We start from the raw sequence: 144,179 nt of genomic DNA, 5'->3' as shown, positions 1-144,179 counted from the left end.
ATCTTTATTTATTTAATTAATTCATTAGCCTTTTCCACCTATGACACATGTCATTCATCTCTTAATTCATACACTACCTACCCTTTCATTATTTTATCATTTCCTCTACCTACCCTCTAATCATAGCCGACCTCTTTTACACCTCTCAATCTTATCCCTCCATTTCATATAGTGTCTTCTATATAAGGAGATGCTTCCTTCTTTATCAAACCCGAACGGGCTAACTCAATTACGCACTCGACTACACTACGCTTTGCACTTCCATATGTGATCCTACTTGCAACCACATTTCTGTTCTTTGTTGAGCTCTTGTGCACATATAAAATCTGAGAGCAAATATATCAAGCAAGATCAATGGAGATCCAAACCCTATTGGACATGTGATGGTATAATCTTTGTGCTTTCATTTGATTTGCATTGTCTTAGGTAATCTTCATATGTTATGGTGGATCTTTGTTGTTGTTAGGCTAGGGTTTTGTGGTTGAATTCATTTAGTCTTTCAACATTGTTGTTATCCATTTTCACCATATACAGTACCTTCTCTCAAATATAGGAATTCATCTTCTCACTATTGTTGTAGATCTAACAGTTGTTGGAATTCCCATTCTACTTGTAGATGATTATCTCATTTCCTCTTTTCTTGCTACAAAATAAGTTAGGCTTTCTTAAAAATAACCTATTCATTAAGGTTAATTAGACTATCCCATCACTTCTTAATCAATAACCATAAAAACATGCAAATATTTCATCAATCATGTTTGGTGCATCATATTAACATGAACTTGGGAAAGTACATCATGGAAATGTATGAAAAGTTTAGTGATTGGAAAATAATGAGACAAAAAGTAGCAATTAAAAGATAATTCTAAAACCCACCATTTTGACCACCCTAATTTTTTGCTTGCCCTCAAGCAGGAGGTGGCATCTAATTCTACATCAAATCAAGCTCTTTGAAGTCCCCTGAGGATGTGATGGGAGTATGCTAATTGTGTGGATTCCACTTAAATCCCTTCATCTTCTCTAATCTGCTCCATTTGGTTTCCTCTACTTTATCATTATAATGCACTCTTCCCTACCAATGTAGAATGGGCCATCATAGCAATGGTGGCTGAAACAATAGAGGTACTCAAGGTATTTTATAGTCTCCTAATATCCTTATTCGCTCTTTGAGTTGTCACACGATAACTATACAAGGAATATTGTTCTTTCATTTTCAAATAGTCTATTATCTCACGTCAACTCCATGTAATGATTCCCAATGGCTCTTGTCCTATGGTTCTAGCCATCTATGCAAATATTATGCAATTTGAATTCCTTTGTGCTAAAATTTGATATTGAATGTGTGGTTTGTTAGCAAAGATAAACCAAATATCTAAAATCTTAAATGGTTTTTTCGACTTTGCTTTGAGGCTTGAAATGAAGTTGTTTTTTCACTTCCCTATACTACCACATGTGATATCTTTTATTATTTTCATTTTAAATGAATGAGGCTAATGCTTGCAATGGGAAGTCTCCCACATAAAAGAAATGGATTCCAATCTCTATTATAAGATAAAACATAATTATGTAGGTAAAAATCACACAAGTGGTTCTATAATTCAACAGTAGAATTTTGGAAAATATCAAAGCACTGCCCAAGAGTAGTCGACAAAATGGTAAATCACAATATGAACATGAAACTTAGAAATTTCTCTTTAATAAATAAAGCATAAATGAGTGTGTAGGATCATGGGGTCCAAATTAGGTCCTTAAGTGGTATGATAATTAATAAAATCAAAGTTAGGCAATTTGACATAAAAATTTGAACAAGTTATTAACATAACATAAAAATATGAAGAGGTTATTAACATGGGAGTCCAATTTCTTAGCTACTAGTTGTTTTTTGGAAAAGGGTAAATCTATTAGGTGAAAATTTGAAATATCAATTCAGTAGTACTAAAATTTTAGGAAAAAATTAAAAAACAGGTGTATGTCTACGGAACGTAAGTACATGAAAAAAAAATTATTTTTTTGAAACTTTCAATATATGTAGAGGACACATGCCTAGATGTGCTAAATTTTTTTGTAATTTTTTGGCAAGTAAATAATTAATTATAATTTTTTTATTAGAACGTTAAAAATATAAAAAGTCGTGTATCTGCGCACCATAACTTGGTCAAAACTTCATAAAATTTGGTTTGTTTTATCCTATAATATGGGAAGCATAGAATGTGCAACATCTTTCAAATTCAAAAAATGTGTAATTGTTTGAATGTTATAGATGTTTTTCAATCAACCTATCAATTAAGACTTTAGTCGTAATCCATGTAGAAAAATAATAATGATTTGTTAAATTCAAAATAGGGCATAGTTTATATTGGTGGAAAGATGACAATTTTCCTAATAAACCCCTTTTGTTTCATCAAATTCGAATTAAAAAAGTTAGCCACATTGGTAAAGTCTGGAAAACCAAGAAAAACTATTAAACATGTTTTGTGTTGACTTTCAAAGTTTGACACCCCCTTGAACCAAATGCAAAAGCAATCTCGAGGGAAATCCCAAGGTTGTAGATTTTGTCAAAAAAAAAAAAGATATCCGTTGTGAATGGATATCCATTTTGTTCTGCATGTTTTTCAATGTATTGTAAGTTTCTTTGTTATAATTAATTTGTTATGTCAACTATACATTTTTGATAATTAATTTGTTAATCTACAATGTTTAATATAGTATAATATAAATATATAATAGTTAATATTAATAAACATACATATTTATTTAATATATATCAATATTTATATATATTACTAATATATAATATTATATAATTATGATATTAATATATAATATATACTAAATATTATATGTCATTGATATAACATTCAAAATTATAAATATCTCCCTCTTTCTCTCATACTCTCCCTCTTAGACACCGTCTTTAGGAGCTCCCTCTAGAAGGGTACCTCTCCTTCTATCCCACACCTTACACCTATCTCTACCCACCTCTCCTCATTCCTCTATCTCTAAAACTCTCTCCCCCCTCTCTATGTACATAGAACCTCTATCTCGAACCCCATCCCTAAGAACATCCCTCCTCTCCTACTCTCCCTCTCTCTTTCTCTTTACCTCTCTCAGCTTCCCTCTCTACTTAGATCTGTATGTCCCCTTATCTCCTCTCTCTACCTATATCTCACTTTATCCCTCCCACCTTACCTATATCTCTATCTCCTCTTCCCTCAATACTAAACTCTCTTAGGTATTAGTCACTTGCCTTGATTCTTATTTCTTTCTCACCTTCTTTCAGTCTCCACATAATACAAACAATAAAGTGATTTTTTTTGTAGTCAATCCATTCAAGAACCATACACATTATAAATCTCCTCTCAAAAGCATATGACAATAGATTCTACTACTCTCTCTTTCTCTCTCTATCTCTCCTGCCCTACATGGCTATAACTCTCACCCCCTCCCTCTAGCCCTCTATGCCTCCCACCTTCTCTCTCTCTGGCCTTCCCCTCACATCCTCTCTCCACCTATATCTCACTTTATCCATCCCACCTTACTTATGTGTCTCTCTCTCCCCCACAGGGGCTTCACTAAATAGGCAATATCATATCACATGCATTCATATTGGGGGGTTTAATATCCCAAAAATGAGGGTGCAATATATTACACATCAGTGAAAATAGGGGGTTTTAAATTCGGGCTATGAAAAAATGCAATATTTTGTGCAAATAGGGGGGATTTTAATTCAGGTTGTGTATTGGGAGGGGGTGGGAAAAAAGGTGTTTAGGGCAATAATTTTTGAAAATAGGGGGGTTCTTTAGTATGCCATGAACGCAGGTGATATAGCCCAGGTTCACTAAGTGAAGCCCACGTGTTGTCCCCTACCCTCTATACTTCTATCTCTAAGGTCTTAGTCACCCTTTCTAGTTTGCCCAAGACCAATTCTTATTTCTTTCTAAGGTCTTCTTCTACTCTCTCTCTATCCCTCCCACCCTACTTAGATAACTCTCTCTATGCACATATAGAAATATTCCTAGTTTAAATCAACCAGTGGAAAATAAATTATTGATTAATTTGGTTTCTAACGAGGAAAATACCCTTGAGTCTTATTTCTTTGTCACCTTCTCCTATTATCAACATCCAACATTTATTTCATGGTTTGTAAATGAGGAAAATGATCACATGGTCCTCTCTCTCTCTCTCTCTCTCTCTCTCTCTCTCTCTCTCTCTCTCTCCTTTGTTCTTCTTCTTTTCTCAAGTTTTCTTCTACTCTCTCTTTCTCTCTCTTAGGTCTCTCCCTCTCTTTATCCCTCCTACCCTCCCTCCCCCTCTCTCTCACTCTATATATTATGTATATATAAATTTTATATATGTATATTATGTATATGTATATGTATGTGTGTGTATTAATATACAACAATTTATTATATATTAATAATAAAACTTTCTATATGATAACTTTAATGTATTGTTTGTTTTCTAAAACGTGCTAACATATATTTATTATAAACGAATATCCATTCATAATGGATATCCATTTTATTTTGTTGCACACAAACCAAAAGAGGCCAAGGTGAATCCCTAGCCATTGTCACCCTTTTTCTTATGAAAATAATAGAAATCTATTTGGAATGTATATTTATTCTAAATTGATACCATTTTTGTAGATCATACAAAAAGGAACAATGGGCCATTTTGAGCATTCCAACGATCCCTGCATTCTTTTCGCTATCGTGAATCTCGTGATCTCTGTCTGATACAGACAAAAAATTAGCTTTTGTTGCACTTTTTTATACAAACCTCAAGCTATCAATCATTTGTGTGCATATTTTTGCAAGTATAATGGGGTGCGACAGTCATCGTAAATGAAACGACGAGTAAAAACCTACAATGGAAGAAATTGAATCTTTTACAGAAAAAGATAGAGAAAGACATATGAAGAAAAGACAAGTATATCAAATATTTATCAAGGTGCTCAAGCTTATTCTCTACCTGAAAATATTATTTCAAGTGAAGATGAAATTGAATTTAAAAATGTGGAGCATGATATTGAAATCGAAAATGAAAATGTTGAAATTGATATATTGAAAATGAAAATGTTGATAACATTGAGAATTCTGAAACAATTGAACATTATGTATTGCCAAATTACATGATAAATGAAGAAATTTATGAGGAAGAGAGTAATTCTAAATCCAAGACCTTCAAGAACTCTAAAATGGTTACTTTAAATTAATGAGAACTTTATTGAAAATTTTGAAGGAAAGGGGTCAACACTAACCATTCAATTGTCGACTACACAATTTTTTAGTGAATACTTTAGCAATAAGACATTGAGAAAACAATGTCATATTTTCCTACAATTGTTAAAGATACACAAAATGAGACCTTTGTTAGCCAAATTGAAGATTAATGTGAATAGAAAGTCAGAGAAAAATTCTATTATTGTTAAAAAAAATTAATGCTCTTAATTATATTGGAAAGACTAGCAAGGAAAGAGATAAGAAAACTTTTTGTAGAGTGATCACAACCTCATTAGTAAGCCATCATTTGATAAATGATCATTTTTTCGAGACAAACTTGTGTTGATTTGAACCTAAATCGTAAAAAATTGTCTAGAGAACTTGCAAGAAGAGCTACTACCATAGCTATAACAAGTTAAAATATAGTCCTTACAAAAACAATAACTCATGACTACACATTTGAACATCATTCTTAAGGGTACAATTCTTAAATGAAATCCACACTTCTTTCCTTAGATTTCATTGATTCTTTATCTAATTTTGCCTCTCATATGCTCCAATATTTGTGGCTTAGTTCCCAAGACTCCTTGCATAAGAAGAAATTTTTATCTTCTAGAATGTAAAAATAATTATTATCTTCTTTTTTTGCAACATGAGATCACTCATTTTTCCAGAGCTAGAAGGAGGTGCCTTATAATGATTTTTTTTTAACTCACTGAATAATGTAGTGTTGTAGTGCATTTGATGGATTTTTTAGGTCTTGGTTTCAATTATTCTTCTTTCCATGATAAAGCTTTCTCTTTCACATGCCTAATAATTTCCTCCTTAACAACCTCTTTTAGTTTTGATCTTTATTATTCCTTTCTTGAACTCCTTATGTAATTATAGAGGTATCTTTCAAATGCTAGGTACCATTCAAAAGGTATCGCAAATTTCAAATCTTTTGACTTACCTTGGTACTCTTCAAATATTTTGATAACTGTTAGATTCTACGAGAACCGAGAACCGAGCTAGGATCTAACGTCGGTCATAGATCACATGCAACTCCAAACAATAGATGATTGAAGATCAAAATAGATGAACGAATATAAATCTGATATGAGAGAAAGAATAGAGACAAATGAAAATTTGGAGAAGACTCTCACCGAGCTATCATTGAACCAATGAAGGTGAGAGTATAGTGCTTATTATATAGAAAAATAATAGCATATACATCCAAGGGGTGCATTAACTCCTATTCCCCATAAAAGGTGGGAGGTTTTACCTTCTTGGTAAATGCCAAAACATGTAGCATAACTTCCTTACATGAAGACAAGAAAGAAGTTGAGAAAGTTGGCACATAAGGCCAAAAGAGGGTGAGAAACCCAACTACCCCATAACCCACTTAGGAAATGACAAAATAGTGGTTATGAGAGGTGGCACAACAAGCCAAAAGAGGGTGTATAACTCAACTAGCCATGTGAGGTGGAGAGTTACACATGTAGCTGGATTATTTCACCACGTGTCCTCATATTAACCACTCCTAATAACCTAAGAAAGCTTAAATAACATGTGTAGGAAAAATAATGTCCCCTAACATAAGGAAAATAAAAAACCTACACTAACACCCCCCCTTAAGCGTAGCTTAGGTGGGTGAAAAGATGGGTCCTGACAAATGAGGCCATGTTAGGTACCCATGTACATAGATATCCCCCCCCCCCAAAAGAAGAAGCCCCCCATAAGAGGAATAGCCCCCCCTAAATAGAGAGAGAAACACGAAAGGACTAAGAAGCCCCTCCTAAAGTAGACACCTTTCGCATCCCAAGCAAAGCTCGCAAATGAAGGAACTTACTTTCGATGAAGGGTTTGGTGAAGATATTTGCATTCTACTCCAATGTAGAACAATACTTAAGATCAATGATGCCTTCCTGAATCAACTCCCGAATGTAGTGCATATGTATCTTAATGTGTTTTGTCCTTTGGTGATGAACTAGATTTCTTGAGATTTGTATAGCACTATGATTATCACAAAAGATGATGCTAGGATTTCAGATTGGAATACCAAACTCAATGAGAATATTTTGAAGCCAAATAGCCTCAGTGGTGGCATTAACTACCCCTCGATAATCGGCCTTTGTTGATGAAAGAGCAATTGCAGACTGCTTCTTGCTCAACCAACAAATTGGACCAGAACCAAGTGAGAAGCAATACCTTGAAGTAGACTTGCGATATTGAGAATCACTTGTGTTTCAAGGTTCAAAATTCCTATAAAAAATATTCAACTTGAATTTTGGACCTTTTAATGATCAAATGTGACCTCTATGAATGTTTGATTAATTAATGATCTTGGGAAAGCAAGGTGTAGATCACTTTAAGATTTTTAGTTAAAAAAATGGCTCAATCAAGTTCCTACTTTCGTGGGTACCAAAACCTATTTTAGACATATTCTCAGCATATTCCAATAAAGTGAAAATGGAGAGAAAAGATGTTGACATAAAAAGGGGGAGTTCCACTTTCTATAACAATCCAATGTGGTTAACTTTCCCAAGATAAAGAAGGCAAATGATGGTTACAAAGGCCAATTCTAATAGTTGTAGGTTGTGGCTCTAGCTTGCATATTATTGTAATGAGAAAGTTCATGACATAGCTCATGTTTTTTTTTAATGTTTTAGTTTCATTTCATTGGAATAATAAAATTAAAGTTTTTCTTTCTTGCAGTTCTATTTATTTCTTTGTTGTTGTGTGTTTGGGTTTGTAAGGGGAGTACCCCTTCATCACATTTCCAACTCAAAAGTTGTTTTTCAATGAAGTTGACACAATTAGGATAATTGGTTTGTCAATGTCATTTGGTATTGAACTTGGATGAGTAAGCATGCAATTATACATCAAAAGTTGTTCTTTGGTTATGTTATGAGTAGGAGAATTAATATATAAAAGTCATACAAGTTTAAACTTGGCCGAGCCATACATTTATTAATCAAAAGTCATTCTTCACTTTACTTGGTATGAGTAGGTGAATAGGTTAGTCAAATCCACATGAAATCAAACCTAGATGAATAAACACACATGTAAATTACAAGAGGCCAAATTTGGTCCAATCACACCTTCAATATCTTTTAATATTACATAGCTCAATTTTCCCATCTTCAATATTCTTTAGTAGTGTTATTTCCTTGTTAGTTTCAATTTGTTTTAAATAAATTAAATGAGATTGTTCTAATTTTTATTTATGAGCTTAGGCTCAATTAAAATACTATTTTTTATTTTCTAAGATATTTATTTTATTTGATTATTTTACATTTATTGATTATATCAAGCACAATCCAACATAATAAGACTGACTATAGATATTTTGTACAAGTAGTTCCATCTCTTTATTGTATGGTATAATAATTAATGAAGTCTATTTCTTTCCTAACTATTGAATGAACTAGCTTTCATTAATGAACTAAAAAAAATGATCAATTTAAGATGTAGAATCATTCTCAAGAACTTAGAGCACATGTACATCATCATATGTAAGAAAACTATTTGAAACACTTTAACTATTTTTACATGGAATTTAATTCCAACAAATCCAAAGATTACCATGTTATTTTGTGTGCTCCATAATTTACAATCAACTGTAAAGTACATCCTTTCAAATATAATAAAAGCTTAAAACATGTTCATTAATATTTGTCATCTAATATAAAAAATATCAACATACATATAATTATGTTGAAAGCATGTACAAGTCACATTTAGGAGGTCATGCATCCGTATTCACAAAATCAATAGAAGCTTAAAACATGCTCATTAATATTCATCACCTAATATCGAAAAATTATTAACACACATATAATTATGTTGGTGGTGTGTACCACTCACATATAGGAGGTCATAGGAGGTCATGCATTTGCGTTCACAAAATAAAAAATCAACATATGCATAATTTGCAATGATGGATGATACATGAAAAATGAAAAAACAAATAAATGTAGTAATTTTATAATTTCAAATAAAATAATAAAGAAAAATTTATTTTATTTTTAAAATTTTAAATATTATTTAAGATTTTAAAAGCAAGATGAAATTTAGATAATAGGATAATAAAATATTAAAATAAGATTTTATTTAGGATAAAAATATTGAATATTTTAATAGAGAATATGATAAAAAAAATTTGAATATTTTATATTTTACAAGCAAGATAGAATTTAGATAATAAGATAATAAAATATTAAAACAAGTTTTTATTTAAAATAAAGATTGATATAGACACCTAAATTTGATCATTACCACTTGATCAAATTTATCCCTTTATTCTTCTATCCTTTTAGGTAAACTAATTTATGTAATTTACCTATTTCATCTATATCTTTACTCATTCATTTATTTGATTAAATAAAACTCTATGCTTATTTAGTTGAATCCCTGTATCCCCTTTCCTCCAATTTTGAATTAAAAATATTTCAAAAATCCTATTTTCTCATCCACTTGCATCCTAATCCCAATTCTAATATTCTTCTAAGCCCCTCCACTAAGCATGTGCACACAATCTTTGATTAAGTGAGTTCAACTCCTCCCATCACATCAAGCACATGGGTTTGTTTCTTCAAGTACTCGAATGGAATTTTTTATTCCTCTATTCCTCTCTATCATCCTCCACCCTTGATCTTCATTAATCAATCTTGACCATTCATCTAATGTCATCCAAAATCCTATATATCAAACCCTTATCCATTTTTATGTCTCTCATCCATTTTCTATTTGAGCATCATTACATTGCTGAAATATTGAGTAAGCATGCATCCAACCAAACATCTTGGGAAAATCTACATAATAGAAGGTTTGATATACTTTGTTTTCATGGTATTTTGGGTTTATTTGACCTCTTTTTAGCCTAATCTTGATTGTTGCTTTGATTTGTGATTTTGAGTGTTTTTCTTGTTATTTGTTTTCCTTTGAAGTCACATTTCACTGCACACAATTGAATGTTTTTTATTAATTGAAATATTTCAGAGAATAAAATAAGATTTTCAAGATTTTATTTAGGTTACTATTAGAATTACAAAATAAGATAATATTTTAATTACATTTAAGGTTTACTTGGGGTTAGGATTATAGTAGAATCAGGATTATGATTAAGTTCAATAAATGTTAAGGTGTTAAAAAGAGTGGCCATATTAGAGCATAGTACAAGTAAATTAGGTCATGAAGTACATAGAGTAAAATTAATGATTGTTACTCCATAGTGATATTCTTCGCGTGAATATAAATATGCTAATAAATAAAAATAATTATATTTTATTTTATATATATTAAAAATATATGTACGCCTTTAAATAATATTAAATAATAAGAAGAAATTAATGACGTCTAATTAATATTAAATATATTTGAAAATATATCTACGAACCATTTTATAATGCCATTAGATACTTTTATTAGTATTACCACCAACCAATCCCCTCTGGCTTTACTGACCACGACAAACAAAATGGGGAAGGAAAAGATTTCGCAAATTAGTCATGACAATAACTACTTCATAGCATTCACACAAGACGACAAATTTAGTGGGCCATACAACAAAAGTTGTCAAAACTTCACATTAGGAAACATTGTCAAGTGGTCAAAATATAGTTGAAAATTTGAAGTGATTGTTCTGACCACCTAATATGAGGTTGTCCACTACTAAACTAAGCAATTCCTTGATCCTTATTCTACACATTGTAGCCACCAATTTGGCTAAGTACAACTCCTCTAAGCCTACAATTGCATAATATCATAATTGTGTTTTAGAGGGCATCAATCCTGTCTACTACACTCTCCAACCCTGCACCCCCCAATCATTGGGTCAAATGCTTAAATCCCCTAGGGTTAACATGTCGTTATCATTGAAATTTTTTGGCATCTAATTCATTTGTTGTGAAGCTTGTCATTGATTAATAAAGACAAAATCTAAAACTACTAACACATCTTTTATAGAACGTAGTCAAAGAATATCATTTTATCACTAATGTAGGAACACTTCAATTTTATAAAGTTTCAATTAATTTGTTTTTCATGTTTGGGGTGTGTTGAAATATACTCTCCTCTTCCATTGAAAGGTGAGCTTGGGGATCATAAATCACACACATACCTAACTCTTGTTGTGTTTATCCTAGGGGTGCTAGCTCGCCTAACATTTTCTTCCTTTTAGAGGCTTGTTTTGGGATTTGATCATCCCAATGGATGAACTCAACCACATGAATCGACAAGGCATATAAAGGGGTGAGACTGAAAGTTGTAGCCCAATCCAATCACGTCATGTCTTTAGCAAAATCTCAAGGCTTGGGTAATACCAAGATAGGGGTGCAAGGTTGATTCGAGTAACTTAACTAATGTTCTCAACCCATGCTTATGAAGGGTTGGTTGTAATGTCCCTTATCAAACCAATTTAAGTTTGCCTTACTTTTTAATGAGTGTCTAGAATTACAAATGAATCAATGATCTCTAAAGAATTGTAATAGTGATTGGATTCACCACCTTACTTGTCTTCCTCCGCAATCCGCTATTTCAAATAGGGAATTATAATCTTGCAGCAATCTGATGTTGTTTTGATGTTTGAAATTTTTTGTATTTCTATTTGTGGTTGCACTTACTCAATGTCTCTACTAACACAAGTATAAACTTTTGTATTTCTATTTGTGGTTGCACTTACTCAATGTCTATACTGACACAAGTATAAACTTTTGTAATTCTATTTGTGGTTGCACTTACTCAGTTGTTTTGGAAACAACTGTCCATCTTTCTCCATCTTCTACATATATTTTGGGTCGGACCTATATCCCAAAATCGACCATCACATATCCCTCACATGCTAAAACCAATTTGGGACCTTATATCCCAAAATCTCATCCTCCATCTTGACGTACTAATCTCCTCATACACCAATCCTATATCCCTATCACCCATCATAAACACCTTGCTCCTTTAATTCCCAATTAGGATCAACAAAGGCACATGCCCATACATCTTATCCAACATCCTACCTCTATCACTAAATTCATATTCCTTCCACATCATATATCTTCTCACAATCCTTCTAATGCTACTAAAAGTAATTTGGATATCAAATAAAAAATGCATAAAACTAAAAATCCACAAAAATCTAAAGATCATCATGTCCCCTCAAACATACATGCTCCCACAATGCAAAATATAATAAAAAATGCACTACATCCCAAAGGACACAAAGGCCCACCAAAACAAAAACTATGTGGATCCCAAAGCAAAAAGTAGTAATGCATTTAAAAGAAAAATACCAATGGCGTCCAAAGTTGCTAATCAACAAGATAAGAATTCCTCCCCTCCATCTCCTAAATCTATTTTGGGTCCCTATGTCCCCGAATTCCCTATCCATCCCCACATCTAACATTTCCCTTCCATCATTCCATCTAAATACTTTCCATTACCGTATCCCTTACACCACATATAACCCTAATCAAAACCATATAATACATGCCTTTGCATAATTCACTCATCATAATAAGGTTGTACAAACATCCAATGATCACTCCAAAGGGGCTCTTATTACCTTGATTGATTTTGATGCTTGAGTCCTCCATCCATCTCCTTATCTTCCCATATTCCAAATCCATGCATCCTCATCCATATCCATCCACAAACTTCCTCACAAAAAATAGAAATCTCCAAAATAAAAAGTAAAAAAAAGTAAAGAAAAACACCCATACAATGGTAAAAACTTGACAAACATATGCCTTAGACAATTACCGTGATGAAAACTTGACAAATAGGCGTCATGTGTAATCCCTCCATCAATTTTCTCTCTACACTTGGACGAAAGTTCTTCTATCCATCCATCTATCATGTTTCCTCCATCCATCCTACCTATTATACTCAATATATCCTATCCATTCCAATTCTTCCATCCTCCTTTGGATCTTGATAAAACTAAAGACCACCATGTATACATGTTTTGGAAACCTCTTTTCATACAATTCCCAATCAACCTTTTCATCTATCTAATCTCTCGTCCACCAAGATAGGGGTGCAAGGTTGATTTAAGCAACTTAACTAATGTTCTCAACCCATGCTTGTGAAGGGTTGGTTGTAATGTCCCTTATTGAACCAATTTAAGTTTGCCTTACTTTTTAATGATTAAGTGTCTAGAATTGCAAATGAATCAATGATCTCTAAAGAATTGTATTGCTCGGTACAAATGGATCTATGAATATCTATATTTTTTTCACCAATGACTTAGTAAAGGAATGAGGAATTCAATCAATATTATTGCCAAATGATCTTATGATGACAAGATCCGAGTTTATTATAGATTCTGCAATTCCGCTCCAAGCAAGAATTCTAATATGTACATCGATCTGATAAAGGAAGGATGTATGATATAACTACAAATCAATCCTTTATGTCTGATTATAATCCTTTATTCCTGCGAGAATGGTGGATGTTGTCTCTTCTTAATAGAACTTCCTTAATTTCATGCATCTTATGGTCTGCAAGGGTGGATTCACCACCTTACTTGTCTTCCTCCGCAATCTACTATTTCAAATACAGCAATCTGATGTTGTTTTGATGTTTGAAAACTTTTGTATTTCTATTTGTGGTTGCACTTACTCAAGGTCTATACTGACACATGTATAAACAATATTCGTGATATATCAGATTGATGGATTCATGACTTATTTGGTATTTTAGTTGATTGATTGGTTCACTCCTTCACAAATTGATCGTCTTGTGATTTGGTGATCGAAGGTTATGGAATGTTTTACTAGTTTGATATACTGATTGGAATACCATTGTCATTATTGGTCAGAGTCTCACTTTACTGGTTCTCGTGATTGTTATCAGCGATGCTCCATATTAATATCGTAACAATTGATTGATTGTATTAATGACGTAATTGATAGAGGTAGCCTTCATGAATGAAATATGGATTGAATGGGAACATCACATTGGTTTCACAAATGTGTCGCACTTAATCTTGTGGTATTCAGAGGACTCACCTAGTTGCTTGTATAGCCTAGTTAGAAGACTTCACCTATTGCTTCTTATGGTGCAAGGGATGCGTATCGTACCCCAAAGTTTCTTATGGTGTAATTATTTGGGTTGAGATATGAATCTATTTGGTTGTGCTTATCTAGGCTCCTCAAGAGATAGCAAAGCGAAATATTTTGTAGGCCCGTAGCTCTAGCTATCTACCTTTGTGGTATTAGTCCTTGTGTTGTTAGCCCACATGAGTAGGCATTCCTACTTGACTAGATTAGGCATGTGAGTGTTTTTGGCATGTCTTTTTGTTTTAATTTGATATTTATCTCTAGTTGGTCCAATCCTAGACATATAATGTCTTTTAGTTTTCTATCTTTGGTCCTTTTACCATCTTAGTCAGTTCATTCAATTAGTCAGTTCATTCAATCATTCCTTGGTTAGGTGGAATTGCCCTATGTTTCAATAAGTCTACTATTATTTTGATGCATTTGTTACTCATTTGGCACGGTCGCCTTGCCTTATTACTTTCATCCTTTGACAAGTTTTCTCTGTCTTTCAGCGGATTTGCCTAATCCTATTCAATCATTCCTTAAATAGGTTTGTCTTGTCTTTCAACAGAATTTCCTAATCCTATTCAATCCGTCTTTTAGCAAGTTTTCCTTGTCTTTCAGTAGATTCACCTAATCCTATTTAGTTTTTCCTTTGGTGGGTTTTCCATATCTTTTAGTGAATTTGTTTATCTTTTAGCAAACTTGTTTCAGCAAGATTGCCATGTCTTTTAGCTAGATCACTCTATCTTTTAGCGGATCCACCCCCATCCAAAATCCAAAGTGAAAGCACTTTGTCCCCTAGCTATTCCTCATTCTTCCTAATCTAAAATTCCCATCAGATTTTTTTTCTCCATATACTAGGCTAAACAAGTCATTTTTGTTATCCCCATTCTCTTTCCATCTTCCTCGGACTCAATTCCCTTCCTAATTTGAGCTTATTATTCATCCTAATCTAAGCTTAATTCACATCCTAGTTTGTGCTTATCGTTCATCCTAATTTTATCTTTAGTTCATCATCCTTTTTCATCCTTTATTCCTTACCAAACTAATCAGCTTATCACCATGTTGCAATCTTATTGTGATGAGTTTTTCCATCCTTAATGTTCTTCCACTCCACCCCATTCTGATGATGATGAAATTTTTGTTGATCAAGATGAGTATGAAATTGATAACTTTGATGCCATCATAGCTAGCAAGCTTGCTCCAAGTGTCTTCCAAAATCCAATCATCCATCCTAGCGACCACATCATTCCTCCATGCATATCCACTAATAATCCAAATCATACCTTTGATAAGGGAAATCCATTATGTCATCCATCTACATGTCCTTGTTATATCACACCCACATACCCCTCTCATGCAACACCCATACCTCCATATTCTCCCATGGTCATATCCCAACCTCCGTCTTATTACAACAACCCTATCACCTTCATCCCTAGCTCAAATCCACCATCTTATCACCCTCCAATCCATTTTGCAATACACTATCTAAGTCATCCAGTTACTCTGAATCCTCCAACCCATCACCATAATCCCCCCACTATTCCTAATCCACCATCCACTCTCTCCTACAATAATCTACCATCATCCAATCAATCTTACCTTAGTCATTCACCCACGTTCTCCTACCTCAATCCAGCATCCACTCCATACTTTCACTCCACCATCTATTCCCTCTTATCTCAATTCACTACATTCCATTCCATCATACCTTAATCCTCCATTAAATCCCACTTTCTCCTACCTCAATTCACCATCCACCCTCTCATACATTAATCCTCCACCATCCACTCCCTCCTATCTCAATCCATCGCCTTCCATGCCATCATACCTCAATCCACCATCCAATCCTAATCCTCCATCAAGTTCCACTTTGTCCTTCCTCAATCTATCATCCATTTCATTGTACCTCAATCCTCCATCCAATTCTAATCCTCCATCTAATCCTAATCCTCCACTCCATACTTCTATTAAGTAAGTATCTTATTTTGGATGTCCTCTAAGGACTAATAACAAAGAAGCCATCACAAAACCTAGTGCCTAAAGTGGATGAGTCATGTCATCCTATTCCATCATGTGAGGCCACTAGTGATGAGGCCCTTCCACCTCCTATACCTATCATTCCTTTTCCCCCTCCTAAAATTGTTGAAACCATCTCATCCACTTACACCATCCAACCAAAGTCCCCATCATCCCCTCCTATAATTATTCATGAATCTATCCTCCTTCCATCCACCCTAATTGAAGAACCTTCCATCCATTCCATTTGAAAATCCTACCCACTCATCCCCTATCACACCATCGATACCAATCCCATCATGCCAAGATCTTATTCCAAAGTATGTTGAAATATCTACCAAACTAAATCAATATCCTACCATCCCACCTACTCCATCTCAAGATCTATTATCCTCCCCTCATCCACATCATGATCATACCATCCCACCTACTCCATCTCATGATACCTTATCATACCCTCATCCAAATCAAGATCACCTTGTCTCGTCCAATCCATTGCATGATCCTTCATTAACTCTCATCCAAACCATCCCACCACCATCACTTTATTCTCATGGTTCACTTACAGTTATCCATGGTGGTTCTCTTGTAGTAGAAAAACACCTCATATATGTCACCCATCCTCCTTCATCAAATAATGGACTTGCATCTTGTTCCCCTAATAACAAGTATTATATTTTAAATCAAATGCCGAATAATGAACTATCAAGGTAAAGGCTTAGGCCTACATGAGAAAGGTACCCTAGAACCCATCCATGTCAAAGAAAGCCCAAAACCTCATGATCTTGGTTACATTTCGCATAGCACTTCATCCAAACATGTTGGTATAACTATTGCAAAACCTAAGCATACTTTCAAACCTATCTTAACATCTGCCCATTGCTCCTCCTAACCATTTACCGCCATTCCACCTCCTCCATAATATCAAGCCAAAACAACTGTCCATCTTCTACATCTATTTTGGGTCCCTATATCCCAAAATCGACCATCACATATCCCTCACATGCTAAAACCAATTTGGGACCTTATATCCCAAAATCCCATCCTCCATCTTGACATACAAATCTCCTCATACACCAAACCCATATCCCTATCACCCATCATAAACACCCTGCTCCTTTAATTTTCAATTAGGATCAACAAAGGCACATACCCATACATCTTATCCAACATCCTACCTCTATCACTAAATTCATATTCCTTCCACATCCTATATCTTCCCACAATCCTTCTTGCTACTAAAAGTAATTTGGATACCAAATAAAAAATGCATAAATCTAAAAATCCACAAAAATCTAAAGATCATCATCTCCCCTCAAAGATACATGCTCCCAAAATGCAAAATATAATAAAAAATGCACTACATCCCAAAGGACACGAAGGCCCACCAAAACAAAAGCAAAAACTATGTGGATCCCAAAGCAAAAAGTAGTAACGCATTTAAAAGAAAAATACAAATGGCATCCAAAGTTGCTAATCAACAAGATAAGAATTCCTCCTCTCCATCTCCTAAATCTATTTTGGGTCCCTATGTCCCCGAATTCCCTATCCATCCCCACATCTTCCATCCATTTCTCCTCCACACAGCCAACACCCCTTGAAACATGTGCCAATGTTGGTCTTAACAACATCACACCATAACATTTCCCTTCCATCATTCCATCTAAATACTTTCCATTACCATATCCCTTACACCACATATAACCCCAATCAAAACCATCTAATCCATGCCTTTGCATAATTCATTCATCATAATAAGGTTGTACAAACATCCAATGATCACTCTAAAGGGGCTCTTATTACCTTGATTGATTTTGATGCTTGAGTCCTCCATCCATCTCCTTATCTTCCCATATTCCAAATCCACGTATCCTCATCCATATCCATCCACAAACTTCCTCACAAAAAATTAGAAATCTCCAAAATAAAAAGTGAAAAAAAAAGTAAAGAAAAACACCCATACAATGGTAAAAACTTGACAAACATATGCCTTAGACAATTACCATGATGAAAACTTGGCAAATAGGCGTCATGTGTAATCCCTCCATCAATTTTCTCTCTACACTTGGAGGAAAGTTCTTCTATCCATCCATCTATCATGTTTCCTCTATCCATCCTACCTATCATACTCAATATATCCTATCCATTCCAATTCTTCCATCCTCCTTTGGATCTTGATAAAACTAAAGACCACCATGTATACATGTTTTGGAAACCTCTTTTCATACAATTCACAATCAACCTTTTCATCTATCTAATCTCTCATCCACCCAACCTTCCTCCCATCCATCTAATCCTACCTGTAGTCACATAAATCTGTCCATTTTAATTAAATGAATATTTCGTATTTATTTGATTAAAAATCCACTAGCCATCAATTAATTAAATAAATATTTAATTAATTCATCCCCAAACATTCTTCTATTAATTAAATAAATTACTCGATTTATTTTAATTAATTCATTAAATCAAATTTCAATCAATTAAATAAATAAAATCAATTTATTTAATTAAAATCCCCCTTTTCCTCTTTTAAATAAATTAACATTTATTTAAATCATTTAAAAACCCCCCCCCCACTTGCATTTTCCTACAAATGCAACTTGCACACATTTATTGAAATAAATGAATTTTTATTTTAATAAAATCCTATTTTCCCTCACCCACCAAATCCACTTGCAAACCTAATCCCCTTCTAGATTCTTCTAACCCCTTCCTAATTAGTCTAATCCATCCCCTAATTATTGTCACATTCCTAAGCAAAATGGAGTCACTTCTCAAAGACTCCAAAGTCTTTGAAAAGCATTTAATGCTTTGTGTGTTCAACAAATTAACCCCCAAAGTCTTCCAAGACCACTAATGGCTCTTACATGACCATTTATGGCTCTTACATAACAATTTATGGTTATTTCAATCTTGTCTCCCCAAACATTTATTGTTTGACCATATTCATCCATTTCACATTTGCACAAGAATTTATCCATTGGATAAAAGCTTTATTCTTTGAATAAAGAGTTTTATTCATTCAACCAACCTTGACTCAAAATCCCAAGGTCATATCAGGCATTTAATGCTTATTCCCTCTCCTCTCAACCTATCTCACATTGACACTTGTCATCCTGGGATTGGGTTGAAAGCCCTCACATGGATTTGGAATCATTCAATCCTGACCCTTGTTGAGATTGCTCAATCTCAACCATCCATTGCTCCATTTTTCCTATAAATAGAGCCCATTCCTTCATAATCCAGATCCTGAAAACTTGTATGCATCTAAGCTATAGACATTTTAGAGAGCATTTTAGCATAAACAATCTAATCTTTTGTCTTTTGGTTAAAATATATCATTTTAGCATTAGCATTAGCTTTTTTATTTCACATTTAGAGCTATATTACAATCTCAATCCTCCATAAGCATCCATAGTGCAAAAAGCTGCTGAGAGCTACACTATTTTGGAACTTGGAGAGGAGAGGAACAAGGGAGAAGGAGCTAATCTCATGCTAAGAGATAGTTGGAGATGTCTCATTGTCTTTACTTCTTTAGTTAGATTCATTAGCATGTTTTTTTAGTGTCTCTCTTGGAATGCCTTCATATGCTTTAGTTTTTGATTGACTAACGCTAATGCTTTGTGTGTTTTGTGTTGTTTGATCTTAAACTAACTATTTGTGCCATTTAGGAGGGCATCACTACCCACATACCTTTATATTCCTTATCCACCTATCATCTTATCTTCCATCTACCTCCCTCATCCTCTTGTCATCGTCTAATATTCTTCCTAATGCCTCATCATGCATGATATATCCTGAGTGGGGAAACTTATTTCTTTTGTAACATAGTCCCATTAAACCCTATCACATGCACCATCCATAATCCTTTCATCTCCCATTCCTTGTTTATCTCCATCCCTTCATATATAATCCTCCATCAAATCCCAATCCTTGCCTCATGACCCTTCCATCTTTCACATCCTTATCATCATATCCTTTATCTTTCAATCTCTCCTACCATATCATTCCATCACCTCATAATCCCTTGTTATTGGTATCTATCTCTAGGCTACCCCATGCAATCCAATTCCATACCCCATCAATCCCAATGCCCCTCACAAATCCACCATTGCATGTGAATCCTATCAATACCCTTCAACTATCCAACATCAAACACCAAGCAATTCATCCAATCACATTTGATCTTGTTCATTTTCTTGTTGCAATCCTTGATCACAATCCCATCAACATCATCAGGATGCATCCTTTGTTAGAAAAGTATAGGTGCACAACAATATATGTAGCTTCAAATTAATTGTTGTTGTCCTTGTTTTCATTTTTGGTGAAAACAGGATAACCCTATGAATTTTTTCTCAAATTCATCCTCTTTTCTCTTAATTCTAATAATGAGGCATTTTTGTCGTCTCATTTGTATTCAAATACTTGGTATTCAAAGTTAGTTTTCCCTTCGTTTTTGTTAAAATTTCAAAATTTTAACTTTAAAGTTAAGTCCCCTATCTTGGTGTCAAGTAGGGTTTTAAACCTGATCTTGCACCATTTTTTTATTACTTAGGTGTCAAGTTGGGTTTTAAACCCTACACCATGTTGATCAACTTTGGTGTTAATCGAACCTATAGGTTCAATTTACACCATTTTAGTCATTATAGTGCAAATCGAACCTTAGGTCCAATTTACACCATTATGAGGCACAATTTTGCATTTATTGATTTTTAAAGTTCAATTTTCATCATGCTTCTTTTACTCATGTATTTATCAATTTGTGCCCTATTTTTCCTCATTATTTTCACGGAGATTCTTGGTGAACCTGTTTATTTTTCAATCGGATTCAGCTGAACTCGTGGTATGCATTATTTTTGCCCTTAACTCTTATTTTGTTTTGAGCTTTATCTTTGTTATCTTAACATCGACCATATACATTGAAGTTTTACTTCAATGAATATGGTTAATGTTAAATCTTGCATTTCATTTTTTTATATCACTTTTTTTTTTCCAAACCCTAGTTTCAGGTGTGAGTCGGGATGAGAACTCGACGCACATCATAGATTCATTTAGGGTGGGAGTTGGGTTACTTCCCGACTCACACCTCCCGACTCACACCTTTATTTTCTTTGTTTTATGCTCTGTGGTGTGTAACATGGTTGTGTCCCTGTCATACACCAAAGCCTAGCTCTACAGTGTGTGGAAGGGACGTAGTCCCACCACCCATTTGTTTGCATTGCCTCTTTGAAACATATGGTGGTTATCAGGTTTGTAAGCCCGATCTCTACCACCTTCTTTGAAGTGATGGTGGTGGTCGGGATTACAATCCCAACCCCCACCATCTTTTGTTACCATTTTTATTGAAGATTTTTCAAAGTGTAGGTCGGGGGAATATGTTAGCATGATTGGCATAACTGATGGAGATGAAGAATGAAGACTGAACTGGTAAAGAACTATTTGTGACGACATTGTGATGAAGAGATTGAGATTGCATGATCGGATGACTTTGATTAGTTATTTGTGTTGTCATCGATGGCAACTGATGTTTACTATGTTTTATTTTGTCATCTAAGTCTTTTTGGTCTACCAGAAATGCCTTACTGGTATTATAGACAGTGAATTAGGAATTAGGACCTTAATCGGTAAACGAGGAATGTTTTGATTTGATCCGGCGATTGGTGATGATTGAAGTGTTGTTGTTTGGAATGTGAGCTTGTATCATTGTAATATGTATCTGACTGGAACCGCATCATGTTTTGGTTATCGGAAATTATGTTTATGATTTATGTTGTATTTTTGCTAGGGTTTAAGGATCGGTAAAGAATTGTCTTAACTAGTAATGAATTTTGGTTTAACGGTGATCTACATCAAGTTCAAATGTTGACAATGACATGGCACAAACCGCGTGAAGTGTTTGAAAGATGTTTTGGCATGTTTGGAGAGCAAATTTCTTGGGAATATGCAAAGCATTTAGCAGAGTGTTCTAAGGGTTTGACTTTGTATCAGACCGAGATGTGATGATCATTCAATGGTTGTAATTGATTTATAATTGATTGTAATGATCCATATGATGATAAATGATGATCTGTAATGAGTTGTAAAAGATCTATGATGATTTATGTTGTAAGTCTTAGGGTTTTGTAACCGACTAAGTTGAAAAGGTTATTTATGTCGGTACAGTTGATGTTTGTTGTGTCAATAGTTTTGAGAAAAGTGTGAAGTCGAACTAGAGTATGAGATCTGCCAGAGAGTAGCAGATTTGGAGCTTAATTGGATCTGATCAAGCAAGCAGTTAAGTGTTGTACCCAGATCATTCACTGTTGTTCTCTAACAATTGCAGCAGTCAAAATCCCTTAACCGAGTAGGTCCTAACACGCCTTACATTGTAAATTCCTTAACCGAGTAGCTCAACATCTGAGTGTTAAAATCCTCTTGCGAGGTTGATCCTAATAGGTCAAAGCTCCTAACAGGGCTCATCATCTAAATCCCTTAAACGGGTGACTCTTAACAGGGTCTACTCCTAACAGGGCATCATTGTAAGCTTCTAACTAGGCTAGGCTCCTAACAGGGCGCATTCCGAAAGAGTGCACAATTTTTGTGGGTACCAATTCCCGCCGTGGTTTTTCCCTATTTGGGTTTCCACGTGAAAAACATAGTTTTCATATGATGAATGTTTTTATGTACTGTTATGTTTTACTTTCAGTTTATGCATATTGATGAACACTTAATGAGATGTTCTGATAAACCGGTTTAAAATAGTTGGTTATCAGTGATTACCAATAATGGTAAAGAGTTTATTACTGGTTTATGTTTGAATACAAGAAGTTTTATAAGTTCAAGTTTTAAGTTTGAAATTATTGTTAATACTGATTCACCCCCCTGTCTTAGTATTTACCGGATCCTCTAAGAATAACAATTGGTATCAGAGCATTGGTCCTTTGTGTGCATAAAGCTTAACAACTTGAGGGAAAGATCCTGAAGAAAGATGATGAAGAAGGAGGGTCCCAAGTTTACCAAGGACAACTACCGGATATGGAAAGACCAGATGAAGATATACATTAAAGGATTAGGTGCTCAGTATTGGAATCATGTGTTAACCAAGTATGTTGCTCCTACTACCAGCCCCTTGACACCGGATGAGCTTAAAGAACAACAAGAAAACATTCAAGCCTTGGAAGCAATTGCAAGTACTTTATCTGATTATGAGTATATAGATGATCATAGATTAGAAACTGCATTTGAGGTATGGGAGAAATTAGAATTGATTTATGGAGGAGATGAACATGTTCAAAGAGCAAAAGAAGAAGTTTAAGAGACAAATTTGATGACATGAAAATGGTTGATGGTGAGAACATTGCACAATATGGTCAAAGGATTAAAGAAGTTGTAGGTGGTATTAAGAGTGCTGGAGGTAAGATTGATGATGATATTGTTGTTAGTAAAATGCTTAGAACTCTCCTACCACAATATGCTATTAGAGTTTCTGCAATTCAAGAACTAAGTTCTATCTCTAAAGATAAGGTCACTATTGATTCTCTTAGTAGAAAGTTTACTGTGTTTGAGTTAAACAACTTTGATAATAGTGTTTCAAAACCATCTTAATCTTCTTTTAAAGTTTCTATAACCAGTACATCTATTAGGAAAGGAAAGGATATTTGTCATAATCATGAATACAGGTCTAGTCATGGCGGTAGCAGAGGTGAGGATGATAATGAAGATCATCTAATAGAACTTGAGGAACTATTGGCTAAAAGATTCCCTAGAGGCACTAGTAAGTATAAAGGTAAATTACCCTTGAAGTGTTTTTCCTGCAATAAGATTGGACATATTGTTGCAAATTGTCCTAACAATGATAGAAAAGAAAAGTTCAAGAAATTCAAAGAAAAAGGACAGAAACATTGCTATGTTGTAGTTGACGAAGGAGTAACTCGATGAAGAATCAGAAGATGATGGCAATGAGGAGATAGTGTTTGTTGTTGTGAAGGATCAAGTAATTGATTAAAAGATCCTCCCCCCCTTAAACACGAGCTTCCTAGCCATGACTCTAGTCATAAATAATTTTTAGACAATGCACGCACTAGAAAGGGAAAAGCTTGTGAAGATCCTCATGATGTTTGAGGCCATATACATGATCAAAGGAGAGTAAGAGCATAAGGATATCAAGTACCAAGGAAGGATCAAGTAATTGATGATGGTCAGTCGAGGAAGATCCAAGAAAGAGGCTTGCTTCATGGTGATCTTTTTGATATACCCAAAATATTAGATGAAGATTCTTATTACTCTAATAACCTTGTTTAGGGAAAAAATTGGCAAACCAAAAGTATTAAGATTTTTTGAAAAAATTGGCAAAAAATCGGGAAAAAAATCAGATTTAACTAAAAAACATAAAAAATTGTAGAAAAAGAGACAAAAACTATCTTTTTTAAATAACTTCAGGGCATTTCCATAGCATTGATGTTTCACGTGGATAGCAATGATGAATGGATAATAGATAGTGGTTGCTCACACCGCACGACCGGTGATAGAAACAAGTTCTTATCCCTTGAAGAATTTGATGGCGGTGTGGTAAGATTTGGTAACAACACACCCTGCATGGTTAAAGGTAAAGGAACTATTTCATTAAATGTAGAAAGCAATGCAGATGATGCCTTTTGGGTTGATGGATTAAAACATAACCTTTTGAGTGTTGGTCAATTAAATGATAAGGGATATCTTCTAGAATTTAAAAGTGGAGTGTGCAGGATTCTTGGAAGCAATGGAGAATTGATTGGTACTGGAAAGTAGACAAGAGGTAATCTGTTTCATCTAAATACTAATGTGAATAGTTGTTTGGTGGCAAAGATTGAAGACAGTTGGTTATGACACAAGAGGTTTTGTCATGTTAATTTTGACAATTTGATAAAGGTTCGTAAATGAAGCATTGTGAGAGGTTTTCCCCAGCTTGTATAACCAGATAATATGTTATGTAAGGATTGTTAGATGGATAAGATGACTTTTGTATCTTTCAAGAGTAAGTCTTTCTCTTCAAAAAATATTCTAGATTTGGTTCATACTGATCTTTGTGGTCCTATGAGGACTAAGAGCTATTTTGGTGATAGACATTTCATGTTTTTCACTGATGATTTTTCCAAGATGATGTGGGTAACTTTTCTAAAAGAAAAGTCTGAGGCATTCAATAAATTCAAAGAATTCAAAGCTTTAGTTGAGAAAGAAACTGGGAAGAATTTAAAATGCTTGAGATCCGACCAAGGAGGAGAATTTACTTCTGATGAGTTTGTGAAGTTTTGTGATGAATAGGGAATCAAGAGGCAGATGTCAGCTCCGAGAACTCCATAATATAATGGGATACCAGAGAGAATGAATAGAAAAATTGTTGAAGCCGCTAGAACCATATTGTTGATTCAAGGTGAAGTACCGAAAATGTTTTGGAGAGAATCAGTTAGCATTGTTGTCTACACTTTGAACCGGGTACTTGTCAAGAGAGGTAACAACAAAACACCTTATGAATTATGGCATGGCAAGACTCCTAATGTAAGTTACTTTAAAAAATTTGGGAGTAGTTGTTTCATTAAATGTGATGATTACACTAGAATGTTTGATGCAGTGTGATGAAGGTATTTTTCTTGGTTACTCTACAAAGAGTAAGGCTTTCAAATGTTATAACAAGAGAACAAAAAGGATAATTGAGAGTGCAAATGTGAAGGTAGATGAACTCTCTAAGAAATCTGATAAGACTACCAGATATGAACCTGAGAAAGATGAGGAGAAACTTGCGTTCATTGAACCGGAAGTACAAAAGAATGATGAGCAGGAAAATGCAGAAATAGGTGCTCAATGGGTAAATGAAGAGAGCGATGAAGAAGATGAAGAACATGAAGCAGAAGGCACAACACCGGAACCGGTAATATCAAGATATGTCAAATTAAATCATTCATAAGAGTAAATTATAGGAGATAAAAATGTTGGTGTATAAACAAGAAGGAAAATCAAAGAAAACTCCTATTTGATTTCAACTATAGAGCCTAAAACGGTAAGAGAGGCATTGAAGGATGATGATTGGATTAATGTCATGAATGAGGAATTGGATCAGATAGAGAAGAACAAGACATGGACACTTGTTCCCAGACCTGAAGACAAGAATGTGATCGGCACTAAATGGGTCTTTAGAAACAAGTTGAATGAAGAAGGCAAGGTTGTGAGGAATAAAGCAAGGTTGGTATGCAAAGGCTATGCACAAGAAGAAGGAGAAGACTGTGGAGAAACCTTTGCACTAGTGGCGAGATTGTAAGGAGTAAGAATGTTACTTGCTTACACTGCATTTAAAGGATTTAAGATCTTCCAGATGGATGTTAAATCTACTTTTCTTAATGGCATCCTTGAGGAAGAAGTGTACATAGAACAACTAGATGGATTTTCTTTAACTGAAGATAAAGATATGTTTTGCAAGTTACACAAGGCACTGTATGGATTGAAGCAGGCACCGAGGGCATGGTTTGAAAGATTGCATGCACACCTGATCAAGATAGGATTCCAATGTACTAATGAAGACAGTAACATATATCTTAAGATTGATGGAGATAGAGTGTTGATAGCTGAAGTATTTGTAGATGATATAATTTTTGGAGGTGATGATGATTTATGTATGGCATTTGCTGAGGAGATGAAGAAAGAATTTAAGATGTCTCTTATTGGTGAGATTAAGTTTTTCATTGGGTTGCAGGTCCAACAATTGGATGGTGGAATATTTATCTGTTAGAGTAAGTATGTAAAGGAAGTGTTGAAAACATTTGGCATGGAGGATTGTAAATTGGTTGGTACTCCGATGGTGACACGTTGTAAACTGTCTAAACAAGATTATTCACCCTCTTTTGATGAAAAATAATACATGTCCATGATTGGTAAGTTGCATTATGTTGTTCACAGTAGGCCTAATATTGCACATGTTGCTGGTTTGGTTGCTAGATTTCAAAAGGATTCCAAGGAGACTCACTTGGTAGTGGTGAAAAGGATATTTCGGTACTTGAAAGGCACAATAGATTATTGTTTATGGTATCCTTATAAAAATGATTTTTCTTTGGAAGTGTTTACTGATGTAGCTTGGGCAGGCAATGTTGATGACCGAAAAAACACTACCAGTGGAGCTTTTCTTCTTGGAGGTAAATTGGTTGCTTGGACAAGTAAGAAGCAAACATGCGTATTAGAGTCAACAACAGAGGCAGAGTATGTTGCAACATCAATTAATTGTACGCAGGCAATCTAGATGAGACATGTATTAGAAGGTTTTAAACTTGATATGTTTGAACTGGTAACTATTTATTGTGACAATACAAGTGCTATTAATATTTCAAAAAATCATGTGTTACATCAAAGAACAAAGCACATAGAATTGAAATATCACTTTCTAGGGGAGAGAGTACATGAAAAACAAATCAGAATGGAGCATGTGACAAGCGAAGAGCAGCTTGCAAACATTTTCACAAAACCATTGCGGAAGACTACCTTTGAGTACCTCAAAGGTAAATTATGGGTCATACCCCTACATAAGAAGAACTAAGATGCAAAAGATGCATCAATCCAGTGGGCTTACTGAATATTTTTCACTGAGGATTTGATGAAATGGTGGCTACTCCACAGGGGGGGAAACTTAGATGAGATTTGATGACCGACGATGCATATTCACCTTTGGCATTGCTGTCAAAGGGGAAGAAGAAATATATTAGCATAAGGAGGAGAAGATGAGTAACAAAAAGGGGGAGAAGAAATGAAGATTTAGTTCTAGGTGAAGAAGAAAAGAGAAGAACTGACAGAAGAGTGAAGTACACCAGAGAAGTTTCAAAACTAAGCAGCATGATTTTAGCTGAATTTGTTGGAGTTTATGTTGGTCTTGCCATCAATGTCAAAGGGGGAGAATGTTGGCATGATTGGCATAACTGATGTAGATGAAGAATGGTGACTGAACCGGTAAAGGACTATTTGTGATGACATTGTGATGAAGAGATTTAGATTACATGATCGGATGACTTTGATCAATTATTTGTGTTGTCATTGATGGCAACTGATATTTACTATGTTGTATTTTGTCTTCTAAGTCTTTTTGGTCTACCGGAAATTCCTTATGGTATTATAGAAAATGAAGTAGGAATTAGGACCTTAATCGGTAAACGAGGAATGTTTTGATTTGATCTAGCAATTGGTGATGATTGAAGTGTTGCAGTTTGGAATGTGAGCTTGCATCATTGTAATATGTATCTGACCGGAACCACATCATGTTTTGGTTATCGGAAATCATGTTTATGATTTTTGTTGTATTTTTGCTAGGGTTTAAGAAGGGTTTAAGGACCAGTAAAGAATTCTCTTAACCAATAATGATTTTTTATTTGGCAGTGATCTACATCAAATTCAAATGTTGGTTATGACGTGGCACAAACCACGTGAAGTGTTTGAAAGATGTTTTGGCATGTTTTGAGATCAATTTTTTTGGGAATATGCAAAGTTCTTAGCAGAGTGTTCTAAGGGTTTGACTTTGTATCTGATCGAGATGTGATGATCATTCAATGGTTGTAATTGATTTTTAACTGATTGTAATGATCCATATGATGATCAATGATGATCTGTAATGAGTTATAAAATATCTGTGATGATCTATGTTTTTAGTCTTAGGGTTTTGTAACCAACTAAGTTGAAAAGGTTATTTATGTCGGTACAGTTGATGTTTGTTGTGTCAGTGGTTTTGAGAAAAGTGTGAAGCCGAACCAGAGTATGAGATCTGCCAGAGAGTAGCAAATTTAGAGCTTAATTGGATCTGATCAAGCAAGCAGTTAAGTGTTGTACCCAAATCATTCAATGTTGTTCTCTAACAATTGCAGCAGTCAAAATACCTTGACCGGGTAGGTCCTCACACGCCTTACACTGTAAATCCCTTAACCGGGTAGCTCAACATCTTAGTGTTAAATCCTCTTATGAGGTTGATCCTAATAGGTCAAAGCTCCTAACAAGGTTGATCATCTAAATCCCTTAACCGGGTGACTCCTAACAGGGCATCATTGTAAGCTTCTAACCGGGCTAGGCTCCTAATAGGGTGCATTCCGAAAGAGTGCACAATTTTTGTGGGTACCAATTCCCACCGTAGTTTTTCCCTATTTGGGTTTCCACGTGAAAAACATGGTGTTCATATGGTGAATGTTTTTATGTGTTGTTATGTTTTACTTTCAGTTTATGCATATTGATGAACACTTAATGAGTTGTTCTGATAAACTGGTTTAACAGTTGGTTATCAATGATTACCGTTAATGGTAAAGAGTTTATTACTAGTTTATGTTTGATTTGAAGAAGTTTTATAAGTTCAAGTTTTGAGTTTGAAATTATTGTTAATACTAATTCACCCTCCTCTCAATATTAACCGGATCCTCTAAGAATAATAGTATAACCCCGCTTGACACTCCCACCATATCATCAGTGCTTTTTAAAAGGTGTCGGTTGAGGTTACAACCCCAACTTACACCAAATCAGTGTTTTTATATAGGTGTATGTCGAAGGTATAACCCCCCGACACCTATCTTTGGTTCTTCCATTAGCAAGTGTTAATCAGAGTTATAACTCTGACATGCACTTAACCAATATTTTGATTTTATATCAAAATAGGTGTAAATCGGATGTATAACTTCAAATTAAACCACTGTATGTGTTGTTCCTTTAGTGTATTTCGGGGATATAAATCCAATATACACCTATTTTGGTTTTATGCTTTATATAAAGTGTAAATCAGACTTCTAAGTCCGATATACATTTGATGTTGATTTTACACTTTTATTAAGTGTAAATCGGACTTATAAGTCCGATTTAATTGCACCTAATACACACACTTGCAAATTGGTAGTTTTTGACCAATTTGTGATTAATCAATGTTTTATCTTATCAAAATGAGATTCCTCTAGAGGCTAATTGTCTCAAATGATGGTCTTATCATGTTACAGTGCATTTATCATAAATTACAAAGCCTTCACCTAACAAGAAATTAATGAAGTTTAAGAAGTAAGGGATTCATCCAGTTTTTCCTTCTTCATCTATATCATTTAATATAGACAATATCAAAGATACGAAGATTGGTCATTTGGATCTCAATGAATTCTTGAAAAGAGTAAAATAGCTACCAGTATCTTATAAAATGGAACCCACCATCAACAGTGAAATACATTTGGTGGTGCCCTTTCCTATGTCTACACAGAATCCATAATTTGTGTTGGCCCTAGCCAACATGTATGATCCTACCACCAAATCAGTGAAGGATGCAAATGGAAAGAAGAAACTCATCAAGACTGATGAGGATTTATTTGAGACAATCTTCAATTGTTCACCTATAGATCAATATGATGATAGTGACATGAAATCAGCAGTGGCTTATTTTGATAAAAAATTAGATAAGTGCAGAAAGAACATAAATGATAATTGGCTAAAAACACCTAGTCCTACAATATCAAGATGGCTTGAAACTCTTCCTTGCAATGATTTCATTGAGGAGGTCAATGATCTTATTACCTTTCTTAGCAGAGTAAAAGGCCTCCCGACTTCTGATACTTACTACAAGTGGATGTAACAGTACATTCACATTATCAACTAGAATAAGAAGAAGATCTAATGGGGCAAGAAGATTGTATATGTTTTATGTGAGTAGTTGACCAAGATGCCCACCACCTTGAAGTTCTATATGACTTCCTACCTTGTCTATGCAGCCACCTTGATGAGGAATTTTTCAGGATGATTTACCACAGGTGACAGGAGCCAGGTTCTTGTTTACAAGTACTTCACTCAGTTGACTCTCAAGGAGAGTTTACACCATTTCAGGAGGGTCAATGATGCCTTATTTTCTCATTACATATGCTTATTTGACAAAGATCTTCAGAACAAAAGAGTGGAAGATGAAGCTTGGAAGGTGGTGAGTGAATATGGTTGTATTTTCTTGCAATTCCCCACATTTACATATATTAGGATTGGATGCTTTGATGGAGGACCCTTCATGCTCCCAAGGTATATGTCAGATAAGATTATCCTTATGGAGTTGGCTCACCAAATGATATCAATCCATGAACATCAATCTAGATCTCATAAGACAGATCACAAGTTTTCTATTGCCATAGGGAGATATTCCATCAATTCCATCTACAAGGCTTGCACCATGGAGGAGGAGGTGAGGAGAGTAACTATGAGATTCTTTAAAGCTAGGAAGTATTTTGATTATAGGGGCATGAAGAACAAAATCAAGAGGAGTCACACTCATTTCCATCAAATTAAGGATGTGTGGATTGATTGTAGAATAAAAGAGGACATTCAAAGACTTGACTACTATCGTTTGACTATATAACAAATTGAGAAATTTGATCTTGTTGATGTTCCTGAGGATCTTGAGGAGGATGGAGACATCCTAGTTCCTATTTATGAGAAAAACAAGATTGTTGTATCACCTTTGCCTCTTATCCAGTGGTCCCAAAAGGAGAATACTTCGATAAGGGCCAGGTTCCAGAGAATTCTTGATAATACCAGTATTTGGTTGAATCTACATGGTGTCCTACTAAAGCCTTTCCAAACTAAATCATTTAAAGAAGATGGAAGAGGGCCTAAGGGAAGAAACTATGAATTGAGGACCAAGAACAAATAGGATCTTGTGGCTCCTAAAGGTCTTAAATTCATGGTCACTATTGGAAACGGTAAAACTCAAGGTGAGTGTTCAATTCAAGAGACTGAAGTCCATGATGAAGTTGAAGGAGAAGAAGAAGAAAATGAAAATGATCAACAAGAAGAAGAAGAAGATGAACTAGAGAATGAGAAGGAACAAAAGGAAGGAGAATTTGATGAGGAGGGATTACCTGAAATCCCAAGTACTTCCTAGTCTCAAGAGACACACAAAGGTGTTACTCCTACATCACGTGATATCACAGGTACTACTTCAGTCTATGTTATAGATGTTATTCCTTTGGGTTTCACTATGTCATTTTCATCTCAAGCTCCTGAATTTCATGCCATTCCTTTTACTTCCACAAGTGAATCTACCCTTGATACACCTCATGAAAACCTTGATATTGTATTTCTTCCCAATTTGTCTGAGGTTACTTCTTCCATATGGAATATTTTGAAAATTTCATGTCAGAAACCAAAATTCCTCCACAAGTTTCTACCATCTCAAATCCACCTACCATTGTTACCTTAACTTCACCCATTGTTACTACTAGTGTTCAGTCACAGGAATTGGCTACACAAGTTTTGACTACTGGAGTAGATGAAGATTCATCATTGCCACCTTGGTTAGTGTCTAACACTCCCAAGAGGAAAAAGCAGGCTGTATCTTCAGATGATTTTGATTTTAATCAATTAGTGCCTATTAAGCCCAAGGTGACAAAGAAAGCCAAGACTCTATCTAGATTGAGAATCGATCAATCAAGGAACAAGTATGTGGAAATGGCTATTCCTTCTCTGGACATAGACTTGGATAAGGTGCACTCTATTGATTATGTCATTAAAAGAATTGATATGGGAAAACAAACACATGAGGGTGCAGTTGAAGATGCTCAAACTTCTTTCCAGCATCTTGTGGCAATGTTCAATGAAGAGAAAGTTAAGAAAGATAACTTGAAGAAACAATTTGATCATCTCATAAAGGTCTTGATCAAAATTACCAAATCATCAGAGGTAATTGAGTCGATCACTTCTTTCATGGATGAGAAAGTTGTTAAACAAGTTGAATAGGTAAATTCTCGTAGGAGAATAGTTGGTGAATCGATGGATAGATTGTTGAGCCAAGGGAATCATCTCCTAGGTTCAACAATCACTCTTGTAAACAACATGGAGGAGGTAAAAATCGAAATTGATAAAACTTTGAATTTGTTTTCTAATGAATTGGAAGCACATGAGAAGGACTTCGACTCTTGGTTGAAGTTAGAATATTTCCACTTGTATATTCTAGTTGACAATGGAGTGATCCCTTCAAGGGATATGTACATTGAGTAAAGATAGATTATGGAACATCAAATGAACACATTAGAGATGCTTATCAAATATTTGAGGAAGTCACAAAAAGAATGTAATGATAAAGGGAAAGACATCATCAAGAAGATATCAACTCTTCTTTGCACTTTCCTCGATGAAAAATAGAAGCCCCTTCATGAAGATGTCATGATCAAAGAGTTCAGTCTATTGATTGGTGAAGAGGTCGATAAACAAGCTTTCTCATTGTCCTCAATTGATAAGCTGGTGGATATCCAAGTCAATTTGGATGATCTAGCCTCACTTCTAAAGAAGCACAAGAAATGCTACATGAACCTCAGACATTCTATCGCTTGAGTCAAGGTCATCACAAGTCACACTAAAGGACTTGATCAGGAACAGATGAAAGCATCTTTGCAAAAGTTTGAGGAATTCATGAAGCAGGATCAAAATGGAGTGTTTGGTGACACTTAGTAATTTTCATAGTAGATGCATTTTTTAATAAAACATTGACACCTCAATTGTCATTTTGTATTTAGTTTTTGCATTTAGGCAATGCATGAGTCTGAATTCAATTAGGACTCTTCTTTGAATTAGTCATAGTTTTTCCTAGATTTTCTCAGCACACCTCTCCTATATATGAGGTTGCTTTTTGTAATTCAAATGGATTATCTTTAATCTATATGTCAGAACTCTGCAGAAGTGAAGTGAAAAAGTGAAACTTTGTGTTCCTATTGTGATTTACAAACTTGATGAAATAAGAAGAAAGCTTTGGCATCCGGACTTTGTTTTGGATTCATTTGTGGTTTGTGGTGAGAGCGTACTTATGTAAGAGAGGAAAAGAATAGCATCTATATTGAAAAAAGAAGATAGGATGATGTGCCACCCGTATTAGAATAGGAGTTGAAATTTATATCTTATTTTGTTAGAATAGAGTAGTGAATCATAGGGGGAGCCCTCCCTAAAGAATTAGGACAAATTTAATCTCGTGTTGTTGTGGTTGAAACCACAATTTTGTAAACTCTTCTAGTTTGCAAAATTTTCAACCAACAACTGTGAATTAGATTTATTTGTGTGTAGAAAAGGAAAATAAGATAGCTATAACAATGAAATCAAGAACACCATAAAATATTAACAAATAATATCAAGATTACGTGGAGAAACCCTTTTGGGAAAAAACTCCACCAAGAAGAGATGAAAGACTTTTATTATTAGTAATATGAAATTACAATAAAACTCTCAAACTCCACTCAATCTTCAATTTGGTATCATAACCCCTAGAAAAAAAAACTATAACAAACTCATATGTGTCCCCAACTCAACCCCTCAATATATAGACCCATTGGGGCTCAAAATACCACTGAACATTAACATGGGCCAAAAGAAGGTTCCCAAATACGATGGTAAAAATCCATACGATCCCTACATAAAACCTCCTTGGAATCATCAAATTGACTCATAAATAACCTCTCATAGATTGTCTTATAGTTTTCATAATGAATATTTCCAAGATAGAAAATATTTGTCATAAATATTGTCATAGTTGTCATAATATTTTATGATAGTTGTCATAACTATCATGAATACTCTTGCAACTTATGATAAATGTCATAAATACTATCATAGGTATCATAGAATCTTATGATAATTGTCATAATTGTCATGAATGGTCTTACAACTTATGACAAATGTCACAAACCTCCAAAATATAAAATTCCAAATGTGGACACCAAAATCACCTTTAATGTGATGACTATGCAATAAATAGTAACCCAGTAACTGCCTTCCTATAAATATGCAATTATCAAGAGTGGTAAAATATATTAATTACCTATATCAGTGAAATCCTTCATCACTTATGGGTTAATTACAAACAATATTAGAAACATTATTAAACGCATGGATTTACAATTTTGATGATACCTAAAACCCAACATTCTCCCACTTGACATTACACATTGTAAATACGCCCATAGGAATACATAATCGTGAATCAACTAAGTACAAGTAACAAGACCCATGGCCATTCTGCACCAAGTAAACTTTTTTATGCTCATAGGTTTGGTAAGTGCATTAGCGGCATTCTCTTGAGTGTCAATCTTCTTCAACTCATTCTGTCTGTTTGCAAGAAACTCACAAACAAAATGGTATAATTGTACATCCACATGTTTAGTCCATGCATGACACATGTGATTCTTAGCTAAATGAATTGCACTCTGACTATCACAATTAATATGAGTAACCTTGTAATAAAAACCAATACCTGCACACAATCTTTGTAACCATACTACCTCCTAAGAAACATGGGTACTAGCCATGTACTTTTCTTTGGTGGTGGATAAAGAAACTATAGCCTGCCTTTTACTCATCCAACTCACTACTCCTCCAAACAAAGTAAACACATACCCACTAGTGAACCTTCGACTATCCAAGTCGCCTGCCCAATTTGCATCAACAAATCCCTATATGTCCAATGTCTTATCCAAATTATTAGTCCCATAATATTCTAAATAATAATCACAAGTTCCTTGCAAATATTTAAACACCCTTTTAACATGATTCTAATGTTCTCTACTAGGGTTAGACATAAACCTGCTTTAAACTCCCACTGCTTATGCAATATTTGGTCTAGTGCAAACCATTACATACATTAAGCTTCCTACAACACTAACATAAGGCACATTACACATATCCTTCAAATCGTCATCATTCTTAGGACACATATCTAATGAAATCTTAGTGCCAACACAAAGTAATTCTTACTATTTATAGTCTTTCATATTAAATCTATTCAAAATAGTGCCAAAATACTTACTCTGTGATAACCAAAACTTTATGTTCACTTGATCTCTTTTGATTTCCATACCAAGTATATTCCTTGCAGCTCCCAACTCCTTCATATCAAATGCCCCTGAAAGTTGAGCTTTCAGCTCACTAGCCATTGCCTTAAAATTATTGATAAGTAGCATATCATCCACACACAAGACAATGACTAGCATATGGTCATCATTACATTTAACATATACACAACGATCTTCTTCACTTCTTACAAAACCCAATTTCATGACAAATGAATCAAATTTTTTGATACCACATTTGGGAAAACTATTTTAAACCATAAAGAGACCATTTTAACTTGCAAACCAAGAGTTACTTTCCTTTTACCTCAAATCCTTTATGTTGTTGCATGTAAATTTCCTCTTCCAAGTCTCCATGCAAAAATAAGTTTGAACATCTATTTTCTCAATCTCAAAATCATTAGTTGAAGCAATGGATAAAAGCAATCTAATAAATGACAATTCAGCAACAGGAGATAAAATCTCACTAAAATGAACCCCCTCTCTCTGGGAGTAGCCCTTAGCTACCAGTCTAGCTTTGTACCTTTTTGTTGAATTGTCTACTCCAAATTTATTTTTGTAGATCCATTTTCTACCAATGGATTTTCTTCCTTTGGGAAAACTAACAAAATCCCATGCGTCACATGATTTTAATTCCATCATCTCCTCTAACATAGCTTGTTGCCAAGAATCACAATCATCTACTAAAATAGCTTCCCTATAGGACCTAGGTTCATCATTTGTGCTTAATAAAGCAAACACAGTACAACATAAATCTAGTGGGATATACCTATCAAATAGGTTTCATTGTCTTGTGAATCTTCTAAGAATAGGAGTACGGGCTCTTGTTGTTCTTGATCTTGCTTAGCCTTCCTATTCCTTGGTTTGATCATTAACTATTTCTGAACCCTCATATTCTTCTTCCTCATCCTCATCCTCATGTCCATTTCTCTATTCTTCTTGAGGTGCACTTTCATGCTTAGTTTCAAAATGCACTCTTTTCCTTCTCTTTTACTTTTGGTTGTTTAGGATCATAAATAACACTAAGTTCCCTAAAAATCACATCTCTAGAAAAAAATAATTTTCTTGGTTAGTGGATTCCATAACTTATATCCTTTTACATTATCATCATATTGAATGAAAATGCAATTTTTAGCTTTTGGATCCAACTTAGTTCATTTTTCTTTAGGCACATGAACATAAGCCTCACATCCAAATATACTTAAATGCATAACAAAAGGTTTCTTACCTATCAACACTTCATAAGGTGGTGTATTAAGAGCCTTATACTAAAGCAGTACTTACAGCTTCTACCCAAAATCATCTACCAAGTCGTGAACCACTTAACATACTTCTAGCTCTTTCCATTATTGTCCAATTTAACCTTTCTACCACTTCATTCTGTTGTGGAGTATATAGAGTAGTTTTTTGCATACAATTCTTGCATACTTGCAAAATTCATCAAATTCCTTAGAACAACATTCTCCTCCATTATAAGTTCTTAAAACCTTGATTTTACAATATTTTATTTTCAATTAAGGCCTTAAAACTTAGTGAAAACTTCATATTTATGCCTTATAAAATACAACCAGGTATATCTAGAAACATCATTAATGAAGAAGACAAAATATCTAGATCTTCCAATTGATTCAATATCCACTAAACCAAATACATTTGAGTGAAAAAATTCCAATTTACTCTTAGATTTATTACTTCATAAAGGAAATAATTTTCTACTTTGTTTTCCAAACACACAATGTTCACAAAATTAAAAACTCTCACTGGGATAGGAAAAATCATCTAACAAATTTTTATTCAAAATGGTTTTTAAACCACTCGCTAATGTGACCCAATCTATAGTGCCACAACATACAAGTATTTTCAAATTCAGTTACATTAGAATATTTAACAATTGTAATGGCTTCACGCTTAAAAAGAGTCTCCTTCCTTGTCCCACTTGTTAACACCAAGTTTCTTCTTACTAATCCGCAACCATACCTATCAAATGTTACATGCAATCTCATATCATTCAACATAGAAATAGAAATTAAATTTATTTCTATACTTGGGACATGCAAAACACCTAAAATATATTTTATTCTCCCTCACTAAAACATAGTTGAATCTTACCCCTTGTAACAATAGGATATGAAGAATCATCATCAAGGTAGATTTATCCTCCATCATACTTCTCATATGTGAAAAACCACTCCTTATGATGAATCATGTGGTATGAGCATTCGGAATCAGTTAAACAATATTCTTTAGTCATTACATGAAGAGAAGAAATAAAAGCATCATCACCTGAGTTTGAGGATTTCTTTGTAGAGGAATAAAACTATTTATTTGGATTCTTGCATTCCTTCTTAATATGTCCCCTCTTTTCATAGTTCCAACACTTCAATTTGTTCTTTTTAACAAGAGTTTTAGATCTACCCTTAGACTTGTCTTTAGGCCCATTCTTATCTCCTTTAGACCATCTTTTTTAGGCTTTCACCTTATATTGAGAGCATCACCTGAACTATCCATATATTTTCTCCTCATTTCTTGTGCCAACAAAGTTCCAACAAGTGGATCCATCTTTGGATCTTTGAGGTTAGTAGTGATAGCAAGAATGAAATTTTCCCATGAATCGAGTAAATAATAAAGAAGCATGATGCATTTATCCTCGTCTTCAACTGAAATATCTATAGATGCTAGTTGACTCAAAATTAAATTAAAGAAATTTAAATGTTTGACAATTGATGAACACCTTCCTTCATCTTAAGAAAAAATAATTTTGTTTCAACTAAAGTTTATTTACTAGACTTTTGGCTTGGTAGGTTTCACCAATTCGATTCTACAAATTTGTGCAGACTTTTCTTTTGACACATTTAAAAGAACAAAATTAGAAAGAGACAGCCTGATTGCACTTGGTGCCTTTTTATCGACTTTCTCTCAGTCTTCATCAGAAAGTTTACTAGGTTTCACTTTATTTGTCACAACCACCCATTGATCTCGTTCTTTAAGTAGATCTTCCATTTTTAGCTGCCACAACTCGTAACCCATTTCATTGAACTTCTCTATGTCCAAACAAGATGAAGTTGTAGTCATGATATCAACATGAATCTACAAAAAATTGATCAACCAAAAATCCCACAAAAGCTCAAGAAACCTCCCTTCTACAACCTAAGACACAAAATTGGCCAAGTTCTAATACCAAATGTTAGAAAAGAAGAGGTGCACAATAATATATGTAGCTTCAAAGTAACTGTAAATAAATTTTATATGTGTTTATCAAATGGAAATAAGATAACTAGGAAATAAGATAACAATGAAATCACCAATAGCATAGAAGATCAACATATAACATTAAAATTATGTGGAGAGACCCTTTCGGAAAAAAAAACTCCACCAAGAAGAAATGAAAGACTTGTATTATCAACAATATGCAATTACAATACAACTCTCAAATTCCACTCAATCTTCAATCTGGTAGCATAACCCCTGCAAAACAAAACTTGATCAAACTCATACTTGTCTCCAACTCAATCCCTCAATATATAGACCCACAAAGGCTCAAAATACCACCACAAGAACATTACCATAGGCCAAAACAAGGTTCCAAAATACCATAGTAAAATCCATACGAATCCTACATGAAAACCTCCTTGTAATCATCAACTTGACCCATAAATAACCTCTCACAAATGCTCTTATAGTTGTCATAAGGCATCTTTTCAAGATAGAAAAGATTTATCATAAATATTGTCATAGTTGTCATAGCATCTTATGATAGTTTTCATAACTGTCATAAATGCTCTTACAACTTATGACAAATTTCATAAATACTCTCATAGTTGTCATAGAATCTTATGACAATTGTCTTAACTATCATGAATGCTCTTAAAACTTATGAAAAAACTCATAAACCTCTAAAATATACAATTCCAAATGTGGACACCAAAATTAATTTTATTGTGATGACTGTGTCATAAATAGTAACCCATTTATTGCCTGCCTATAAATATTCTATTATTGAGGTTGGTAAAATATTAATTACCTCTACCAGTGAAATCATCCATCCCTTATGGGTGAATTACAAACACTAATCCTTGTGTTATTTTAGGATATATTGTTCCCACATCAACAACACTCCATCAACCACCAATCCAATCCTTGTGTTGTTTCAAGATATATCGCTCCCACATCAACACCACCCCATCCACCATCAATCCACCATCATCCACAATCCTATCCCCTTGTATATTTTGTGCATCTTATAAATTGAGTCTTGTACACAGCGTCAATTGTGTGTCTCCATCTAGGCTCACTTGTACATATTGGTATTTTAGATTTCATCTTTTACGTCAATCGATTGTGTGTCTTCAATACCTTGTCCCTATCTAGATAGTGCTTCAACAATCATCTAATGGTCCCTTAGAGGTTTGGGTGTCTTGCTTGTCTCTTGTCATAAGGATCCTAGTTTAGTCTCCATCTTCAATCTTTGCAGGATGTATCCTTCCTCACATCAGACCACATCAACCCCATTCATCAATATTCCCTATGGAAAAATGTACTTGAGATGCTTATTATCTCTTTGGTGCTTTTGGATATTTGTTTATCTTTATCTTGAAATTCCTATTTTTACCTTCTTATTGTTGCCACGATCGTTTATATCATGGTGTGCTATAAATCTTGAAACTAGGGGCATGGTCTTGCTTCTTTGCTTGTGTGTGTCTTTTTTATGTGTCACATGTTGTTACCTCATGAGATCCTTGTGGTTTCATATTATATTGGGGCATATCTTTTGCTTGTAGTTTTCTAGCAGTGTCCCCAAAAGTGTCTTATAACTTTGTGAGATGTTAGACTAACCTTTTTATTTGTTGAGTCAGCCTTATATGTTGGATGTGAAATCACCTTGATTCCTCATACCTTGGTGCCTCATCATAGGGGATTCACTTAGTGAGCCTAGGTTATATCATGTGTGTTCATGGCATACTAAAGAATCCCCCTATTTTCAAAAGATATTTCCCTAAACTCCTTTTTTGTCTCCCCCTCCCAATACACAATCGATATTAAAAAACCCCCTATTTTCACCAGATGGGCAATATATTGAGCTCATTTTTTGGGATATTAAACCCCCCAATATGAATTCATGTGATATAATATTGCCTAGCCAGTGAAGCCCCTATGTGCCTCATATACAATGCTAAATCAAAATAAGTTCTCACTAAATGATAGTTATCATATGACACTCAATCCCCCCCATCCCTTTATCTCATATCTTTCTAATCCATTCATCCTATCTTTCTATCCCCCATCTTTCATTTTTTATCCCCCCATATTTTTTTATTATCTCTCAATCCCCTTTTGTTTCCTTTATCTTTCCTTTCATTTATCTATATCATTATATTATCATCTCATTGTATTTTACATAATATAGACTTGCTAGACTATCCATTATCGTTCCCATCCATTTCATTATCATTTAGTATCCTCTTGCATTAAATAGACTTGTTAGTCTATCCATTAATCATCTTCATCATTTGCATTAAAATTATCATCCTAGGCTATTAAATCCATAATACATCTACCATATTCATCCACACATCATGCATGCCACATCTCATCCATTTTGAGAGAATACCAATGTTCTTTTGAACCCACATGGCCTCTTGAGGGGGCATCTTTATCATAATCTCCTATCATATTTCCTCTTAGACACTCTTTTGAGTGACTAGGGCATCTTCTCTAATCTAACCATTTTCTTCTAAGGTCTATGCCTTAATTTTCTTTGAAATGATGCTACTTCATAACACCATCTCAATGTGGGGCAAAATGTAGACACCTAAATTTGATCATTATCATTTGATCAAATTTATTTTTATTCCTCTTTCCTTTTAGGTGAATTAATTTACCTATTTCATCTATGTCTTTACTCATTCATCTATTTAATTAAATAAAACTCCATGCTTATTTAATTAAAATCCCTATCTCCCTTTTCCTTCAATTTTGAATTAAAAAATTAAAAAATCGTATTTCCCTCATCCACTTGCATTCTACTTCTAATTTTAATATTCCCCTAAGCCCCTCCACTAAGCATGTAAAGCTTAAGTGTGGTCACCACCTCCCATCACATCAAGCACATGGGCTTATCCATTCAAGTACCTTTTTTTTTAAAGTTCCATTACTCCTCTCCATCATCCTCCACCCTTGATCTTCATCAATTAATCTTGACCATTCATCCAATCTCATCCAACTTCCTATATATCAAACCCTTAGCCATTTTTTTAATCTCTCACACCCATTTTTCATTTGAGTCCTATTATCCTATATACCAATCTTGGTTGTTGCTTGAATTTGTGTTTTTAAGTGGTTTTCTTGTTATTTGCATTCTTTTAAAGTAGCATTTTGTTCCCCACAATTGAATATTTTTAATTAATTGAAATAATTTAGAGAATAAAATAAGATTTTAAAGATTTTATTTAAGTTACCATTAAGATTACAGAACAAGATAATATTTTATTATAGTTAACGTTTAATCAGGGTCAGAGTTATAGTTCAATCAAGATTATGATTAAGTTCAATTAAAGTTAAGGTGTTAAAAATGAGTTGTCATTTTAGAGCATAATACAAGTATACGTAAATTAGGTCATAAAGTCCATAAATAGTAAAATTAATTAATTTATTTTATCCTAGTCTAATTAAATAAATATTTTATTTATTTAATTATTTTATCCTAAGATTTCTATTGATTTAAATAATTATTTATTTATTTAATTAATTCACTAATAATCATCTTCTAGCCTATCCCATTTTAAATAATTTTATTTATTTATTTAAATTGTCCTTTCTCTAAATTAAATAAATATTTTATATATTTAATTGGCTCCACCTCTTCTATTAATTAAATAATTATTTATTTATTTAATTAATTCATTAGTTTTTTCCCTCCATGACAAGTGTCATTCATCTCTTAATTTACCTTTAACCACCTCTCTAATATTTTATTATTTCCTATACCTACTCTTTAATCCTAGTCGACCATTTATTTTTCCACCTCTTATTTCTAGCCTTCCATTTTCAGGGTACTCTTTATAAAATAGGATTATTTTCTTATCCTTCCAAATCTCAATCAAGTGCAAGTTTCTACACTCTGTCGAATTGCATACTCAACCACCATCCATTCTCTATTGAGCTCTTGTGCCCACATAAAAATCCGAGAGCAACAATATCAAACAAGATCAATGAAGATAGGAGGACAATGAAGACAAGCCCTTGGAGCATGTGAAGGGTATTATCTATTTGATGTTTTGCATGTTACTTGGTTCCTCATTGGTTTTATGTTGGATTCTATTGTAGGACTAGGGTTTTAGTGGTTGATTCTCTTAGGTTTTACCATAATTTTAGTTTCCAATTCTAGCATAAACACAAACCCTTAGCCATTTTCATCTCTCTCACCTATTTTCTATTTGAGTGCAGTTATCCTATATATCAATCTTGATTGTTGCTTGGATTTGTCACTTTAAGTGCTTTTCTTGTTATTTGCATTCTTTTGAAGTTGCATTTTGTTCCACACAATTGGATATTTTTTATTAATTAACTAATTTAAAGAACAAAATAAGGTTTTTAAGATTTTATGTAGGTTACTGATGCAGGAGAATCCTCGGTTCACAACAATCTTGCATCAACCAAAAACATTTCCTTTCTATTTTGTTTGCAGTTTCAATTTTCTTTCTGTGTGTCCTAGTTTTGGCTCACCGGATCCTGTGGAGTTGGATTCTACTTGAATACTTGATCATCTTTCAGATTGCTTTCAAACCGCATCTCTTTTGGATCACTTTTCGGCAAGATATCGCTACTGGTTTCCTTGATAGTTTCTTGTTACCGGTTGTTCCTTTGTTACTGGTTGCATGAGACCTATTCTGGTGATCTATCGGAACCCATTCTGAAGCTTGCAAAGCCTTGGACGTTGATCTCGATGTTTCTTGGCGTTTGGCCAACCTTCTACATTTCATCATTTGGATTTTCCAAAGGAATATCTTGGCGGAGGCCAACCTTTTTCATTTTGCACGTTAGGTCTTGTTCTTTGGGTTTTGATCCCTTTTGGGTCGACCAGATCCTTTGGATCGATATATATATATTTGTAATCAGGCTTTAGAATGTAATCAATTGGAGAATCAAGGAGTATCAGATAGATAGATTGTGCCTAGAAGATAGATCTTTCGGTTCAAGGTCCCGACGTGACCTAATCTACCAAGCATATGTGCCAGTATGTTGTAACCTGGTTGTTACTGATAGGATGTGATCAAATTTCATGCAATAAAACTATCTGTTCTGCATTTCCTCCATCATGTCTGTGTGTTTCCGTTGTGTACTTTTGCTGACCGGTTTGGACTAATCTCTTGAGGTCCCTCCTCACATGTGACTGCTTCAAGTGGTATCAGAGTGAAGTTTCATTCTGGAGGTTGCGTGTCCTGAATTTTGTTGTAGGGTGGCGGATTGCAGATCCGACCTGCAATTGTAGAGGACTAGCGTGAATCAATGGCGTGAAGAGGAACTAGGAATGGTGGAGCATGTGGGAATGCAAGCCCTGTTGTGATGGAGATGTTGCGAGGAATGATAGCCCGGTTAGAAGCTATGGAGACAACCCAGAGAAGAGGTCTACATATTGAGGATGTGAGTGAAGATGAAGGAGAAGAAGCCCCGACAAAACAAGTGACCCTACCGACAGTTGATCCAGATGAAGAAAGGTTTTTAAGAGTTTTGAGTAGGGAAAACACTAAACCTAATTTTACCCCACCAAAATATGATGGGAAGTTAGATTCAGATGAATTGATGGATTGGATCTCGGAGATGGAGAAGTATTTTGATTTTGAAAACACTGCAGAAGAGAGGAAGGTGAAATATGTTTGTACTCGATTGAAAGGTCATGCATCTCTTTGGTGGGAGCACTTGCAAGTTGATAGACAAAGAAGAGGTAAAGAAAAGATTAAGACATGAGATAGGATGATTGCTAAGTTAAATCAAAGTTTGTCCTAACGAATTATCAAGTGGATTTGTTCCGGAAGTTGCAGAAGCTGAGACAGAAAGAATCTAGTGTGAAGGAGTACACCAAAGCATTTACAAGTTGAACATTAGATCGAGACATGTTGATGATGAAGTTGAACAGATTGCAAGATATTTGAATGGGTTGCGGATGTCTATACAAGATGAACTCAGTATGATCAAATTGGAGAGTGTTGAAGAGGCTTACCAGTATGCACTAAAGGTTGAAAAGAAATTGAACAAAAGACATGAGCAAAGACAAAGAGGTAGAGGTGGAGGGTTTATCGGAGGAAGATTTAAAGGAGGAAGAAGATATACAGGAGGAAGAGGAACCAGTATAGATCAAAACAAGGACAAGGAAGTGAGCAAAGAAGGTAATTCATACCGGAAGGATGAGAGAAATTTCTACCAGAGGAAAGAACCAGATGGTTACCGGAATGAGAACTTTGGAAGACATGACAAGAGGACATTTAGAGGAACTTGCTTTAAGTGTGGAGGAGAAGGACACCATGCATTTGAATGCAAGAAGACAGAGGCTACCAGAAGAGCAGTAGTGGTGGAAGAAAACCCCACCAGATCAGACAATAAACCGGAAGATGGAGAACTATTGATGATGAGGAGAGCTTTGTGCAGAGGAAGAATCTGTTCAAGACTAGATGTAAGGTATTTGGTAAGTGTTGTAAAGTTGTTATTGATAGTGGTAGTTCGGATAATCTTGTTTCTCAAGAGATGGCAAACAAGTTGAAATTGGAGAGATTGAAACACCCTAAGCCTTATCAGATAGAATGGATTCAGGATGAACATAAGTTGTTAGTAAGTGAACAATGTTTGTTAAAATTGAAAATTGGGAATTATCATGATGAAGTTTTGTGTGATATTATGCCTATGGATATTTGTCATCTTTTGTTGGGAAGACCTTGGCAGTTTGATAGACATGCAATACATGATGGGAGGAAGAATACATACACTATTGTGGCCAATGGGATGAAGCAAACCTTGTTACCTTTGGAGGAACCTTTGAAGAGTGAAGTCTGTACAAATACCAGAATATGTTTAGTAGATGGAAGGAAATTCATGGATGGACTGAGACAATGGGTGTTTTGCCTTAATTTCTAAAAAGACTGAGAGACCGGAATTGGAAGGAGAACACCCGACAGAGATAAGAGATTTTCTAACAAAGTATGAGGACATCATTTGAGATAGTGTACCTGATGGATTGCCACCTGTTAGAAGTATTAGTCATTGCATGGACTTTGTTCCCAAAGCTAGTTTGCCTAACAAAGATGCACACTAGTTGACACCAACAAAGAATGAAGAACTGAATAGATAAGTGCAGGAGTTGTTGGAGAAAGGTTTGACCAGGGAAAGTTTGAGCCCTTGTGCAGTGCCAACAATATTAGCACCTAGGAAGAATGGAGAATGGAGGATGTGTACCGATTCAAGAGCAATAAACAAGATCACAGTGAAATATTGGTTTCCATTGCCTAGGATGGATGACATAATGGATTGTTTGAGTGGAGCAAAATACTTTACAAAGATAGATTTGAAGAGTGGATATCATCAGATCAGGATCAGAGAAGGTGATGAGTGGAAGATAACATTTAAGACAAATGAAGGACTATATGAATGGTTGGTGATGCCTTTTGGATTAACTAATGCACCGAGTACTTTCATGAGGCTGATAAATGAGGTATTGAAGAAATTATTGGGTAAGTTTGTTATTGTGTATTTGGATGACATTCTGATTTTCAGTAGAACAAAAGAGGAGCATTTGTTGCAGTTAATACAAGTTTTGCAGAGGTTGAGAGAAGAGAAGTTGATGATCAATATCAAGAAGTGCACTTTCATGAAGGATGAGTTGGTCTATTTGGGATTTGTGATATCTGATGATGGTTTGAAGATGGACCCTGAGAAAGTGAAAGCCATTGTTGAGTGGCCTACACCTGAAAGCATTGGAGAGGTAAGATCATTTCATGGATTGGCTAGTTTTTACCTGAAGTTTATCAAAAATTGCAGTTCAATTTGTAACTGTATGACTGAGACCATGAGAGGAGGTCGGAAGGAATTCAAGTGGACCACTGGAGCAAAGAAAAGTTTTGAATTGTTGAAATAGAAGGTGATCGAGCAACCTGTGTTGCCTTTACCGGATTTCAATAAGGTATTTCAAGTGGATTGTGAAGCAAGTGGAACATTAATAGGAGCAATTTTGAGTCAAGAAGGGAGAGCAATAACATATTTAAGTGAGAAATTGAATGATGCCCGAAAGAGATATTTAGTGTATGATCGGGAATTTTATGCCATAGTTCAAGCCTTGAAGAAATGGAGACACTACTTGTTGCCTAAGGAGTTTGTATTGTATACAGGTCATCAAGCTTTGCAGTATTTGAACAATCAGAGTAAGTTGAATCAGAGACATATGAGATGGGTAGAATTCTTGCAGAGTTACACCTTTGTGTTGAAGTAGAGAAGTGGGAAATCTAACAAGGTTGTTGATGCATTGAGTAGGAGAAGGAATTTGCTGACAAAGATGAGAGTGACAGTATTAGGTTTTGAAGATTTGAAGACCTTGTATGATGAAGACTCGGATTTTGTAGAACCTTGGAAAACATGTAGAGAACTGGTTATGGTTGATAGAAGCAAATGGTTGGATTATTTCATTCAAGATGGGATGTTATTCAAGGGAGTTCAGTCATGCATACCTAAGAGTTCCATGAGAGAGAACCTAAGCAAAGAGAAACATAGTGGAGGCTTAGCTGGACATTTTGGCATTGATAAAACAATTGCATTGGTGAGTGAGCAGTACTTTTGGCCCCATATTCATAAGGATGTTAAGAGATATGTGCAGAGTTGTAGAGTTTGTCAAGTTGCAAAAGGTAGTAGTCAGAATGTGGGATTGTATAAACCTTTGATAGTACTAGTAAGACCTTGGGAGGATATAAGCATGGAATTTGTACTTGGATTGCCTAAGACACCGAGAGGGAATGATTCTATATTTGTGGTAGTGGATAGATTTTCAAAGATGGCTCATTTCATACCTTGTAAGAAGACATTAGATGCATTGCATGTAGCAAACCTATTTTTCAAGGAAGTGGTGAGATTGCATGGATTACCTAAGAGCATAGTTTCAGACAGAGACACTAAGTTTGTTGGCTATTTTTGGAGAACACTTTGGAAGAAGACGAAGACAGATTTGAAGTTCAGTTCTACTTTTCATCCACAGACTGATGGATAGACATAAGTAGTTAATCGGAGTTTGGGAAACTTGTTGAGATGTTTAGTGGGAGATAAAGCCAGAAGTTGGGATTTGATCCTTGCACAAGCATTTGCCTATAACAACTCAGTGAATAGAAGTACCAGAAAAACACCTTTTGAGATTGTTACCGAAGTGCATCCTAGAGGAATAGCAGAATTGAGAGACATTAGCAGTGAAGACCGAAAGAGTTCAAAAGCAGAAGAATTTGCAGATCACATGGCAGCATTGCATATTCAGGTTAAACATCATTTGGAAGACATGAATAGCAAATATAAGGAGAAGGCAGATGAGAAGAGGAGACATAAGGAATTTGAAGTTGGTGATGAAGTGACAGTATACTTGAGAAAAAAGAGATTCCTAGTTGGAATTTATAATAAGTTGCAGATGAAGAAGTTTGGACCCTGTAAGATTTTGAGGAAGTTCGGTTCTAGAAATGCATATGAAGTGGAGCTACCAGATAGTCTAAGTATTTCACCTATATTCAACATTGCAGATCTTCATGAGTACCATGAACCAGAATTCAATGAAGACAATGTTGCAGACCTTGAGAAACAATTGTCCAGGAAGGAACCAGATCAGATTGAAGAAATTTTGGACAGTAGGATTGGGTGTAGTACCCGGAATAGTTAGTACAAATAATATCTTGTAAAGTGGAAGAGTAGACCAGTTGAAGATTCATCTTGGATTTCTCAAGCCGAGGTAGACCGCCTTGGTTTCCCTCTGACCCCAACAAAGTGAGAGTTTCACTTTTTCATTAACCCCGGATGTTAGATGCAGGAGCATCCTCGGTTCACAGCAATTTTGCATCAACCAAAAACATTTCCTTTATGTTTTGTTTGCAGTTTCAGTTTTATTTCTGGTTGTCCCGGTTTTGGCTCACTGGATCCTATGGAGTTGGATTCTACTTGAAGACTTGATCATCTTTCTTGCTTTCAAACTGCATCTCTTTTGGATCACTTTCTGACAAGATATCGCTACTGGTTTCCTTGACAATTTCTTGTTACCGGTTGTTCCTTTGTTATCGGTTGCTTGAGACCTATTTTGGTGATCTACCGAAACCCATTTCGAAGCTTGCGGAGCCTTGGACGTTGATCTCGATGTTTCTTAGCATTTGGCCGACCTTCTACGTTTCATCCTTTGTATTTTTCGGAGGAATATCTTGGCGGAAGCCGACCTTGTTCATTTTGCACGTTAGGTCTTGTTCTTCGGGTTTTGATCCCTTTTAGGCCAATTGGATCCTTTATATATATATATATATATATATATATATATATATATATATATATATACGTTAGGTCTTGTTCTTCGGGTTTTGATCCCTTTTAGGCCAATTGGATCCTTTATATATATATATATATAATCATGCTTGAGAATGTAATCAATTGGAGAATCAAGGAGTATCAGATAGAGAGACTGTGCCTAGAAGATAGATCTTTCAATTCAAGGTCCCGATGTTACCTATTCTACCAGGCCTGTGTGCTGGTATGTTGTAACCCGGTTGTTACCGATTGGATGTAATCAAATTTCATGCAATAAAACTATCTGTTCTGCATTGCCTCCATCATGTCTGTGTGTTTCTGTTGTGTTTACTCTTGCTGACCGGTTTGGACTGATCTCTTTGAGGTCCCTCCTCACCGGTGACTGCTTCAGTTACCATTAGGATTATAGAATAAGATAAGATTTTAATTACAGTTAAGGTTTAACTAGGGAGTTATAGTTCAATCAAGATAATGATTAAGTTCAATAAAGGTTAAGGTATTAAAAAAGAGTTGTCATATTAGAACATAGTACAAGTAAATTAGATCATGAAGTACACAAATAGTAAAATCAAATGTTGTGTCATCTCATAAATATAAATATGCTAATAAATGAAAATAATTTAATTTTATTATATATGTATTTAAAATACCTATACTCCTTTAAATAATTTTCAATAATAATAATAAATTAATGACATCTAATATATATTAAAAATATTAAATATATTTAAAAATATTAACCACACATTTTATCAGAATATATGAATAATAAATTAATGACATATAATATAATTAAAAATATTAAATATATTTGAAAACATTAACCACGCATTTTATTAAATAAAAAATATCAATAAATCATTTGTTTGAAAATATCTATGAATCATTTTATAATACCATTAAATACTTTTACTGGAATTATCATCAGCCAATCCCCTCTGGCCTAACTGAACACGACAAACGATTCCGCAAATTAATCATGATAAAGACGGCTTCATAACATTCAAACAAGGCCACACATTCAGTGGGCCATAAGAGAAAAAGACATCAAAATTTCAAATTAGATAAAATCGTCAGGTGGTCAAAATATGGCTGAAAAACCGAAGTGATTGTTTCGGCCACCTAATAGGAGGTTGTTCACTACTTAAACTCAGCGATTCCCTAATCCTCGTTCTAAACGTTGTACACACCAATTTGGCCTGCAATTGCATAATATCTGAATTCTGGTATAGAGGGCACTGATCTTGACTACTGCTCTCTCTCTGCTCTTTTTACATTTGAGGTTTGTCATATTTTCATTTACTTAGGACTGAAATAAGAGTAATTTGTACTTTTTGTGGTAAATTTTGGCATTCGCCATCCATCTTTAGAATGCACTATAATGGCATTCATCATTTAGTTTGAGAGCTCCTTCAGGATCATCTTTCAGGCATGAGGTCTTATGTTTGGCCTAATTACATCAAGAATTTCACCCAGCCTCATCTGGGTGTGGTCCAATTAGCTTTAAGATGGAAGCTTGATCTGAGTCATTTTATACATCATTTTAACAATTAGTAGAAAATGGCTCCTGGTTGACATGGAGATAAGGTTTAAAATTTTCATGGACTTGCCAGAGACCGAACCCAAGACCTCCCTGTTCAGGTGTTTTACCACTCAACACCCTTTGCAGTTAGGAGGGTGGATTGTTCCTCCAATAGGTTATGGGTACAAAATTAAAGATTGATGTGTATAAGAGACAAAATTAAAGATTGATGTGTATAAGAGAAAAAAAATGACTTCGTTCACATTAACGGGTGGCCTTCTGACTAAACTGTAACCAAAGAATGATCAACTTCATATATGTAATTTATTGCCTGTAAACCACTATAATATAATTGTAATGGGTTTCGGCTACTAGAAATCTGAGTCATTGTATAATCCCTTTTTACTTTAAAATTGCTTCTGCTTGAGATGGATATAAGGTTTGTTATATTCTGTAAACTAGCTAAAACTCCCAAACCTAGGACATCCCTATTGCGGTGGTCTACCACTGAGCTATCAGCTCTGTAGTGGTTCAGAGTGTGGTTTGTTCTCCCAACAGATAATGGGTACAGACTTAAACTTTTATATATAAAGTAAAGCAAATAAGTGTTCTTGTTGCTATAGCAGGGTGGCCTGCTAACTGATTTATATCTTAAAAAATGATTACATTCATTCCTAAAACTGCTTACCGATAAATTAGAATGATATAATTGTAATGATTTTCATCGACTGGAAAGCTGCATTGAAAGCCAAAGTAGCCATCTACTGGTGAGGTTTAATTACAGCTAACTATAACTTAAATTATATATCGAATTTAATCAGTTTGTCTTTTAGTACTATTGGTTACAATGTTTGATTTAAATATGTAGAATGCTAATGGAAATGATTTTGCTTATATATTCATGCGATCAATCGCAGATTGGAGATCATGTGAGTAAATCAAGCCTTAGAACATGGCCTTGATGATTTAAGAGATGAATCAGATGTAAAAGGGGTTTTTATGAGTACAGAACATGAACTTTTCATGTAAGAAACTTATAGGAATAGTGAAAGTGGTAATTTTTTTAAATTACAAATAATGACACATAAAATGTTCAAGCAATCCCTTCAATGTGCAGGCTTAATTGGAATGTTCAGCTGGTGAGGCTCAGGGCTTAGAGGCTAACATATATCAATAGGATGCCCAAGTTCAAGCCTCAATTGGGGAGAAGCTTTCTAACAGGGCATACGGACCTGTCACTTGAGGCAGGTGATCTAGATAATCTAGGGATTACACCTAATTCCAGGAGGAATCATCTCAGTCCTGTGAATGGTAAAATGCCAATTATATGACCTTTGAATACTTAGCAAGAAAGTTTTCTCTACCTAATTGAGAGCTCAAACAGGAACAAAAGATGTGGTATTGACTAGAAAAGGATCTACCAACATTTTATCATTATTCATATCATCATGTTCATGACCTGACACTTGTCACTAGTTTATTTGCAGTTGCCCTAAAATTGGGCTTCCAAGACTGGTTATCATTCCTAGCACATGTTTCAGTCCATACACATGCACATGCTTCATTTCAAACACATGCGTGTGCTATGCATCCTGTACATGCCATAACAACATAGGACAAAACTGTAACTGTATTAGAGTGACTTATTAATACTGATAAATACTATGAAAGTGAGAGTGTGGAGCTGTGGTCAATTTTAAACTTTAAAATTAGATGGGTTGCTTACTGCAACAATGACCTAGGTTTAGAGTGACTTATTAATACTGATAAATACTATGAAAGTGAGAGTGTGAAGCTGTGGTCAATTTTAAACTTTAAATTAAGATGGGTTGCTTACTGCAACAATGACCTAGTTTCAAAATATGGGGGCATGTCCCAGGAAAATACATTCTGGTGAAGATACGTCATTAATCTTTGTACAGGTAGACCCTTATTTCCAGGGATTATTTTCTCACAGAAACAGAACTAAAGAATCTATATTGTTGTGGTGTCCATAACCTTTTCCAGATATACAACACTATGAACAAAACCTCAAAATTCCATCTATTAATGCAGTCTTTCAGATTTGCAAATGTAGAAAAAACAAAAATAGCAACAATAGACTGAAATATTTACATAACAAGGAGAACCGTAAAAGCAAGAGACAAGGGGAGAAATGAACCTTTAAAAGCAAGAGGCAAGGGACTAAAAGGTCTTCTACTCCGTTGCAATCATTAGAGTCAAGTCGTTGTGTATAAAGATTTTAGAACATGACATTGTAACAAATCTGGCATCTTGCTGATCTGCTACTTCTGATGTGCTCTAGGATAGAAAGACTTGTTATTTTATTCCTTTTTTGGTATCTCACTTCCATCTCATCAGTTCATAACAAGCGCCCTGGGCAGGCCTACCTATGCATGTGCTGGTTCATGTTCAATGCAGGCCATCATCATATGAATTTATTGGTTTTGACATTCCACTAAGCAGTTGTTTGGTACTTTAGTGGGATAAGGCACCCTCCTGGCCCAATCACGATGTCATGCTCAACATGGAATACTAATTGAGCTGTGCCAGCACCATTTTGATTAAAAATTCGTTCTTTCTGAAGCCTCAAGATCTCTGCTTCCCTTGGGAGACTCATTGCTCCCAGAAGGCATGACTTATGAGGAAAGATAGGTTTTCTTTTATGTACTGGAAGAAAAATTAAAAGGAGTCCTTCCATTTTACTAGTTTGCTCACGAATGGCCTAGAGAAGGACAAAATCTACATAACTACAGACCCATTGAGAAGAATAATATCTACCCAAAAGGATCACTGCAGATCTTGGAAAGAAGATAATATCCTGAAAGTGGTTTTTACTTTTTTATATAGGAAAGAAGAAGAATTTCCCACCTGCCAAAGTTTTATAGACCTGTGGACTAGGATAGTGGTGAAAATGTGTTTTCCACAACAAAATACCAAGACCGTTCACTTACAGCAAGCTCTTTTTTTATCAGCAAAAATCATTTTTTTATTAAGTGGTTAAAATAGTAAAATACAGCAAGCTTGGTTGCCGGGATAAGAATTGCATGATGCTTTAGATTCACTTAGTATTACAACACTGAAAATTTGAGTCCCAATCCAAAAGCCTTGTCTCTAAGAACTACAACATAATATCCATTGATTAGAAGGGAAATGCAGAAGTTTCAAAATATGACAGCTTTAGAGTGACAGAGAACCATTAATTATTAAAAACTTTGAGAAGCATGGTCCTTTTTACTTGATGGAAAAAAAATCACTGGTCACCATTTGATGAGCTTATGGCAATCAACTTCTTTAACTAAGAGTGTACAAGATGCCCCCGTTAACTGATTCTTGTTTGACGAAACTTGGTTCCATGTTACTGTATCCAGTGATGTGCCTGAATAACTGAAAGAAGGCCCAAGTTTTTGAAAGGAGAGTAATGAATTTAAATTTAAATTTCTACTGTGTTTTTTTCTTGTTCCTCTAAAATCTGATTTTTGAATGAGCTGTCCTGGCCTATGTTGATGTGCTACTCAAGAAGATATATCACTCTGTCATGCTTATTGGTAAAGGTTTCGAGGAAATGATTCATATTATAGGTTAATATCTACATGAAGAGATCAAATTGGTATATACATGGCTGCTGTAGTTTCTGGGAAATGGAGTGAAGTTCTTACATTTGGTACAAGGAAGTAGTTTTTTGTGTGGGGCCTCAGGAATTTGAGTTTGAGAACTATTAGCTTGGTAATGTGGAAGCTGTGAAACAGTAATTAGATTCAACTGGTAAAATGGCTGGGATTTTAAGATCCAGTCTAAGAGAAGCCTTGATTTTCTTAAGATACCCTTTTGTTGGAAATGGGATGATCTGGGAAAGGTTGTGATGGATGTTTCCTGAAACTATTTAGCAAAGCAGGTTTCTTGATTAGTCTGTTACAATAGAGAAGGGACAATGGGAGGATATTTAGCCTAGATTTTTGCCTTTAGAAAGTGAAAAGAAACTCTGCAGGCAAAAAAGAGATGGAAGTTATCTGTTCTATGTAGGAAGAAAGAATATTCAGGTGGCCTTTCATCCTGGATCTAGAAGTTTGAATATTGAAAGCTTGAAAATGGAGTGGACTACCCACAGAAGAGAGTTGGCTCATCAAAAGCAATCTGGATTCCACATTAACAATGTAACAGGCAGCTTACAAGATTGAATGAGATGTAGCTGTTCAGATTTAGGATTTGAAACAGTACCTTGAATTCCTCACTGTCAATATTGTAAGAAATGCACTCGTAGAAACATGTGTGGGTCAAAAATCACGATGAATATTATCTATAGAGCAGAGTGTTAATCATCTTGCACAAATTTTGAGCAAATTCCAAACTTCTAGAGAGAAGACTCCCTTTGCCTGACAAATTGATTATCTGAAATGCTAGGATTGTCGAATAAACAAATAAATACACCCATGCACACAGGTGCACAGACACCAAGAGAATGTTAATTTATCAAGCATGATTATGATATGGTGATGAAAGAGTGATGTGGTAATTGTTCGAATTTAAATTTTCATGACTTAAATGCTGATTGAGAGTCCTATGTCTCTTAAATTTGCTATATCGACTTTGATTTACAAATATAAGGATGCAGTTGACGACCTCAATGTCTAGAGCAGGCCTTTATTGGGTCATAACATATTAATTCTTATGTGGACAATTGCTATGCATAATATAGCAGCTCCAAAATAATACCATATTCTTGTTATTTTGTGTTAATACATTTCTTATGAGCATATTGCAGCATGATATGAAGACCACATAATGGTTTATTTGAAAGAGTAAAAGACATCTCTATGTATATCGTTGATGCTTGTAGAAGGATAAGAGTTTTACGTCTGATATTGTTATTGATTTTGACCACTTTATTGCAGGGAAACTCTAGTAAAATGGCAAGCATTGAAGTGAGTAATAAGCAAGTAATCTTGAAGGATTATGTTACTGGAGTGCCAAAGGAGTCTGATATGTTGATAAAATGTACCAAACTTCCATTGCAGTTAAAAGATGGAGCACAAGACATTCTTGTAAAGAATTTGTATTTGTCATGTGATCCATACATGCGAGGCCGCATGAAAAATATTGCTTCTTACTTCACAGCTCCTTTTACTCCTGGATTGGTAAGATTTGCTATATTTTAGTTTACATCATTGTTGTTTATAAAGCCAAGTAACTTAAATGTGAAAAACGTGTTAGAATGTTTTCTTCTGTTTTATTTTGTTGGAGTCTACTAGAAATACACCTATAGCACAGGCTCTGCACTGAAACTCATTTGTATTCCTTTGTAGTCAAGCCAACTTCTGAGGGATGTTTTCTAAAAGTAGTTTGTAGTTCACATGCAGTGTTAGCCCTCTTTTCAGTGTCTCAAGGGAAACAAACCTTTGGTAGGCTCTTTATAATCCAAGTATCTACACCAATTAGGCTTTGCATGTATGTACCGGATGGATGCGGATGCATTAGTGCATCTTTAAGGAAGCAATGGAAAGTAACAAATACAAGAGATCACAGCGTGCACAATCTAGTCGAGATTTTGCAGCCTGAAAATCATCCCATAATAACAGAATCCCTCATTAATCTATCTTAGTGTTGTTTGGGAATGCCAAATATATTAGTAAACTAGATGAATAAATGGAAATTTATGTAGTAATTTCTACATGTGCCAAAAGTGATTAACCCATTACTTTTTCAAATGAAGATGATATGCTTGATGCTACACATTATAGAGTCAACATTTATCCAACGTGCCTCAATATTTGTGGTAATGAAAGCTGATCTTTATTAACTTTGGAAATTTGTAATGTTGTACAGTTGCTTTTAAATCCCCTTTTTCTAATAAGGGCAATAAGAAAAATGGACTTTGAATATCAAAGATGGAAAACCTACCAAACCAATGATGTATCAAAGAAGTTAAGAACTACCAGGATACTTGATTCTAGCAGGATTCAAAGGTTGTAATAAAGTTGTACAAAACTTCTAAGCATAATGTCTAGCTAAAGTATCCCATTACAACAACATCATCTATGATTTGCCATATAATTGTATCAGCTAATGGAAATTTGAACTGCATAGAGCTATCTAGAAACAAGGCCATAAAAAATCAGCATCTTCCAAGGGAGCCCATGAGCTAGAATATGGCTTCCAACCTACCTACTTTTGCTTAATGTTGCATACATTGGCTTGCATGCAATTTGATTTAACTGGGAATTGAATTATTGCAATTGTTGACATGAGAAACTTTCATCTAAGGTTCCTCTTATTTAGTGCAAACATGAAGCAGTATATAGCTAGAATTGTCAAACTAGCAACCTCTGTCTTCTTACTAGAGATAGTGATGAGATTAGACATGGGGCTTCTAATTGAATCCTCCTTTCCAAGCTTCAATTCAACTTGAATTTCTTTCCAACACACACTTATCATTGATCACTTTTTCATATCCTTTTAGGTGGATCTTCATCCTCAACACATTGCATCCAACATCTTTCCCTATATGTGTATTTTTCAAAAACACCTCATTATAAGCCAAAGTTTTCGTGCAAGATTCTAAGTCTCACCTTCAAAATTCCAGACTAGAAAACTTTGCCTTGTGTAGATGCAGCCAAATCTCAATTTGTCTTCTGTCGATGCAAGTTCATCCAACTGCTCTAGGTTCCCAAGGAACTTACACTTTGTGCCTTACAAAATGAAGTGAAATCTTGATACTTGTCACCTCCATTGAGTTTTGAGGAGGGATTAATTTTGACATCTACGTGAAGTTCCCCTCACCATTGATCAAGTGGTGTGTAATTAAAGAGCATTTCTATAAAGGTTCTATATGGCCCAATGGAGAAGGTATTGCGGGTCTCCCTTTTCAAGAAAGGTCACAATGAAATAGACATAGTGCACTTTTGTTTTAAGAGGAATCGAGGTCTATCAATTTCTCAAGCTCCTGCCCATCATCGATCTCTCTTTGATAGAAATATCCAAAAGGTGAAGCACCTTGATGAGGTTTTGACCATAGCAATTTTCATGAATGATTCCATGCCATATGTGCTCTTTTCCATGGATCCTAAAAGAATTTGCATTATTTGACCTTCATTGTTCCATTTGTTAGCAAATTTTCATCTAGAGTGGAAAATCGACCTCTAGGAGGAAGATTCAACCCCACTCAATTGTTGATGTTGTAGCTATGGTCGGATCCTTCTATGGTCGACATAGCTTACATAATTGTCTAATTGGCTTGTCGGCCTAAGACAATTATGGGTCCGAGTTTATATGCAATTATATCAATCATAATTGAGAATTTAATTAGCATCTTTGATAATTATTTAGGGCCGACCCTATATGTCCGCCACCCTTTGTGAATATTAGATTGCTTTGAGGTCCGACCTTTTGTGAAAGGGTGCCTCTCCCTCATATTTATGAGGTGCAATCTTATTCCTTGAAAAATCAATCAGTGGGGAGAAATATTAGTGTGCTCAGGGTTGACGATAAGTTTTTATCGTCTATGGTTGGGAAGGCAACACATCTGATGGATTGTCTGTGGTTAATTGAGCACTACCTTTCAACATCAATTCCTTCTCTTTAAATTTCTCAATTATACAAGGGGGGAAAATCGACCATCACTAGGAAGGGTTCAAAATGACCACGCACGAGGAAGATTTTTACCTTTTTCCTTGTGGATTTCTTCTTGGAGTGGAAAATTGACCACCACTAGGAAGGTTTCATTTCCTTCATATGCTTCGCTCAGTTTCTAGGAGTGGAAATTCGACTAACACAAGGGATATTTCATTTTATTGCCAATCAAACTTCATCACCGAACACTTGATTTTATCTCCAAAAGGGTGCAAAATCGACCCTTAGAGGGAAATTTCCAATTTCGCTCACCTTGACAAACTCTTCCTTTTGACAATCTTGCAACATGACAACTTGACAACATATCTGCAAAATTGACAACATTTTGACAAAATTGTCAATATTGTGTTTTCGCTTCTATCCTTCAATCTTGAGGACCCTAGCTCAAAGATAGCTCAAATTACCAACTTTCGAAAGTGGATTGCTCTGGAGATGAAAACTTACTACTAAACTGACAAAGTCCTAAAAGCAACTAGACACTAAAGAAAAAAAAAGGGGGTCCCCATTTGCAATGAGGCGATGTGTGAAAAGGTCACAAGTCCCTTGTGCTTTCTTCTTTCTATTCTCTCTATGAGCTTCACTTTTTTCATTATTGCAAAACCAATTTAAATATTGGTTTCCCAACATTTCTTGTCTTTTCACCTCTTGGTTGACTCTTTGCTTCCCTTCGAAGGCTCCTTGTTTCCATTTGATGATTCTTCACGTTTCTTCGATATTTTGGGAAATTGTTGCATTGCCTCTAATTTAGTAGACATGAATGTAATTGATGAAATTGTAATTAGACCCGCACTAGTTAAGAAGACCTTGATGCTTTTGATGAAGAATAATATGAAGACTGTTAAATATTGATTGTAATTTTGATATTTAATTGTGTAATGACATTTTGAGACTTGAATATTTTCATTTTTGCAAATAATGAATATGAGGTGTATATATATACACACAAACACATACACACATACACACATACATATATGTATGTGTGTGTGTGTGTGTATGTACATTCTCATACCCAACTCGTACTGGAACAGTAACTTAGCCTTATATGATTGATGCAACCTTCCAAAATAATGGAATAGCAACTTGTATGATTGATGTAACCTTTCGATGACTGGAATAGTGCCTTATATAACTGATGTAACACTGAGCATGATTGTTGGTGGTTGGCAATGATATAAACCAGGAATTTTTAATTGATCTCAAGGCTGGAATTTATTAATTTAACTTCTCCAAAGGTAGTGCTCAACTAGGGTTGATGGGAAATGTCATAAATAATTCAGATCCAGCACTTTTTAATGCACAATAACTCTTCAAAGTCCTAAAAACCAATGTAAAAACCCTCAAATGTAACAGGCACCACTATAGCGACACTATAGCAACAACATATAGCCCTCCAAAGGATGAAATATTCAAACTGAAAAAATGTCTTTAATATTCAAACTGAAAAAATGTCTTTAAATCCTCAACAAATTAGCTCATTTGTGATCCTTGTATGGATCACTCAATATGAGAAACAAGGGTTTTCGTCCTTGATCTAAAATGTGGAATCAAGAGGCTTTCTGTTCTCTCAAACCCCAAATGTACCTAGGGTTTTCATCCTTGAATGTCAAAACTCAAATGCCAAAGATCCCAATAAAAGAATGCCAAACTGAAATCAAGATACCAAATGAGGCTAGGCACCCTCTTACTTTTCCAATCTAGGTCCTTGATTAAATTTTCCTCCAATTCATACTTAAAAGTACTTGTTATTTTATTTTTAATATTAAAAAAATCTTTTTATCTTTATATATATTTAAAATCACTTATTTTATTTTAATAATATTTTTGAAGTTGTCTCCTTAAATAAAAAATTGTTTGGCCCAACTTAAAATAATATTAAAGTTTATTTCCGTTGATTTTTCCCTTTAGCCTATGGGAAATAGAAATAGACTAGAGATATTCTTCGTGGCATTAATTCCCAAAAGGTGACATGACACATCACCTCATTCTCTCCCTTAATTACATAGACAAGTTTATATAATTTTACACTCTTTTAAGTTTTAACCCATGTTTCTCCAAGTTTTCATGATCAAGGGACTAGGGTCGATAAGATCCACACATATAATAATTCCAATAATTCAATGTAGAAGATAGACTTCTCACACAAAATGAGATATTTGTCTGTCACTATGCCCTAATATCCAATGTAGGCAAAAATAGAATAAACCCTTGAGGTAAGGTAACACCATACAATACTTCTAATAGAAGAAGTCAAATTATGCTATATCTCCAAGAGGTCCCAAACACAATATCATACACAACACATATCCTTACAATGATAATTACCTCCTTTATAGAGACATCCTAATAATATAATGGAGGGGAAATCCCAATGAAGGCCATATAATTAATTATACAATTTTTCCACATGACCCAATATAATTAATTTAAAGATTTGTGCCACATGTTGGCATATCCATCCACCTATATACATTATAATATAAGATCCATAGGTACCTAACATGCCATCCCTCATTGACATGTTTTATCCCTGGAACATGAGAAGAAGCCAAATAGCTTGATTGTCACAATTCATTACAAATATGATGCCATAACCAATCATTCAACCATCCATAGTTGATTCTTGTAGTAGTTTTATCTTGACAATACTTAGATCCCATCCTTGATCCATATTTTGATGCACCCATTTGGTTCTATTCCTAATCATAATCAGTCCTTTTTTGCTGCTGTGAATAGTAATTACTTCAGTGATACCATTGATTGCTGTAGTTGTTCCTTTGATTCCATGTAGGTCTATAGTGATTGGATTGTTGATTCCATGTATTATCATACCTCCATGATGGTTTCCTCCATTATTCTTGTCTCTCGTAAATTTTTTGATGCTTATATAGTGCACCCTTCTCTGATTCTTCACCATTTTTTGCCACCTTTTTTGTTGTCTCGTGAAGAGAATTACTTGTCTTCTCTTTTTTCTCTACATCTCACTCTTGTTTGTCCTCTGATTCATTGGTGCAATCTTTTGTAGGTCTTGAACTTTCTCTTCCTTGACTTTCCTTTGGACATCATTGTGTGTACTATCTTGTAATGTAACTTTTTCCTCCTATACCAAAGTTTCGTGAACTTCTTTTTCACATTAATGTTTATTGTTTTCAAAGATTCTAACCAATAATAACCAATAACAATATCCAACCCATCCATATCCAAAGTAGAATATTTTGAATGCAAAACATATTATCCATATAGAGCTTCAAGTATTAAAAAATTTGAATATCCTTACCTACTACTTGATTATCCTTGATGTTCTTGCTTGTACTTGTGTTTTCTTGGATAATTCTTTGTTGATGAAGTTATACTTGCTGCTAGGTATACAAAAACAATGACCTTCACCTTTTGAATGCATTTATATTGAAGGATTGAATCTTCCCTTTTTGGAGCAAAAGTACACATACTTTATCCTTAATCTTCTCATTGTGATGTCCCCTACTTGGAGGCAGGCTGTTTATCAACAATTAATCTATATTATTGAATGCATCATTAAATATTGTAACATCTCACTTTAAATGTTTAGATTAATAGGCATTTATTTTTTAATAATACAATTCTAAAACCCTATATATCAAGGTCTTATCCCTGTTACTTCTCCAGCCCAAACTGAGAAGGGAAAATTATTGTGCTAGGGTGCTTAGAGACCATCTACAAGCAAGCTCCCTCAAGGCATTGGGAATGCATGTTCGTACCCATCTCGGGACTCTCCCTCAAGGCATTGGAAATACATATCCTTACCCATCTTGGAATTACCTGACTTGTGAGGATTTAGACTACCTTTCCCTACACAATCATTCCAATCCTTACATAGGCATTAGCAGAAGACTAAGGACTAGACTATGAGTATATAACTTCTCATGTTATACACACACACATACACACACACACACACACACACACACATACACACACACATACACACACACAGACATATACATATACATATACATACATACATGTCCTTATGCAGAATTTAATAGTAATATTAATATAGACTGCAATATGTATGACAGCCATACTTTATATTTATATATATGGCTGTCATACATATTGCAGTCTATATTAATATTACTATTAAATTCTGCATAAGAACATTATCATATTAAACACATTTCCATGCATACCATCAAGAACAAGGATGTTACTGCCTGTAACTTAATAACAGTTCTGATCTGATCTGATTGATGGTGATTTACTGCAGAGGACTGATGATGTGTTTTCCAATTAAATGCCGATTCCTTGATGATTCAATCTGCCTTTGTTACTATATTTATTGCTGAGTGATGTGGATATCTGCATAGGTGTTCTTATATTTATTCCTGATGATCCCCCCTCCATCATCTCGTCCTCCCTTCTTATATTGCTGAAAGGAGGTGTTGTTTGAGGTGGACCTTCCTCATGAAAGGTGGTGTCTCCTCTTTAAAACTTAATCGCTTCTTTTCCAACTACTTGTTGCCTTAACAAATCGTACTTTATGCCCTTCCCCAACACATAATTGTCTATCTTCAAATAGTAATCATTATTAGTCTAATCTTGTTATCGTGCCTCTTTACTCGTGACTATCCAATGGTGATGTTCGCTGCTTTTGCTCAAGGATAATTGATTCTTTATTATTTCACTTTTACCATGAGCTCTTTTATATTTTTGCCACCATTCTAATGCCTCTCCACTTCCATCAAACTCAAGAATCCCCATTGAAACTAGGGTTTTTTAATTTCCTCTATATACCCAACTTTGATTTAATCAAGTCATGAATTTTTGGCTTAGAATTAAAAACAAATATAAAAATGCAAGAAATTTTGCCAAACTTCCCAAATTTGTAAAATATAAGAAAATTCCTTGATTTGCAGCTTAGAAAGTGAAGATATGAAAAATCATAAAAATGCAATAACTCTTAATATTGATACTCTAAACCTGATTTTTGGGTTGTAGCTTCCTTAGATGATCCTCAAATTTTAGTGAAAAAAATTGTAGAAAAAATTGCAGCCATTTGAAAGATATAAGCAAATCTCAAAACATTAGGGTTTTGTCCTCACCTTTGCCTAACTCATATCTCTAATATGATATATCACTTGATAAGATCCACACATATAATAATTGTAATAGTTCAATGTAGAAGATAAATCTCACACAACACAAGATATGGGCCAATATGCCCTAATATCCAATATAAGCAAAAGTAGAATAAACCTTTGAGGTAGTTTAACACCATACAATACTCTTTATCTAAGAAGTCAATTCATAATATATCTCCAAGAGATCTCAAGCACAAAATCATATACAGCACATAGCTTGACAATGATAATTACCTCCTCTATATAGACCTAATAATATAATGGAGGGTTAATCCCAATGAAGGCCTACTCATCACCTGATATAACTTACACAAGTTATCCACATGAGCCGATTTAACTAACTTAAAGGATGTGTGCCACATGTTGGCATCTCCATGCACCTACATACATTATGATATCATATCCCTAGGAACCTAATAGAGGGGTGGGTTGTCAAGGACCTTGAATTATTTTCAAAAGTCTGGGGACAATTGGGGGATGGCTATATATATATATATATATATAATTTTTTTTCTACCATATTTCTATAAAATATTCTTCAAAAACATGCATATTACTGATTTCTTTCATATACATATCAAAATTAGAGTTAAGCACACATCATAGATAAAAAAATGAGTTTGATACATATTTTCATTACATTGTTGTGAATTTTTAAATGTAAAAAAAAAGAAATGTTTTCAAAGGGCCAACCTAGCTATAAAAGAGTAGAACTATATTTGCAAAATGCGCCGAGTACTCACAAGTCAATTTGCTAGGTGAGCTACTTGCTGACGAGTTTTCATAAAACTTGTGGCAATTTTTCCTTGAAAAACTCATTAGTAAATTCAAAAATTCTTGAATTTTCCTTGAAAATCTTGTCTAAATTTATATAGCTTGGTTTTTCTTGCTTGCAATTAAAAAAACATAATTTTCATTGGTGATGAATGTTTCAAATCCCTTAATTTGGGTTTGGTGGTGAGGGGTGCTGCCCACAAGGGGCACTACCCCTTAACCCCGTTGGAGGCAATGCCCCCAGACCCACATGAGGAGCACTACCCCTCAACCCCATTGGGGTCATGTTGTGACGTAATCACACATCGCCCCACTGCTAATGGGGACCCCCTTCTTTTCGCTTTTAAGAGTAGTGTTTTGGTGTCTTAGGGTTTTGTCTCCAATCTCTCGCCCTTTGCAAATGAGTCAAGTTTTTCAAAATTTGGAGTCATCAAAATCAATAAGGAGAAAGAGTGGTCAAAAGGGTGTTCTGATGCTACGGATGTGCTTAGATAGTTTGAAGGAGTAAAATCACAATTTTTCAGGATCAATTCTAACAACTTCCTATTTTTAGGAAATTTGCAGTTTTTTGCTTTTTCTAAATTTAGAAAGTTCTGTTTTTGGCATTTTGAGGCCAATCCGGGAACTTGATTTTTTGTTTTGCTTTTTTCTAAAAATAGAAAGTTGCTTTTTTTCTTTTTTCGGGGTCATGGGTGGTCATCAAGTCAGGAAAAATGTCGAGCCAAGAGAGAACCATCTTCGAATCCAGAGGATAATTTCCAAAAAGCTAATTGAAGATCATAAGAAAATGGCTAAGTCTACAGCTTGGATCAAGGTATCCCTTGTTTAATCATCAAGACCGTCTATCCATGGAAAAATTTCTTGATTCCAAGAGAAGTCCATCCATGCTTGGTAATTCTTGATGGCACCGAAGTCCACCCATGCTTGGTGAAAATTCCTAATGGCACTGAAGTCCACCCATGCTTGGTGAAAATTCCTAATGGCACTGAAGTCCGCCTATGCTTGGTGAAAATCCTTGATGGCATTGAAGTTCGCCCATGCTTGGTGAAAATTCTTGATGGCACTGAAGTCCGCTCCAAGAATGAGAATTTTCCTTTTTTCACATGAAGTCTGCCCAAGGAGGAATTCAAGAAAATGGCTAAGTATTGAGGATTTTCCTTGATCTCATATGAAGTTCGCTCCAACATGATGGAAATTCCTCAACCAAGCATGAAGTCCGCCCAAGGAGAGGATAAGAAATTGATCACCTTGGAGAAAAAATCGAAAATTTTGGCTAAGTATTGGTGGATTAAAGCAAAAAACTTAAAATCAAGTGTGAAGTTCACCCTCCAAGAGTGGAAATTTCCTATCTTAACATTATGTCTGCCCTTCCCTAGTAATGAAATTTCCTATCTCAACAGCAAGTCCGCCGTCAAGCCATGAAGGAAACTTCCCAAGCAAGTGCCAAGTTTGCCATGCATGAGGAATTCCTTGAGATGACACCAAGTCTGCCCTAGGTGTACGAGGATTTCTCAACCAAACATGAAGTCTGCCCCACCTTGCCTAGGTGAAAAATTCTTGTTCAAACATGAAGATCATCCAATGCCTAAGGAAGAAACTCCTTGATTGCCAACTAAGGCCGCCCAAGGGAGATGAGGTAAAATTTGCCTAAGTGTTGAAAAAAAATTCAAAGCTCTTGAAAATTTGGCTATGTGAAAAATTCAAAACTATATACATTTGGCTGAGTGTGGAAGTGTTGAAAGAAGTCAAAAGTTGCCACAAAGAGAAGGTTCTAGAGAAAAAAACACGAGAGATCGCCACTAAGATCATGAAAGCAAAAAAGGAAAAAGGAGGTTTGACTTGATGCTCAAAACAAGATCAGATTCATTCAACCTTTCTATAAACACGAGCGTTGGCAATTCATTCACAAATCACTTCTCAAAGTTGAAAGTTGCGGCTCAGGAAATAATTTTCTTTCAAACTTCAAAGCAAAATTTGAAGTAAATTGCAGGTACAGGACAACTTCCAAGAGAATTTTAAAGCCATTTTCCACACTTGGAGGCAAATTTGAAAGTGATTCCTTAAGCAATTCAGGGAATTTTATCAAAATTCTCAGGTTTACTAAGGATTGAGGGCAGATTTTCATTCGGAATTCCAAATTTCTTTCAGATTTTCAATCGGAATTTCTAATCTTCAAGAAGTGCACGAGAAATTTCATTTCAAATTCTTCAAATTTTATCATCATCTCGCTTTTTTATGCTTTTTAAGGGCAAACGCTTCAATTTCCAAAATTTTACGAAGTCTAATTCCTAGAATTTCATAAGTTAAATAAGAATTATCCTTTGAAAATTCCTTCAAACTTTGCACTCTAGGCTGGAAATTAACATCAAATCCCCTTATTGTTTTTAACTTAAAATTTTTCAGGATTTTCAAGTGGTAGATGTCAACTCAAGCAGGGATTTCCAGAAAGGTGCAAATGAAGTTCAGTAACAAAGGACCACAACCGGAATCCAAGATCATGACAAAGTGGAAGAAGGTTGGAGATACCAACCTTGGCCGTGTGGACCTCAAAGACTTCAAGAAAAGAAGGCAAAGAAATGTTCCTTAATCCATAAATATTCCTCTGAAAAGATGAGGATTGATGGTGCCAAAATAGAAGAAACAATCAAAGCAATCCAAGACAAGGTCTTCGTCATAGTCTCTGATGTGCTTGAGTAGGAAATAGTTCGAGACAAGTACATGGATGTAGAGAACCTAAAAGCCAAAGTTCAAAGCAACTTCTTCACTTCCGCAAATTCAATCCAGAAATATCATTTCAGCACAGCATCCTCGTTTATGTCCATTGAGGATGGTTTTCAAAAAGTAGAAATTGATTGGATAGCCACTTTTGCTACATGTCACAGATGGGATGGACTTGATGGAGTACAAGATTGACATTCTGCCAAGTGTCCCAATGGAAGAGCTAGGGCCAATAATGACTAGTTTCATTGAATTTGCTGCCAAGGAAGAGGATAAGGGACACCCACCTCTAGAAGAAAGATGGATTTAATAGTTGTTTATTTCTCATTGGTCCATTTTGGGTAACTATTGTAGCCTGCCTTAATTAGGGTTTAGGGTTTCAATCTTGGCCCTTGATCTTGGATCAATATGGGCCATTGCTTTGTAATAGGGTATCTATATAAACCCTCCTTTTCTCATTTGGGATATGAGAGATTTCGAAGAAATTGTTGTAGTGATATTTCTTAAGCAATAGACATGGTTCATTGTTCAATTGTTGGTGAATCTTTGTCCACTTTTGCAAGTTAGCATGGTTTCTCAGCTCTCATTAGAATAAATTTCATTTTCAAGTTGGTAGATTGAATGAAGGATTTGATAAAAATTGCTTAATGTGGAGTTGACGTGCTCATATTGTTTATAATTGGATGATTTTCAATTATTTTGCAAAGCTAGCTTGAACTAGTAAATGAAAAATTAACTTCTATTGCTATATTCATTTTTCTATATGTTGGGGAATATCAGTGATATGAAAATCATTTGAATTCCCTAGTAGATAGCACCATTCTTGTGTAGTTGTTGAATTTGGCGAAACAATAATTCGTTTAAATTCCACTTTTGCAATTTTTGTCTCCCAAGTTCATAGGATTAGCTTAGGGTTAGAATTATCTTCCTCAACCATCATTCTTTTGCTTGTTTTTTCCAAATCTCAATAGAAGTATGATTGTAAAGAGCTTATTGCAAAATCATTCCAAAAGAAAAAAGTTAGGAATCAGCAGAATCTTTAGATTGGTCAGCTCCTCGAACAATTATGTAAGTCCCCCTTGAGATTACTAGCAAATCACAATGAACCATCTAAGACCATCTATATGAATTGGGAAGCTTGGAGTCATCTTTGTGATCACATAGTTCAGCTGTTTAGCACATAGAAGATTTTGATCAAGAGAGAATAGGATATTTGTGGGTATTTTATTTTGAGTTGAGCGTGCATAAAAACCACACCAATAGGTCTCCACTCCCAAATCCCCATTTGTTATTGGATCCATCAAATAAGAAACTTGATTACAATGAGGGGGTGAGGAGGAATTGGGATATGACTCTTTGAGTGTGCTTACATAGACGTTATTATTACACAACCTGCTAAAAATATCTTTAGATGGGGCAACTTCTACATATGATATGGCTAGTGGAAGTGGCATTGTAACTCATTTAGAGGTTGAACTTGTTTTTTGGACTATGATATGTATTAAGCTCTAATATATATGATGGAAATTAGTAATATGCTCAACAAATTTAGTAATATGTGTGTTTTATAAGATTCTTTTTTAAAAAAAATAGGTATTTTAAAATGTTTGTTAAAATTATGTATTTTAAAATGTTTGTTAAAATTGCCAAGTTTTTGTCGAGTCCCAAGTTTTTAAAATTTTTGGGCCTGCCGAGTTATTGTGAAGTCCGAATTTTTCAACTATGGGTAGAACTATGGCTGACCTGATCAGATCATGAGAAAATATGCTATATATAAAAGGTAAAATAATTGTTATTTCATATTCATTCACCCTTTGCAGTAGGCAACAGCAGAATAAAGGCAGGTACAGAAGCATATAGCAGAAAATATTCAGTTGTTTCAGTCTTCTGAATGCATAAGAAGGTCTCTTCTGCACTAGAACAGCAGGAGCACCATTCAAAGAGCAGAAAAAGTTTGTTTGGGGAGCTGTATCAGAAATTTAAAATGATGAAATGGCAGAAATAAGAAACTGCAGCATTTAGATCAGAACTTTTTTTCATGTTTAAATTTATTTTTTTCAGAGCATTTTTGTAAGGGATGTCAAGACGTCCACAGGAATCAGTATGCTTTCATGTCCCCCTATATGGGACATTCCTCGGAGACATACCCCATAGGGAAAGAGTGTCCTTTGGACATCCCCAAATTCTGAGAAAAAATGGAGACAGGATGATAATGTTCTATCCCTGTCCCCCGATCCTTGAAATGTGCTACTTTCAGGAAATGTTTGAAAACCCCCTGGGACACATCTTTGGGGACCAATGTTTTTAACCCCTTGCTGCAATGTAGAATGGTATATTTTCCTTTCTCTTGTTTGGTACAAGGCAAATAATCAAAGATGAAACACTCATAGGATTCTTTTCCAATACTGAGAACTTTGAGAACATGTGCAGGTTATCAATGGCCATGGAATCTCCAAGGTTGTAATATCAAATCATCCAGAATTCAAACAGGGGGATTTGGTAGCTGGCTTTACTGGATGGGAAGAATACAGTATAATACCAGAGGGCAGGGGCATGCGAAAGATCCTACATACAGATGTGCCTATTTCCTACTATATAGGGGCTTTAGGTATGGCATAATAGGCATTTGCCATTTTTCAAAATCTTTCTGTATTAGATTGCATTCCGTAAATGACATGTCTGAACTTGGTTTTTTGGTCCATGATTATTTCATTATTACCATTATATATATTCTAGAAAGAAGCTTTCCTAACATTGCGTAAATAGCTTTGTGGTCCATAGTTTCTCTATCGATAATCCTAGAATGCATTTAATAGTGTATACTAACATGTATAATTTTACTTCTATGAATAGGATGACTTTCTTTTAAGTGAATTGTGTTGTAGAATAGATATCATGAATCAAATGCAATGTCATAAGGAATGTGTTTCATGGCTGCTTCTGTTGACAAAATTTTATGTTTTCCTTAGTCTATGTATACCATTGTGTGCGATAATAAATCCTTTTCGTAAACTCAGCAGCACATTTCTGTGTCCTTGTATTGCCCTAGTGTATAAGTTATACCATTCATATGTATATAAGTTGTCATTCATGTACTGTGAGTAATGTTTTTGAACTATGCATCGTTTTTGAGAATTAAAAAACTTGAAGAAAGTAGTGACATGTTATGCTGAATCCTGAAATATGAATTAAAAAACTTGAAGAAAGAAGTGACAGGATGATTAAGAAATTTAGTAAAAAGCATTTGTGGCTTTAATAGCTATCTAATACATGATTAAAATAAATTAGTTGAGTGTAAAATGGTAGCAGTACTCAGTTTCATGCCCATAAATATCTATCTATGCTTTTAATTTCTAAGATAAGAGGAGCTTTTCGGTTTTCCTCATGGTTGAATATATAAATTATATCAGGCATGAGAAATGGTGTCTTGTTATTACTGAGATATTGCATGCTCTGATATCAATGATTCAAACTGAAATATTTTTGAGCGACAGTTTACAATGGTCTTTAAAAATTTGGTTCATGAAAACTGTCAGCTCTGGTCATGCTTCGTGTGAACTAGAAATACCTGTTATTACCTCCAGGCTTCTTTTATTATGGACACGTTATCCTGAATCCTGAAAAAGCAATAAAAAAAAATTGAAGAAAACAGTGAGTGCCTTTAATAATAATAGCAATCTTAGACATGATTAAAATAAATCAGTTGTGTAAAATGATACCAGTAGTCAGCTTCATGTCTCTAATTATCTATAAATGCTTTTAATTTCTAAGATAAGAGGAGCTTTCCCTCCTAGACGAATACATAAACTATATCAGGCGTGAGCAATTGTGTCTTGTTATTACTGAGATATTGCATGCTTTGATATCAATGATGCAAATTGTATTCTTTTTGAGTGACAATTTACGATGATCTTTAAAAATTTGGTACATGAAAACTGCCAGCTCTGGTCATGCATTGTCTGAACTAGAAATATCTGTAGGCTTCTTTTGATTTAATGAAACCCTTGAATAAATGGATAACTTATTCTGAGGGTAAAAGTCTCATTTTCCTTTTATGCAGACAATTAAGAACCATTATTCTTTTCTAATGCCAGATGGGTTGCAGGACTGCCTGGACACACAGCTTATATTGGTTTTTTTAAGGTGAGCTCCCCTAAACCAGGGGAAACAGTCTATATCTCTGCAGCTGCTGGAGCAGTTGGTCAGCTTGTTGGCCAATTTGCCAAGTTGCATGGTTGTTATGTTGTTGGGAGTGCTGGAAGCAAAGAAAAGGTGACATTGAGCTACTTCTTGTTGGTTTTTGTCTCTTCCATGTTTTCAGTTTCTGTCTTCTATCATTTGAAATTGAAAAGCTATATCATTTCATATGGCATGGTAGGAACCAGAATTTCAAATATGCACAATTTCATTTAATAGATTACTGAATGGAAGAGTACAGCAATATTTATAGATATTGATGCCCAAGTAGTAAGGCCTGCTAACTGCAGAGCATACATAGGTGGACAAGTAGGCTTTACAATGGAGTATGACATAGGTCACCCAAACTATGAGGGATAGAAGAGTTAGATCCTTGTGTACCTCCCAGAGCACACTATGAATGTGAGTGCTCAATAAGCATCCCATTGCAATTTATCCTTAACTCTCACTAACCTGAAATCATGATCAATTATGTTAGCCCAAGAAATGAATGATTGACTTAAAATGTATTCAGATATGAATTGCATTCATAATTATACGGATTTTATATCTCTTTGTGTCATGCAGGTGGACTTACTGAAAAACAGGCTAGGTTTTGATGATGCGTTCAATTACAAGGAGGATCCAGACTTAAATGCTGCTCTTAAGAGGTAAACATTCTCATTGCAGCTTTAGAGTTAAATCATTGTCCAATATGTATTTTAATAAAATTGCAGCTTCTCCAGGGACATGTCCCTAAGGCTATTGACACATTCCCCTGTTTGGGACATTTTAGGAACTTGAGGACAGTATGAAACTTCCCACTCCCATCCCTGCAATCAAACTAAAAAATTTAGAGACTCCCTCCTTTTTCACACCAATTTTTCCCTCAACCATTTAGGCTGTCCCCACATCCTGCATTCTTTTTGTCAAGTAAAAATAAAGACCAAAAGAAAAAGTAAACTCAACCCCAAAATTCTGTCCTCAAAACCTGGAGAAACACTAAAAGCAAAAATGCTTAAGATTATACAGGAATGTGTACTCAAAATGTTATGGAGCCACCTGCAAAAGCTCTGTAACAGCAACCAAATAGCAAAGAAATAATGCTTTGTCAAAATATCGTTGTGGGAGTCATCGTACAAGCCGTGCAAAGTCAGGCCTTTGCCAGATAATTTAAATAAATAAAAATATTTATTTAAATAGGGAAGGTCTAGAAGAGGATTAGTGAATTAATTAAATAAATAAAAATCTATTTAATTAATAGAAGGCTGAGGATAAAATAATTAGGCTAGGACAATTTTATGTGTCTACATTTTGCCCCTCTTTGAGACAATGCAACCTGTAGCATTGGCTCAAAGAAAATAAGATTAACTGATACAACATGAAGCTCTTGAATCTTCCACTGAACTGCAATCCGTAGAGCTGTTGTCAATGCCTCATATTCTGCAATATTGTTCATGCAAGGGAAGGATAGCTGATATGATTTCTTAATAGAATCCCCTTGAGGTGTGATGAAGAGTATGCCTGCTCTTGCTCCATGTTGAGTAAATGATCCATCAAAATATAGTTGCCATAATCTGGATTTGGTCACTGTGAAGATGGATTCATCCAGAAATTCTGATACAAGAGGAGAATCGTCAATCATTGGTGCATCTATGACTTGGTTTGCAATGACTTGTCCTTTTATTGCCTTTCGGTCAACATATTCAATGTCAAATTCGCTTAACATCATGACCCACTTAGCCAACCTACTTGTGAGAGCTGCTTTGTTGAGTAGATACTTCAATGGATCAATTCTTGCTAAAGCTTTGTTTTGTGAATTAACATGTAATGACACAATTTTTGTGAAGCAAAAAGTACGACAAGACACGCATGCTTAATTGGAGTATAATTAAGCTCATATCCAACCAATGTACGACTGATGTAGTAGATGGCTCGTTCTTTTCCTTCATGATCTTGTTGTGCCAAAAGTGCCCCCAGTGCTGTCATTGTTGCTGATATGCAGAGTAACAATGGTTTTCCTTGAATTGGTGGCATAAGCACTGGTGGATTCAAGAGAGTCTTTAAGTAGTTGAAAAGCTTGTTGGCATTTGTCATCCCACTTAAACTTGATGTTCTTGTGAAGAAAATGTTGAAATGGGACACACTTATTTGTGAACTATGCCATGAATCTATGAATTGACTGGAGTTTTCCTAGCAAGGATCTAAGTTGATTGATATTCATAGGAGGCATCTCTAAAATTGCCCTGAATTTTTATGGATCTACCTCAATACCTCATTGTGACACAATGTATCCTAGGAGTTTCTCAGAAGTGACTCCAAAGACACATTTCTTGGGATTCAATTTGACTTTATATTTCTCCAAGCGATCAAAGACCACTGCTAGGACATCCTAATTCTCTTCCCTTGTAACTGATTCTCCCAAAAGATCATCTACATAGTCCTCCATGGTAACATGCATGATATCATGAAAAATTGTTGTCATAGCTCTCTTATATGTGGCACCTGTGTTTTTCAATCCAAAGGGCATGACGTTCCAACAAAAGATATCCCACGGACATGTGAATGTTGTCTTGTGTTGATCTTTAGGTGCTATCTAAATCTGATTGTATCTGGAGAATCTATCCATAAGTGATAACTTTGCATGGCTTGTTGTGAGATGGACGATCAAATCGATGTTTGGTAATGGGAAGTCATCCTTGGAACAAGCCTTGTTTGTGTCTTTGAAATCAGTACATATCCTTATGTTGCCATCTGGTTTGCTAACAAGTACAAGATTGGAAATCCATTTGGGATAGTTGATTGGCCTAATGAAGCCAACATCCAACAACTTTTCAAGCTCAACTTTCACTAGTAATGCCACTTGTGGATGCATCTTATGCAATTTTTGTTTGACTGGTTTGGCGCCTGGAGTAACTGTCAAGTGATGCATAACCAAATTAGGATCTAAATCGGGCATATCTACGTACGACCATGCAAAATTTATCTCTCTGTGAAAAACTTTGTGAACTTTGGCCCTTCAATTTCTGTCAATGATTGTGCGAGGAAGGTGTAATGTGGTACTCCTTCTGTCCCAATGTTTTTTATGGTCTCTTCAATCAACATAGATGACTTTTCCTGATATGATGTCATGGGGAGGGTGTCAAACCTTCCATCCTCTGGCACCTCAGAGAGGTTTTCACCACCAAATGCATCCTTTTTATTTTGGGGGGGTCAAAAAGCACCACAGTGCAATTTTCACTAAAAGACCCATTACTTGTTTTTATTTTAATATTTTTGCAACTGAAAGGTTTGGCACCCTCTCCAAAGTATGCCATACTATTGAGTTCAATGGTGTATCCTCTATTATGGTCCCCAAGAGGGAGATCATCTCTTATACCAAGGTAATTAATGAAGGCCTCATCATTTTGGAATGTATCAAGTTGTGGAGGTCCTTATTGGTCCCAATCAATAAGTTGATGGTGAATGAGGGGAAGGCCATCAGTATGTTCAAAGTCGGTAGGTGTAAGGGTAAACACACAAGAATCGTCAGGTATGTCAATGAACTCATCGGGGTCATGACTAGTACTCTCCTCATCAATCTCGATCGTAAGAGAATCTAAATCAACATCACTACAAGGACACTCAACAATGGGAGTTCTCACTTTTTGTAGTTTTCGCCTAGAGCCTCAAGACATATAGGGTTCAAGATCACAAAAGGTCTTTATCCATGCTTCACCACTATCTATCTTATCTTGAGATGTAGAATTTGATGATGCTTGACCAACTTTGAATAGTTCTCTAAATTTTTCTTCTTCGATGGGTTCACCAAGTTCTCTAAAATTTTTTGCTAGCTCATAATTACTGGATGATTTGTCAGAACCCCATTACCATTCATTTGAATTTGTAGAATAGCGTCTTTCTTTTTGTTGTTCATTAGTGGAATTGGGATGGGTGATTTGCAATGTTGCTTGAGAATCAAGACCACATAATCTTAATGGTGCAAAACCAAGTCCTTTTGTCCATTGTGTTTTGGGTACTAATTCCGGTTGTAATGGTTCCACAATACCTTTCTTTTGCAGGCCAACAGGACCTTTTCCATCATATCCCATCTTTTGTAGAAACTTGAAGCCTTTTCCATAGTTTTCTACTAGTATTGTGATATGGTCTTGATCAGGTTGTTCTTTTAATTCTTTGTAAAGCATCTTGTACATATCTTCTTCCATTTCACCCCATCTTTTGAAAGTGGTGGGATCCTAGTTTATGATGATTGTTGATATCTTCTTTTAAGGATGTGGTCTACCATAAAAAGCAAACTACTCGGGGTCCCCATTTGCAATGGGGCGATGTGTGAAATAGGTCACAACACGAACATCGATTTGATCGTCGATCTCACAGCAGGCCATGCAAAGTTATCACTTATGGATGGATTCCCCGGATACAATTAGATTAAGATAGCACCTGAAGATCAACACAAGACAACATTCACATGCCTGTGGGGTACCTTTTGTTGGAAAGTCATGCTCTTTGGATTGAAAAACACAAGTGCCACATACCGGAGAGCTATGACAATAAATTTTCATGACATCGTGCATGTTACTGTTATCACAAAAGCTTGCACCCTTGCTGAGCTATCAACTCAGTAACCTTGTGAAACATGGAAACAACCCCGAAGTGTGGGACCTTGTGCAAGGGGGTTGAATCTCCGAAGAAGGCCGACTCCTTCTCAATCCAAGTACAAGTGTTGAACAAACTCAACACTTCAAAACTAACCCTTAAGCCTATCCTAACAATTTGCAGAGGTAAAGGGAAGAGAGAATGCTTGAAATGAAAGGAGGTGGTGCACCAAGATAAGAGATTGTTTCTCTCCCTACCGAAATGGCACAAGGAACCAACTAAAAAACCCAAGAGATGCACAACTTCAATTGCATAAGTGACCCAAACGCATATATGGAGGTTAGAGTTTTCTAAGTTTCAAGAGGGGAGAAGGATTCCCACAAGTCACACTCAGAAAACAAGTTAACACAACATATATGGAGAGAAAATCCACAAGACATACACCTATGATGAAGGTAAGAAAAGCATACACAACATACATAGATTAGAAGGAGGCAAGAATGGTGATTTTTTAATAAATCATAAGGCCAAAACCCAATCTTACAGTTGTAGAAATGCAAAAATAGTTACAAGTCTTCAAGAGAAGAGAAAGAGCATAGGAAAGCTCAAGGCAGCAGGGAGAGAACCCTTTACAATGAGGCTTAACAACCTTATATAAAAAAACGGGTTACAATGGTGATCATGACCCCTGCATGTCAATCTGGAAGTGCAAGGAAGTGCATGCACTTGGCTTGTACATGCAAGCAACCTAGCTATACCACCAAAGGCAACTCTGAGGAAGGTGGACTGACTAACCTTCCAAAGTCAGACATGACAAAAGTCACCAAGTATGGCCCCGTACCTCCTTGATGGAAATCCTGCCAAAAACACCTAATGCACCCTTGTGGCTCCACAAAAGAAAGTGCACAAGTCACCAAAACTGTCGGAGCATTAAAAGCCTTGAGTGTCGATCATGCCATCCGGAAGTGTCACCAGTTGGAAGGAAGTCCGAGGACTTCGGAAGTTTGGACTCCCGAAGTGAGGAAGATAGGGGAAGGAGCAAGGAACTTCAGAACCTCGGGGTTCCGAGATAGAGAGAAGAAGGGAAGGAAATTGCCTTCGGAACCTCGGGGTTTCGGAGTTCCAAAGGAACTAGAGAGAGAAGGCAAAAGGGGAAGGAACTTCGGAACCTCGGGGTTCCGGAGTTCCGGGGAGAAGGAAGAAGGGGGAGGGAACTTCGGAACCTCGAGGTTTCGGGAAAGGCAAGGGAAGGGAACTGCACAAAGGAACTTCGAAACCTAGGGGTTCCAGAGTTCCGAAGAAGAAAGGGAAAGGGATAAAGAGAGAAGGGGAACTTCGGAACCTTGGGGTTCCGGAGTTCCAAAGAGGGAAGGAGAATAGGGACAAGGAACCTCGGGGTTCCGGAGTTCCGCAGAATTGGAGAAAAGCTAAGGGAAGGAAGGGAACCTTAGAACCTCAGGGTTTCGGAGTTCCGGAGAAGGAAAGAAAGCGGCTAAGGCAAAGAACTACGGAACCTCTGGGTTCCAGAGTTCCAGGGAAGAAGAAAAGGCCAAGGGAGGAACTTCCTCTGGACAAGGCAACACTTCACACTTCATGATTCTTCTCTTCTTGATCAACTGGGGCCGCGTTGGTCCATGGAACATATCTCTGATTGGTTCTCACTGATGGACCAAGGGTGTCATAAAATGACAACAGTTACCATGGAGTATTATGTAGATGATTTTTTGGGAAAATCAATTACAAAGGAAGAGCATTTGGATATCCTAGCAGTGGTTTTTGATTGTTTGGAGAAATATAAGGTCAAATTGAATCTTAAGAAATGTGTCTTTGGAGTGACCTCTCAGAAATTCCTAGGATACATCGTCTTACAACAAAGTATTGAGGTAGATCCAGCAAAAGTCAGGGCAATTTTAGAGATGCCTCCTCCTAAGAATATCAGTCAACTCCGATCATTGCAAGGAAAGCTCTAGTCGCTCTGCTAAATTCATAGCACAACTTGCAGATAAGTGTCATCCATTTCAACATTTGCTTCACAAGAACATCAAGTTTAAGTGGGATGACAAATGCCAACTAGCTTTTCAACTTTTTAAAGACTATCTCTTGAATCCACTAGTGCTTATGCCACCAATTTAGGGAAAACTATTGTTACTCTATATATCAGCAACAATGACAACACTGGGGGCACTTTTGGCGCAACAGGATCATGAAGGAAAAGAATGAGCCATCTACTACATTAGTCGTATATTGGTTGGATACGAGCTTAATTACACTCCAATTGAGCGTGTGTGTCTATTGACGTGTAATTTGTACACTATCATACACTGAATAAAATACCCAAGGGTACCTTATCCTCTCTTGAATAAAGTCTCTGATTGCTGAAGACATCGCAAGAAGGATCAATCAAGGTGACTCCAATGTTCTTTTAAGTAGGGTCTCTACGTGTGGATAAGCACCAGTGGTCGTTGTGATTGCTGTGTCATCAAGGGGCCTTACGTTCCAAAATAGAATTTCCTAAACTAACAAATTCTCAAAAAAGATCAAAAGAGAAGGGCTTACACGAGATCTGGTCTAATCTAACCCTAAGAATGACTCAATGTGGATGAGACTTGGCAAGATTCTACCAACTTCAATATTGCCATAAAATAACAACTCAATTGAAATTGATGCGATCTTCTAAGGTAACAAATGATTTTTCAATTCATCAAGGATCATGGACACTACCACAAAGGCACATATCCAAGATACAACAACGATTGAAGGTTTAAGCGATTCAAGTTTCTCCAGTTGACCACGCAAGGCGTTCCTACAATCAGCAAGAAGCTAGTGGTTTGGAAAGTGAATCTCACCGACGATCAAGTCCAACACTTCGTCCTTTCAAATTAAAACACTACTTTGATTGAGAATGATTCAAGAAAGTGAACAACCATGAAGATAACCATAAGAATTACAATAAAACACCATAATTTCAATATTTTATTGATCTCAAAGCCATCATAAACAACAATTGTTTGAAATTACTTCCTCAAAGCTCAATCTTGCTACAAAGTAACTTGCTCTCTAATCTCTAATCACTAATACTGATATCTAAATCTCTAGTTACTCCTTAATGTCTAGTTACAAAATGAAAAGAAATGAGGGTATATATAGCATCCTCAATTACAATGAACGGTCCAGATCAAAAGAAGATCAATGGCCAAGATTATGACACCTAAACCCTAATTAGGGTTTATTACAAATAGCCCCCTTTTTACTGAACAATATTAAATGCATAGCCAAATATTAAATTTGGCACAAAAATCTAAGAGACATAGACCAATGACAATTAAGGTGCCATGTCATCTATAACAACCTTTCTTCTAGAATCTTATTCCCTTTCCAATGCTCCTTTTTAGCATATGCAATGAATATGGATACGATTACTTCGATCTCAACAATCGGAATCTCGGGAAGATTCCTCATTCGTTCTTCCAAGTGGATGACCTGATCAAAAGCCTTGAGAAGAGCAGCATCCCATTCAGGTTCAAGTTCTTTGGTTTTCTCAATCAGGAGCATGGTAGCAAACATCTGGTCCCGTTGCTCATCTGTGATAATATTCGCATCTTTGCAAAAGATAACCTTGACCCTTTCTTCCAATTCCTGCAAATCCACATCTGTCTCAACTTCGATCCTCCTGCCAAGAATAGTACATAGTACCTCAAACACTCTGTCCTGGATCGGGTGGATAACCTCCTCAACATGATTGCATCTAGTACTGATGTCCTCGAAGAGAACTTCCTTCATCTGGAGTAAAGTTGACCACTGAAGTAAACTATGAGGTCCTCCATCCATTATCTTTTCTTGCACTAGGACCTTCCTTGATGTTTGTCTGATTACTTGCAGGACAGGAATGATAACATCTTTAGTATGAGTGAATGCGGCTACCGTTATCATCAAGTTGTGGATGATCTCAAGAACCTGGATAGCCCTATGAATGGTCTGCATCATCCTTGTTGCAAATTCCATAGCAACAGTATGAGATTTGTCAATCCAAGAGCTCATAAGCTGGACCAAACTCCTGACTCTCTCTGCCTCACCAATTGATTGAAGGGGAAGTGCCTGTACGGGTTATACTGCTGGATCCTAACGTCCCAAAGGCTGATTGAGATGGCTGAAGTAGCTTCTCCATGCACTGACCTCTCTCTCCAGCTTCCTATTTTTCTCCATTTCTTCCCTAAGCTTGTCTTTCAATGCTTCAAATGAATTGGTGGCCTCATCTAGTGTTTGCTCAGCCGTAAGTGGACCAAGCTCAAATGTTTCTACATCATATTCTTCTGCGAGGATCTCACCTTCATACTTGTCCACTGTCGGTGTAGCTATCTGCAATTTCCTGGATCCTGTCTCATCTCTGATCATCTTGGACATCTTAGTAGCCTTCCTCTTCTCTGTCACTTCCTGAGAATTCCCAACAAGGCTCTCTAAATCAATTACATTGTCTTCGTCCTTGATCACAATCACCCTTGTTAGTCTTTCCTTTAACCAATCTGAGATGGCAGATCTTGTTTCTTTAACCTTTATCTCCTTAGGCAATGTTTCTTCTTCTCTGAGAGGAGATGTTACTTTGTTATCTTCCTTATCTTCATGTAGCTCATTAGCTTGGAGAGATCCACTTGGTGACCTTCGAGGTGCCTGTCCTTCTTCCTGTTTATCGTTCTGTACCATTGATTCCATAGAGTCCTCTATTTCAAGTGTCCTCTTCTCTGGTCGAGAAGATGTGATGGATGAACGATCTCGGTTGGCCTCTTGCTTCTTCTTGGAAGATTCTCTTTTCTCAGGTCTCTCTTTCCTCTTCGAGCCTCTTGGATGGAGATTGCCCTCACTTACGCTTCGAAGGTTGCCTTCGCTTGTATTTCTGGGATTAGGATTACCTTCACTTACACTTGCCCCACCTTCAGCTGGTCTTTCTTCTAAAGTAAAAGTCATAGATATGCCTTGCTCTCTCAACTTTTGATGCTGCACATCAACCCATCTACAAGTACAAGATAAGACTGGAGCCATCAAAGCATCTAGATCCACAACCTTGGGTTCATTCCAATCTAGCCTCACTGACTTGCTTTCTCGATCATAGGATGATTGGAGATGTCTACCACTGTCCTGAGCTTGGTCGGCCACTCTGTAAATCTTGCATTTCCTGATGAAATCTAAAGGCAATCTGAAATGCATCTTTCTTTTCACTTCAAGATCATCTAAGAGATTCATCACAAAGTCTTCTATCTGAAACTCATGCTTATATTTTCTTCCGACTGTCTCCTCTATATACCCGTATGGATCAAAGCTCTCTCTCAAGGCAAAGAATGAAAATGAATATAAAGCTAACTCCTTCTCTGCATCATCCATGGCTAGAGCATTAGGACATACCTCAACTGAATTGCCTAATATGATAGGCACAGGGACTCCATTTCCATGTCTGTGTCTGAATGCCTTCGCATAAGCTGCCAACTGTCTAGTTACTTCAAGTAACACTATTCTGTCTGTCGGATACCTCGGCAAGATGTATGGAGGTGAAGGACATCCATGAACTCTAATATATGTAAATTTCAGGAATTGGATAAACCAAGCACCGTACCTCTTTACAAGCTCTTGTGCATCCTGAGATAGCCTATTGTGAATCCCACCTTGCAACGTCCTGGTGATGTTCATCGTGAAGGTATCATTAACTAACTTGTAGTTACTTCCTGGTGGATGATGCAAGTGAACATAGAAATCACAAACTCTGACCTTGCCAGGTCCCCTTCCAATCACTCCTCTATGAGGTAGTCCTGCGTACTCAAAGCTCCCGATCAAGGCATATATGACGTATGAACTCATGTGGAAGGACTTGGTAGCCTTCAGTCTCCTTAACTGTACATCCAAGCAATGGCTAATCATCCTAGCCCAATGAATTGTTCCTTTTCCCTGAACTATCACTTAGATGAAGTAGAACATCCACTTCTCAAAATAGAAGGCTTGAGGGGCTCCTGTAACTCGGTTGAGTAGTGTTATCAAATCTCTGTACTCCTCCTGGAAGTCGATCTTGTGTGGTGTGTTCGGAATCTTGCTCAGGCGAGGACGACTCTTAAGTAACCAGTTCTTGTTAATGATGCTTAGGCAAGCATTTGGATCATCCTCGTACATGGACCTGGCTCCTTCTATGCTTTTGTAGATCATATCTCTGTACTCTGGAAGATGGAAAGCCTCACTTATAGCTTCCTCCGAAAGGTAAGCCAAAGTGTTTCCCTCCTTGGACACGATCGATCTTGACTATGGATCATAATGGCGAGCACACTCGATCATCAACTCATGGCACTGGACTGCTGGAGGGAAGTCGGCCGCCTTAATGATGCCACTTTCAATTATCCTCCTAGCGAGAGGTGATGGCTTGCCAATGTAAGGGACCTCTCAAAACTTCTTCATACTGAAGTTTCCCAAGTTGGTATCTCCAATGTTGCTCCACTTAGACACGATCTGGGTCTCCAATTCTTCATTCTTTTGATCTTCCTTCATGAGAGCTGGATGACTGGTGGATGCTCCCGCCTTCGGGGTTGCCATTGTAACACCTACACAACATTTCATAATAAGAAATAGATTTTGCAATGTATAACTATAGATTATATTAAAGATTGAATTTAGGAAACTTCATGATAAGTCTTTGAGTTATCATTTCCTAAATACGATTGAGCTACTGGAAATTCAAAATTCCATCATCAACACTTAGGCAAAATTTGGACTTGCATTCCAAAATTCCGACTGAACCTAGATAGACTCACTTGATCCCTGACAAATTCACCCTATTTCAAAATTGCATCTTACAGGAGGAAGCTCAACAATTCTCTCAAAATTGGACTGGACACCGGCTTGAAAACATCAGAACGAAAACCCTAAGGCTTAACCCTAGTCCAGATGACTGACTCACTAACCCAAAACCCTAAATTCCAATTGCTGAGATCGAAGGAATCGTATCCAGATTCATTGCATATGCTAAAAAGGAGCATTGGAAAGGGAATAAGATTCTAGAAGAAAGGTTGTTATAGATGACATGGCACCTTAATTGTCATTGGTCTATGTCTCCTAGATTTTTGTGCCAAATTTAATATTTGGCTATGCATTTAATATTGTTCAGTAAAAAGGGGGCTATTTGTAATAAACCCTAATTAGGGTTTAGGTGTCATAATCTTGGCCATTGATCTTCTTTTGATCTGGACCGTTCATTGTAATTGAGGATGCTATATATACCCTCATTTCTTTTCATTTTGTAACTAGACATTAAGGAGTAACTAGAGATTTAGATATCAGTATTAGTGATTAGAGATTAGAGAGCAAGTTACTTTGTAGCAAGATTGAGCTTTGAGGAAGGAATTTCAAACAATTGTTGTTCATGATGGCTTTGAGATCAATAAAATATTGAAGTTATGGTGTTTTATTGCAATTCTTGTGGTTATCTTCATGGTTGTTCATTTTCTTGAATCATTCTCAATCAAAGTAGTGTTTTAATTGTAAGGACAAAGTGTTGGGCTTGATCTTTGGTAAGATTCACTTTCCAAACCACTAGCTTCTTGCTGATTGTAGGAACGCCTTGCGTGGTCAACTGGATAAACTTGAATCACTTAAACCTTCAATCATTGTTGTATCTTGGATATGTGCCTTTGTGGTAGTGTCTATGATCCTTGATGAATTGAAAAATCATTTGTTACCTTAGAAGATCGCATCAATTTCAATTGAGTTGTTATTTTATGGCAATATTGAAGTTGGTAGAATCTTGCCAAGTCTCATCCACATTGAGTCATTCTTAGGGTTAGATTAGACCAGATCTCGAAGTGTTATCAAATCTCAAAATAGAACATCCACTTCTCCTTCGAGGTGCAATCAAATTATATTCAATGGATAAAATGTACCTCCCTTGTTCTTCTCAAATCGCAAAATCGTTCAAATCTTTCAAGGACAAGGCAATTTTGGATTTCGAGCTCCGGTCCTTCAGTGAGGGATAGGAGAAAACTTGTCCTTCTGGCACATTTCCTTGTTTGCAAATTTCTTCAAATTATATTCGATTGACAAAAGATGCCCTCTTTGATCTCTTCCAATCTAAAAATCGTCTTGGTCCTGCAAGGATAGTGAAATTTTGAGAAACAAGCTCCGGTCCTTCAGTGAGGGACAGGAGCGATTTGTCTTCCATAGGCCAAGATATCAAGATTTTAAGGCTTTAGTCACTTCACAAGGCAAAATTAGGCTATTTCCAAGGCCTAGGATCATTTATCAAAATTCTGAATATTTGGTCAAAAATTTACTCGGACAAAATTTCAAAATTCCATCATCAACACTTAGGCAAAATTTGGACTTGCATTCCAAAATTCCGACTGAACCTAGACAGACTCACTTGATCCCTGACAAATTCACCCTATTTCAAAATTGCATCTTACAGGAGGAAGCTCAACAATTCTCTCAAAATTGGACTAGACACCGGCTTGAAAACTTCAAAATGGAAACCCTAAGGCTTAACCCTAGTCCAGACGACTGACTCACTCACCCCAAAACCCTAAAAGCAGAGAGAAGAACAAGCAAAACCAAGCAAAAAAGAGGGGGTCCCCATTTTAATGGGGCGATGTGTGAAATGGTCACAACATTTGGCAACACCACTGAGAAATGTTGGAAAACATTTGGGAATCAATCTTTCTAGAAGAAAACTCAGAAAACCTCCCTCAACAAAACTAGGAGTTAAGAAACACTTACAAGAAGAGACCATCATATTGAGACAAAGTATCAAGTCCACAGTTACCCATGTGTGTGCAAATGCGTTAATTCCTCTCAACAAGACAATCATGATCTCCAAGTTCCCCTGTGATAAGCTACGTAGTTTATCTAGACTCCAAAAGCATCCTGGATAGAGCCTCGCTGCCAGTCAGACGTTCATAGTCCTGACGAGGTTATTGTTGCAAGCTCACGAACATTGCTCCATTGCCAGCTAGGCGTCTATAGCCCCAATGGAGTTACTCGCATATTCCCTCTAGCCAATTTGATATTTCTTTGTCAGCTCATTTTCTTTCTTTTGATTTTTCTTTTCATTTTCTCATCTTTTCTTTTGATACTGCTTTTTAGTTCTGTCAATTCTTTTGGCTCATGAGCAGTGAAGCTCACTACGGTTTGAGGATTGCGGTGGCACTGAAGTCAGACTTTAGATTTTTCACCTATCACAGCTTTGCCTGGAAACCATAATGACTCAGAGATTATAAGTGTGAAAAGATATAATAACTGGAGGACAAAAAATACGTGAGTTCAATAAGCTAGTCTTGCTTCATTGCAAATACGTCCTGACTCAAAGCTTTATTAAAAGAAACTCCCTTTGTAGTTCCAAAAGACCTCATGATTTTCCAAATGCAACCAACAATCTGGTGGGAAGTCAGAGTGTTACATAACAAAATCACCCAATTTCAAATGGATACCCCTCAGGACAAAACAACTAACCTAAGACAAAACACCTAAACTAAGAACGAAAACAAAGCAAAAGGCAAACCAAAACGAAAGAAAAGTAAACTAAACTAACTATGTACAAGGGAAGGCCTTGGGCATCTTAAGACTAGAAATAATGTTTGAGATACCTCCCATTGATAGGCAATGGGATGTCTTCTCCAGTTAAAGTCTTCAACCTAAATGCATTTTCTCCCAAAATCTCTGAAATTTGATAAGGGCCCTTCCAAAGCTTATCAAACTTGTCATGTTCTCCCCTTTTCTCGTGTGCTTTGTCCCAGTATAAGACAAGATCTGAGATCCGGAATGCTTTGACTCTAGCTTGCCGATCGGACCATCTTTTCACCACTCCTTGATGTTTTGCAAAATTTTCTAATGCTTGATCTCTCTTTTCTTCCAGATTCATTAATTGTGTTAATCGGGCTTGAACAGCATCAGTGTCTTCCATGTACTCCTGAATAAATCTCAAAGTCGGGATCCTGAGTTGCATGGGGAAGACTGGGTCTTGGCCATAAACCAGAAAATAAGGTGAAATTCCTAATGCGTTCTTGGTCCTAATTTGGTCCGCCCATAGAGCAAATCTCAATTGGGTATGCCATTCTCTTGGACTTCTTTCTAGCAGTTTCTTGATAACGCTGAGTAAGTTCTTGTTGGTTGACTCAGCTAACCCATTACCTTGAGGATAATAATTTGATGAAAATTTGAGGGTTATCCCATATTCAAAAGCCCAATTCGAGAATTTCAATGATGTGAATGCCGAGCCATTGTCGCAAACCAATGCATAAGGACATCCAAACCTTGTGATAATGTTTTCCTCTAGGAATTTGATTACAACTTCAGTAGTGCATACTTTGAGTGCTTGTGCCTCCGACCATCTGGTACAATAATCAGTTGCTGTGATGATATACTTATGTTGTGCCGAGGATGCGGGGTTGATGACACCAATAAAATCCATTCCCCATTTGGCAAATGGTTTAGCTTCAATCACTGGATTCAGTGGCATAGCAGGATTTCTTTCTCTAAAGGCTGTGACTTGGCATGTGTGCCAAGTCCTGATATGATTAAATGTGTCTTTGAAAAGTGTAGGCCAGTAATATCCTGCCCTTAGGATCTGGTGAGCTGTTGCGAGGTTGGCTCCATGTCCGGTCCCAAACTTGGAATGGAAATGTTCAATTATCTGTCTAGCCTCATCTTTGCCAACACACCTCAGATATATTCCTTCGTGATTTCTTCGATATAGAATAGATCCTTGAAGCATATAATGTTGGCACTTCATTCGTAGTGCTCTTTTCTGCGTGGGTGTCATGTGAGCAGGACATCTGTGATTAAGCAGGTATGTCACAATATCTTTGTACCATTCATCAGGGGTGACATCCTCTAATTCATAAATTTGCTGGACTAATCCTGGTCCATCAATTGCCAATGTCTGCGCCAAAGCTTGTCCTCGAACAAGTTTCATGGGCTGGATTTCAATATCAAATTCTTGGATAATGGCGACCCACTTGCCTCTTCTTTCTCCTAATTCATTTTGCATGAGAAGAGTCTTGACTGCTGCATCTGGTACTATTGCATAAATCTTAGCCCTTAGGAGGTAATGTCTAAATTTCTTAATGGCCTTTACCAGTGCGTATGCTTGTTTCTCAATGTTGGGATATCTGAGTTCTGCATCTTTCAGCAGGGTACTCATGAATGCAATTGGATTTTCATCCCTTTCTTCACTTCTCTGGGTGAGAATAGCGGCACAAGTGTAGTCGGAAGCGAAGGAATATACATAGAAAGGCTTGAGGTAATCAAGACTGATCAATATTGGTGCCTCTGCGATTGCCGTCTTTATCTCCTCGAATGCCCTTTTGGCCTGTGGTGACCATTCAATCTTTGCGTCCTTCTTCAGCATCTCATTCAAAGGTCTGACTATCTCAGCAAATCCGGTAATGAATTTTCTGACAAAGTTGATCTTGCCGAAAAACGATTTGAGTTCCTTCTTACTAGCCGACAAATTGATAGTGGATATGGCCTTTACTCTTTCAGGATCGATGGAGATTCCTCTTTCTGAAATGACATGTCCTAAAAGTTTTCCTTCTGTTACCCCAAATATACATTTCTTCGGATTGAGAGAGACACCATATCTTCTGCACCTTTGGAAGACTTTTCTTAAGTCGTCTACATGATCTTCTCTTTGCCTGGAGAAAACTATGATGTCGTCCATATATATAACAATGCATTTCCCAATTAAGTCCCTGAAAGCGATATCCATGGCTCTCTGGAATGTGGCCCTGGCATTTATAAGTCCAAAAGGCATTCTCTTGTATGCAAATGTTCCCCACTTGGTGGTAAAAGCAATATTTAGTCGATCTTCGGGCTCGACCAGAACTTGGTTATATCCTGAATATCCATCTAGAAAAGACATCATCTGAGACCCGTTGACAATTTGCAACACTTCATCTAGTGATGGTAGCGGATAATTGTCCTTTTCTAAAGCCCGGTTGAGATTTCTGAAATCAACACACAATCTAATCTCTCCATTTTTCTTTCTGACAGGTACCAGGTTGGCGACCCACGTCGAATGTCTTACTGGGAAGATGATTTTGGCTGAGAGCAGTTTCTTAACTTCTTGATATATCAGGGGTTCCAATAAAGGATTAACCGGTCTTTGTCTCTGCCTAAATGGCTTGCTTCCTGGCTTCAAAGGGATTGTGTGAGTAATAATTGCAGTGTCATAGGTTTTAAGATCTTCATAACTCCATGCAATTACATTTGGGAAATCTCTCATGTTTTTCAGGATCTCATTTCTTTCGGTTGTTGTGCAGGACTTTCCGATGAACACATTTTTAGCTTGTGTATCATCACCTAAATTGATTATGTCACACTTGTTTTCTTCCATGCTGTGGTTCTTCTTTTCTTTCAGTTTGTCAGGATCAAAAATTCTTTCCAATTCTACCATTCCCTTTGGAATAGTGTTTGTCTTTAAATTAAAAACTCCTTCGGCATCAAATTCTGCTTCTCCCACTTCTTCCTCATCAATGATCTGGGCTAGGAAGACATCTGTGTTGGTTAAGAAATCCAAGATGTGCTTGTCGTCTTCGAAAACTTGAAAATTGGTGATGTTATCTGGGACCGAAGGAACTGATATTAACTCAATTGTGAACTTCTTCAATCCTTCCATTGCTAATGGTATCAAAGAACTGGCGGCTTGTGCAAGGGAATTGGCCACTTGATTCTGATGTCTATATATAGAATTGATGTTGAAAGCTTCAAAACTCTCAATGAGATCCCAGACTCGATTTTTGTATTTGGTCAATCTTTTGTCATGGTAAACATACTGCTTCCTGATTTGTCTTATAGCTATTTCTGAGTTTCCATACACTTGCAGTATTTTTGCCTTCTTTTTGATGGCTAACAATAACCCATGAATCAAGGATTCATATTCAGCTACATTGTTGGTGCAAGGAAATTGTAGTCTATGAGCGGCCAGGTAGGTTTCTCTTGTCGGGCTAATCAATTCGTAGCCTGCTCCAGATCCTTGTTTAGACTTAGATCCATCGAACCTCAATGTCCATATTGCACTTTCTTGATCTTCTGTCTCTAGGTCTTCCTGACTTTCGGTTGATGTGTCGGATAAAGTTTCATCTTCCATAGAGCTTTCATCTTCTGAATCTTGAATCTCTTCCATGATCAATGTCTGCGGGGCTCCTTTGTATACTTGTTCTATTGCGGTCTGACATAAAGCACAAGATAGTTATGAATGGACGGCATTGTGTATTCTACACCAATTTGGAAGAAGCAAATCTCGGACGGATGCTAAGTTACCAAGTTGCACACTTTGCTGTATGTTTCTATGTACGAACCTCTTGAAATTTTCAAACATTCCATCATCTTCTTGGTCGGATCCTTGATCACTTTTGATGACAATTTCCGTAGATTCTATCACTTCTTGCTGGCCATCTTTATCTTGTATGTTTTGTATCATCGGGACTTCACCTACTTTAGGTTTGTATGTCCCTAGATCGGATTCTAAGAACAGGACTTCATTGTCTTCCCCATACTCGGTTATCATAAGTCTCAATCTTGGGGTGCTATTGATCTTGATTTGATTCGAGACTCCTCTCCATGGTAACCACATGTGTGCAAAATCAGTCGACACATACCCATTCAATTTTCGTGACCAATCTCTACTCAAGAGCATCCCATATGAGTCAGGAATATCCACCACTGATATGTCTATGAAATTTTGAACTCTCGGGCCCGCGGCCAATTGCATGTGGATATTGTTCAACTCGCCCATGACTGGAACTTCTGTCTTGTCTAGCTGGGTGACCTTTCTTTTGGTAGGAGCGGGAGTTATTCCTAATCTTTGACAGACAGCCAGGGGCATCACATTACTGGAAGCTCCTGAATCATAAAGGCAATTGTGTAATAATTTCCCAAAAATTCTAACTGATAACAGGAACGGGGCCGGTTCATCTTTTCCTTGATAAAGGCCTGAGGAATCCTCACTGGGTTCTTGATGTTTCACTTCATTGACCTTTGGAGGATCGTCCTTTATTAGACTCTCTTCTTTTGAGTGATCTGTTTTGTTTGAAGATTTCCCCTTTTTGACCACATCTTTCTTAATGGCAACTTCCTTTTCTGGAAGAATCTGGCTAGTGGTGAGGCCTTCTTTGATAGTAGATTGAGTTTTCTTAGTCTCACCTCTTTTGAGTAACACCTTTCCTTCCAACATGTCTTCTTTTTTGGCTGGGAAGATTATGGTCTGGACCATGTATTCGTTTTGTTCAGGTTGCCCTTCGTCATCGGCTTCCTCTTGGGTCATATTGATGGTAGCTTGAGCTTTGTTGGTTGAGTCCTGAACATTTGACCTTACTGTACTAGACTCACTCAAGCTATTGATCACTGCATCTTTGATTTCTGAAACTTTGAGTAACTCGTAGAGTGGTAGACTCACTTTAACTTTCTTGAGTTCTTCTAACACCAACGTGGCTAGTCTTTTCATTTCATTGCCCACGGGGGGTGCAATATTCCTTTGTCTGTATCCTTGCGTGTTTTGTGGATATTCTGGATTGTTACTGGCTTGTGGATCTGGAGGAGTAGAGAAATTATTTGGAGGGATCTATGTAGTTAAGGGTTCTTGATTCCTCTGATTTCTATGATAAACCCTTTGGTTCACACCTCCTGAAGATTGGTGAAATACCTCCTTTATCCCTTCGACTAGGACACTGTTGTTCAAAGGTGGAAAATGATACTCTGAGTCTTCAATGGGTCCGTTTGCAGATACAGATGGGAACTGGGAACCTGGTGGTACCATTGGTCCATTAGCAGATTCTGGTGGAAATCTCCCATTTCGTGCTTGATTAACTTCTTCTTGTCAATACTTGCAGCTTTCAACAATCATGGCTTGATCGTACCGCATGGTTGGGACCATTTCGATTCCTGTTGTGGGTGGATTTTTAGGTGGATCAGTGCTACGCATTTCCTGTCAGAATATGTCGGCCGCGATCTTGAATTCAGAACACTGTAACTCACAATGTTGGTTCGTGTTGTGAAGTATACACCAACTGGACAAGGACGCCTCTGCTAGAAACACTTTACTGTTAGAATGATTTTCTTGATTCTAAGAATTTGGTGGGTTATCTAGTGGCGTCACCACATTTCCATTATTAGGAGCTGTATTCCATGGTCTCCTCTGAAAGCCTTGGTTATTATTTCCTTGATAATTATTTCTAAAACCTTGATTGTTATTTCCTTGGAAATTTTGATTGTTCGTATGTTGGCCGTGTTTGACCCTCTGTATACTTTGAAGTTGATTATTCTGGTTCCTTAGATGAGTTACTTCGGTTGACAGTTTCTTGACTTGTTCAATCAACTCTTTCATTTCATCCTTTTCTTCCTGTGTTCTTGATGAGCTTGTGGCATTTTGCAGGTAAACAGGCTGTGCTGGTGGAGCTTGGGAAATTGGAACTCCAGGGTGAAGGACCAACTGATTTGTCGGTTGTATGCTCGGATACGTTGCTTGTGGAATCGGATTCATAACTGGAGTCTGGTTAGCCAATGCCATTCCAATTGTCTGCATTTGATTTGGTGCTGCGACAGGTCCCATGTGCAGTAGTGGTCCAGTGATATTCTGTCCCATGTGCTTACTAACTTCAATAGCCTTTGCATATGCTGCATTTAGGTCATTTGGGGCAGGATGTGTCCTTACAAACATAGCAGTGAGATGATCTAAAGCCCCATAGTAGATTTCCCTTGGGTCCACAATGAGATAAGGATGCCACAACATCGTGTATGCGCGGTGAAACCTATTGTTGAAAGAAGTGATGGGCTCATGTTCTCTCCTTCAGACTTCAACAAATTGTCTATACAACTCAGCTGGTGTGGTTGGTATACCAAACTTGGCAATAAATGCATCTTTCATTGCGTCCCAAGTCCTGATTGACCCTGTAGGCAAGTGGATGAACCAAAAGTATGCTTCTTCTCCCAATGAATAGGGAAAAAGCCTACATGCTACATCTCCATATTCGATTCATCTGTTATGAAGATCTTCGAACATCTTGATATGATCTTCTGCCGTGCGATTGAAATCACTGACATTGAACTTGGAACAGAAATGCTCTGGATTCTTTGGCATATCATGATAGACTGCAAATTCTAATGGTGACGGGTTGTTGATTAGCCAAGTAGCACCATTAAGTACATGAGGAGGAGGAGGAGGAGGCGGAGCATGGTGAGCCATCGTACTCTTCGAGGCTTGAGAGTTTGACGAGGAGCTTGATGAACTAGCCTGGCCTTTTGTCTGAGAAATTGCCTGGATACTTGATTGGATCGCCGCCTGTACTTGTTCTTGAAGAACTTGTGATGACTCAGGAGACTCCTCTAGTTTTAGCTCAAATTCCTTGGGAGTATCTTCTCTTTTGACTCGCTTCGCTTTTGAAGTAAACTGAAGCTCACTTAGATTCTTGATGCCTGGTATGACCTCAATAGTCTTTGATGTTTCTCGGGCGAGAAAGAACCAATGCGATCCAGCGTGAAGTCTTGTGGAGATTATTGTAGGTTCCTTTGGTTGTGAAGTTCTCTAGCTGCGACCCTTCTATGTTCTTCGGCCCTATCTTCTTCTTGTTCCAAGGTGATTCTCACTTTGTTATACTCAACTTCACTTCACCTTATGTTCCATGCTAGATGATTCAATCCTGAAACAATATCTTCTTGAACGTTGCCTATCTGCAAATTAGGTTGTACTACTTGATTCAATCCCTCATGTGACAACACCATCGTGATTCATGATCATGTTTGTATTCCTTTACTAGATCTTCGGATTTCAGAAACTCAGGCCCTCCTTCTAGTGCCAATTCTGTTGACGTGTATTTTGTACACAATCATACACAGAATAAAATACCCAAGGATACCTTATCCTCTCTTGAATAAAGTCTCTAACTGCTGAAGATATCGCAAGAAGGATCAGTTAGGGTGACTCCAATGTTCTTTTAAGTAGGGTCTCTACGTGTGGATAAGCAACAGTGGTCGTTGTGATTGCTGTGTCATCAAGGGGCCTTACGTTTCCGAAGTAGAATTTCCTAAACTAAACAAGTTCTTAAAAAAGGACCAAAAAAGTAGGGTTTGCAAGAGATCTAGTCTAATCTAACCCTAAGAATGACTTAATGTGGACAAGACTTGGCAAGATTCTACCAACTTCAATATTGCCATAAAATAACAACTCAATTGAAATTGATGCGATCTTCTAAGGTAACAAATGATTTTTCAATTCATCAAGGATCATGGACACTACCACAAAGGCACATATCCAAGATACAACAACAATTGAAGGTTTAAGCGATTCAAGTTTCTCCAGTTGACCACGCAAGGCATTCCTACAATCAGCAAGAAGCTAGTGGTTTGGAAAGTGAATCTCACCGACGATCAAGTCCAACACTTCGTCCTTTCAAATTAAAACACTACTTTGATTGAGAATGATTCAAGAAAGTGAACAACCATGAAGATAACCATAAAAATTGCAATAAAACACCATAACTTCAATATTTTATTGATCTCAAAGCCATCATGAACAACAATTGTTTGAAATTCCTTCCGCAAAACTCAATCTTGCTATAAAATAACTTGCTTCTAATCTCTAATATCTCTCTAATTCTCTAATACCTAATTATTGATATCTAAATCTCTAGTTACTCCTTAATGTCTAGTTACAAAATGAAAAGAAATGAGGGTATATATAGCATCCTCAATTACAATGAACGGTCCAAATCAAAAGAAGATCAATGGCCAAGATTATGACACCTAAACCCTAATTAGGGTTTATTACAAATAGCCCCCTTTTTACTGAACAATATTAAATGCATAGCCAAATATTAAATTTGACACAAAAATCTAGGAGACATAGACCAATGACAATTAAGGTGCCATGTCATCTATAACAACCTTTCTTCTAGAATCTTATTCCCTTTCCAATGCTCCTTTTTAGCATATGCAATGAATCTGGATACGATTACTTTGATCTCAGCGATTGGAATCTCGAGAAGATTCCTCATTCGTTCTTCCAAGTGGATGACCTGATCAAAAGCCTTGAGAAGAGCAGCGTCCCATTCAGGTTCAAGTTCTTTGGTTTTCTCAATCAGGAGCATGGTAGCAAACATTTGGTCCCGTTGCTCATCTGTGATAATATTTGCATCTTTGCAAAAGATAACCTTGACCCTTTCTTCCAATTCCTGCAAATCCACATCTGTCTCAACTTCGATCCTCCTGCCAAGAATAGTACGTAGTACCTCAAACACTCTGTCCTGAATCGGGTGGATAACCTCCTCAACATGATTGCATCTAGTACTGATGTCCTCGAAGAGAACTTCCTTCATCTGGAGTAAAGTTGACCACTGAAGTAAACTATGAGGTCCTCCATCCATTATCTTTTCTTGCACTAGGACCTTCCTTGATGTTTGTCTGATTACTTGCAGGACAGGAATGATAACATCTTTAGTATGAGTGAATGCGGCTACCGTTATCATCAAGTTGTGTATGATCTCAAGAACCTGGATAGCCCTATGAATGGTCTGCATCATCCTTGTTGCAAATTCCATAGCAACAGTATGAGATTTGTCAATCCAAGAGCTCATAAGCTGGACCAAACTCCTGACTCTCTCTGCCTCACCAATTGATTGAAGGGGAAGTGCCTGTATGGGTGATACTGCTAGATCCTGACGTCCCAAAGGCTGATTGAGATGGCTGAAGTAGCTTCTCCATGCACCGACCTCTCTCTCAAGCTTCCTATTTTTCTCCATTTCTTCCCTAAGCTTGTCTTTCAATGCTTCAAATGAATCGGTGGCCTCATCTAGTGTTTGCTCGGCCGTAAGTGGACCAAGCTCAAATGTTTCTACATCATATTCTTCTGCGAGGATCTCACCTTCATACTTGTCCACTGTCGGTGTAGCTATCTGCAATTTCCTGGATCCTGTCTCATCTCTGATCATCTTGGACATCTTAGTAGCCTTCCTCTTCTCTATCACTTCCTTAGAATTCCCAATAAGGCCCTCTGAATCAATTACATTGTCTTCGTCCTCGATCACAATCACCCTTGTTAGTCTTTCCTTTAACCAATCTGGGATGGCAGATCTTGTTTCTTTAACCTGTATCTCCTTAGGCAATGTTTCTTCTTCTCTAAGAGGAGATGTTACTTCGTTATCTTCCTTATCTTCATGTAACTCATTAGCTTGGAGAGATCCACTTGGTGACCTTCGAGGTGCCTGTCCTTCTTCCTATTTATCATTTTGTACCATTGATTCCATAGACTCCTCTATCTCAAATGTCCTTTTCTCTTGTCGAGAAGATGTGCCAGATGAACGATCTCGGTTGGCCTCCTCCTTCTTCTTGGAAGATTCTCTTTTCTTAGGTCTCTCTTTCCTCTTCGAGCCTCTAGGATGGGGATTGCCTTCACTTACGCTTCGAAGGTTGCCTTCGCTTGCATTTCTGGGATTAGGATTACCTTCACTTACACTTGCCCCACCTTCTGCTGGTCTTTCCTCCAAGGTAAAAGTCATAGTTATGCCCTGCTCTCTCAACTTCTGATGCTGCACATCAACCCATCTGCGAGTACAAGACAAGACTGGAGCCATCAAAGTATCTAGGTCCACAACCTCAAGTTCATTCCAATCTAGCCTCACTGATTTGCTTTCTCGATCATAAGATGATTGGAGATGTCTGCCACTGTCCTGAGCTTGGTCGGCCACTCTGTAAATCTTGCATTTCCTGATGAAGTCTAAAGGCAATCTAGAATGCATCTTTCTGCTCACTTCAAGATCATCTAAGAGATTCATCACAAAGTCTTCTATCTGAAATTCATGCTTATATTTTCTACGGACTGTCTCCTCTATATACCCGTATGGATCAAATCTCTCTCTCAAGGCAAAGAATGAAAATGAATATAAAGCTAACTCCTTCTCTACATCATCCATGGCTAGAGCATTAGGACATACCTCAACTGAATTGCCTAATATGATAGGCACAGGGACTCCATTTCCATGTCTGTGTCTGAATGCCTTCGCATAAGCTGCCAACTGTCTAGTTACTTCAAGTAACACTATTCTGTCTGTCGGATACCTGGCAACATGTATGGAGGTGAAGGACATCCATGAACTCTAATATATGTAAATTTCAGGAATTGGATAAACCAAGCACCGTACCTCTTTACAAGCTCTTGTGCATCCTGAGATAGCCTATTGTGAATCCCACCTTGCAACGTCCTGGTGATGTTCATCGTGAAGGTATCATTAACTAACTTGTAGTTACTTCCTAGCGGATGATGCAAGTGAACATAGGAATCACAAACTCTGACCTCGCCGGGTCCCCTTCCAATCACTCCTCTGTGAGGTAGTCCTGCGTACTCAAAGCTCTTGATCAAGGCATATATGACGTATGAACTCATGTGGAAGGGCTTGGTAGCCTTCAGTCTCCTTAACTGTACGTCCAAGCAATGGCTAATCATTATAGCCCAATGAATTGTTCCTTTTCCCTGAACTATCACTTGGATGAAGTAGAACATCCACTTCTCAAAATAGACGGCTTGAGGGGCTCCTGTGACTCGGTTGAGTAGTGTTATGAAATCTCTGTACTCCTCCTGGAAGTCGATCCTCTGTGGTGTGTTCAGAATCTTGCTCAGGTGTGTTCGAAGCGTAAGTGAGGGCAATCTCCATCCAAGAGGCTCGAAGAGGAAAGAGAGACCTGAGAAAAGAGAATCTTCCACGAAGAAGCAAGAGGCCAACCGAGATCGTTCATCTGGCACATCTTCTCGACCAGAGAAGAGGACACTTGAAATAGAGGAGTCTATGGAATCAATGGTACAGAACGATAAACAAGAAGAAGGACAGGCACCTCGAAGGTCACCAAGTGGATCTCTCCAAGCTAATGAGCTACATGAAGATAAGGAAGATAACGAAGTAACGAAGATAATGAGCTACATTTAATATTGTTCAGTAAAAAGAGGGCTATTTGTAATAAACCCTAATTAGGGTTTAGGTGTCATAATCTTGGCCATTGATCTTTTTTTGATCTGGACCGTTCATTGTAATTGAGGATGCTATATATACCCTCATTTCTTTTCATTTTGTAACTAGACATTAAGGAGTAACTAGAGATTTAGATATTAGTATTAGTGATTAGAGATTAGAGAGCAAGTTACTTTGTAGCAAGATTGAGCTTTGAGGAAGGAATTTCAAACAATTGTTGTTTATGATGGCTTTGAAATCAATAAAATATTGAAGTTATGGTGTTTTATTGTAATTCTTATGGTTATCTTCATGGTTGTTCACTTTCTTGAATCATTCTCAATCAAAGTAGTGTTTTAATTTGAAGGACGAAGTGTTGGACTTGATCGTCGGTAAGATTCACTTTCCAAAACACTAGCTTCTTGCTGATTGTAGGAACGCCTTGCGTTGTCAACTAGAGAAACTTGAATCGCTTAAACCTTCAATCGTTGTTGTATCTTGGATATGTGCCTTTGTGGTAGTGTCCATGATCCTTGATGAATTGAAAAATCATTTGTTACCTTAGAAGATCGCATCAATTTCAATTGAGTTGTTATTTTATGGCAATATTGAAGTTGGTAGAATCTTGCCAAGTCTCATCCACATTAAGTCATTCTTAGGGTTAGATTAGACTAGATCTCTTGCAAACCCTACTCTTTTGGTCCTTTTTTAAGAATTTGTTTAGTTTAGGAAATTCTACTTCGGAAACGTAAGGCCCCTTGATGACACAACAATCACAATGACCACTGGTGCTTATCCACACGTAGAGACCCTACTTAAAAGAACATTGGAGTCACCCTAACTGATCCTTCTTGCGATATCTTCAGTACTTAGAGACTTTATTCAAGAGAGGATAAGGTACCCTTGGGTATTTTATTCTGTGTATGATTGTGTACAAAATACACGTCAACAGAATTGGTGCTAGAAGGAGGGCTTGAGTTTCCGAAATCCGAAGATCTAGTAAAGGAATACAAACATGATCATGAATCACGATGGTGTTGTCACATGAGGGATTGAATCAAGTAGTACAACCTAATTTGCAGATAGGCAACGTTCAGGAAGATATTGTTTCAGGATTGAATCATCTAGCGTGGAACATAAGGAGAAGTGAAGCCGAGTATAACAGAGTGAGAATCATTTTGGAACAAGAGGAAGATAGGGCCGAAGAACACCGAAGGGTCGCAGCTAGAGAGCTTCGCAATCAAAGGAACCTACAATAATCTTCGCAAGACTTCACGTTGGATCGCATTGGTTCTTTCTCGCCCGAGAAACATCAAAGACTATTGAGGTCAACACCAGGCATCAAGAATCTAAGTGAGCTTCAGTTTACTTCAAAAGCGAAGCGAGTCAAAAAAGAAGATACTCCCAAGGAATTTGAGCTAAAACTAGAGGAGTCTCCTGAGTCATCACAAGTTCTTCAGGAACAAGTACAAGCGGCAATCCAATCAAGTATCCAGGCAATTTCTCAGACAAAAGGCCAGGCTAGTTCATCAAGCTCCTCGTCAAACTCTCAAGCCTCGAAGAGTACGATGGCTCACCATGCTCCGCCTCCTCCTCCTCCTCCTCATGTACTTAATGGTGCTACTTGGCTAATCAACAACCCGTCACCATTAGAATTTGCAGTCTATCATGGTATGCCAAAGAATCCAGAGCATTTCTGTTCCAAGTTCAATGTCAGTGATTTCAATCGCACGACAGAAGATCATGTCAAGATGTTCGAAGACCTTCTTCGTAACAGACGAATCGAATATGGAGATGTAACATGTAGGCTTTTTCCCTATTCATTGGGAGAAGAAGCATACTTTTGGTTCATCCACTTGCCTACAGGGTCAATCAGGACTTGGGACACGATTGCAAAGTTTGGTATACCAACCACACCAGCTGAGTTGTATAGACAATTTGTTGAAGTCCGAAGCAGAGAACATGAGCCAATCACTTCTTTCAACAACAGGTTTCACCGCGCATACACGATGTTACGACATCCCCATCTCATTGCGGACCCAAGGGAAATCTACTATGGAGATTTGGACCATCTCACTGCTATGTTTGTAAGGACACATCCTACTCCAAATGACCTAAACGCAACATATGCAAAGGCTATTGAAGTTAGTAAGCACATGGGACAAAATATCACTGGGCCACTACTACACATGGGACCTGTCGCAGCACCAAACCAGATGCAGACAGTTGGAATGGCATTGGCTAACCAAACTCCAGTTATGAATCCGATTCCACAAGCAACATATCCAAGTGTACAGCCGACAAATCAGTTGGTCCTTCACCCTGGAGTTCCAATTTCCCAAGCTCCACCAGCACAACCTGTGTACCTGCAAAATGCCACAAGCTCATCAAGAACACAGGAAGAAAAGGATGAAATGAAAGAATTAATTGAACAAGTCAAGAAGTTGTCAACCGAAGTAACTCATCTAAGGAACCAGAATAATCAACTCCAGAGTATGCCGAGGGTCAACCACGGCCAACATACAAACAATCAAAATTTCCAAGGAAATAACAATCAAGGTTTCATAAATAATTATCAAGGAAATAATAACCAAGGCTTCTAGAGGAGACCATGGAATACTGCTCCCAATAATGGAAATGTGGTGAGGCCACTAGATAACCCACCAAATTCTCAGAATCAAGAAAGTCCTTCTACCAGCAAAGTGTTTCTAGCAGAGGTGGCTTTGTCTAGTTGGTGTAGACTCCATAATACGAATCAACATTCTGAGTTACAGTGTCCTGAATTCAAGATCACGGCCGACATATTCCAGCAAGAGATGCGTAGCACTGATCCATTTAAAAATCCGTCCACGACAGGGTACGAAATGGTCCCAACCACGCAGTACGACCAAGCCATGATTGTTGAAAGCTGCAAGTATTCACAAGAAGTTAATCAAGTACGAAATGGGAGATTTCCACCAGAATCGGCTAATGGACCAATGGTACCTCCAGGTTCCCAGTTCCCACTTGCATCTGCAAACGGACCCATTGAAGATTCAGAGTATTATTTTCCACCTTTGAACAACAGTGTCCTAGTCGAAGGGATAAAGGAGGTATTTCACCAATCTTCAGGAGGCGTGAACCAAAGGGTTTATCATAGAAATCAGAGAAATCAAGAACCCCTGACTACATCGATCCCTCCAAACAATTTCTCTACTCCTCCGGATCCCCAAGCTAGCAACAATCCAGAATATCCACAAAATACGCAAGGATACAGACAAAAGAATATTGCACTCCCCATGGGCAATGAAATGAAAAGATTGGCCATGTTAGTGTTAGAAGAACTCAAGAAAGTTAAAGCGAGTCTACCACTCTTCGAGTTACTCAAAGTTTCAGAAATCAAGGATGCAGTGATCAATAGTTTGAGTAAGTCTAGTACAGTAAGGTCAAATGTTCAGGACTCGGCCAACAGGGCTCAAGCTACCATCAATGTGACCTAAGAGGAAGCCGATGACAAAGGACAATCTGAACAAAACGAATGCATGGTCCAGACCATAACCTTCCCAGCCAAAAAAGAAGACATGTTGGAAGGAAAAATGTTACTCAAAAGAGGCGAGACTAAGAAAACTCAACCTACTATCAAAGAAGGCCTCGCCACTAGCCAGATTCTTCCAGAGAAGGAAGTTGCTATTAAGAAAGATATGGTTAAGAAAGGGAAATCTTCAAACAAAACAGATCACTCAAAAGAAGAGAGTCAAGTAAAGGACGATCATCCAAAGGTCAATGAAGTGAAACATCAAGAACCCAGTGAGGATTCCTCAGGCCTTTCTCAAGGAAAAGATGAACCGGCCCCGTTCCTGTTATCAGTTAGAATTTTTGGGAAATTATTACACAATTGCCTTTATGATTCAGGAGCTTCCAGTAATGTGATGCCCCTGGCTATCTGTCAAAGACTAGGAATAACTCCCTCTCCTACCAAAAGAAAGGTCACCCAGCTAGACAAGACAGAAGTTCCAGTCATGGGTGAGTTGAACAACATCCACATGCAATTGGCCGCGGACCCAAGAGTTCAAATTTTCATAGACATATCAGTCGTGGATATTCCTGACTCATATGGGATGCTTCTGAGTAGAGATTGGTCACGAAAATTGAATGGGTATGTGTCAACTGATTTCGCACACATGTGGCTACCATGGAGAGGAGTCCCAAATCAAATCAAGATCGATAGCACTCCAAGATTGAGACTTATGATAACCGAGTATGGGGAAGACAATGAAGTCCTGTTCTTAGAATCCGATCTAGGGACATACAAGCCTAAAGTAGGTGAGGTCCTAATGATACAGAACATACAAGATGAAGATGGTCAACAAGAAATGATGGAATCCATAGAAATTGTTGTCGAGAGTGATCAAGGATCCGATGAAGAGGATGATGGAATGTTTGAAAATTTCAGGAGATTCGTACATAGAAACATACAGCAAAGTGTGCAACTTGGTAACTTAGCATCCGTCCGAGATTTGCTTCTTCCAAATTGGTGTAGGATTCACAATGTCGTCCATTCAGAACTATCTTGTGCTTTATGTCAGACTGCATTAGAACAAGTATACAAAAGAGCCCCGCAAACATTGATCATGGAAGAGATTCAAGATTCGGAAGATGAAAGCTCTACGGAAGATGAAATCCTATCTGACACATCAACCGAAAGTCAGGAAAACCTAGAGACAGAAAATCAAGGAAATGCAATATGGACATTAAGGTTCGATGGTTCTAAGTCTAAACAAGGATCTGGAGCCAGCCACGAATTAATTAGCCCAACAGGAGAAACTTACCTTGCCGCTCACAGATTACAATTTCCTTGCACCAACAATGTAGCTGAATATGAATCCTTGATTCATGGGCTATTGTTAGCCATCAAAAAGAAGGCAAAAATACTACAAGTGTTTGGTGACTCAGAAATAGCTATAAGGCAAATTAGGAAGCAGTATGTTTGCCATGACAAAAGATTGACCAAATACAGAAATCGAGTATGGGACCTCATTGAGAGTTTTGAAGCTTTCAACATCAATTCTATATACAGACATCAAAATCAAGTGGCTAATTCCCTTGCACAAGCCGCCAGTTCTTTGATACCATTAGCAATGGAAGGACTGAAGAAGTTCATAGTTGAGTTAATATCAGTCCCTTCGGTCCCAGATAACATCACCAATTTTCAAGTTTTCGAAGATGACAAGCACATACTGGATTTCTTAACCAACATAGATGTCTTCCTAGCCCAGATCATTGATGAGGAAGAAGTGGGAGAAGCAGAATTCGATGCCGAAGGAGTCTTGAATTTAAAGACAAACACTATTCCAAAAGGAATGGTAGAATTAGAAAGAATTTTTGATCCTGACAAACTGAAAGAAAAGAAGAACCACAGCATGGAAGGAAACAAGTGTGACGCAATCAATTTAGGTGATGACATACAAGCTAAGAATGTGTTCATCGGAAAGTCCTGCACAGTAACCGAAAGAAATGGGATCCTGAAGAACATGAGAGACTTCCCAGATGTCATTGCATGGAGTTATGAAGATCTTAAAACTTATGACACTACAATTATTACTCACACAATCCCTTTGAAGCCAGGAAGCAAGCCATTTAGACAGAGACAAAGACCGGTTAATCCTTTATTGGAACCCCTGATATATCAAGAAGTTAAGAAGCTTCCCTCAGCCAAAATCATCTTCCCAGTAAGACATTCGACGTGGGTCGCCAACCTGGTTCCTGTCAGAAAGAAAAATGGAGAGATTAGATTGTGTGTTGATTTCAGAAATCTCAACCGGGCTTCAGAAAAGGACAATTATCCGCTACCATCACTAGATGAAGTGTTGCAGATTGTCAACGGGTCTCAGATGATGTCTTTTCTAGATGGATATTCAGGATATAACCAAGTTCTGGTCGAGCCCGAAGATCGACTAAAGACTGCTTTTACCACCAAGTGGGGAACATTTGCATACAAGAGAATGCCTTTTGGACTTATAAATGCCAGGGCCACATTCCAGAGAGCCATGGATATCGCTTTCAGGGACTTAATTGGGAAATGCATTGTTATATATATGGACGACATCACAGTTTTCTTCAGGCAAAGAGAAGATCATGTAGACGACTTAAGAAAAGTCTTCCAAAGGTGCAGAAGATATGGTGTCTCTCTCAATCCGAAGAAATGTATATTTGGGGTAACAGAAGGAAAACTTTTAGGACATGTCATTTCAGAAAGAGGAATCTCCATCGATCCTGAAAGAGTAAAGGCCATATCCACTATCAATTTGCCGGCTAGTAAGAAGGAACTCAAATCGTTTTTCGGCAAGATCAACTTTGTCAGAAAATTCATTACCGGATTTGCTGAGATAGTCAGACCTTTGAATGAGATGCTGAAGAAGGACGCAAAGATTGAATGGTCGCCACAGGCCAAAAGGGCATTCGAGGAGATAAAGACGACAATCACAGAGGCACCAGTATTGATCAGTCCTGATTACCTCAAGCCCTTCTATTTATATTCCTTCGCTTCCGACTACACTTGTGCCGCTATTCTCACCCAGAGAAGTGAAGAAAGGGATGAAAATCCAATTGCATTCATGAGTACCCCGCTGAAAGATGCAGAACTTAGATACCCCAACATTGAGAAACAAGCATACGCACTGGTAAAGCCCGTTAAGAAATTCAGACATTACCTCCTAAGGGCCAAAATTAATGCAATAGTGCCAGATGCAGCAGTCAAGACCCTCCTCATGCAAAATGAACTAGGAGAAAGAAGAGGCAAGTGGGTCGCCATTATCCAAGAATTTGATATTGAAACCCAGCCCATGAATCTTGTTCGAGGACAAGCTTTGGTGCAGACATTGGCAATTGATGGACCAAGATTAGTCCAGCAAATTTATGAATTAGAGGATGTCACCCCTGATGAATGGTACAAAGATATTGTTACATACCTACTCAATCACAGATGTCCTGCTCGCATGACACCCACGCAAAAAAGAGCACTAAGAATGAAATGTCAACATTACATGCTCCAAGGATCTGTTCTATATCGCAGAAATCATGAAGGAGTATATCTGAGGTGTGTTGGCAAAGATGAGGCTAAACAGATAATTGAACATTTTCACTCCAAGTTTGGGACCGGACATGGAGCCAACCTCGCAACAGCTCACCAGATCCTAAGGGCAGGATATTACTGGCCTACACTTTTCAAAGATACATTTAATCATATCAGGACTTGCCACACTTGTCAAGTTGCAGCTTTCAGAGAAAGAAATCCTGCTATGCCACTGAATCCAGTGATTGAAGCTAGACCATTTGCCAAATGGGGAATGGATTTTATTGGTGTCATCAACCCCACATCCTCGGCACAACACAAGTATATCATCACAGCTACTGATTATTGTGCCAGATGGTCAGAGGCACAGGCACTCAAAGTTTGCACCACTGAAGTTGTAATCAAATTCTTGGAGGAAAACATTATCACAAGGTTTGGATGTCCTTATGCGTTGGTTTGCAACAATGGCTCGGCATTCACATCATTGAGATTCTCGAATTGGGCTTTTGAATATGGAATAACCCTCAAATTTTCATCAAATTATTATCCTCAGGGTAATGGGTTACCTGAGTCAACCAACAAGAACTTACTCAACGTTATCAAGAAATTGCTAGAAAGAAGTCCAAGAGAATGGCATACCCAATTGAGATTCGCCTTATGGGCGGACTGAATCAGGACCAAGAACGCATTAGGAATTTCACCTTATTTTTTGGTTTATGGCCAAGACCCAGTTTTCCCCATGCAACTCGGGATCCTGACTTTGAGATTTATTCAGAAGTACATGGAGCACACTGATGCGGTTCAAGCTCGATTGACACAGTTAATGAATCTAGAAGAAAAGAGAGATCAAGCATTGGAAAATTTTGCAAAACACCAAGGAGTGGTGAAAAGATGGTTCGATCGGCAAGCTAGAGTCAAAGCATTTCGGATTTCAGATCTTGTTTTATACTGGGACAAAGCACACGAGAAAAGCGGAGAACATGACAAGTTTGATAAGCTCTGGAAAGGCCCTTATCAAATTTCAGAGATTTTGGGAGAAAATGCGTTTAGGTTGAAGACTTTAACTGGAGAAGACATTCCATTGCCTTTCAATGGGAGGTATCTCAAACATTATTTCCAGTCTTAAGACGCCCAAGGCCTTCCCTTGTACATAGTTAGTTTAGTTTGCTTTCTTTGTTTTTCGTTTGTTTGCTTTTCTTTTGGTTTGCCTTTCGCTTTGTTTTCGTTCTTAGTTTAGGTGTTTTGTCTTAGGTTAGTTGTTTTGTCTTGAGGGGTATCCATTTGAAATTGGGTGATTTTGTCATGTAACGCTCTGACTTCCCGCTAGGTTGTTGGTTGCATTTGTACAATCATGAGGTCTTTTGGAATTACAAAGGGAGTTTCTTTTAATAAAGCTTTGAGTCAGGACGTATTTGCAATGAAGCAAGATTAGCTTATTGAACTCACGTATTTTTGTCCTCCAGTTATTATATTTTTTCACACTTATAAGCTCCGAGTCGTTATGGTTTCCAGGCAAAGCTGTGATCGGTGAAAAATCTAAAATCTGACTTCAGCGCCACTGCAATCCTCAAACCCTAGTGAGCTTCACTACTCACGAGCCAAAAGAATTGATGGAACTAAAAAGCAATATCTAAAGAAAAGATGTGAAAATGAAAATGAGAAAAAATCAAAAAAGAAAATACGAGTAACTCCATCGGGGCTATAGACGCCTGGCTGGCAATGGAGCAATGTCCGTGAGCTTGCGGCAATAACCTCGTCGGGACTATGGATGTCTGACTGGCAGCGAGGCTCTATCCAGGATGCTTTTGGAGTCCAGATAAACTACGTAGCTTATCATAGGGGAACCTGAAGATCATGATTGTCTTGTTGAGGGGAATTAACGCATTTGCACACACATGGGTAACTATGGACTTGATACTTTGTCTCAATATGATGGTCTCTTCTTGTAAGTGTTTCTTAACTCCTAGTTTTGTTGAAGGAGGTTTTCTGAGTTTTCTTCTAGAAAGATTGATTCCCAAATGTTTTCCAACATTTCTCAGTGGTGTCGCCAGATGTTGTGACCATTTCACACATCGCCCCATTAAAATGGGGACCCCCTCTTTTTTGCTCATTTTGCCTTGTTCTTCTCTCTGCTTTTTAGGGTTTTGGGTTAGTGAGTCAGTCGTCTGGACTAGGGTTAAGCCTTAGGGTTTCCGTTTTGATGTTTTCAAGCTGGTGTCCAGTCCAATTTTGAGAGAATTGTTAAGCTTCCTCCTGTAAGATGCAATTTTGAAATAGGGTGAATTTGTCAGGGATCAAGTGAGTCTGTCTAGGTTCAGTCAGAATTTTGGAATGCAAGTCCAAATTTTGCCTAAGTGTTGATGATGGAATTTTGAAATTTTGTCCGAGTGAATTTTTGACCAAATTTTCAGAATTTTGATAAATGATCCTAGGCCTTGGAAATAGCCTAATTTTGCCTTGTGAAGTGACTAAAGCCTTAAAATCTTGATATTTTGGCCTATGGAAGACAAATCGCTCCTGTCCCTCACTGAAGGACTGGAGCTTGTTTCTCAAAATTTCACTGTCCTTGCAGGACCAAGACGATTTTTAGATTGGAAGAGATCAAAGAGGGCATCTTTTGTCAATCGAATATAATTTGAAGAAATTTGCAAACAAGGAAATGTGCCAGAAGGACAAGTTCGCTCCTGTCCCTCACTGAAGGACCGGAGCTCGAAATCCAAAATTGCCTTGTCCTTGAAAGATTTGAACGATTTCACGATTTGAGAAGAACAAGGGAGGTACATTTTATCTGTTGAATATAATTTGATTTCACCTCGAAGGAGAAAATTGGCCCTAGAAGCAAAATTGCTCCTGTCCCTCTGCCAGGGACCAGGGCGAATTTTAATGATAGCTCCCATCCCTCTCTCAGGGACCAGAGCAATTTGCTTGAAAGACAGGTTTTTGGCGAAGTGAAATGAAGTTTTAAGTTTGAGGCAAGTAAAAGGAGGCGTAACGAATCCATTGAAGATAATTTGAAGATTGCAAGACGCCAAGTGAAGCCCATATTGTCCTAAGCGCTCCTGTCCCTCTCCAAGGGACCAGAGTGATTTCCTCCTAAGACAAATTTCCTACCAAGTTGAAATGAGTTTCATGTCAAAAATGAATGAAGGGGAACATAACGAATCCATTGAAGATAGTTTTTAAAGTTGGCAAAGCACAAATGAGCTTATAAATGGAAGTTCGCTCCTGTCCTTCAGTCAAGGACCAGGGCGAAATCAAGGCTATCTAATATTCTCCTCCAAGTTTAAACCACTCCGAGCCAAGGTACAAAGGGGCAATGATGTCTGGAACACCTCGAAGAGAAACAAAGTTACAAGGACCGCGAAAAGTGATGGAAATGGTTAAGTTCGCTCCTGTCCCTCTCCCAGGGACCAGAGCGAAATGTCTAAGTGTGTCCAAATTTGAGGTGCCACTTCCATTTCAAATGTTCAAAAAGGAGTAAGGAACACCATTTTATACTTTGAAGGAAATTGCAAGTTGATATGAACAAGGATTAGCCCAATGAACAAAGGTTCGCTCCTGTCCTTCAGGCAAGGACCAGAACGATTTCAATGAAGACCATCATTTTCTTCCTAGATCACATCAAAGCGAAGTTACACAAGATTGAATATGTCCTTGGAAGGATGATGGACAAGGAACCAAACGTCAAAAAGTGACTAACTTGAGCAAAGAGGCAAGTTCGCTCCTATCCTTCAGTCAAGGACCAGGGCGATATTCATAAAATCAGTCATTTCCTTCAAAAATTACGTCAAGGCAAAGTTACACAAGGTTGAAAATGCCTTTAAGAAGATGATAAGCAAGGGGTTAACGTCAAAGGTTGGCAATCTTAAGCTAAAATGTAAAGTTCGCTCCTGTCCCTCACCAAGGGACCAGGGCAATATTCACTTGAATATCAAATTTGCCTTGTAAAGGACAAGTAAAGTACGCTTGGAATGAATGGATAAAATTGTTACTTGCCTTGTGATGCAAATTGGTGATTGAAGAGGCGAAGACCAAGGAGTAAATGCAAAGTTCGCTCCTGTCCCTCACCAAGGGACCAGGGCGATAATGATCTTAAGAGGCATTCATCTACAAAATTGAATAGATCAAGCTCAAGATTCCCAATGAAGATGCCAGTTTCAACGTAGAGGAAGTGGTTTTGAATGTAAAAGGCGAGAAATTCAAGAGCAAAATGCTAAATCGTTCCTGTCCCTCTCCCAGGGACCAAAGCGATATGGTTTGTATCCTTTACATCTCTCACGTGTTTGGCGCCAATAAATTTTTGAAATGCATTAAATGCTAAAATTCGATGAAACTTGAAATTTTTAATTAAAATTGGCATTTAATGGGTGCGCACAAGGCATTTAATAATTAATTTTGCCTTAAAAAAATTGAAACTATTAAATACGAAGGCATTAAATTAATTAATTATTAATTTAAATAAAAAAGGAAGAGCGCTTGGGTTATATTTTCATATTTTTTACAAAGTCGGCCTCCATTTTTTATTTAAAGTTTGTTTTTATTTGCCTATTTTCAAAAGTCGGCCTATGGGGGATTGAAGAGGTAAGCGCCTATATAGGAGAGGTATGTTATCACATTTCAAATCATCATTTTATCATCCTTTCACATGCGATTTTGGAAGACAAGGAGAAGTGCGAAATTTCCATTCAGGGGGAGTGCGAATTGTGTTCAAGTGGAGCGAATTTGCCATCAAGACGTTGAAGACCCCAAAAGTTGGTGAAGTTGATAAGGGAAGCGCCTTTGCTAGAGGAGGACCACATTGATACTTCAATCTTCATTTTTTGCCTAGGCGAATTTCCTTATTTCGCATTCTTTTTAGAGTTAGCTCTCAAAGTGAGGTATGGCGAAGGCTTCTTTTGTCTAAATTTTGAATTTTGAATCGTCATAGTCTCAATTTTGAATTTTGAAATTTTGAATTTCCAGTAGCTCAATTGTATTTAGGAAATGATAACTCAAAGACTTATCATGAAGTTTCCTAAATTCAATCTTTAATCTAATCTATAGTTATACATTGCAAAATCTATTTCTTATTATGAAATGTTGTGTAGGTGTTACAATGGCGACCCCGAAGGCGGGAGCATCCACCAGTCGTCCAACTCTCATGAAGGAAGATCAAAAGAATGAAGAATTGGAGACCAAGATCATGTCTAAGTGGAGCAACATTGGAGATACCAACTTGGGAAACTTTAGTACGAAGAAGTTTCAAGAGGTCCCTTACATTGGCAAGCCATCACCTGTCACCAAGAGGATAATTGAAAGTGGCATCATTAAGGCGGTCGGCTTCCCTCCAGCAGTCAAATGCCATGAGTTGATGATCGAGTGTGCTTGCCATTATGATCCACAGTCCAGATCGATCGTGTCCAAGGAGGGAAAAACTTTGGCTTACCTTTCGGAGGAAGCTATAAGTGAGGCTTTCCATCTTCCAGAGCACAGAGACATGATCTACAAAAGCATAGAAGGAGCCAGGTCCATGTACGAGGATGATCCAGATGCTTGCCTAAGCATCATTAACAAGAACTGGTTACTTAAGAGTCGTCCTCGCCTGAGCAAGATTCCGAACACACCACACAGGATCGACTTCCAGGAGGAGTACAGAGATTTGATAACACTGCTCAACCGAGTCACAGGAGCCCCTCAAGCCTTCTATTTTGAGAAGTGGATGTTCTACTTCATCCAAGTGATAGTTCAAGGAAAAGGAACAATTCATTGGGCTAGGATGATTAGCCATTGCTTGGATGTACAGTTAAGGAGACTGAAGGCTACCAAGTCCTTCCACATGAGTTCATACGTCATATATGCCTTGATCAGGAGCTTTGAGTACGTAGGACTACCTCACAGAGGAGTGATTGGAAGGGGACCCGGCGAGTTCAAAGTTTGTGATTCCTATGTTCACTTGCATCATCTGCCAGGAAGTAACTACAAGTTAGCTAATGATACCTTCACGATGAACATCACCAGGACGTTGCAAGGTGGGATTCACAATAGGCTATCTCAGGATGCACAAGAGCTTGTAAAGAGGTACGGTGCTTGGTTTATCCAATTCCCAAAATTTACATATATTAGAGTTCATGGATGTCCTTCACCTCCATACATGTTGCCGAGGTATCCGACAGATAGAATAGTGTTACTTGAAGTAACTAGACAGTTGGCAGCTTATGCGAAGGCATTCAAACACAGACATGGAAATGGAGTCCCTATGCCTATCATATTAGGCAATTCAGTTGAGGTATGTCCTAATGCTCTAGCCATGGATGATGCAGAGAAGGAGTTAGCTTTATATTCATTTTCATTCTTTGCCTTGAGAGAGAGCTTTGATCCATACGGGTATATAGAGGAGACAGTCGGAAGAAAATATAAGCATGAGTTTCAGATAGAAGACTTTGTGATGAATCTCTTAGATGATCTTGAAGTGAAAAGAAAGATGCATTCCAAATTGCCTTTAGATTTCATCAGGAAATGCAAGATTTACAAAGTGGCCGACCAAGCGCAGGACAATGGTAGACATCTCCAATCATCCTATGATCAAGAAAGCAAGTCAGTGAGGCTAGATTGGAATGAACCCGAGGTTGTGGATCTAGATGTTTTGATGGCTCCAGTCTTGTCTTGTACTCGTAGATGGGTTGATGTGCAGCATCAAAAGTTGAAAGAGCAAGGCATATCTATGACTTTTACTTTAGAAGAAAGACCAGCTGAAGGTGGGGCAAGTGTAAGTGAAGGTAATCCTAATCCCAGAAATACAAGCGAAGGCAACCTTCAAAGCGTAAGTGAGGGCAATCTCCATCCAAGAGGCTCGAAGAGGAAAGAGAGACCTGAGAAAAGAGAATCTTCCAAGAAGAAGCAAGAGGCCAACCGAGATCGTTCATCCGGCACATCTTCTCGACCAGAGAAGAGGACACTTGAAATAGAGGAGTCTATGGAATCAATGGTACATAACGATAAACAGGAAGAAGGACAGGCACCTCGAAGGTCACCAAGTGGATCTCTCCAAGCTAATGAGCTACATGAAGATAAGGAAGATAACGAAGTAACATCTCCTCTCAGAGAAGAAGAAACATTGCCTAAGGAGATACAGGTTAAAGAAACAAGATCTGCCATCCCAGATTGGTTAAAGGAAAGACTAACAAGGGTGATTGTGATCGAGGACGAAGACAATGTAATTGATTTAGAGAGCCTTGTTGGGAATTCTCAGGAAGTGACAGAGAAGAGGAAGGCTACTAAGATGTCCAAGATAATCAGAGATGAGACAGGATCCAGGAAATTGCAGATAGCTACACCGACAGTGGACAAGTATGAAGGTGAGATCCTCGTAGAAGAATATGATGTAGAAACATTTGAGCTTGGTCCACTTACGGCTGAGCAAACACTAGATGAGGCCACCGATTGATTTGAAGGATTGAAAGACAAGCTTAGGGAAGAAATGGAGAAAAATAGGAAGCTTCAGAGAGAGGTCGATGCATGGAGAAGCTACTTCAGCCATCTCAATCAGCCTTTGGGACGTCAGGATCTAGCAGTATCACCCGTACAGGCACTTCCCCTTCAATCAATTGGTGAGGCAGAGAGAGTCAGGAGTTTGGTCCAGCTTATGAGCTCTTGGATTGACAAATCTCATACTGTTGCTATGGAATTTGCAACAAGGATGATGCAGACCATTCATAGGGCTATCCAGGTTCTTGAGATCATCCACAACTTGATGATAACGGTAGCCACATTCACTCATACTAAAGATGTTATCATTCCTGTCCTGCAAGTAATCAGACAAACATCAAGGAAGGTCCTAGTGCAAGAAAAGATAATGGATGGAGGACCTCATAGTTTACTTCAGTGGTCAGCTTTACTCCAGATGAAGGAAGTTCTCTTCGAGGACATCAGTACTAGATGCAATCATGTTGAGGAGGTTATCCACTCGATCCAGGACAGAGTGTTTGAGGTACTACGTACTATTCTTGGCAGGAGGATCGAAGTTGAGATAGATGTGGATTTGCAGGAATTGGAAGAAAGGGTCAAGGTTATCTTTTGCAAAGATGCGAATATTATCACAGATGAGCAACAGGACCAGATGTTTGCTACCATGCTCCTGATTGAGAAAACCAAAGAACTTGAACCTGAATGGGACGCTGCTCTTCTCAAGGCTTTTGATCAGGTCATCCACTTGGAAGAATGAATGAGGAATCTTCTCGAGATTCCAATTGCTGAGATCGAAGGAATCATATCCAGATTCATTGCATATGCTAAAAAGGAGCATTGGAAAGGGAATAAGATTCTAGAAGAAAGGTTGTTATAGATGACATGGCACCTTAATTGTCATTGGTCTATGTCTCCTAGGATTTTGTGCCAAATTTAATATTTGGCTATGCATTTAATATTGTTCAATAAAAAGGGGGCTATTTGTAATAAACCCTAATTAGGTTTTAGGTGTCATAATCTTGGCCATTGATCTTCTTTTGATCTGGACCGTTCATTGTATCTGAGGATGCTATATATACCCTCATTTCTTTTCATTTTGTAACTAGACATTAAGGAGTAACTAGAGATTTAGATATCAGTATTAGTGATTAGAGATTAGAGAGCAAGTTACTTTGTAGCAAGATTGAGCTTTGAGGAAGGAATTTCAAACAATTGTTGTTCATGATGGCTTTGAGATCAATAAAATATTGAAGTTATGGTGTTTTATTGCAATTCTTGTGGTTATCTTCATGGTTGTTCATTTTCTTGAATCATTCTCAATCAAAGTAGTGTTTTAATTTGAAGGACAAAGTGTTGGGCTTGATCTTTGGTAAGATTCACTTTCCAAACCACTAGCTTCTTGCTGATTCTAGGAACGCCTTGCATGGTCAACTGGATAAACTTGAATCACTTAAACCTTCAATCGTTGTTGTATCTTGGATATGTGCCTTTGTGGTAGTGTCTATGATCCTTGATGAATTGAAAAATCATTTGTTACCTTAGAAGATCGCATCAATTTCAATTGAGTTGTTATTTTATGGCAATATTGAAGTTGGTAGAATCTTGCCAAGTCTCATCCACATTGAGTCATTCTTAGGGTTAGATTAGACCAGATCTCGTGTAAGCCCTTCTCTTTTGATCTTTTTTGAGAATTTGTTAGTTTAGGAAATTCTATTTCGGAACGTAAGGCCCCTTGATGACACAGCAATCACAACAACCACTGGTGCTTATCCACACATAGAGACCCTACTTAAAAGAACATTGGAGTCACCCTGATTGATCCTTCTTGCGATATCTTCAGCAATCAGAGACTTTATTCAAGAGAGGATAAGGTACCCTTGGATATTTTATTCTATGTATGATAGTGTACAAAATACACATCAACAGTGTCTTACCATAGTTTTTGCTTCACAAAAATTGCGTCATTACATGTTAACTCACAAAACAAAAACTCATAGCAAGAATTGATCCATTGAAATATCTACTCAACAAAGTAGCTCTTACAGGCAGTTTTGCTAAATTGGTAATGATGTAAAGTTAATTTGACATTGAATATGTTGATAGAAAGGCTATTAAAAGACAAGTCATTGCAGACCAACTCGTAGATGCACCAATGATCGACGATTCTCCTCTTGTATTAGAATTTCCGGATGAATCTATCTTCACAGTGACCAAATCCAGATTATGGCATACTCTTCATCACACCTCAAGGGTGTCTATTCCTAAATCGTATCAGTTATCTTTTCCTTGCACGAACAATATTGCAGGATATGAGGCATTGACAATAGGTCTATGGATTGCAGTTCAATGGAAGATTCAAGAGCTTCATGTTTTTGGGGACTCTAAACTTGTGATTCATCAAGCAAATGATGATTATCAAACCAAAGATGAAAAACTAATGCCTTACAAGAAAATGGTGGACGATTTCAAGAAATATTTCATAGAGATAGTCTTTGAGCAAATACCAAGAGAGAATAATTGAGCTACAGATGCTATGGCCACCATTGCCTCCTTGATCTACATGCCATAGAACATGACCCGCTGTGAGTTCTTGGTGGATAATCTTTTGGTCCCTGCATATGAGATCACTCCATTTGAATTAATATGTTTTATTGGTCTCGATTCCCCTTGGTACGGCAACATTTTCATCTAGCTTCGCGATAATACCCTTCCACCTAACCTTTCCAACAATCAACGTTGTACCTTCATCTGCCAAACCTCCTGCTATGTCATCATAGCCGACACACTCTATTGATGGAGTCTCGATGGTACTCTTAGATGTTTAGAGAGTGAGGAAGCTCAAATTGCATTGCGTGAAGTCCACAAAGGTATATGTGGGGCTCACTCTAGTGGTCCAACCTTAGCTAAGAAACTTATGAGAACTAGTTACTGTTGGCCTACAATGGAAAAGGACTCATATTAGTTTGTCAAGAAATGCTAGTGTCAGATTCATGGAGACCTAATTCATGCACCAACACAAGAACTTCAACCGATCACTAATCCATGGCCCTTTTGTCAGTGGGGACTTGATCTCATGGGCAAGATTTACCCTCCATCCTCCAATAGCCATAAATTCATTATCATGGCCACTAAGTATTTCACAAAGTGGATTGCGGTCGTCCCTCTCACCCAAATCACCAGTAAGCAAATTGCAAATTTCATCCTCAATTATATCATTTGTCGATACGGTGTTCCCATTTCCATCGTCACAGGCAATGGATGTTCCTTCAAAAACCAGGATGTTTGTGAACTTTGTGACTGATTCCACATTCACCATCGCTTTTCCACTCCATACTATCCCCAAGGTAACGGTCAAGCTGAGGTGTCGAACAAAACTATTCTCAAAATCCTTAAAAAGACAGTCAATGATGCTAGCCACAACTGGCATGTCCAACTTAATCTCGCCCTATGGGTTTATCACACAAGTGTCAGTACACCTACTGGAGCTACTCCCTATTTACTTGTCTATTGTGTTGAAGCCATCTTGCCCATTGAGGTTGAGTTACCATCTTTATGGGTCTCTCTACCCTATCTTATTAGTGATGAAGACTACATGGTCTCTCGCTTGCAGGACTTGGAATTGTTAGATGAGCCTTAACAAACTGCATTCAATCATCTGAAACACATGGGTCACCGTTACAATCACAGAGTGAAACCTCGTACATTTGAAGTGGGTGACTTGGTCCTAAGAGAAAACCCCAAAAATCAACAGGACAAAGAAAAAAGGGGCAAGTTCGAACCGAATTGGCTTGGTCCTTATGTCATCGTAGCAATTTATGGCTCAAGTGCATATCAGTTATCAACACCAGATGGACAACCATTGGATGATCCTATCAACAACATGCACCTTCGCAGGTCTTATACATAGCTTTTCAGAGAATCCTAATAAAAAATCCAAAAAAATCCAAAAATGTTAAATATAAAAAAAAAGTTAAAAAATAAAAAATCATCACTTTGGTGAAAAACTAGCAAACAGGCACCTTGTACATGTTTTTGCCTTGAAACTTCACCACACAAGCAATGTGGGATAAAATTTTTGCCTTTATAACAACTTGGTGGAGAATCACCCCATGTCGGGATAAAAATCCTCATTAAAAAGTATCATAAACCATTTCAACTGCCACTTGAGGAAAATCGACCCCCATCTAGATAAAAATCCATGCATAAAAAAAAATCTATTAAACTTGTTCACAAACTATCCTGGGGAAAATCTATCTTCATCAGGAAAAGAAATTTCATCTGGATCAAAGTTATCTACATTCCAGGGGAAAATCGAGGGTCATCAAGATAATTTCCCATAGTCAAAATTTTACCTCCTTGGTGGAAAATCGCCTCATGTCTAGATAATGAGCGGGGGAAAAATTAGGTCAATCAGGAATCCAGGGGAAATTCACCTCCCATTAGGAATTTTGACCTTTTGACCACTAGAACATGGATTTTATCAGGAATTTAATAATTTAACCACTCAAAATCATTTGGACACTTCAAATTTCATTAAAACACATCGAGACTTAGCCAAATTTATCAAAACTTGAGCAATAAAATAGGGATTTCATTGGAATAAAGTGCAAATTTGACTTGAATAGATTCCTAGGAGTACGAAAATAGCCCCTACAGGACCTCTTGATGCTTAGGCACAAAAATATCACTTACTTACCACACTTAAACGCATTTACGCCCAAATGTCAAGGTAAAATTAAAACTCAACACTTAGCAAGAATAAATCAAAACCCTAAGGCAACCCCTAGACTTAGGCAAAACTCAAGATCACTCTAACATTTTGACATTTTAAACACATGATCCTATTCAAAATTCAAAAACCCTCTCATAAGCAAAGGCAAACACTAGGAAATCAGGCAAAACTTCTACTTTAAAGGCGAAAAGTGGGGTCCCCATTTGAAATGGGGCGATGTGTGAAGACGTCACAACAGGTATGAAGAACAAACTTAAGAAAAGTTACACATGTTCACCGGGTAGAGGATGTTTGGATTGACTGCAGAACATAAGAGGATATCAAAAGGTTCGACTACTATCGCCTTACTTTGGAGCAAATTGAGAATCTCAACCTTGTTGATATCCTTGAGGATCTCGAAGATGATGGAGACATCTTAGATCCTACATATGAAAGGAATAAGGTTGCAGATTCACCTTTGCCTCTTATTCAATGGTCCCAAAAGGAAAATACTTCACTAAGGACCAGATTTCAGAATATCCTTGCCAACACCAATGTTTGTCTGACACAGAAAGGGAGTCAATTAAAACCTTTTCAAACTAGATAAGAGGATGACATTGTAGGGCCAGTTGGAAAGACTTCTTAATTTAGAACTAAGAATAGACAAGATCCAATGGCTCCAAAATTCAAATTCATAGTTGGAAAAGATAAGAGTCAAAAAGGATCCTCAACCCAGGATACTCAGTCGGGGAACACATCTCATTAGTTAAGTCTGAGATAGATAAAACATTGGATCTTTTCTCACAAGGTTTAGAGACACACAAGAAAGACTTCAACTCATGGTTGAAGTTAGAAGATTTTCAATTAGATGTTCTGGTTGATAATGGAGTGCTTCTTTCAAGGGATATGTACATTAAACAAAGGGAAGTGCTAGAACATCAAATGAACACCTTGGAAATGCTTATCAAGGATATGAGAAAGGCTCAAAGGGAATGTAATGACAAAGGAAAAGAGATCATTGAAAAGATATCAGCACTTCCCTATACATTCCTTGATGAAAACCAGAAGCCTCTTCATGAAGATGTTGTTATCAAATAATTTAGTTTGCTCATTGGAGAAGAGGTGGACAAAGAAGTTTTCTCAATATCTTCCATTGATAAGTTAATAGACATTCAAGTCAATCTGGATGAGCTGTCTTCTTTTCTAAATAAGCACAAAAAGTACTATGTGAGTCTCGAAGATTCGATCACTCGAGTCAAAGTTATCACAAGCCATACCAAGGGACCTGTTGAAGAACAGATAAAGATTTCTCTTCAAAAGTTCGATGAATTCATGAAGCAAGATCATAATGGAGTGGCTGGTGACACAGTATTTTCTAAAGCTGTAGGTGCATTTTTGTAATAAGACTTCGACACCTCAAGTGTCATTTTGTATTTATGTTTTTACATCTAGCGTATGCACGAGTTCTAAGTCAAATGTGACTCTTCTTTGATTTAGTCCTAGTTTTTCTACATTAGCTCATTGCACCTCATCTATATATCTGAGGTTGCTCTTTGTAATTTGAATCTATAATTTTATGCAACAAAACTCTGCCGAAGTGAAGAGCAAAGTGAAACATTGAGTTCATATTGCTATTTGCGAGTTTGATCAAATAAGACATCTTTGGCATTCAAACTTTGTGTTGAATACATTGTGGTTTATGGTGAGAGTGTTCTTACATCATTCTTGTGATAAAACCTTGTTTTGATCAAATAAAAGCTTTGTGTTGAAATAGTATTAAAGAGTAGAATAAGTGTTGGTTTGTAAACTTTGTGTTACATTTTAGCTCTTGTTAAAATTGAATTAGCAATTAGTACAAGAGGTGGAATTTGAAGACTTTGAACTTCATTTTATTATTTTCAAGAAAAGATTATCAAAATTGTAATTAGCTATCAATACAAAGACTTTGTACTTTGCTTTGTTATCTTGGTAAAATATCTTGGGTTACAAAAGTTTTTTCTAATAGGTTGATTGGATTATAGTGATTACAAGACTTTTAGCTTGAACACTGTTTTCTCGTCCCAGAGAAGCAACAGAGGACTTTGTGCCTTTATAGAAACTTTGTTTCTCTTTATGTGTATCATTCATTGGCATGCTTTAAGTTATTTTGTATTGACTTTAAAGTAGAATTAATCATTACTGCTCCAATTGTAACTTTTTTTCTAGAAAAAACATCTATTCTAAAGAGAGAATAGGATGCTATATTACCCAAGCTTAGATTAGGAATAAAAGTTTGTATTTTGTACTAACTAAAGAGAGTAGTAAACAAAAGGGTAGCCTTCCCTGATAACTAGGAGAGATTCAATCTCACACACTGTGGCTGAAACCACAATTTTGTTAACTTCCCAAGTTTACAAAATTTTCATCCAAACACATCACATAGACATATAAAACATATAGTCACATCATATCATAAGCATAATCATACATGCATCACATAAGATCATCACCATATAGTCATCGTCAAAATAGGTCATATCTCATGTATATATCAAAAAAATAATGTGTCATGATACAATGATGTCAAAAAATCATATGACTACAAATGTCCTAGGTGTTTGACTAAAAATCATATACAAAATGGGTACAATATGGACTCGAGAGGACTATGATGAACTCCCTCCCTTGGAGCCTGTAGGCCTCAGTGGAATTTGAGCTCCTGACAGTCCAGCCCCTAGATCTCCTTGTTGTGTCCCCCCTGCTGATCTTGTTGGTGGTGGTGGTCCCATGACTCCACCACTAGATGCCCTTTGCCCTTGTCTCCTTCATGTGGTCTGGGACACCTGTCTATAGCTCCCTTCCCTCAAATGTGGTGGCATCGCTACCTCACATAGACTCCTCCAATAGATAATCTCACCACCCACTCAGGCAAAATGCATAACTTGTAGTTGTATCTCATTGTTGGGCAACCCCTGCAGTTCGGATGGTCTCCTCTGTAATAGTATACTTCTCTATGGCCCTGTCCCTCACATCCCGAGCCTCCTGTAGCTCCTATCTCATCCTAGCCACCTGTGCCTCCAAATACTCTATATCTTCAGCCTGTGTCTGAACCTGCTCCCAAAGCATAGCTAGCTCCACTCCCTCATCCTCTCCCCCTCCCTTGGCCTGTTGTGGGGCATCCTGCCTTTGCACCTATCTAATTTGTACCTGTGGGGTAACTTGTGTTGGTTGTCCCCCTCTCCCTCATGGTGGCCTACCCTCCTGACCTTCATCTCCCCCATGTCGGCCTCCATCTCCCTCTCCTCCTCCCCTCCCCTGCACCACCCTCCTAGCTCCTCCCCTTCGCCATCTCCTCAAACCCGGCCTCCCATCCTTATCATCATCGTCATCCTCTAAAACAAGTGGTGGCTCCCCTATTCCTGTCAGCTGTGGAAACGAGGGTGCTCTGAAATACACCTCATACTCAGGCCTCATCCTTGCATCTGCTATATCCCTGTGTAGATCCCAAGGCATCAGGACAAGCGCCTGGAACTCGGCCACTGCAGTCTCATATGACAAAACTGGTCCCTAGTGTACCTGCTCTCGCACTGTTCGTGCAAACTCACCTGACCCTCGAGGCATTTGTTGTACCCAGCCAAATTGCTTGGATATCTTGTTCGGTAAATGCCTATCTAGTATATAGGGCGTCCACCCAATCAAGCACTTTTTCTTGTAGCAAAATGGGAGCTCTATGGCATCCTCCTACCAGTCCTCGCAATCGAGGTAGGGTCTCCATATCACAGTTTCTATGTTGTCGATGACCCTCCTCCAATGATCATAGAATAATAATGTACATAGGACTAACCATGTACCCTCAATTCGAAGCACACTGGCCTGGTCACTGCAATGTGCTCATATGACCATACCTATAGTAATGTGACTCCACATTCAATGTTGCATCCACCAAGATAGACAAATTGATGTAGCTCATGGTACAAGTGGGCCAACATACATGGGCCCCATGCAAGTCGAGTAGACTACATCATCAACATCTCCATTGCTTGTCCCCATCCAACCGCTAAACCATGTGTCATCCTGTTTGGGCAAAGATATCCATTAATTACCTTGCCCACAATTGCTACTAAAACCTCCCTGCTGGCATACATTGTCTTCCAACTCACGTGTCCACCTCAAGTGTCTAGGTCCTTATTAGCGAACACTCAGCGCAGAGCATCCTCATCCCCGTCCTGTTCATAAACTACTATCTCTCTAGTGATGGGAATGCACAGTATTCTATAAACATCCTCCAAGGTAACCGACAACTCACCGGTCAACAAATGAAATGAGCAGCTCTCTGAATGCCACAGCTTGGCTAGTGCAGTCAACAATCCCATGTTCGCCCAAACCTCAGGCATGAACATAATGTGTCTCAAACCCATCGCATCTAGCACTCTGTGGTCATCCTCTGTCAACTGTGGCCAAAGTCTCTACGTCATGGGATCTCTCCTACGAATCCAAGAGAGGCAAGTACTCCTACAATCATACCAAGCAAAATTGCATCAGTCTCCCATTATTAGCCCCTTGCATTATCTTATCCGAGTAGTATTTATGTTTATCACATGGTGCTTCTTATCTTATCCTACCTTAGTAGTACTTATGTTTATCGCATAGTGCTTCTTATCTAGCATTATCTTTGCGATACTTATATCTATCACATGATACTACTTAGTTGGCCATTATCCTATCCTAGTAGTACTTATGTTTATCACATGGTGCTACTTTCCTAACCCTATCTTTGTGGTGCTTATGTTTATCACATAGTATCGTTTTGGTATCCGATCCTCATAGTACTTATGTTTACCACATGGTGCTGCTTGGTTAGCATTATCTTTGTAGTGCTTATGTTTATCACATGGTGCTATTGCTATCAGTGTATATGTTTATCACATTGCACTAAACCATAGTTTTGCCTTACCTCATTGGGGCACCTATTGTAGTCTATCACTTCAACAATTTATCCAATCTGCTACATATGTTTATCACATTGCAGCTGGTTTTTGCCCTAAATTTTGCTTGCGAGACATATACGGGCCACTGTTCGACGTGCACATAGTTTTATTACCTATACGCGAACTAATAGCATATATGCAGAAGTTGCAGACACATATGACATTACAAGCATACACGTAGATCTAGCCTACCTACATGCATTGTCACATCCTATACACACCTAGATCTAACCTATACACATTGAAACCCTAAAAACCTATAACCACGTTTCTGTTTCGTCCCACTTTCTCGCCTAATAAATGCCTCATAAATGCAAAATCGACAAGCAAGTTAGAGATACATACTGGCTCACCCATGTCCGTTGGCCGTTCGAAGCGTCAAACTCGATCGAACCTATGCAATCTAACTGCCATAGCTCTGGACTTGATGTCTGCTCTGCTCAAGCACCTTAGATGCTTTGCGCTCTAATCTCTCAAATGACAAGGATGCAAATGAGGATGTCTTTCCCCATGGCTCCTATATATAGGTCGTGGAACCCTAATTGGCTGTGCTTGCCTCTCAATGCCTTTTCATTGCCCCGTGATCCCTTTCGAGCTTGATTTTCACCTCCTTGAACCTATTGTCTTATCCTTATCCCTTCTAGCCTTTCTTTCCTATTGAGAAATTGTCTACAGTTTTTCAAAAAAATTCACCCAATCTCTCGAGGGGGCATACCACTCTCATACTAGGGCAAATGTTGTATCAATTAATCTTATTTTCTTTGAGCCAACGCGACAAGATGCATTGTGTTTACTGTTGTTTGTAGCAAAGAAGCATTAATCGTTTGGGGAATTAATCGACAAAACAAAAGTATAAGATTTTTTGAAAAAATCGGGAAAAAAACGACAAAAAATCAGATATAGTATACAAAATAAATATATTTTTAAAATTAAATATAGTATAAATTAAATATATATTAATTATATATTAAAAATGATATAATATACATTATAAATTTAAAATAAATATTATTATATTTACATTTATTAATTGTCTATAAAGATACGAATTTATAATTTATAATTTATAATTTTTAAATTATTTATATTTCTAGTTTACAATTTTATTAAATTATATAATTATTCTATATAGTTTAATAAATGACACACTAATATAATATATAATAATTTTAATTTACAAATTATTTTATATATATTAATTATATATTAAAAATTAAATAATATACATTATAAATTAAAAATAAATATTATTATATTTACATTTATTAATGGTCTATAAAGATGCGAAGTTTTAATTTATAAATTTTAAATTATTTATATTTCTAATATACAATTTTATTAAATTATATAATTATTCTATATAGTTTAATAAATTAGACACTAATATAATATATAATAATTTTAATTTATAAATTATTTTATATATATTAATTATATATTAAAAATTAAATAATATATATTATAAATTAAAAATAAATATTATTATATTTACATTTATTAATGGTCTATAAAGATACGAATTTATAATTTATAATTTTTAAATTATTTATATTTCTAATTTACAATTTTATTAAATTATATAATTATTCTATATATTTTAATAAATGACACTAATATAATGTATAATAATTTTAATTTACAAATTATTTTATAATGTTAATTATTAAATTATTTTTAATTATATATTAAACATATAGTAAACAATAATATAAATGAATGTAAGGATTGTCGCTTATAATTATTTTTATAAATACCTATATAAAGTTTATAATCCCCCAAATTAGATGTCATAGTTTTTAATTTAGAGTTCAAATTTTAATTTAAAGTTCTCAATAATATAAAGTTACAAAAAATAAGGAAACGACGGAAAGCTTATTCTCGTATTTCTCAAGCTTTATCAGTTACAGAAACGTTATTTCCAATTTTTAATTTATAATTCCCAGGTGAAATAGCGAGACAAGGTGAGGCTCTTATTCAAAATGCAAACAAAAATATTTAAGGTTTCAATTTTCAGCGATACAGAAAGTCATTAAGGTTTTGCAGAGGTCAAAACGTTTGGCAAAAAATTAAGGACAAATTTCGAACCCTAATTGATTCCATGCAAACTATACCCAGAATCGGTCTATTTTCACAGGTGATTTTTAGGGTTTATGTCATTTTTTTAGCCGAGCCAATATTTCTCAATTTTTAAACACGATTTTGCAGAGTTCTACCCACAATTAATCGGCCAAAGTCATTGACTGATAGTCAACGATTTTTTGGCCCGACTTTGGGGAAACAATCGACATTTCTGACGATTCGCGATTATTCACGATTAATCACGACTCAATGCCGACTTTTGCTTCTTTGGTTTGTAGCACCTGTTGGACTATGTTCTTCTCTAACTCCCGCAATGACATACTTGCAGTTCCATTGGAAGTTACTTGTACCTTTGCCAACACTTGTTCTACTTCGGTTTGTTCCTTTTCCGTACTAGAGTTTGAATACATCGCCTTCTTTGTTTGTGCTCTTGTGATTGTCAAAACTACATCCTCTTGTTCCTCCATGTCCAGCATATTAATACCCTTCTGATTCGGGCAGTTGGTGTCTTCATGGTCACCTGGTCCACACCATTTGCACAATAATTGTATGTTGTCTTTCTTGTTATGGCAGTCTCTCGTAAAGTGTCCCCATTCACTACATTGTCGACACTGTATGATAGGACATCCTCTGGAGTCGTACTGTATTTGGTTTCGCCCTCGTTGATTTCCATAACCACTTGGTGATACATTATGTGATTTCGATGGGCTAGACTCTACTTGTGTACTTCTCATCTTCAAATTGTATGGGCACTCCTTGATTGAATGCCCCAACACTTGGCAAATTTCACAAAACATATATCTAGGACAATTACCTTTCGTGTGCCCCTCCCTTTTGCACTCAATACACCATAGTTCATTACCTTCATTGCTGGTTCCTTTCTCGGCCTTCAATACTTTCATCTCGTCGAAGGGCTCGTACGGTTTTGGATACTTCGTCACTGCTTCCTTTGGTGCTCTCATCATCATCAGTCTTCCTCTTATGTCGGGAGGAAGTTTTATTTTCACTCTCGATGTCCATCGCTCGATTGTACGCATCAGCGTATGAGGACGGAGGCACTACTTTCATCTTCTTGCACATTAAGGGTATCAATTCCTCCATGAACCACCTCTTCTTCAACCTGTCGGTTGGCTGGTTTTCCATCTTGTTCAACAATTCTTTGAGCCTCCAGTTGTAAGCGCGTACACTCTCATTTTTCCCTTGCTTAGTATTATAGATTTCGACCACGATCTCATTATCATCCCTCAAGAGTTTGAATTCCTCCTGGAACTCCCTCTTCAGATCACTCCATCTCGTCTTGTGTTGGGCATTGAGGTCTGTGTACCAGTCAATCACGATCCCCCGAAGGGTGGCGGGAAATGCCTTCAGCCAGTAGTCCCTATCATCTTGGCCATTTGCCTCCCAAATGGTTATGCATGTTTTGCAATGCCGTACCAGGTCCTCCAACCCGTTTCCTGTGAACTTCAACAGTTTTTGCTTTTCCTGGGTGTTCAACATTGTTTTCAGTCGGAAGGTACGTGTGTATTCGCCTTTTTGTGTCGGACCTGGGTGGATTGTTTCGACCGCTACGTTCCGGTGCTTTCCCTGCACTCTCGGCCACGCAGGCATCCTCTACATGTCCACCTTCAGCGTCCCCAACACTTTGAGTACTTCCAGGTGTATCGGACCTGAGTGAACTGTTCCGACTGCTACGTTATGATGCTTTCCTTGCACTCGCAGACACGCGCACGTCCTCTACACGTCCACCTCCAGCGTCCTAACACTCCAAGTACTTCCAGGCTTCGACTCGTCTTTGTGCTCCCTCTAGTCGAGGGTCGGCAGATCACCTAATCGCTTGGTCTTGACCACCCTGTGGCCTCTTCTCACCTTTGATGGGATCTACGAACATGAATCACTCAAGGCTGACCTGATTTCTTTTAAGGCAACGACGCCAAAATATATTTTTATTCTCAAAGAGGGGCAAAATGTAGACACCTAAAATTGTCCTAGCCTAATTAAATAAATATTTTATTTATTTAATTATTTTATCCTAAGCCTCTATTAATTAAATAGATTTTTATTTAATTAATTAATTCACTAATCCTCTTCTAACCTTTCTTATTTAAATAAATATTTTTATTTATTTAAATTATCCTTTCTCTAAATTAAATAAATATTTTATTTATTTAATCTATCATTTCCCTAAATTAAATAAATATTTTATTTATTTAATTTATCCTCACTTCTTCTATTAATCAAATGAATCTTTATTTATTTAATTAATTCATTAGCTTTTTCACTCCATGACACTTGTCATTCATCTCTTAATTTACCTTTAACCAACTCCCTAATATTTTTCTATTTTTTATATCTACCCTTCAATCCTAGCCGATCAATTATCCCTCCACCTTTTAATAATATCCCTTCATTTTTATGGTACTCTCTATAAAAGAAAATCCTTTTATCCTTATTAACCCCTAATCCTAATCCTTATGCTAATGCGAATATGAATTCTAATGCTTGTGTGAATCCTCATAGCAGTCAAGCGTCTACATACACAACCACAATCCGTTCTTTGTTGGGCTTTTGTGCACACATACAATCTAAGAGCAACTAAAATATCAAAGCAAGATTAATGGAGATATGAAACATTGGAGATGTAATGTCCCCACTTTAGTAGTTGACCAAGTGTATGTGCGTTAGCCTAGCTCTACATGGTCCCGAGGGCTAACGAAGGGTTTAAGGGGATCCTGGAGTGTTTTGGCCTAGTCATTTCCAGTTTGGGCCAAAACGGAGTTGATTTACTTAGTTTCAGGCATACTTACTATTTTTAGTAAGTTAGCAAGACATAGTAGAGACTAGTTTTGGTGATTGGATTCGATACACTTCGGCGAGAGCTTTCCTATGAGCTATCACTCGCGCCATTCGGAGTCCGATTGCTAATATATTTTAATGCCTGAAGTGTTATTAAAGTAACATTTAATTTAATTGTAAAATATTAAAGTGTTACTTGAATATTTATTTTATGGGGATGTGTGCAAATCAAAGGGGCACCCAAGGGAGACATAAGTGAATATTTCAATATGTTTTATATTGCACATCTTTTATCCCACATTGCTCAAGTGAGTTGGGTCGACCCTTGGAAAAAGAATAAAAGGAAGCTTTTGTGGCTTCATTCAGCAGGTTGGATATGAGAAGAAATTGATGTGTGAGTTGCAGATTCGTTCTTGGCATTAGAGGATGTCTATCCTCTCTTGTGACATTCTAGACGTCATTCCTTTGGGGTTTGGCCTTTGGAATCCATTGCTATCAGCTTCATTATCAGGCAAATTGGGCACAGTTCCAGCTACAGGCAGTAACACTATTCACGCTGGCACTATTCACGCAGCACTATTCACGCGGTACTGCTCACGCAGTACTGTTCATGCCGTACTGTTCACACTGTATTGTTCACGTGGGTACTATTCATGTCACTGTAGCAGTAGGATTGAAAACATTTGCTGAAGCATTTTGTCTATAATGTTGGAGTAATCAGTGAGTTGATAATCTGCCATGTATTTGATTTTAATAAAATCTGAAAATAACATCTTATCAGCAGTAGTTCAATTTCCAGTTTGCATATTATTGTAGTTTCATTCTTGTTCATATTCTGTGATTTCAATTCCATGTAAAACAAACCAACATTTCATTTTCGGAGCCATAAGGGAATTTAAAACATTAAACGGAGAAATAAGGATTTGGATGCAAATTCTTTGATAAAATTCCTAGCAGCAGTTGGTATGTCCATTACAGGAGATCAAACCTTAATGAGCATGTGAATGATATAATTTTTCTTATTTGTTGCTTTGCATGTTTTTAGGTTTTTCATTGGTGTATGGTGGATTTCCTTGTAGAACTAGCGTTTATGTGGTTCGATCTTTATTTGGTTTTACAATATTTAAATTCCCAATTTCACCATATACAATTTCAACAGTTTCTTTTAAATCTTTGGAGAGCTCTATCTGCACACAAACATGAATTTGCAGTTCAGCGGAATAAAAAACTTCAGTCTCAACACTTACCTCTAGCACCTAAATTTGACAATTGACCCTGCCTATCAAACCAATATTTTGTGACAGTTATCCATTCAGAGTTGCCTTTCAAATGTGAAAATATGTATCATTTTTAAAAGTATATCATAGATCAGATATTTATTTTGGTATGATCTTATATAAGTTTTAATGGTCCATCCAAAATTTTCCCTTTTATGTGATATTGTCTTCCCAAAATTTTATTTGTATTTTACAGCAATAATTGCTAAATACTGCCATCAAATTTAGGCCCTCCATAGCACCCTTCCATGGGAGGAAGCATATGGTTGTGGAGTGACCAACAAGACAATGACAACCTGAATTTACGAGCTTGTTGGTCAGACACAATGAAATCCCTTCTCCAGGGAAAGAAAACTAGCAAAGAGCTACACACATAATAGGGACCATGGCAGAGGACTGCATCTGTATGGTTAGCTTTCGCAAAGTGGAAGAGGAAAAAACCCTTTGGTTAAGTTTTCAGTAGCATCAAGCTTAACCTGATGGGGGACCCATGCAGATTCTACCCTGCTGCAAAGCATACTTTGAGAAGGTATGTGACCAACAAAATAATCAATATGCATAAATTGTTCAGTCCCTTTACAATTGTTACCAATTGTTACCAAAACTAGGGTTCAGAAGACCAATATTCAGGAATTTAGAAGCTATACATTGTGGGAAACCTTGGAACAAACTTGCGAAGTTTCTTCTATAGGGGTACCATTGTATGCTCAAATTCCTATCACTTCGGCATTAATAGTTGAAGAAAAGGCATGGGCGCCATTTAAACAAAAGGGATTACTGCCCTAAGGGTGAGAAACCTTAAAATATTCCACAATAAATGCAATCAAGATTTTAATATCCCATTATAGAATTGTAAAGTGGCTGACAAAAGACAAAACAAGGGGCACATGCATGCAAAGTTGCAAACCACAACCAACCTCTTTCACTTATTGTCGCCAGTGTTTTAGAAAAAAATAGGCTCAAGGATGATTAAATTTCACTCACTTATTTTAGATTGCATTAAGATATTTTACATTTATTTGTATATTCAAATTTTAAATATATATTTTTTTATATTATTTAATAGCATTCTGCCATCTCCTCGCCATCCCCAAAATCATGAAAAAAAATTGCTCTACCAAAAACCCCATTACGATGCTGCCTATCCCTGAAACTCAGTGAAATATTCTAAAATTGTAGATGGCCCTCTCATGCCTTGAATGAAGGTTGATATGAGCCTAGGGTCCTTCACCAGAGCACAGGTCTTGCTGTTTTTTGTTTCAACTTTTACATTTGGTTTCCTGTTTAATTTACTTATCAGCATAAAGGAGGCTAGACTTGTTTTAATAGTTCAAAACATATTTTTTATTTCTTTGGATACTACATTCCTCATAGACTGTTGGAGAATATGTCCGAGAAACCTGACACAGACTAATTTCTGACAATATTTATGGTTTACTTAATTATCGCTAATGATTTCTTGTATTGTAGAAAACATTGATAAACGTGTTTTTTTATGTATTCTCAGGTACCTTCCAAATGGGATCGATATCTATTTTGAGAACGTGGGTGGTGATATGCTTGAAGCAGTTCTTGAAAACATGAACATCTTTGGCCGAATTGCTGTTTGTGGGATGATCTCACAATATAATTTGGAGGAGGGTAAAGGTATAAAGAACCTGTCACAAATAATTATCAGGCGCATTAAAATGGAAGGTTTCCTTGAACCTGATTATGCAGACATATCCGGAGTTTGTGGAGAAGGTAAAAGGTTATATCAAAGAAGCGAAAATTGTTTGCATGGAAGATATTACTGATGGTCTGGAGAATGCACCAGCTGCTTTTGTTGGTCTCTTTCATGGTAAAAACATAGGAAAACAGATTGTGCGTATATGTGATGACAAATGATTGAAAATGAAAAAGAGAAGCATTGCGGTTGCAGTCATCTGGTACCAAAGAATTCTAAGCTGTGTGGTATCAAATGCAAATAATGCAACAGGTTATTTATGATGAGAGAATGAACTAGTAAATTTTCTTTGGATACTGGTGCTTTTTATTGATGTTGGTGTTTTCTGTTGACAATAATATGCATTCAACTGCTTTTCGCATAATCTTTTGTAAATGTCTGCTTAGAGTATTAGGATGTGAATGGCATCAGAATATTTATATCCCAATAAGTGAAACTTGGGGCATCTAATATGATATTACATTCTTCGGAGAATCAAAAAATGAAGGCTTTTCTTTTTCAGTAGAAAATCTAAATTTGTGAAGTGGGCTTTAGACTATAATAAGCAATGTTGTAAGATGTTTTTTTCAAGCAATTGCAAAGATTGGCAAATAGGTGTTATTTGTTTTCGCAAACATCATTGGTACATTTGCAAATATGTCCAGTGTTCATTGAAAATATGAAGTTGAATGCTTCAAAATGCAATTTTGGCTATCTCGTGATACAATTGATATATGCATTATCACTGTAGAGTTGAAAGAGTATTAATTATATCATATGTTATATTAGTTGGTAAAAGATGTGTTAAAAGAGTTATGTCACTTAGCAATAGAGCGCATACTCCAGAGTGAAGAAATCACCCACTGGTGGAAGGAAGATGGTCCCCGGTTTAGGGAAGCATTGTTCATTATCAAGTGTAGTAGTTATCATGGAAGACCAAGAGATAACTTAGATTTCATATATTAGATGTCCCATTGATCAAGAGACTTAGAATTTCATATTAGATGTTCCATTGGGTTTTGAACTTGGGTCTCCATGACAAAAACTCAATGTTTCAACCAATTAAGTTCAACCCCTTGGACTCAACAAAGTATTTATTATAAAGATATAATTGATTTAAGTTAATTTGTATAATATTGTATTTCACAAATTTGATCCCATTGGACTCAACAAAGTATTTATTATAAAGATATTAATTATTAATTATTTTAAGTTATTTTGTATGATATAATATCTCACAAATTTAGTTATATTGTTATCCAAAAAAATAATTTCACAAAATAAAAAATAAATTGCATAATTTTTTTTTAACAATTTTTTTACTAGAAGAACACTAATTATTTGTTGTTTAAATTAATTTGCTGATGCCTTCTACAAATCTAGTTATATTATTTTTTATAATGATAGAGAGAATAATTATTTAATTGATCAATTTGTGGGTATTAAATATGGAGCTTGATTGTGAAAAAGACTTAAAAATGTGTTTTGTTTCTCTTATTGTATACCTTAATTTAAAATTATAAAAAAAAAAAAATCTTGCATAATATTAATCTTTTTATATTATGAGCTTTCTTATCCAATATACCAACAATGGTATTTTGTCATCGACGAAAGTTGTAACATCAAATTACCAACAAGTTTTGGCCTTTTAGTATTGAAGTCTAAAGCAATCAAGATTTTTCAAATCTTGGCAGGTTGCACATCAAACATTCCTATTTCTGATCATTGTTGTTTTCAAATAATTTTATTGTTGATTCCCAATTTTCCACTCTTTTCAATAGGGAAATTTTGTGTTACTTTAATTTCAAACAAAATGCAAGTTAGTAAGCTCATCTTTCTATCTAATTTGATATTGCAGATTAATTCTTCTATTGGGAGATATATCTTGTTGCATAATTCAATTAAAATATAGTGATGTTAATCTATTTATAGCTTGTAAAATTATTGTGTGTCCATCTTTTTTATCCCATCAAAGATATACACCTCAAGCAATATATGTGCAATTAATGAGTGGCTATACAAGACTTGAAAAATTAATCTTGAGACCATTCATGTCATGTTGCAAAATTCATAGAATCTTTAAATTGGTTTTTTTTTGGAATGATTTTTGTATATATATTTTCCTCCATTTCACTTGAAGATGGGGTGAGAGAGTTGTTCATTATGCAATCTTGGATTTGTAACAATTATCCTACTTTTTGTTTTAGCTTACTATATTTATAGATCAAAGATGCAACAAGGAGGGTGTTGATTCCATGTAGATACAACAAGGGGCCTTTGCTTGCATAGGGGGGAGAGATCCATAGTCCATTAGAGTAGAAGAAGAATGGGTGAAATTCTTTGCTTACTTTATAAATAGGCTAGATCTAGATCTCTCATGTGGAAGGTTGTATATAGCATGTGCTTTAATCAAAGTTTAAACAATCTTTGTGTTAAAAATTATGAAATAATACATGCTCAAATGCTAGATTGTTAACAATCAAATTGAAGGAAATATTCCTCAATATTGATGCCTTGATTGTGTGTAGATTGGTGAAGGTTAAAGCATTTGAGTACTCAGTGAGCAGATCAAGGCAATGTGGGGGAGTAAGTGTGTCAATGGATGTTGGTTATCATAGTAGCTTTGTATATCTGAATGGCAAGGGCATGTTCCTTAGTAATGGGATAACAATTATGATTTATAGCATGGAGTAGGATAGCACAATGCATTCTTGGGGGAGTTGTCATTGTGCGTTTTTATCATGATATACTTTATGATCATGGCAAGAGCATTATGATAGGTGCACTATTATAGTGTTGGGACTATAGCATATTCTTATTGTGAGACTAATATGATTGAGTTTTGAGGTCACAAACAATGTTTCCTATGCACAATATTGAAACATGCATGTACTTAGAATTGGAAAAATTAGAGATTGGACTATTGGTGAGAAGTTTTGAAACATTTTATTGATATTCATATCATTCGACATCCATGCAAGCTTTTGGTAGAGTGGCTAAAGGATCAACTCCAACTAAAATAATTCAAACAAAGTAGGTGGTATGACAATGGCACAAAGTTGATAATAGAGAGATTTTGTAAGTGATTGTTACGATAGTTTAGGGTATAGTAAGATATGCCGCTGACACATCTTATATGGCAACATGTGAGGTTGGTAATGTGGTTAGGATATCTCCCCATGACCCATTTATAGATACCAACATATGAGAAGGAACTGATGCAGGTGTGGTTGGAATGGCATTTGGTTGCAAATACATGGAGAGAGTAGTGGAACCATGAATGGCCAACACTATGGTCCACTAAGTGCAATAGGTGGATAAAATGGTGTTGGGCATGCGTGGGCCCATCCTAGAGCACTTCACTATGGATTTTTCCCTCAGATCAAACCCACTTAGCTTGCTATCCATTTGTAAAACCTTCAACAAGTGTTGTGCCTTGAGTGCACTTGATTTGTAGTAGATCATCACCTCTTGAACATCATCTAGATGTAATGATGACTAAATGGACCATTCATGTTCATGATAGTGAATGATTTTGACTCAAAAACTATGAAGTTGAATCCTAATAAAGGATCAAATGTAGCACACTACACAAAATACATCCTCCCTATCAATGGATGAGCTTATGAGGCTTTATATTGAGTAGTTCAAAAGACACAATACTTGTTGAATGTGATACCAAACTAAGTAGGCTTGATATTGGACAAAATTATATTGTCTCCTTTCTAATTATCTCTAATGAGAGGTATTATTTGACCATTCCATATTTCTAATGGGCTAAGGTAGCAAAATAGGAAATAATCATTTTGATATATTGAAGTTTCCCTTTCTTTTCTACCCACATGCACCTTATTCCTTTATCTTTAATAGGGTATAAGAATTTCCCATCCCAACATGCCTTTTTTCTACACCTCACATTATTCCCCTTTCCTATTGATATTTTAGAGTCTTATTTCTTAGCATTCATTTCCTTTAACCCTCATTCTTTTTCTTTGCCTTTGTAGGATTTTCATCCTTTATCTTACTCGTATGAATTCCCTTAACTCCTAATTCCCCAATTATTATAGTAGGTTACCTTTCAAAAGTCATGGCTTCACCCATCCCCTTAATTTAGAACCTTTTCCAAGGTGCCCAACATGACTCACACCTAATAATTGTCAAGTGGTAAGAGTCATGATCTATCCTTGATGTGTCCTTGTGACTACCCAATCTAATCTTCCCAACCTAAACAAATTATTTGATTTTAAGGGAATGGGTTCACATGTATTTGTGGCATTAGAGGATGGAGAATACCATGCTTTCATTAATGCAATGGTTACATCCTAACTCTAGATGGTCCTTGCTTAATCTAAGTCATTGTTTTGGTTCAAATTCAATACTAGTCATGATTTCATTGATATAAAGAGTAAACATGTTCATTTTGATATAATGCATCATAATAGGAATTTTTTTATCAAAAATATTCTAAGTACTTGCATTGAAGAAACCCAAATTGAGGGTAAGAACCCTTGCGATTGTTGGAGATTAAAGGATGAAAACCCTTTGCTTTCAAGAGTCAAAGGTCAAAACCCCTTTTTCCCTATAGGAAAATCTCACTTAGAGCTTGTGAATGAGCTTTAGAGTTGCAATAGTGTAGTTTTGAATGCTTTTGTTGCTATTGTAGTTATTGTTCCTGCTATTGCTACAAAATATTTTGATGTAGCTAGAACTTCATTGAAGAAACAGAGAAGTTGTGGAATTTATCTTGTTGTTGGTTATATTTGTTAATATTAGGTTGCCAATTTGACGTGTGAATGTGAATTTTTTTTAGGTTTTTAATATCTAGTTAAAAACACTCAAATCTAAATTTGTTTCTCTAAAATCGTTATTATAGTGGTATAAGAGCTATATCTCTTGTTATATTGTTCAATATTATGATTTAATGATTTTATATAGTAACCAAGGAATTAGATATATTACATGAGAGAAAAATAAATTGTAGATAGAAGGATCAAGCACAAAAGAATTAAACATAGAAGAGGCGGTTATGACATATGGAGATAGGAGAACTAATATGGAAGATAGCTCTATAGATCAAGGAAATTTGTTTTTGACCTAATGCTTTATTAGTTGGCACAAATTATTCCTAAGATGGATAATACATAAATAACCATTATTGAGAATCATGGAATAAGCTCTTTAGGAGCTCATATCAACAATAGCAAAAGTAATGATAGACCTCTCTAGCTCACTATCCTTCATAAGGAAGAAGAATAAAATCCTAATGTAAAAACTTAAATTTTGATAGAGGAAAATATCACTACATATTATGTATAATAAAAAAAAATCCAGTAGAGATCTAAGAAGCAACGTCTCTCTCAAACTTCATTAATATGAATAAATCTAGAGGTACAATAAGACAAGAACCAAGAACTCAACTATAGTAGAAAGCTCGGAAATGTGTAGTAGGGAAGTTAACACTTCCTCTTTTGATATAATTGATAAGGGTACTACTCATGTATGGATACAAAAGCTAAACACATACCTATCTCTTAAGCCTGTGGCTAAAAGTGAATCTATCAATTTTGTCACTTTGCACTGGGAAGATATTGTGCATGAATGATGATGTTAGTGATTTGAGTTGTAATCTTTAAATACTTAAGGATGGATAGTCTTCCAAGTGCCAAGGTTATAAAATTTGGGAATAATACCATAAAACTTATCCTCAAATAAGGTAACTAATAGTCAATTATTGAGTTGGGTATGACCTCCTTCACTTTTGTTCCTACAAGACTAAGGGAGTTTTCCTAAGGCATTGAGATATATTATAGTACTAAGACTAATTAGTTACCTTGTATGCCCTGCAAAGGAACCCCAGAGGATCTAACCTAACTAACTCAACTAAGAAAAGAAATATTTTTAAAAAAAAACATCTTAAAGTGTATTCTAATGCCATGTTCAAATAGAGATAACATCATGAAATCATATGCACAAGCAGAAAGAAAGAAAACCAAACCATCATCTAAGGTTCTTTAACATTGTTACTTAACAACTCATGGAATCATGAAACTACATCTAGCATAGTTACCAACTTAACCATTCATTATGAAATGAGTATTAAAGAGCAAGTTAACATATTCTAAAAGATTCATTTCCATTCAATTTCACTATGATAAGAAACTAATTGCATTCATTTAATCTTTAAGTCTAAGTTCATTTTAGGTCCCAAATCCAAATGTTCCTATAATTCCTTTGAATAATAAATGACTAACACATTTTCTATCCAAACAGAACAATAACACCATTACAACTAGCTATCATAAATCCTACAATCACTTTACTTAGATTACATCATAATTACATTATTGTTTACATCATCTGCCTTGTATGTGTGAAAATTAAAATTACATTTGATATCCATATAACATAGCAACAATATAAAGAATGTATGAATCTACCTCAAATATACATAGTAAACTATATTCAGGAGAAGCAAGCCAATTTGTGCGACAAACAAGTCCAAAATACCTGATGGAAGTAGGCAACTACCACCCGATCATGTGGAACCTGAAGGCCCACCCCCCATGCTAGGAGATAGACACATGAACCACACTCACACAAGCAAGGGTTAAAGGAATGCAAGGTCACTATCTACAACCATAGAAAATAACAAGAAGAAAGTAACACAAAGATGAACAACACAATGAAGACAACTCTAGAGGACTTACAAATTACAACACAAGAGTAGGATACTAGTGCTCACAAAGGAAGAGTGTCATCACATAGCCTCAGTATGGGTTGTCCCGGTACTCTCCACAGACCCAACCCCCATCTTGGGTTATCCTAGTAGTCTCTCCCGATCTTGCCCCCCATACAAGACTCGTGTGGAACCAACATAACTTTCATGAGGACAAGGTAGTTGATCTTGCCTTCTTAATCTCATCTCGAGCCTAAACAAGCACTTGAGGCCATGAGTGGGTATAGTCCCCAAGAGCAACATGATTTCTAACCAATATTTACATAAGGACATGCAAACCCTTTAGTTGAGAGGAAAACGATGAGAGAGAAATATGTTCTATTTTTTAATTCCTATGTTCTCCGCTATGTCTATTCCCATTGTCCTCCATTAGCATTCTTGGCAATAATTATCATAAGGAAGTAGAGATTATTTAATATGTTGAAATAATAAAAGATACTTTGCACTACCAATTCTCAAGAAAACTAATCTTTTTTTGGTGGTTAATTACAAGATCAAATAGAAGGCAAAGAATTTATGATGATCTCATGAAAAGGATTTGTTTGGAAGCCATGTGGTGAAGATGGTCGAAGATCTTTTTATTTTCTAAAATTATATTTTTGTTATGCAACAAGAAAGATATTTAGAATCTTGTTTTAAATTTGTGATCAGTGGACAAGTTTTGTATCACTATTATATTTTGATTTGTTGGTCATAGGCCAAATACAAACATTACAATATTTTCATAGACTCAGTGGTTATGTGCTACAGGCTTATTAATATCACAGTATATACTATGTGTGTAATAGATATGCAACTAAGTTTACGAGAAATATAAAGACTTTTCTTTTGATCAAACAAGAGTAAAAAGTGTTCTTCATTCTATTACCTGGCAAATTGAGGGGGCCAGACCCACTTCTTGGAATGCCTTTGCAGTCTTTATTGTTTATAGTATTGTATGTTTCTTATTTCTATTTTAATTGGATTTATGGGAATTTCTTATACATTATTTGTGACTATTGTTCACATTTGTTGTTCTTAATTTAGTTATGAACTGTGAAGTTGTGATGCTAAACAAAGCTAATTAAGTATTGTTTTTGTTTTATGTTTTCATCGTGACTTTAAGTCTCGAATTTATTAGCTGCTAAAAAATGTTTTTATTCTTGTTGTATACTATCTTTGTTCCTGTTGCAAAACATTGTTGTTCCTATCACAGATTACCCATGCTCCTATATCAAAATTAAACAAAGATATTAAGTGGTATTTTCACTTAAGTATTTATTTGAATTTTAAGTTCATTTCATTGTTACTCAACCTACTACCCTCAACTTTAAGCATACCACTATTACACCTATCACAATCTTACACCTTGGATTTACATAGGAGAAAACTAAAATTAAACCTAACTTCTAGCTCCATAACCTTGAAATTAATCTTGTCAGTTTTGACCCAACAAGAACCACAGTCATGAGAGGATATTGTTTTGTAACTTCCAAAGAAGGCAATTCATGTTTGTGAGAACACAATATCTGACATTGTTGCACGCATACACTCTAACAAAGCTTCTACATCAGTCAATCTTGCAAAAGGTACAACAACTATCTTTTGCAAGGCTTCATGGATAATCTAATGGTATGTAGGTGATGTTTGAATCAATCCCAAAGGATGGTCTTGGTTGGAGAAGTGTGAACTTCCTCAATAGGACCATACTCCTTACCAAAGTGTTGAGTAAGATGAGGTGTAAAAGGGAGCATAAATTAAGAATGTGGAAGAGAAGTAGGAACAAATATTATACAATTATGTTGCTTATTGTTTCTATTATTATATACATAAGAAATTCCATTATAATGAGATTGTTGTGATACTTGTTGATTAAGTCTACTACTTTGATTGAGTCTTTTTGCCTAGTTTAAGCAATAACTAAGAGGTCTAGATGGGTTTTTAATACCTAAACAATTATGATAGGTTTTGTTTGTGGATGAGAAAGGTCAGGATAAAGGTCCACAATAATATTATGTTTCTTAGGTTCATTCGTATAGCTAAATAAATATATCATATTGATTATTCATTGGCAAAATGATGTTTTAGGAGACATAGAGGATGATTCTATCAAGATGAAGTCATCAAGGGCTTCATCTAACATATCAAAATCATAACCAGTTAATGGCTTGTCATATGCATGAAAATATTACAAAAAGAGATACAACATGATTGGACAAGCTTTCTTTCTCCAAGATATATGTTGATAGAAGAAAGTATAGAAGAGAGAAGTAGAATAAAATGAGACAAGGTGAAAAATGTCAATTAAGGTATAGAAGAATTTTAATGTAAAGCTTGGTTTTCTAATCTAAAATAAAAGAAAATAAAATCTTTTTTAACAAAGATTTTAAATGATTTCTTATAATGAAAAGATGTCAATTAAGCAATCAAGAAAACACCATAGAATATATAAATAATGTATGTAAATCAGATCTATGCTTTTTAGAATCAGAAGATATGTAAAACACATCGGGTTCCAAAATGTTTGATATGGAAAAGAGATGGACTAAACTAGCTAGTAATTTAACCAAAACCAACTTGTCTTTCATAAAACATTGGAACACAAAATGATGAAAGGTGTTTAGTTTATCTTTAACTCTACTCAAATAGATCCAAACTACCTAGGTTATGTTCCTTTGTTGTAAGAGAAGATTGATTGATTGATTGAGATGTTTTCTAATTACTTCTAATAGCATGCATAAATGACAATATGAACTAATGAAAAAAAGTTAAAGACATCCAAGAAGCAAAAGACAATAGAAAAAATGGAATAGAGATATAAAGGTACACCTGTAGCTAAAAGTAGAGGGTTTTGTGTTGGATTGATTCATCGGGGGCCCCTATCCTAAAGTTGCACAAACTAAAAGAACTTACTAGATCTAGGATGAGAAAACTTAAAGCTTTTGTCACTTGAAAATCTAGCTAAAGTAGGCAGGATCAAAGCACTAACTACACTATCCAATCTTTTTCTCCTGAATTTTTTATGATGATAAATTTATCTCTATAAATCCCATCTTTTTGTACCTCCACATTGTCACAAAAAAATTTATTTGTACCTACACAAGAACAAAGATAGGAAAAATGGTTGTAATTATATAGGATCTTGCCTCAATCAAGCACCATTGTTGGATTTCTTACCTCCACAAATAGCCAAATAGATGTTTAAATAAAGTGTTTCCTATGAACCTGAAGTGTGTTTAAGATTGTGTTGAGTAGTGAAAAGAATAAACATAGAAGAAAATCCCTACTCAAGTGTGTTAGAGTGGAGCCTTGGATTATTAAATAAAAGGTGGTGTACAAACCAACTCAAGAGACCATAAATGCATAAAAGACACAAGTAATAGTAAAATTTCAGATCTAGAGATCAAAACTCAAAAATGTGAGAACAACATAAAACCATACCAAGTACTTGAGGAGAGGTATAAGTTGATCATCAGTCATTAGTCCCTATTGTCCTCCAGCATTCCTTGAAGCTCCAATCATTTTTCAATAATGGTGAATTATCATTACATATAACTTGATATTTTAGATAATGCTTGAAATTTATAGAGTTAAGTGATCAATTTAGAAAAGCTTCATTGTCATTCTAATCATATATGGAAATGAGAAAAGTTGCCAGCTTATAATATATGGATCACAAAGTTGTTTTTTGATAAAAAGCTAACACAAAATGATCAAATACAAAAACAAGACCAGATTTTGTAATGTTAAAGCCGACACTTGAATTACAATTATTTTTAAAATAAATTTGTGGGACTATGGAGAGTGGTGCGCTAATCCTCCCAAAAAAAATCTTTGAAAACTAGGGATGCGAGAATCAAGGCCTATGGTATTAGATGTAGTACTAATTTTGGCTTTTGATGATGAATTAAGTGTGAGATAAGCTATAAAAGTTTAAAATAGAATAGGACACATCACCTTAAGTTGGAGGAGGTGAAATTCAAGGCTAGAAATGGTCATAAAATGATCTAAGAGAATGAGAACTAAAGGAAGTGCCAACAAGTGTGTGAAATTGGACTCGTAATTAAGGCATACAGTTTACAACACTATATGTTGATGAAGGATGAGGACATCTAGTTATAGAGTTCTCAAGAGACAAAATCAATATCTAGGGTTGATTAAGAATGGATTGTTAAGATTGAATAAGATTTAGAGTTTGGCTCAAAGTTGGATTCATATGCCAAGTTTCACATGATAGAGAAGCTCTAGGGCTTGACATAAGGTTAGGCAAACATCATTATGGGAATAGCTTGAAATTGATGGATAGGATATAAATTTAGTTTGAATTTTGGGTATGTGTCTAGGTTCAATGAGTTGGGACAAGTCTTAGTTAGACATGTCAATGGGACACTTGTGGCATGATGGAAATTTTAGATAATGATACATGTGAGCAAGTTAGATTGATAGGATTACATGGACAAGGATAAAGGGAATCATGGAATTAATTAATTAAATAATAGATATTTATTTTATTAATGGGATAGGATAGGGATAAAATCATTAAATAATAATAATTATTAATTTAAAATTAAGGTTTAGGATAAGAATAAGGATCTGAAACATGGAAATAAGGGATCAAGAAGGCTAATATTGAATGTGGGTAGGTAAGAACAATTCTAGGTTTCTACAAATTGCACTATTTTGATATACTTCATCAGTTTCATAGGGGCCTAACCATTATGTCTATAACTTTCCTTTATGATCCTTATACCTTGAATCATAAAGAAGAGCCTAGTCACCTTTTTGGAATATTTTTGTCTTGATGAAGTTATCACACCATTTCATTCTTTGACTTTATACTATCTTTGTATGATGGAGTGCCTCTCTTCTAATTTCATTTAGGACATGTAGTTGTATTATTCTTTTTCTGGGGCTGCTAATAACTATATTCCTAATTGAAGTGTTATTCATAATGTTTTGTGTTCTGTTTTCAATTGGAAGAACAAATTTTATCCCATACAATATTTCATATGGTGTAAATATTGTTGTAGTCTTCCAAGTTGTTCTATAGGGCCACATTGCTTTAGGAAGTTAAGTTACCTAGTGCTTGCAATGCAAGGAAACTGTCACAGTTAGGATCTAGTTTCAATATCCTTGTTGATGAACTTAAACTACCCATTTGATTGGATATAATAAGGGGTAGAGTTCTTGTGTTTGATGTTGCATTTGTTCACTAATGTCTGAATCTATGTTCATGTGAACTAAGGTCCTTGGTTGGTGCAGGAGCACTTAGGACTTAGGCTCATAGTCCTTCTACAGTTTTGGCTTGTACTGACCTTAGCCAAGTCAGGTTTCTAATAAGGAATCCAAAAGGGTCCAAGTTGTGTGTGTAATGTTTGATTTGAGTCAAGTGTATGCCTAGTTGTGTTAGTTTCCTTTCTAGGTTTGCACTTTGTGAGTAGGTGTTAGGGTGAGTAGTTAAAATGGCCTTCTTGTTGGTCAAAAGAGGCATAACTTGGTGAGATAATTAGAGAGTTTTATAATACTCTTAGTAATATTGAAAAAGACATGAATAATGACTTGTAATAGGTTGCCTAAGTTAGCAAAGCAAAATTTAGAAAATTGTAAAAGTTGTCATGACAACTTTGGTCCTAAAAGAGATTAGCGGTGGAGTTAGGGTTAGCATATTGACCTAAGATGCCTCCACATGTGGGGAACACTATTTAAACCTCCTCTTGCATGGTTACCAAGGTTGGAAGTTTGATTTTTGGTGAATGACAATCTGAAACCACTCATTTTCGGATTGTTATCACTGTTTTTGTCTTATTTTGCATAAATGTGAACACAAATGGATTGAATCCATTGATACAACTTTGGATAGTTTTACTTTGGTGTGTTATGGTTCCATTTGATCCATTTCATTTGTAGATAGTTTCTATTAGTTCTTCTACTGTTTGTTTTCAAGCAGCCAGTTTTGGCTTGTAAATAGCAAATTATGTAAAAATGGTTGCCCCATAAAATCCTTCGTGCTACCATCACGGCCTATTGGGACATGGAAGGAAACCCTATGTATAGTTTAAATATGCAGGGAAGAGTTTTGGAAGTAGATTTCATCATAGTTTCCACCTTGTTCTAGGAAAGTCCAGGAGCAACTCGACTAGAGAAAACAGGGTGTAAATTGAATGTATATGGCACGGGTGACTTCAAAACCAAAACTTTAGCATTTGGAAATGAAGGAAAGGTCCATTTAGAGTTCCAATTGAGAGGGGAAGCTTTGAAAACCTCATTTCATAACCTTACTCCTTTGTTGAACAATCAGAGTCGGTTGAGGCCTAGAAACCCTAGCAAACCCTCATTTTTGGGTTAGGGCACTGTACGGAAAGGTGGGAGACTAAAACCACAAAAATATCTTGAGGATGGGTGAGTGATTGAAGAAAAATAAAACTTATTGCAGGGTCTTTTGGACCGATTCCCTCAAAACCCTCAAAAACCTGATTTAGGAGGCCTAATTGGGGCTCATCCTTGTAGCCCTATTTCTAAGCAAATTTTTGAAATCGGTAAGGGAAATGAAGATTACAAAACCCAAATTGGACATAGTTAAACTCATTCCATGGTAAATACCACCTCCACACCTCTGCAATGTCTTATAATAGTATGGGGGTGAAAAGTGGGAAGTTGACAAGTTGTTGTCAAGGTTGCAAGATGAGCATTTGAGAAGCACATTGAATTGGTGGAGTTCCTAGTCAAAGCACCTGTGTAAACACCTTAAGATTGGAAAGAAGAAAGTCCTTATTAGATATTGGGAAGGACTTGGAGGTCTTGAATCATAGCTAGACCTAGTGAGGTTGGTGGAATTGAGCAACACCAACTAGGTGAAGTGTAAGCAAGCTAGGTGAAACCTACCAAATTGGTATTAGAGCCTATAAGATTTGGTAGGAGAGTAGATGTCCTCAGTGGAATCTGTAGGAGACAACACCATGGTTACCATTGCAGAGTTGGCAAAGAAAGTGGATGATCAGGAGGAAGAGAATAGGCTCCTGAAGGAAAAATTGGTAGAATTAGAAGGTAAGCTTGGTGAAATTGAAACCAAGGTAGATGAAGTGTTGGTAAAGGTTGAAGGAGAAGAAGGGAAGGGTAAAGAGGTGTCAGAAGTAGATAGAGTACCTGAACCTGATCTTGTTTTAGAACAAGAACCTTTCCTAAAGGCATTGAAAGCCTTAAGTGGTAAATCACTAGAAGGATTGTCATTGTTCACTGGCAAGATGGAAGTAGAAGTGGTTCTAGAATGGATAGAGGGTATGGAGAACCATTTTGAATGTGAAGGCATAGCTGAAGCTCAAAGATTCAAACTGGCCAAGTCTAGGATGAGGGGAGCCGCTCTCACATAGTGGAAATTTGTGCAAGATGAGAGGAAGAAAGTAGGTAAAACTCCCATCTCTTCTTGGAAAGGGATGTTTGTCAAAATCAAACAAGTCTATCTCCCTGATGACTATGAAGTGTAGTAGGAAGAGACAAAACCTAAGACAAAAAGACCTTGATGTAAGTGGTTATACGGAGGAGTTTCACAAACTTAGTCTTAGATCTCATGCGGTGGAAGAAGAAAGCCTTAAGGTAGCTAGATACCTAAATGGACTAAGATGGAACATCCTAGAGGAATCAGTCTATTGAGCCCACAGACAGTTCATCAAAGCTATCAACTTGCCATCAAAGTGGAAGAAAAACTAAAAAGAAAACATGATTCAAGTAGTAATAGGGGAAGAGGTAGAGGAAAAGAAAATAGAGGCCATAGGGGGGGCTCTGGAGGAAGAAACCTAGAGCAAAGAACACAAGGTGAGTCTAAACTCACTGAGCAGCAAGAAGGTGGTACTAGTAGAGGAGGATTCAATAGAGGAAGGGGATCAAACAATGGTTTTAGAGGAAGGTCTAGTGGACAAGGTAGAGGTTCCTCATATTTTGACTCAATGAAATGTTACCAATGCAATCAGCTTGGTCATCCACCATATAGGTGTCCAGAGAAGGGGTCATCATCACAAAGTAGTGAGAGGAGAGTGAACTATCTTCAAGAAGAGACTTCAAGCAGCAAGACTTCAGAGGTTGCCTTAGAATCAGAGGTAGGTGACAACCTAATGGTAAGAAGAACTTTGATAAAAGAACCTGTCAGAGAAGAGCCTAGCCAAAGGAGATCATTATTTAGGATTAAATGTAAGATTATGGACAAAGTTTGCAAGGTAATCATTGACTCAAGGTCAACAGACAACATTGTGTCAGAAGAGACAATGAGTAAGCTTAAATTACAAAGGATACCTCACAAAAACCCATATAGGGTCACTTGGTTGAACAAAGGCCAACATGTCCTAGTTAATGAGCAAGC

General features: G+C 36.6%; 1 pseudogene; it reads left to right on the top strand.

Annotated features, from left to right (window-relative positions):
- Positions 1-50,635: 50,635 nt before the first annotated feature.
- Positions 50,636-129,636, top strand: LOC131039226 (2-alkenal reductase (NADP(+)-dependent)-like; annotated as a pseudogene).
- Positions 129,637-144,179: the final 14,543 nt, after the last annotated feature.

The sequence above is a fragment of the Cryptomeria japonica genome, chromosome 10, assembly GCF_030272615.1.
Source record: "Cryptomeria japonica chromosome 10, Sugi_1.0, whole genome shotgun sequence".
Lineage (NCBI taxonomy): Eukaryota > Viridiplantae > Streptophyta > Pinopsida > Cupressales > Cupressaceae > Cryptomeria > Cryptomeria japonica.
The sequence above is the reverse complement of the archived record's forward strand: the minus strand, read 5'-3'. Positions and strand labels throughout refer to the sequence as shown.